The 143,592-nt window shown below is 29.6% G+C and overlaps 10 protein-coding genes and 1 pseudogene across 23 annotated transcripts; 5 read left to right on the top strand and 6 right to left on the bottom strand.

Moving 5' to 3' along the window:
* Window positions 1-14,622: 14,622 nt before the first annotated feature.
* On the bottom strand, window positions 14,623-22,269 carry LOC132948399 (eukaryotic translation initiation factor 4 gamma 2). 2 transcript variants are annotated; one of them, XM_061018836.1, is made up of 4 exons: window positions 22,108-22,269; window positions 19,470-20,156; window positions 18,878-19,243; window positions 14,623-16,743 (listed from the first exon to the last, which is right to left on the bottom strand). In XM_061018836.1, the coding sequence occupies exons 2-4, from the start codon at window positions 19,659-19,661 to the stop codon at window positions 15,055-15,057; spliced, it is 2,247 nt and encodes a 748-aa protein (XP_060874819.1). In that variant the 5' UTR covers window positions 19,662-20,156; window positions 22,108-22,269; the 3' UTR covers window positions 14,623-15,054. The 2 variants fall into 2 exon arrangements, with proteins under 2 accessions (XP_060874819.1, XP_060874820.1); XM_061018837.1 differs by having other exon boundaries at window positions 22,104-22,256.
* A 7,080-nt stretch (window positions 22,270-29,349) lies between these two features.
* On the top strand, window positions 29,350-42,777 carry LOC132949288 (uncharacterized). Of its 10 annotated transcripts, XR_009665074.1 has the most exons (11): window positions 29,368-29,446; window positions 29,521-29,571; window positions 34,928-35,035; window positions 35,124-35,285; window positions 35,414-35,740; window positions 35,812-36,037; window positions 36,107-36,348; window positions 39,707-39,804; window positions 39,867-40,099; window positions 41,038-41,193; window positions 42,123-42,776. XR_009665074.1 is itself a non-coding variant. In XM_061020101.1 (9 exons), the coding sequence occupies exons 4-9, from the start codon at window positions 35,447-35,449 to the stop codon at window positions 41,106-41,108; spliced, it is 1,164 nt and encodes a 387-aa protein (XP_060876084.1). In that variant the 5' UTR covers window positions 29,378-29,571; window positions 34,928-35,035; window positions 35,124-35,285; window positions 35,414-35,446; the 3' UTR covers window positions 41,109-42,116. The 10 variants fall into 10 exon arrangements, 1 of the variants encoding a protein (XP_060876084.1); XR_009665075.1 differs by having other exon boundaries at window positions 29,378-29,571; window positions 35,128-35,285; XR_009665077.1 differs by lacking the exons at window positions 29,368-29,446; window positions 29,521-29,571 and adding an exon at window positions 30,292-30,422.
* A 5,714-nt stretch (window positions 42,778-48,491) lies between these two features.
* On the bottom strand, window positions 48,492-57,416 carry LOC132949654 (stress-70 protein, mitochondrial). The gene is made up of 2 exons (XM_061020642.1): window positions 57,275-57,416; window positions 48,492-50,693 (listed from the first exon to the last, which is right to left on the bottom strand). The coding sequence occupies exon 2, from the start codon at window positions 50,663-50,665 to the stop codon at window positions 48,620-48,622; it is 2,046 nt and encodes a 681-aa protein (XP_060876625.1). The 5' UTR covers window positions 50,666-50,693; window positions 57,275-57,416; the 3' UTR covers window positions 48,492-48,619.
* LOC132949656 (ran GTPase-activating protein 1) lies at window positions 51,978-57,412 on the bottom strand. Its single transcript, XM_061020643.1, has 2 exons — window positions 57,275-57,412; window positions 51,978-55,512 (listed from the first exon to the last, which is right to left on the bottom strand). Exon 2 carries the CDS (start codon window positions 55,431-55,433, stop codon window positions 53,913-53,915), a length of 1,521 nt encoding a protein of 506 aa, XP_060876626.1. The 5' UTR covers window positions 55,434-55,512; window positions 57,275-57,412; the 3' UTR covers window positions 51,978-53,912.
* Window positions 57,417-58,134: 718 nt separating the features above from the next.
* Window positions 58,135-62,922, top strand: LOC132949657 (ran-binding protein 3). Of its 2 annotated transcripts, none has more exons than XM_061020645.1 (7): window positions 58,135-58,320; window positions 58,615-58,701; window positions 59,789-59,872; window positions 61,092-61,256; window positions 61,759-62,081; window positions 62,144-62,446; window positions 62,515-62,922. In XM_061020645.1, the coding sequence occupies exons 2-7, from the start codon at window positions 58,677-58,679 to the stop codon at window positions 62,737-62,739; spliced, it is 1,125 nt and encodes a 374-aa protein (XP_060876628.1). In that variant the 5' UTR covers window positions 58,135-58,320; window positions 58,615-58,676; the 3' UTR covers window positions 62,740-62,922. The 2 variants fall into 2 exon arrangements, with proteins under 2 accessions (XP_060876628.1, XP_060876627.1); XM_061020644.1 differs by lacking the exons at window positions 58,135-58,320; window positions 58,615-58,701 and adding exons at window positions 58,931-58,993; window positions 59,066-59,099.
* Window positions 62,923-69,789: 6,867 nt separating this feature from the next.
* LOC132949503 (putative protein kinase C delta type homolog) lies at window positions 69,790-87,711 on the top strand. The gene is made up of 8 exons (XM_061020437.1): window positions 69,790-70,320; window positions 70,396-70,680; window positions 72,912-72,990; window positions 76,417-76,570; window positions 76,678-76,709; window positions 76,839-76,924; window positions 85,670-85,799; window positions 87,577-87,711. The coding sequence occupies exons 2-8, from the start codon at window positions 70,558-70,560 to the stop codon at window positions 87,639-87,641; spliced, it is 669 nt and encodes a 222-aa protein (XP_060876420.1). The 5' UTR covers window positions 69,790-70,320; window positions 70,396-70,557; the 3' UTR covers window positions 87,642-87,711.
* LOC132949504 (uncharacterized) lies at window positions 80,835-81,472 on the bottom strand (annotated as a pseudogene).
* A 13-nt stretch (window positions 87,712-87,724) lies between the features above and the next one.
* Window positions 87,725-98,002, top strand: LOC132949501 (uncharacterized). Of its 2 annotated transcripts, none has more exons than XM_061020435.1 (8): window positions 87,725-89,473; window positions 93,151-93,371; window positions 94,908-95,081; window positions 96,550-96,704; window positions 96,928-97,066; window positions 97,166-97,354; window positions 97,427-97,573; window positions 97,656-98,002. In XM_061020435.1, exons 1-8 carry the CDS (start codon window positions 87,898-87,900, stop codon window positions 97,803-97,805), a joined length of 2,751 nt encoding a protein of 916 aa, XP_060876418.1. In that variant the 5' UTR covers window positions 87,725-87,897; the 3' UTR covers window positions 97,806-98,002. The 2 variants fall into 2 exon arrangements, with proteins under 2 accessions (XP_060876418.1, XP_060876417.1); XM_061020434.1 differs by having other exon boundaries at window positions 87,726-89,554.
* LOC132949502 (mediator of RNA polymerase II transcription subunit 4) lies at window positions 97,990-101,931 on the bottom strand. Its single transcript, XM_061020436.1, has 5 exons — window positions 101,636-101,931; window positions 100,565-100,799; window positions 100,332-100,503; window positions 100,146-100,256; window positions 97,990-98,192 (listed from the first exon to the last, which is right to left on the bottom strand). The coding sequence occupies exons 1-5, from the start codon at window positions 101,701-101,703 to the stop codon at window positions 98,023-98,025; spliced, it is 756 nt and encodes a 251-aa protein (XP_060876419.1). The 5' UTR covers window positions 101,704-101,931; the 3' UTR covers window positions 97,990-98,022.
* A 155-nt stretch (window positions 101,932-102,086) lies between these two features.
* LOC132949506 (uncharacterized) lies at window positions 102,087-108,900 on the top strand. Its single transcript, XM_061020438.1, has 5 exons — window positions 102,087-102,463; window positions 104,737-104,835; window positions 105,871-106,053; window positions 107,821-107,880; window positions 108,289-108,900. Exons 2-4 carry the CDS (start codon window positions 104,738-104,740, stop codon window positions 107,834-107,836), a joined length of 297 nt encoding a protein of 98 aa, XP_060876421.1. The 5' UTR covers window positions 102,087-102,463; window position 104,737; the 3' UTR covers window positions 107,837-107,880; window positions 108,289-108,900.
* Window positions 108,901-118,292: 9,392 nt separating this feature from the next.
* LOC132948982 (uncharacterized) lies at window positions 118,293-138,677 on the bottom strand. Of its 2 annotated transcripts, none has more exons than XM_061019716.1 (10): window positions 138,220-138,677; window positions 137,231-137,484; window positions 127,601-127,757; window positions 125,566-125,731; window positions 123,381-123,514; window positions 123,088-123,247; window positions 122,434-122,609; window positions 121,341-121,493; window positions 119,822-120,000; window positions 118,293-118,713 (listed from the first exon to the last, which is right to left on the bottom strand). In XM_061019716.1, the coding sequence occupies exons 2-10, from the start codon at window positions 137,401-137,403 to the stop codon at window positions 118,524-118,526; spliced, it is 1,488 nt and encodes a 495-aa protein (XP_060875699.1). In that variant the 5' UTR covers window positions 137,404-137,484; window positions 138,220-138,677; the 3' UTR covers window positions 118,293-118,523. The 2 variants fall into 2 exon arrangements, with proteins under 2 accessions (XP_060875699.1, XP_060875698.1); XM_061019715.1 differs by having other exon boundaries at window positions 123,381-123,517; window positions 138,220-138,676.
* Window positions 138,678-143,592: the final 4,915 nt, after the last annotated feature.

Genomic DNA, 143,592 nt, shown 5'->3' with positions numbered 1-143,592 from the left:
CATTGTAAAAGTGTGTATATATTTGAGCAGATATAATAAATATAATATTATAAATTTTGAATATTATAATTTATAATATTCAAAATTTTAAACTACCAACATTAATCCTCCTTGAAGTCTTGATGAAGAATGACAAATTTCAAAACTCAAAAATAAGAAATATAATAAATAACTATATACCCGTATTGATATATATAAATTAATTATATATATAAGAGGTATAAGTAAATATTATAACTGATTTAAAATTGTTATAAAAACAAAACAAAAGAGTCTAGACATTATGCTTACTTACCTTTATAGACCTACAATTGTACGGGTTACGTGGAATTAAATATTATATTATTATTTCCAAGGATCCGCTATTTCAAATTAATAAATGATACCCATTCTAGGTAACTGTTACATTAAATGTGTCTAGACTAATTAATAATAATAAATAAAATAAAATAATATAACTTAACACAAATTATTAGTTTTAATTTTTACCTTGTCTAAAGGTACCTAATACGTTTTGCCTTGCGCTATCACGATCTTGTCTTCTTGGTTTATTTCGACAACACTACGTTGCGATCGACTAATTTATAATTTATGCTACATATTTGCATTGTTCTAAATTATAGTTTTTAATAAAAATAAACGACCATGGTACCTACAGTATAAAAGTTTTTTTTTTACCAATGTAACTGGTATCGTCAAGTATTAAATAGAACCTAAAAATAATTATCTGTTTTAATTTGTTTAATTTTTAAACACATTTACTTTACTATATGTACTTCTTGTTATTTTTTTAGTTGACATAATATATGTATTTTAACTAAATAAAATAAATTTAAGAATGAAGATCATAAAACATTTATATAATAATATATAACAAAAAGTTACGTTACTTTGGGATCTTAGGGTGTTATTAGACCTGAAACAAGACAATTTTTTTTCTTATAGGCAATAAGTACTTGCATCTCATTTTTAGTTCAAATTCATCTCAAATTTAATTCTAAGTGCTCTTTTAACAAAATCGCGTTTTGGGAAAACAATATTTTTTGAAATTTTTCGCCGTTAACTTACAAGCGAAGGCTGTAAACTAGAATATTGTTCCAACGTTAACACGTCCTGAGCAGGTCTGTGTACCTACATACAATGGTATATCATGATTCATGCATGATGTATGTATGATTATATGTACATTCATAAAAAAACTGGAGTTTGTAGGGTACACGCCATGTGCCATTACATTTTGCAGAAAACATTGCATTATACAATTTCATTGTGTGTATAAAATATAATATTATAGGTAAAAGTTATAATAGTCACCAAAAATAATGTTTTTGAGTTATAATGAAATAAAAAATATCATTAATATTCATTTAAACATCTAATTTTCTCCAAGTTTCAACTTAAAATAACTATAAAAAAATCTGTGCTTATATATTTTTTTAGATTTTTTAGTTACAATATTACCCACTTATGAGATATCTCGTTTTAAATTTCCAAGCATTAAAAATTAAACATCTTATACATTTTGAACCGAAAAATGATTTGCAAATGTTCGTGATATTGAGATTGACTAATTTTGTAGAAATCTGAACTTAAAATCTTCATTGTTTATCTTCATAACAACTATTATGAAGAACCTTGTATTAATTGTTCAAGATTTTAGATTTCATTGATCAATAATAAGAAAAAAAAGTTTTCAACATTTAAATTGCCTATTATGAACATTTTATCATGTAGGTAGTAGGTATAGACAGCCTCTCCCGGCCCGTTATCAGTTTGGTACCGAAAATGGTTGAAAAATACCGAGTTTATTTTTTAAATCAAATATTTTGTAGTTTTGTACATTGCCAGGGCGATTTTTTTCAACCTTAAAAAGTTAAAAGTTGAAAAGTTATCTAAGATCAACAATGAATGAAGTAATGTATTTTAGGAAATATTTTTATAAAAGTTATAAGTTATAACATAACTATATCAAATTCTCTGAGCGGAGCTATGAAGCTAGTGGTTTTACAATGATGTTTATTTATTTTATTTTTTTTATCCTGTATACAAAATTTCTACTAGAAGGAGTGCTTTGATTTCAATATGTAGTATCTTATCTTTTAGCAAATTGGATCAAGGCGGTACTTTAGGGACGTCATTTTTTGATTTTCTCAATAGTTATTTAATGACACGGAAAAACCACCGACAAATTACAAAAAACCGCTAAAATTGGGATTTTAATTTCTAACGCTTTGTTTATCACCATAAAAACGAATAAAAAAATAAATATATTTCAATATAAAATATCCAGACTGACAAATCATCTCCGCTCAGAATCGTTTTTCTTATACAATGATAATATTATATCATTGAATTCAAGTTGTATGTGTTCTTTATTAATATTTACCTATTTGATTAGCATTACTTATAAAAGTGTCTAAACCATATACAATTTTACAATACTAGTTATATTATTATATAGTATTTTTGAAAATATAAGTTGCTTTAGTTCGATCAAAATTAAACCGATTTTAAAATTGTGTTTTATCCATATTTAAATCTACATAACAGATTTTAAACGTTTTCAAAATATATTTTTTTTAGACATTGGGAAAAGGAGGCTATTATTCATACGATACACATACAAAAAAAACTGTACTAGAATATCTATATATTATCGAATTAGAGTAACTGACTTTCCAATTATTAAATATACCGTAGATGTATAATAATTGTATACCTAACTATTTTTATTTTTATTTTGTATCTATTTAAACATAAAAAGTACCAATATATTTTTTACCAAAACCATTGTCAAACCATTTATTTATTTATTTATTTATTTATCTCATAATTATAACACCATGTTCATAAGTTTGGACTTTGGATTCTAGTATTGTTATAGTTATGAATTAATTTTATTCGCACTTACACGAAAAGTAAAACTACATATTATGTAAAAAACATTTTTTAATTTTTTTTTTTTTTTGTGTAAAGGGGCCTATTGAAAATTATTGTCGTGGGAGTCCAATATTAGCCAGCCGACACTGGGTACAGACGATTATAAATTATAATATTTTATTTTAATTATTTGGTGACAATTTTAAGTACCTATCTATGTTCAGTTGGTTTTCTTGTTGTGTTAATGCACATATTATATCATATAAAAATGTTGTTAAAATTAAAAGTTTCTACGGTGGAGCGGTTATTCATTTTTGAGTACGACAGAAAAATGATTTTGTCGATAACTGGTTTTGTGTAGAAACTACCTTTTTTTCTTAATTTTTTTTCGTTTTCATGGCGCTTTGAAACTACTGGGAATTTTTTACTTTTGAGTTTTGAGCCAACAAAGTAATGACTAGATTCACTTTCCTATTAGAAAAAATGCTGAAGTATACAATCACATAATTTTTGCTGTCCTAATAGGTGATGGTAGACACAAAATAAAAATAAAATATAAAAGCACAAATCGTTGTAAAATCAATACATTGGGCCGCGGTGTGTGTGACGGTAAATGGACATTTCCCTCCCCCCCCCCCCCGACTGTTTTCGGTTTAGTAGGACATCCCCCCCTATATTTTTGATGCGGACATTTTTCTCCAATTTTTTTTAATTAATTATTGACTAATAATATTGAATTTAACAATATAATATTATTTATTATTTAATATGAAATTTTTTTTTTAAATAAAATATAAAATATATAAAATAGTTTTTATTTTCATAAATGTAATAGATTATAAATGTATATGTTTGATTAACTGAACTACTTACTTGAAACAATAAAAATTTAAAAAATAATAAGTAATTTATTAATTAATAATTTATTATATTTATGAAAATATTTGAAATTAGGCATAAATATATTTATACTAAATAATAATATTATATTTTTAAATAGTAAACTTTTAAAAAAAGGGGGGAATGTCCTACTACACCGAAACAGTACCGGGGGGGGGGGGGGGGGAGAATGTCCGCGATTCGTGTGTGACATGGTGTGAGTTTAATTATTATGTACGTCGAAAGCAATCGGAGTATACGACAATACTTAATTACGTAATTACAAATATGTTTACAAAACAAGTTTTAAACAACTTGTTTTAAACATGTTTAAAACATAAATTCAAAACATTTATTTTGAATATTTCGTTAATTATTTAAAACGAATAAAACGTAATATGTTTAAAACAGTGTAACTCCAAGTAATATTGAGTTTTTTTTGTTTTGAACCGTTTAAAAATATATACTGTTTGAACTGCTTGAAACTCAAACAATTTTTTTTGTTTAAAAACCATTTTGAACAGAAAAAAAACAGTTCAAAACAAACAATTTTTTTAACATAAAAATACACCAACTGATTATTAATTGTAATCTGGTGTTATGCAAGGGGTTTAATATGGGCAATTTACAACACTTTCCGGACAAATACGTTCCGGGCAAATACGGTCCGGATGAATACGGTTTTTACCTTTTAAGAGTCCGGGCAAATACGTTCCGGTCATATACGTTCCGGAAGAATACGGTTTATACTTTTTGGATTCCGTCGAAATACGGTCCGGATAAATACGTTCCGGAATTATACGGTCCGGACATATACTTTCCGGAACTATACGTTCCGTTAAAATACGGTTTATATTTTTTGGATTCCGTCGAAATACGGTCCGGATAAATACATTCCGGAATTATACGGTCCGGACATATACTTTCCGGATTATTATAGCCCCCCGTATACGTGAGCTAATGGAGCACATTTGGGAGGATGAAAGAATTCTGCGGGATTGGAGTTTAGCATTAATTTGCCCAGTATATAAGAAAAGAGATCCGAATAACTATAATAATTATAGAGGTATTGCACTGCTAAACGTCACCTACACGATTTTTACCTACTGTATTCTAGACAGAATCAAACCTCACACAGAAGGACTACTGGAAGGACTACCAATGTGGCTTTATATAATAGTGAATAGAAGAAGATCAATTTCCGACAAGATGAGATAATGAAAGTAGAAAATCATAGCTTTAAGAGTTTCCCATTTTAATTATTATTTAGGATCAATATTAACTAACGATAATGTCATAAAAGTATAAATTGATAATAGACTAAGAAAATGGAATAAATGCTAGTATCGTTTAAAAAAACTACTGAGCGTTAAGGATATTTCAAAGAACCTTAAAATCCAGATAATATATATGACATTGATACGCCCAGTTGTCCTTTATGGCTCAGAGACTGGAAAGCAAAATAAATAAGGTGAGAAGTGTTCGAGGAAGACTCTGATAAAGATTTTTGGACCATGTATGGATGATCAATCCGAGGAATGGAGGGAAACGGCATAATCAAGAACTCCATGACCTTTTCCAACGTCCTAGCATTATAAAAGAAATCTCAGTTAAAAGACTGGAATGGGCAGGACATGCGTGGAGGAAACAAAGCTCAATAATAAGAACCATAATCGAAAACAACCCAATAGTTAAACTACCTTTGGGTAGACATCGCCTAAGATGGGAGGATTATGTTACTAAAGATGTAGAAAGGATAGAAGCTTATTAGAATGATAGAAGCTACACAGATTAAATTAAATTTTTTTATTAAATTAATTTTCATTTAATCTGTGGCTAGAAAACGGGAGAAGTAACAGAGAATAGCGACAGATGGAGGAGAATATACTAGGGTTGGTCTTAAAAGCCATTAAAACCCCTATACAATTTTTTAGATTCTAAGCGAAGCGATGAATAAATTGATTTTATATTGATGTGTGTTTTTTTTTTAAATTAATTTTTTTGTGTCTATCATTACCATTTAGGACAGTAAAAATGCTTGGATTTTCTTCAAAAGTAACTTTTCTGATAGGTACTTTGGGGGGGGGGGGGGGGGGGGGTCAAAAATAAACGTTTCCCAGTGATTTTCAAAAGCGACGTGAAAAACAGAATAAAAATCAAGGAAAAATGGGATTTTTTACGCAAAATCTTTTTTCGAGAAAATCGATTTTGGTTTTTGGTGCAACTCTAAAACAAATGACCATAGGTACATGAAATTTTGATTGAATGTTTATATAAGCATTTTATATACACCATAACATTTTCCAAATATTTTGACTTATTTTGAGTTGTTTACGGACATTTTCAGTTTCCATTTTTTTTAGTAAATATCAATAAAACTGTATTTGTTGGTTAAAAAAGCTTGAAAATTTAATAGAAGGCTACTAGGCTACTATTGTTTCAAAGGCAGATGAAATTTTTTTTTATAAGCATTTAAAGTTCAAATATTGACAAAATACGTAAAAATGACGAAAATTTTCAAATTATTTTGAGTTAGAAATTCATAAAAAATTGTCTTTTTAAATCTAAGATTTGAAAATATAATACAAGATTCCTCATAAGTTTTTCTACCTTCATCAAAAAAAAATATCTACAAGAAAGTCAAAATTAAATTTTTATGAGCATTTGAAATTCATATTTTTACAACATTTGATATTCACTCGATTTCTCATGTAACGATTTTCTTATTTTGTTGTAATTAAAAAACGAATGACTGTAGATACTTGGAAATTTCACTGAATGTTTATATTAGCATTTTCTATACACGATAAAATATATAAAATAATTTTCCTCTTTTTGAGCTGTTTACGGACATAGTCAGTTTTCAATTTTTTATTTATTGATATATTATTGCACACAGCCCAAAATATGATCGATACGCGGTCTGCATAAGAGCAGTGATGGGAAAAGATAACCAAAACATCATCTGGATAAGATAACACTAAATTCATCCAACGTTTATCTAGATAAGATAAAATATAACATCATTTTTTTAAAATTATATTTAAAATTATGTAATTTATTAGTAATTACTAATTAGGTAATATTTATTAATTAATAAATCCTTAATGTCATTTCTCAACTAAAATAATATACAATTTTAATTTTTAATACAACTTGAATAAAAATAAAATTACAAAATAAATCCTACAATATTTCAGGAAACATTTCTTTTTTTAACTATAATAATATTGGAATTTGGAATCACAACTCGGTTCTCGTAAAATATTTGGTATTTCAGTATTTAAAAATATTCTCATTATTATATTATTTATCTAGATGAATTACCACAGATAACCATTACATTTATCTAGATGAGATAATTAGATGATTTTATAATTTTTATCTAGATAAGATAATTAGAGAAATAATTTTATCTAGATATTTCCCAACACTGCATAAGAGTACCTACGCAGTATGCCGATGTGGATACATTACACATTCAGATTTCAATGTTCGATATGTTTACACAAACAAATTAATACACATTTTCTTGTTTTTAATTTAAAAATGCATATTTTGGGTATATTATATAAGTGTTTGAAATCAGGCCTACCCGCTGGACCCGCCTCTGGACTATGATACGCATGTGTGGTGTACTGGTAAACATAGGCGCAACTATAGGGTTCAAATTCCCCACACAGCATTTGGGAAATGATAATATTTTGTGAATGTCTTAAAGTGGTTGAATAATGAATATTTGACTAATAATATTTTATAAATATTTTCTTCTTATGATAAAAAAATATTGTACTATATGATTGCATAAAAATGTTGACTCAATATTTTTATATAGTTTCTGTAAAAATGTTTTTTGAAAATATATGATTAAAATATTTTGTAAATGTCTTATATAAAATATTTTCAAATATATGAACTTTTGGGCCAAAGAATATAACTAAAATATTTCCTAATTATTTACACAACTTTTTAAAATATTTTGACAACTATATTATTTTCCTGAAAATATTTTTACCATAGTTGGGAAATATTTTTATGCTGTATGGGTCTTAGGGGGCTCATCTAACATTTATTTAAAACAACCCTTAGGAGGTATATATTGAAATCACTAAGGGATTTTTTTTTTGGGGGGGGGGGCTAAGCCAACATATGGTATATCTCAACGTGATGTTGACAGGTTTTTTTTACAAAAGTCAAAAATACCAAATGAATTTTCTTATTTAACTTTTTCGATAATTATTACTTTCGACCCCCCAAAGTAGGTACCAACTAGATTTATTTTCTTACCAGAAAAGACGCTGGAGTCAAACATCGACGCATTTTTACAGCCTTTGAGTCTTAAGGGGTAATGACAAACGAAAAAAAGTTATATATATATAATATTATATGTATAGGTATGGTCATATGGACCACGGACGGTTATACGATGTTCGTATTTTTAAATTTTTAATATATTATATTATATCCAGACAATGTTTGTATAGGTACGATTCGTGCGAAATTAATACGGATATAGGTATAAGTATTTAAAATGTTTTAAAATGTCATAACATTTATTTTTTTGAAATATAAAAAAATAAATTTTAATAAAAAACTATAACAGGAAGTACAGTAAAGACCTCAAGTGTTGAGTGAAAAATATCATAGAAATATTTCCTACATAGTACATTACACAAATTACATAATAATTATGTATCTTCTCTACATCGCGATCGGGAGTTAAATGATCAGTAATTAGGTATGATAAATCGGTGTGATCATCAAGTGATAATTTTATGAAACATACCAAAAAACCATATAAAAAAAAATTAAAAAATATATTTTTTAATATTTTAAGAAAGTTTCAAGTTTCAAGTTTGAAATATTTCATATTCATAAACCAAGTCATAACATAATTAGTAATTACTAATTACCTTAATATAGGGTGACCATATTTAAAAAAATAAAATACAGGACAAAAATATTATCATATTATTATATTTTAATAATTTAATATATAATATTTTTATTTATTTATTTTATTTAGTATTTATTTTATTATATTTTTTTGTTGTCCGATAAGATAACCGCTTGTGCACGATATGGAGGTATTATTAGGCTATTATTAATATTTATTTATTTCGCAATATGCTCACATTTGATGACAAACTGGTCGCGCCGGTTGGTAAATATACTATTATACGTATGGTTTACGTCGCCCACTTCAATGTGATGCATTGGCGTATATAGGGGGTGGGCCTAGTGGACTGCAGCCCCCCCCCCCCCCCCTCACCGAAATTAAAGTCTTTTTAAATAGAACAACAATATATTTTATTAGGTACTATCAGGCCCAGCTCAAGGGGTAGGTGACATAGGCCCATGCCTAGGGCGGCACATAAGCTGCACATTAGTAAGAGGGCGGCATTTTCAAAATACTGATAATATTCTATTGTTAAGGGCGGCAAAATTTGAATTTGCCTAGTTCACTGTTTTCCCTTGAGCCGGTCCTGGGTACTATTATAAGTTATAATACTTCATAGTCTGTTGAAAAATAACAAATACGAATATATTTATAGAAACTGTTAAATATAATATAGTAGGCAGTAACCTCTAAGTAATAGATCACTTGCTAGTTTCTAATTTAGAGATCAGCACACGCCGTTTTTTTTCGGCCCGATCCGGCCCAAAGCTTAAACATATAAATTGTCGTCGTCCAGGCCCGGTCCGTTTGTAATTTTTTTCCAAAATCCAACCCAACCAGGCCAGTTTGTAAATAAAAATATACATCAACTTTATTTCCTTTCAGTATTGACATAGCAGACAAAAACATTTCATAAAGACAGATAAAACTGTGAAATATCAATTTTCCAAATACACTGATTACACTGCCACCACTGTCCAATAACCATGTTGAAATAGTATTATTGGTTTTTACCAGTGATCTATTTATAAATATCATACACTATACAGTCTGGTAATACAATTATTTATAGATATAGAATTTAGATAACCTAGATCACATAGTACAAGTTACGAATTAAATTAATTAGTTTTATTTTTGACCGACCCGGCCCAATGAATAATATTACGATCCCGCCTATAACCAACCCGTAATATTTAAATTATGGTCCGGCCCGTGCTGATCTCTAGACTTTCTATCTACTATAATAGCCCACCCCAAAAATTATTTCTATATACGCCACTGATGTGATGCCAATAATAATAGTAAATAAAAATTCCAAAACCACGGGAAAAAAAAGCGTCCTGAGAGAAGTTTGTCTGTTCAAGTGTGTAAGGACAACAGGACACAAAGCCGAAATAAAGGACAATCCTGTATAAAACAGGACGTATGGTCACCCTACCTGAACACGTTATACATACGAATATAGTCTATAGATATAATACGAAAAATATCGGGGACGCAACTTCAGCACGAGTTTTGTGTGTGCTTATTTTATTATAATATTCGTTTCTATTTTTCTATATCTAGCCCGAAATCTGCAATTTTCAAGTGTCACAGGTACCTAAAAACTTGAAATTTTAGTGTCGGTTTTATGATTGGCGCCGACAGGAGACATGATATATTCCAGTGGTCATTTTGTAGGGATGATATTTGTGTTTTCTTATTGGTTTCGTTGGTTATAGGTTACATCAGGTATATGAAGGGTGGGTAATTAAGAGCTAATAAAGTAACTGTAAAAAAAAAACCATGAAATTTATCAAATTATCAGTTTATCTACGAAATAGATGTTTATTATTTTGTTACAACATTGAATATTCTAAGAAGTACTAAAGTCTTTACCCAATAAAGACTATGATTGTCAGTTTATTTTATCTAAGGTAGTTGGTATAATTGATATGTTATATTTTTCTGAGAATATTAAGAAAATCGATACTTATTAGTTATTTTTTTTTGTATACGGTTTCATCTTGTACCTACAGATGACGCTGCTGCTGGGGCCTGGGACTTCTTGAACCAACTTGTTTTACATCCTCAATGTTATGTTTACTAAAAAATATATTATTGTAAAACTAATTTAGTTTCCGTATCTCCTCTCAAAATCTATATGCTAGTATGACCTAAGTACACATATTATAATAGGGGGTTACCCGCTTCCGCCAAATCACAAATTGGTGAATTCCCTTTTCCGCCATATGAAAAAACTTATAGGATAGCATCATTGGCGAAACTAGACATTTGAACAAAGGGGCAGTGGCTGTGGCGCCCAAGATATATTTTTCAGGTGTAGCAAGAAATAATTTTACCCACCCACCCACCCCCTTACAAACTCAAAATTTTATTATTTTTACATATTATCATATTTTAATTGACAATATTAGTAAATATTAAGGTATCAACCAATATAATCTGTGATTAATAATGAACATATTTCAAGTTTATTATTTTATGTTATTATACCTACCCACCCCTTATTTTCAATGTGTAGCGACCGCTACACCTAGTAATAGGGTTGGGCGCCACTGCAAAGGGGTGCTTATAATCTAGGTTTTATTGTGACTCAATGGGACCTAACACCATTGTTTGTCTATTATTAACCACTAAAACAAAACAAATTAAAATTCTACTAAATTAAAATCAACACATCCAATTAAACATTATAAATAACAAAATGTTATATTATATAAACTACTATTGTGTTATTATTGTAATTCGATAAATTATCAATTTTTTAAACTATTTTTCAGGGGGTGCTAAGGACCCAAAGCACCCCCTCCCCTTAGTTGCGCCAATGGATAGCATTAATTTTATATAATATAAAACAATTTGTATGAGGAAAAAAAATTTTAATGAATAACAGGGTTCCTCATAATATAGTTGCAACACATGTTTTTACAATTTAAAAATATTAAATATTAAAATACATAGCTACTTAATTTTTATTCGTTACCTAATAGTTAATACCTAGACTATATTATTTTGTTTTACGAAATCAATTTCATTTTAAAATATGATTTCGTAAAACAAAATAAAATCGTTTAACTACCTAAGTGAAAACTAAGAATAACTAAAAATTGTCTAATAAAATATAGTAAGTTAGGTATATAAAATATGTAGTAGGTATGTACTAAATACTAAATAGTAAATACATATAAATTAAAATGAAATAGAAATAATTTTATATACATATACGTGAAACAATAATGTGTACTTTTTTTGTAATACAATCATATTGAGGTATAGTTATTTCTTAGGCAGGTGCCTATATTATCATAATACGCCTCAAGAGAAAATATTTGCGTAATTTTGACGAACTCGGTTAAAGTTAATTTGAACTTGTTTAGGTCCGCTTGTAAAAATAAAGTGACTATATATTTTGAACATGTTACATCTATTATGTTTGATTATGACTTATGAGGAACCTTATTGTTATTCAATTTTAAATCTTTTTTACTTATAAAAATTGTATGATACATAAATTAAAAAAATAAATCAAATTAATTTATATTTTTTATTTATTTAGTTGTCTAATTATTAATTTATTGAATACTATATTATGAGTTTTTTTCAAATGGTGGAGAAGAGAAAGGCATACTTTTGGCTCCAGCCCCCCCCTCCCCCCATTGACAGCGTGACAATCAGCAAAGTATTCCTACCTGCCCGTTAAATTTTATAAAATTAGAAATTTGTATAAGTAGGTATATGGTATAGTAATGTAGTATGAATAAAAATACAAATTTAAGAAAAATGTTATTTTAATAAGCTTTTAGGAATTATAATAGTACAATGTGTGGCAAGGGCGGGAAGTGAGCTATTTCAGTGGCGGGCTAAAATAATACTTTCATTAAGAATTTAAGACTGAAATTGCCTTCCCACACGAGCCACACATACTATTTCTTGTCACGCCTCTGCAGTCATCGATAACGGCAAAGGTAATGCAGGGATCTATGCAACAACTAGATTATAATTATACAACAATATATTTCATGAAAGAAACGATTTGGTTTTATTTATTTTAAAGGTCACGCTGGAGGTTATAATATGATTATGAGATGTAACCAAAAGTTTATAATATGTAAGGAACCGACGACCATGGTTTTCAGTGACTGTTTGTGCAGGGTATACGCACGTCGCGTTTTGAAGAAGCATTTTGCGTACTAAGAATTATTTGTAGAGGTTACGAGATATAGTAAAAACGACCTAGTATAAGGTAACAGATCGAATTCTGAGTTCCTTTGTTAAGCCTTTCCCCTCCTGCCTCATTGAAAAATCCTGGGTACATATAATATATTAAACACCATTACAATACCTGTTAAACATTAAGTATTTTTTCTTTTTTTGAATGTGTACTATACGTCTATACCCTAATCCATGGACGTAAATAGGGCCCTCAAATGCATATGGAATATGGATAGACCCCAAAAGGTTTCAAGGACAAAAAGAGATCTGTCTTCCACCCACTATTATTACATACACACAACTTTATCTATGATACGATTCAAAAATATTACAAATTAAATGTAAATTTATTTATTGAATTGCATAAATTTATTAAGTTTTATACAGTCATAAAATATACCTTATTTATTATAATTGCATCTTTCTTTTCTTCTCAGATAACTTGTTTGTAATAAGTTCATTATCTATTTTGTAAGAATATTCTTTCTATGTTTTTAATTTATTATAATAAATATATTAGCTATATATTAAAATATTTTAAGGAGGGAGGGCTTAAGATGGCTCAGGGAGGACTAAGCCTGAGCCTTCCCTACGGACCTGGAGGCATGGACCCCATGCCTCTATATTTTCATCAGGCAATAAACTATATACATTATACTATTATGCTTTGTATGTACTATACTATAGTAAGTCTTCACAATAATCCATCAACATTTAACTATAGATATGGATTTTAGATGATCAGTTTGGAAGGTATAAGTGTTTAAAATCTGAAACTAATAAGTAATATGCAAATAATAGTAGTAAACTCTATTGGGGAAAACAAAATTTCCTAAATTTAAGTTATTGAAATTTCCAAAACTAAATTGATCAATCAAAATATCAAAAGAAAAAAATGTCTACCATTTTATGATTTATTAATATTATTCTTATAACGTTTTGTCGTTCCTAAAACTTTTTTTTAAAAAAGAAAATGTATTGCAGCATCAATCTAAACTATTACAAATATAATAGTTGGCATTAGGCAAATCAAAATAAATACATTACAACTGAAAGCTCATGTTCATCATATAAATATATAGGTATAAGTTTTTATAATTTTTCAATTTAATATAATCATTAAGATGGACTGATATTATGACATTGATTTATTTTCAACTTATGCAACAGACCGATTCAATTGTATGGCAATAATCATTACCCACTTTCAAACAATTTTTTATCGAATATATTTTTAATTATATCGCATATATCACATCAACATTGGAGAAACTACTTAATTTTATTTAACGGCCTCAAACTGTGTTTATGAAACAATGTTAAATAAACAGTTGAAACATATTAAAATTGATGATATTATTTACATTTTTTAATGATAAAATTGTATATTGGACAGATAATGAAAATAATGAGCAATGCATAAGAATTTCAGGTTGTTATTCTTTAGTAAGCCTAGCAATGAAACCAACCAAGTAGACTAAAAATACCAAATGTTCAATAAAAAAAAAAAAACACTAAGACATTGCCTTATACATTGTATGAGACAAATCAGTGATAGTAAATACACAAATTCCGGTATTTTGTATATTTGCCATTTGGAAACTACAATAACAATAATAATTAAGTCATGTAACCACAATTTGTAATTTTACCATTCAGAACTATTTATTATAAATATTTTGGAATTTAACAATTTGTGAGATATTAGGACTTACTGAGTAGTATTTAAATGATTTGGTGTAATATTACATTGTTTAACACACATTTATTATTAGAAAACTGAAAATTTTAAACTAGTTTTGACACAAATTATATTATAATGAGAAGATTTGAATGAATAATTGAACAAATTATAAATGTTCAATTAAAAGCGAATGATAAACCAAAATAAGATAATATAATTCAGAGTAGAACACAGACATTTGTATTTTTTCTTTAGTTGAATTAAAAATTAAAATATTTAAATATGAGGTTGTCAATTTATTTCATGTAGTGTCATATTTAATAATTTTACTAGTAGCATAAGACTGGTGGCAGTATAAGTGATTTAAATTTCATAATCGAGGCACACACAAAATAAAAGAATAATGTTGAAAAAAAAAAAATAAACAAACATTAGAGCTACAAGAGAACCAAAAACCAGAATAGAATGATATTTAATTAGTTAAACTAAAATTTCAATCGTCATCATCTTCTTCATCTTCAGATTCTGCCTCAGCTAACCAAGTCAGCCAAGTATTTACTTGGAATAATGCTTTGCCTTTGCCCGGATATGCATCTGTTACATCTTCACGCCACTTTAAGAAAGCTTCTTCTTCAACAATTTCCAATTCATACATTAAATTGAACCATCTTAACAACAAGCCTTTGGGGAAATCAAGTGAAAAAAAATATGTTTGTAGTGCATAGATGGCATTCATTTGCAGATCATTTTGGTCATCAAAAAATGTTCTCATAATTGGCTTGAATTTTTCGAGGAGGCTCTTTTCTTTTTCCAAATCAGCTTTCGAGGCATTTACTTCAGTACTGTTGGTCTCTTGAGTTATAAATTTGACCATCACTGTGGTTAAGGCCGTTATAAAACCAGGATCGACATAATGGACGGGATCTAAATTTTCTTTAATCCATTTATAGAATTGAGTTGGGTTTGGATCACTAGTAATTTGTTTCCACAAGTCAGATTGTATACGCAGCAATGGGAAAAGGAAAGTTAAATTACGTTCTTGCAAAATTTCTGCAAGCTGTTCTTTAGTTCTTAAAGATTCGGGTAAAGTGTTAAGTAGATTGACTTTACTTTCTTTAAACACTGTTGTTAGTTCATTTTTTCCTATGACTTCATTTAATACTTGTAAGACCATTAAGAACGCTGGATATCTTTTACCATTCTCTGATACCTCTGCGAGTTCCGATATAGAAGCTACGTTTTGACAGATTTCAGCAGCATATTTGGAAAAACGTTTATATAATGTTTTATCATCATCAGACTCATACTCCGGTCCTTTCAATATAAAACGTTTTAAACAATCTATGGCAATAGATTCAGAAATAATACTTTGTTTCTTGGTCTCCTGAGTGAAACGGAATAGTAATTCTTCATCCAAATCAACTCTCTTACGAAACCGTTCAAAAAGAAGGACATACATAACATCTGCTAAAAATCGATCAGGCACCTTGATATCTGCAAATGCTTTTGCTGCTTTCATAGCATCCATAGATGGATCTGTGCCAAGTTTATCTAAAATATCTAATCCTTTCTTTATAGCTTCTTCTTTAGAAACTCCTTTATCTTTTTTCAGGTTTTTATGTTTATCATGTGAATTCTGTTTAATCTGAATTTGTTGTACTTCAGTTAGCTTTATTTGATTTGATTGACCTATATGAGTCATAGATAATGGTGGTGGTTTTATTTGAATTTGTTTACATAACATACTATTTGCAGCTGGACGTAAGGACATATCTTCAGGCTTAGTACCTTGTTGAACACGTAATAGTTTTTTAATATTTGGACCTAGATCTTTCATATTGTTATTGTTCATATTATTATTAGTATTGTTATTTTGCTGGGTATTAATTGTATAGTTTATTCTAGCTGGTGGATAATAGTTATTTCCAGAGTTAATATTTAATAGTCGTTGGTGGTTTTTGTGACCATTAACATTATAGTAATTACCCGAATTGGTAAAACCATTTATGGAATTAAATTTATCTGGCATTGTAGAATTGAATGGTAATACCGGAGTAGAACTTATCATATCATCTCGTATTTTTAGTGAGCGTCTGAACATTTCTTTAGACTGATTCACATTTTGCATTTGGTTGTTTCTCTGATTCTGCCCATTTGTCTCTCCACTCACGATATCAGTCACCTAGAAACAAATATTAAATTAATACCATTATTCATTATTAAGTTTATTATTTTAATTAAAAGTGTACTGAGTAAACATGATACTATTGTCCTATTAACAACTTTGAACTTTTGGTATTCGTTTTAATTAACAAACTAATTGTGGGGCTAGAAGAATCATCACTAAATGCTAGTGAAAAATGTGGAATATGTAAGCTTTTGTTATAGAACTTCTATTCTAGAGTGGGACTGTGGCCCATACCACCAGACTATTTCACACATACTATGCCAGTGCTCATAACATAAATTTAATGGGGCACCTGAGGACTTTGTAAATGCAACCCCTCACGCAATCGAGTGGATATAGAGAACCTAGACATCAACCTATGAATAATATGTACTCTCTATATCAATTTATATGTACTCAAATATCCTATATTTAATGTTATACTCTACGATATTTTGCCCACATTATGTTTCTTATAGCCTATAATCATTTTAACCAATATTAATACTATGTAATGGTTTTCGTTTATAGTCTATTGTCATTATTTACAAGCCATATGAATAAATATAAAAAATATAACTGTGGAATACTATCCTGATAATCTATGCCCTAAGCACTTGTGTTAAATTTGGGTATGTTTGACAACATTCAAGTTTGTGTACAAAGCTTAAGTTTAATTGGAGATTGAAATATACTTAAAATGTTACCATTTATGTGAAATGCTAATATACATATTTGGTGAAAATTTCAATGATCTACGATTATTAATTTTTGAGTTAAACCTAAAAAATAAAATTGATTTCCTTAAAAATTGGTTTTGCGTAAAAATTATCACTTTTGTTTTGTTTTTTTAATGCTTTCTAAGACTACTAGGAATTTTCAATTTTGACCTCCCAAAAGTACCAACTAAGTTCACTTTTCTATCAGAAAAGGTACCGATTGTTTCATCATTGCAATACCAATACAATATTTTGCGGCGAATAGAAGCATAATACTATGAAAGAGATGTTCTCATCAAAGTTTCTATCGCGCCAAACGAAAGAGAGGTTATACTCCACATATCTGCGCACTATAGCAACGTGCATGTGAAACATGGGAAAGAACAAAATGAGATGAAGAAAAACTTTCGAAGAAGAAGAAGAAGAAGAAAGTTTCGAGAGGAAAATGTTGAGGAATGTGTATGGGCCAGTGTATACTGTGGATTCAGGGGTATTCGAAAGAAGAAAGAATGACGACTTACAAAGACTTTATAGCCATCCAAGTATTTCCCAATTCATTCGTAGTATGAGGATAGAATGGGCGGGCGACGTTGTGGCAGGCAGAAGGATGCCTTCTCATGAGGAAGGTTATGATGGGGAACCCGATTGGAAAGATACCCCTGGGAAGACTGCACCAGAGATGGTTTGATACGGTGAAGAGAGACCTGTCCAAAATAAACAACACCTTCAGCATCGATATGGCAATGGATAGGGATCAGTGAAGAAGGATTGTGGAAGTGGCAAAGGACCTTAATGGTCCGTATTAGTAGGCCAGAAGAAGAAGAACAACAACAACAAAACTGTGTACCCCAATATAAGATAGAATTATTTCTTTTGATGTCTGTAAATATTAAATTAACAAAACTTATTGATTCAATAGTAACAAAAGTGCAATGTCATGAAAACTATGCTGTCAGTAAGAAAGAAAAGTGTGATTTTTTGAACTCTTTAATAATTATAAGAAATTAAATTCATATTTTCTTAGGTCATGTAAATACCTAATATAAAATAATGTTATTATATGTAACAGTAATGATAAGTGTAATAATAAGTTTTAAATACATAAAATAAATTAAGTAAATAATTAATTTAATACTATACCTACATAAACCTATACTGTTTGTTATTGTAATTATGAAACTATTGGTAAATTTGTAAATTTAGCTGTAAAGTTTTTACAATTTTAGAAACCATACAGAAAGTTTGTCAAACAAATGTTTAAGGGAAAAAAATACTCAACTGGGTGTTTCAAATTATAACTCTGGTCGGTTTTACTTCATAATCTAGCATTATTGTTAAAAGTTTAAAAAACATAAACAATAGCTAATAATATTTTTTATCAACAGAAATTGGGTACCTATTTAAGAAAAAACTATAACATTGAAACTAACCTGATCCATGAGCATTGGACCTTCTGTGGTAGTAGCTTTTCGTGGTACCCAGTTGTCCTTTCTCAATTGCATGGTGTCTAACAACATAAATTTGATTCTCAATGGCAGTTCAGGATATTCAGCATACTGAGCAATTCTATCAAAATACTGATTCATCAGTGGTTTTGCTTTTTCCGTGTCCAATATGCGACCACATGTTTTCATTATCTGACACAAGCATTCGAGGTCCTCCGCCGCGTCCTTGACATTGGACTTCCTCGGGAATAACTGTTGAATGCACAAGTGCAATATTTGTTCCGCCACGATCTCCAACTTGCCAAGTTCGCCGATGAAGCGTATGTTGCCCAACATCTTGCGCTTAGCCACCTATGAATCATATAATAGGTAATTTAAATTTTGTAAAATGTATGCTGCATAGATTAAATACATTTGAAAATATAAAAAATAGCAGTCTTTTTTTGACATAATAAATCAAGGTTTATAGGTAATATTAGATACTAGGTATATATTGTAAGGGAATTAAATAAGACATGTTTTTGTACAAGAATTACACTAAGTACTGTATAAATTAAATACTATAAATTTATCTCACCTGTCGTCGTTCTTCATCTTCTGGAGATAATGGTGTTCCATTGTCATTGTCAAACTCAGCTGTTGCTTTAGAACGGTTATCAAACTCGACCTTACACCTTTTTAGTAATAATTCGCGAAAAGTGTTTGGATCTTGGTCAATTAAGAAGTTTGATGCCTCGTCGCTGAGCCGTTTGCACAGCTGTGCGTACATAGAACTATACTTAGGTTCATCGAGAGCTTTTTCAAAAATCAAAAATATGACACCCTTCAGTACAACACTGGTGTTTAAGCCAATTTGCAAAATATCATCACTCAGTTTTTGGAATTTATCAGGCGTAAGCTTATTAAGAATGCCGCGCACCTTGCGAAACACGGCATCATTAGCGTCCTCTTGGGCGAGTGCATCGCGTCTGATTATCGAGGGAGGTATCCAACGCGGTTGCTGATTGGATTCGGAACGGGCGTCGTCCCTTCCTCCGAAGACACGAGAAGCACCCCCGCGTTCTGCGTAGACGTCCGTCGTGTCTTTACGTGTCACCTGCGGGGACGAATATGTCTCTTCCTCCCTAGTATCCAACGGCAAACTGGATATTTTAATATGAGACACCACTGTAGGTGTATTATGGTGGACTTTTGCAGGTAAATCTGAACTACACAATATCTTGATTATTGGTTGGGTATCACAGCTATAATTCCATGCAAATTTCTAAAAATATAAAAATATACACATAAATATTATATAAATCTAACAAATATACAAGGATGTATGAGGAATCATAAAATTGTAATTTAATAGTTTGAAATAAAAAGCCAAAGGGTAGGAATATGAATTACAACTAATCAACTTGATTGAAAACCAACACATGCCTATTTTAATTTTAATTATTTCTGTTATTCAAAGTAAATAGTAGTCAGTAAGTACTAGGTAGTGTCTATAAATTTTAAATGATTTTCTAAACTACTTAATTCAATTAAATAATAATAATACCTACATTACAATGTTAGGTACCTACTCGATAAATTATAAATATAATTATTAAAAAAATATACATATTAGTTACCTAATATTATTTATAGTTTTCAGAAATTCCTCGTTAAATTCTTAATTAGCTTTTATGCAATTGCTCGCAGATAAGAGAAAAATTCCCTTGATAATTTTTTAGAGATTTAATGTTATACCTAATATATTCTGGTGAATTATCTGCAACTGTAAATCTCAAATAATACATCTAGCCTTATTAAATCAAACATGATATAAATACTATAATTGATTAGTGATTATAATGTGTTATTTATTCAATGATTAAGAGTTTCAATAGTGGTTTAATTACTTAAGTACCTACATTTTAAAATTTTGGAGGTAACAAAAATTGAGCAACTTATCCTCCTTGCAATAGGTTATATAAATCTCATGATACTCTAGAGTGGAACTAAAATAAGATTGAGCATTTCCGAACCTACATTTTACTTGACATCTTATACCTAGACTTCACATAAATACCCAAAATGAAAATTAAATTTCAACAAAGATTTGAACACACGAATGTATTACATATTAAAATATTACATTAAATAACCTAGAAGACCTTTAGGTAAAAATGAAGTTTCTGGCAGACAAGCAAAATATATAAATATAATCCGACGTTTACACTACAGTCACACTAAATAGGTAGAATGAGGTTGACCGACGCTGGACGGCGGAAAAAACCCAAAAATAAAATATAACACAACGGCCGGATATCCGTGAGTAAGATTCGCGTGGAGTGGTAGGGTGTTTTACCTGCGGCGGCGACGTACGAAATTGTCGAGCGGGTAATCCCCGAAGAATCGCCGACAGTGACAGACCACTGCGAATATTCTAGGTTAAGATTGAGCAGCGGAACGCGGACACAATGGTGAATGGATCGCGCGCGTTGAACGTCATCGAGATTATTTATCTCGCACGTTATGGATCACCGGACGGAAGGCGCGCGCCGAGGACGAGGACAAGGACGGACCCGACGACGGCGAAAAAACCAGTGTTCACGACGCGGGCGGGACGGGGGAAGAGTGGCGGTGATGACGATCGTCGCCCCCTCAAACGGCACACCACCACCGTCGGAAAAAGGATACTTTTCAAACCTCGATGAGACTGTGTTCGATTACACAATACGTACGAAGACGCTCAATCGCCGAAAATTGAAACACCGTCGATCAACAGGTACAAGGAAAACGCATGAAATTACAACGCCTTGGGTTGAATTTACGTTTCCTGTACTCGAGACAACGACGACGACGGCTGCACACACACAGACATGAGCGCGCGATAGCGTAAACACATACAACGGACGTGTACACGCACACACATACACTCACACACACACGCACGCACACGATATCTGTCCTTTTCTCGTTACCTTTGTTTAGAAGAAATCCATCGCGGTAAGCAGAACGCTAGCTGCAAGGTAAGGCGTGCTGGTAGAACGAAGAACAAAAAAACGTAAAACACTTAAACGAAATGTACAACGAACGTCTACGTTTGATCGCGAATACAGAGGTTCGAACGGCGACGGGCAGTTAAAAAAATCAAAAATAGGAAGTATAAATAAAATATAAAAACAGTCTAGAATGTAACGTTTGTTAGTGCGTACTGTGTAACAGAAAATCGACTTACGTACTTGGCTGCAGCTGCGGTCGGTCTTTGTCGGGCAATCGTGATTCGTGACGGGAATTGATTGCGGGCCGTCGTCGTCGGTGGGGGTGGCGGCGTTGATGCCTCGACGGTGAGCTCGGACGACACGGGCGCACGGGACGACAACACTATCGACAATATACGGAATTACAATTCATGAGTAATTACGGACCCGACATCGGTCGTTGCGCGTGTGTGTCGCATTCTCGTTGACTATAGTATTCACCAAGCAGTAAGGACCACGACAACGGTGTCGGCAACCGCGTGCGATTGGCGTGACCAACGTAAACATTAAACAGCCCGACCGCGCGATTTTCGTTCACGAGGCACGGATACTCCCATGGTTTCGACAAACGCAGTGGTGTACTAGGATAGTGTCGGAAAAGTGTGTGCAGAAAGTTGTAGTGACTATAGTAAGTAAGTTGTAGTTGTCGTTGTCTCGCCCAAGTAAGAAGTAAGTTGTATGCACTGTGGTCAACGGGCGTCCTTGTTTGATTGTGGTTTCCCTCCTTTCCCAATATCAACTACAGCTACTAACGTATACTTCTACAAATAGTAGTACAATACGTGTGGTACAAGTCTACAACTCCCAGAGTCCGAGTACCCGACATATTCGGTCGTCGATCGCGTAGTGGTCATCCGCGCGTCACAAATCACAATGCGAGTATGCGACATTGGCCGTTGACCTATGGTGGCGATACACGCACAAGACGGCCATTGGGCCATTGACATTTTACACGGCCAAATACAACTATAAACACTATTACTATATTATTATTATTATTATTATTATTATTATTATTTTTATAACGTACTACTTAACACTCGCCTACCACGTCAATGACGTTTTTAATATTTTATTTTTTTTATTGATGCAGTACACTTCTACGTATTTTATAGGTATTCTCCATCAAGGGGGACGACTGGACAAGGGTTAATGTTATTGCACTGGGTAGGCTGGCTGATTCCAAAATGTAGAACATTTTATTTTTTATTTTATCAATTACGATGAAATAAGTAAGTATCTACGTCCTATATAGATTATAGATAGGTACATAAATATCATAGATAAATCATAAATGATTAAAATGATACCTAATACATAATAAACACGATTAACATATAATAAATTACACAAATCCCGTGTCACTGTGTTAGTGTACGAACTGATCGACCGATTTAATGCATTTTTTTTTATATTTGGTAAGTATGAGAATAGGTCGTAAAGTACCTATTTATCGCTCTCCTATACTAGATCAACTAGTAATTCTATTATAGTATTCTATAATATATTATAGGTGGATACTTGTTATTATAAACTATTAAATTAATACAATTTTAAGGATTGTACGAGCTGTGAAGATGTCTGCAATATCAGCTTTGAAATGCTAGAATATCTAATTATGAACCCTTTGTTCATAAGGTGTATATCTACTCTTTTTATGACTATATATTTATGTTAACTGCAACTATAATGGTACCTACATTTTATATAACAATATATTAATATTATTATAAACCATAGGTTAATGTATTCAATATTCATTAATAGGTATATAAGCATTATATAAAAATGTGTTTTAAACAAAACATTCCATTTTTGTTCGAATATTAATAAAATTTACTAACAAAAAGGTGGTTAAGTGGATGTCGCTCTGCTGTACAGTACGTTACAAGTGGGTCACTGTAATGGATGGTGTTAAATTTAAATTCAATGATATAATATCATTGTATAAGAAAAACGATTCTGAGCGAAAACGGTCAGTCAACCTATGATATATTTGATGATATTATTGTGAATAAAGTAATTTATATATAACCTATTTACGCGGAGCCTTGTTTTAAATTTTCAATCCTTAGCTATAAAAGTTAAACATTTTATAAATTTTTAACTACAAAATAATTATTAAATTTTAAATTTGATAAATTTTGTCAAAATTTTAACTTTAAATGCTTATAAAAAAAATTGTGCCTATGTATTATTAATATTTTTCAACTGTTATTGTAACAATATATCAGGAGCCTTGTATTAAACTTTCACGCTTTTTTACCCAACAAATAAAATTTTATTGATATTTATAGAAAAAAAAAACTAAAAAAATTGAAAACAGACAATGTCCGTAAACAGCTCAAAAAGAGTCAAAATATTTTCAAAATGATATGGTGTGTAGAAAATGAAAATATAAACATTCAGTAAAATTTTCTAAAAGATTTGTTGTAAAAATATGAATTTCAAACGCTCATAACAATTTAACTTGACTTTCTTGTAGACTTTTTTTTTTTTGATAACGGTAGACAAACTTATGGATAATTTTGTATTACATTTTCAAATCTTAGATTTAAAAAGAAACATTTTATGAATTCTTATCTCAAAATAATTTGCTAATTTTCGTGATTTTTCCGTATTTTGTCAAGATTTGAACTTTAAATGCTTATAAATAAAAACTAGGACTAAGGATTTTTAATTTTTTTCATCTGCCTTTGAAACAATAATCTAAGAAACTTCTATTGGATTTTCAAGCTTTTTTAACCAACAAATAAAATTTTATTGATATAAATTTTTTTGAGTTGAGAATTCATAAAAATTTTCTTTTTAAATCTAAGATTTGAAAATGTAATACAAGATTATCCATAAGTTTGTCTACCTTTATCAAAAAAAAAAATGTCTACAAGAAAGTCAAATTAAATTTTTACGAGCGTTTGAAATTCATATTTTTACAACATTTGATATTCACTCGATTTCTCGTGTAATTTCTCTTTTGTAGTTAAAAATGTATAAATAATGTTCAACTTTTATAGCTAAGGATTGAAAATTGAAAACAAGGCTCCTAGGCTCCACGTAAATAGGTTATATATAAATTACTTTATTCACAATAATATCATCAAATTTACTTGGTAATATCATAGGCTGACTGGCCGTTTTCGCTCAAAATCGTTTTTCTTATACAATGATATTATATCATCGAATTCAAATTTAGCACCATCCATTACAGTGACCCACTTGTAACCTACAGTACAGCAGAGCGACATCCACTTACCCACCTCTTTTCTTTGGTTTTTCACGGTGCTTTCGAAAACTACTGGGAAATGTTAACTTTTAACCCCCCCAAAGTACCAACTAGATTCACTTTCCTATCAGAAAAGTTACTGTTGAAGAAAATCCAAGCACTTTTACTGCCCTATAAAAGGTGATGACAGACATAAAAAAAAAATGAATAAAAAAAAAAAAACACACATCAATCATTGTAAAATCAATACATTCATCGCTTTGCTCAGAATCTAATATCATTGTATAAGAAAAAGGATTCTGAATGAAAACGGTCAGTCAGCACTCAGCCTATGATATTACTAAACACGAACTACGCTAGCTGTGTAGTAGTTCGTGTTACCAAGTATATTTTATGATATTATTGTGAATAAAGTAATTTATATATTTACTTATTTACGTAGAACCTTGTTTTAAATTCTAAATCCTTAGCTATAAAAGTTGAGCATTTTATACATTTTTAACTACAAAATAATTATAAATTTTAAATTTGATAAATGTTGTCAAAATTTGAACTTTTAATTTTTATGAAAAAAAAATTGTGCCTATCTATTTTTAATATTTTTTTACTGCTATTGTAACAATATATCTGGAGTCTTGTATTAAATGTTCACGCTTTTTTACCAAACGAATAAAATTTTATTGATATTTATAGAAAAAAAACTAAAAAATTGAATACTAACAATGTCCGTAAACAGCTCATGCTCATTGCTTCTGAATTCCCATTTTTTCTTAATTTTTACTCTTGTTTTTCGCGTTGCTTTTGAAAACTACTGGGAATACTTTTTACTTTTGACCCCCCAAAGTACCAACTTTAAAAGTTTTAACCTTAAAAGATTCACTTTCCTGTCAGAAAAGATACTGTTAAAGAAAATCTAAACATTTTTACTGTCCTAAAAGGTGATGACAGACACAAAAATTAAAATTAAAATTAAAAAAAGGTGGATAAGTGGATGTCGCTCTGCTGTACAGTAGGTTACAAGTGGGTCACTGTAATGGATGGTGTTAAATTTGAATTCAATGATATAATATCATTGTATAAGAAAAACGATTCTGAGCGAAAACGGTCAGTCAGCCTATGATATTACCAAGTATATTTGATGATATTATTGTGAATAAAGTAATTTATAAATAACCTATTTACGTGGAGCCTTGTTTTCAATTTTCAATCCTTAGCTATAAAAGTTGAACATTTTATAAATTTTTAACTACAAAATAATTATTAAATTATAAATTTGATAAATTCTGTCCAAATTTGATCTTTAAATGCTTATAAAAAAAAACTGTGCCTATGTATTTTCAATATTTTTCAACTGCTATTGTAAAAATATATCAGGAGTCTTGTAATAAATTTTTACACTTTTTGGCCCAACAGATAAAACTTTATTGATATTTATAGAAAAAAAAACTAAAAAAATTGAAAACTGAAAAAAAGCTCAAAAAGTGTCAAAATATTTTCAAAATTGTATGGTGTATAGGAAATGCTAATATAAACATTCAGTGAAATTTTCATGTATCTACAGTTATTCGTTTTTGAATTACAAGAAAATAAGGAAATCGGTACATGAGAAATCGAGTGAATATCTAATGTTGTAAAAATATGAATTTAAAACGCTCATAAAAATTTAATTTGACTTTCTTGTAGAAATTTTTTTTTTGATAAAGTTAGACAAACTTATGAGGAATCTTGTATTAGATTTTAAAATCTTAGATTTAAAAAGAAAATTTTTTATGAATTTCTAACTCAAAATAATTTGCAAATTTTCGTGATTTTTCCGTATTTTTTCAAGATTTGAACTTTAAACGTGTATAAAAAAAAACTGTGACTAAGGATTTTTAATTGTTTTCATCTGCCTTTGAAACAATAACCTAGGAGCCTTTTATTAAATTTTCAAGCTTTTTTACCCAACAAATAAAATTTTATTGATATTTATAGAAAAAAAATTTAAAAAAACTGAAAACTGACAATGTCCGTAAACAGTTCAAAAAAAGTCAAATTATTTTCAAAATTGTATTGTGTATAGAAAATGCAAATATAAACAACCAGTGAAAATTTCATGCATCTACGGTCATTTGTTTTAGAGTTACACCAATAACGAAAATCGATTTTGTTAAAAATCGATTTTGCGTAAAAATTCCCGTTTTTCCTTAATTTTTCTTTTGTTTTTCACATCGCTTTTGAAAACTACTGGGAAATTAAAATTTTGACCTCCCCAATGCACCAACGATATTCACTTTCCCATCGAACAAGATACTGAAGTCGAAAATCGAAGCATTATTTCGACTACTTATCGTGTACACAGACACAAAAATAAAAAAAAAAATAAAAAAAAAAATAAAAAAAAAAATAAAAAAAAAAACACACATCATTGTAAAATCAATACATTTATCGTTTCACTCAGAATCTAAAAAAAACACACATCATTGTAAAATCAATATATTCACCGTTCCAATCAGAATCTAAAAATATGTATTGTATATTTTGCAATTTAGTATTTAAGAAATTGAAATATTACTTATTTTATTCAAAAATGAATGTTGAGATTATAGTATAAACAATTTTTGAATGTGAATTAAATCAAATTGATACGTATTTATTTTAGATTCTGAGTGGAACGATGAATGTATTGATTTTACAATGATGTGTGTTTTTTTTTTTATTTTTGTGTGTGTCATCACCTTTTAGGACAGTAAAAGTGCTTGGATTTTCTTCAAAAGTAACTTTTCTGATAGGAAAGTGAATCTAATTGGTACTTTGGGGATCAAAAGTAAAAATTTCCCAGTAGTTATCAAAAGCGACGAGCAAAACAAAAGAAAAATTAAGAAAAAACGGGAATTTTTATGCAAAATCTGTTTTTGAGAAAATCGATTTTGGTTTTTGGTGTAACTCTAAAATACATAACTGTGGAGACATGACATTTTGACTGAATGTTTATAATTACATTTCCTATACACCAAAACATTTTCCAAATATTTTGACTTATTTTGAGCTGTTTACGAACATAGTCAATTTCCATTTTTTTTAGTTTATTTTTCTATAAATATCAATAAAATTTTATCTGTTGAGTAAAAAAGCTTGAAAATTTAATAGAAGGCTCCTAGGTTATTGTTTCAAAGGCAGATGAAAAAAATTAAAAATCCTTATTCACAGTTTTTATTTATAAGCATTTAAAGTTCAAATATTGACAAAATACGGAAAAATCACGAAAATTAGCAAATTATTTTGAGATAAGAATTCATAAAAATTTTTCTTTTTAAATCTAAGATTTTAAAATGTAATACAAGATTATCCATAAGTTTGTCTACCTTTATCAAAAAAAAAAATGTCTACAAAAAAGTCAAATTAAATTTTTATGAGCGTTTGAAATTTATATTTTTACAACATTTGATATTCACTCGATTTCTCGTGTAACAATTTTTTTATTTTGTTGTAATTAAAAACGTATGACTGTAGATACTTGAAAAATTCACTGAATGTTTATATTAGCATTTTCTATACTTGATAAGAATTTGAAAATAATTTGACACTTTTTGAACTGTTTACGGACATTGTCTGTTTTCAATTTTTTTAGTTTTTTTTTTCTATAAATATCATTAAAATTTTATTTGTTGGGTAGAAAAGCGTGAAAAATTAATGCAAGGCTCCTGATTTATTGTTACAATAGCAGTTGAAAAATATTGAAAATATATAGGCACAATTTTTTTTTATAAGCATTTAAAGTTAAAATTTTGGCAAAATTTATCAAATTTAATAATTATTTTGTAGTTAAAAATTTATAAAATGTTCAACTTTTGTAGCTAAGGATTAAAAATTTAAAACAAGGTTCCACGTAAATAAGTAAATATATAAATTATTTTATTCACAATAATATCATCAAATATATCATAGGCTGACTGACCGTTTTCGCTCAGAATCGTTTTTCTTATACCATTTTATTATATCATTGAATTCACATTTAACACCATCCATTACAGTGACCCACTTGTAACATACTGTACAGCAGAGGGACATCCATTTACCCACCTTTTTTAATTATAATATTTTGTCTTTAAAATGGCTGAGTAATATTTATCTATTAGCTTTGCAAAAATTGGTGTACTTAGATTATAACCTAACATAATATTTTGGTATGTTGGTCACTCTTATATTAAACTCATACGTCATGATATGAGATAGATATCATTTTATTATCATTTATCATTGATTGCACGTGTGTAGTTATTTCTTAAAAGCTTTTAAATTAATTCTTTCTATTTTAAAATGTATCAATCGAATCAAGTAAGTAATTGTTGTTTATGAACTATGAATAGAGACATTGATATGTGAAGTTTGCTTTCAATAATTTTAACTAGATTTTATGTGACCCAATATAATTGGTCTGAAAAAACTAGTATATTGATAAGGTAAGGAATTTTTTAATATTATATTATTAATGTTTTTAAAATGTTGTAGATAATATGCTTTTTTGTTACTTCTCATATTTACCGACACTTTGAACTAGTGCACTCCAATTCTAAACGCTTCTGCTAATTGTAATATTTATCTGATAGGAACTTTGATAACTATGATATTGATAAGAAGGACGGAAAATGATTTTGAACATTTTTTTTGTTTTCTTTCAAATGTTATGATTTATATACCTATGCTTCACTATTCAAATGATATAAATAAGTTTTAAATGGCTGTATGATTTATCTATTAGCTTTACAAATATTGCTGTACTTAGATTATAATCATAGACTTAACAATAGACAGAACATTAGGTATGATAACGCGTACATGTGGGTGGAGCTTGTTCCGAGGATCGGGCGTCTTATCACATTGTCTTATCATTTATAAAATAATAAAATTGAACGAACGCTATAATTGGCTGTCATCGGAGGCCAATTCTCTCACACTTATGATAAAACTCATGCTGCCTCTCTTAATTCGTTTGGCATGACCACGCCTCCCAGTCCTCGGGCCTAAATATGTTCCGTCTATGATTATAATCCGTCTAATCCTTATGTTCCGTCTATGATTATAACCTAACATAATATTTTGGTATGTTGGTCACTCTTATATTAAATCCAATATGTCATGATAAGAGATAGATATCATTTTTTTATCATTGACCATTGATTGTATGTGTGGAATTTTTACTAAAAAGTTTCAAATTAATTATTTCTATTTTAAAATAAATCAATTGAACCAAGTAAGGAATTATTGTGGTTTATGAACTATGAATGGAGTCATTGATATAATATATTATGAGGTTTGTTTTCAACAATTTTAACTATATATTGTGTCGCAATATTATTGGTCTGAAAAACTAGTGTATTGATAAGGTAACGTATTATTTCACATGATAAAATAGATATTCTATTTTGTCATGTTATTTAATATAATATTATTATTGTTTTTGTAAGCTATCACATTTTTTGTTACTTCTCATATTTAGTATTTACCTCTATTTTGAATTTTTGCACTACAATTCAGAACTCTTCTGATATTTGTTAATATTTATGTGATCCGAACTTTGGTAAGTTTGATACTTTTGAACATTTTTTATTTGTTTTCGTTCAAATGTTATGTTATTTGTTACTAATCAAATTTAAATTGTTTATTTATATTACAAATATTTTTTATTCGTGACTCGACTTGTAGCAATATCAGATTGTATTTCTTTGTTCAACATATATATCCACTGTTATCTCATTATCATAATAAGTGTGCCTCAACTTGTTACTTGGGTTGGGAAACTATTTCGGGTGATACGATTTATCCATAAGTATGAAAACTAGAATAAGGAGATCAAACTCGTATGGCTGCTCACAATCCACATGATAAAACGCCCCGTAATGAGTCACACGATTAAATGATCACAGGCTGCGCTGCAATCGCTAGAGTTGCTATTTCAATCTGTGTAATATAAGAATTATTCATGTTTTTTGGAAAATATATGCATTATTTTGAACCATGACCCTTTTTAAATTGTATAGCTGGTACCATTACGTTTTTATACATGTGCATATGATGTGTATATTTCACAAACATTTATTTTTGTTTTTGTGAAAATATTTCAACTATTCAATCTAGTAAACACTATATTATATTGTTATTTTATACCTATATATCTGTGTTCACAGTAAGTCTGAGCTCAATACTATTCGATACACCAAACACATGTTTCTTCTCGAACGATCGTTTTATTCCGATATGTATCGTTACACTCTAAATTGTTCTTTAAGAATCTTTATGTTTATTAAATATTATACTCATTTGCACAAGTATAAATGCGTAATCGTACAAGATATAAAATGTAAAAAAGGGCCATAGTTCAAAATAATGCATATATTTTCCAAAAAAACTTTTTAAAAAACGTTTATCCCTATACCTCTGAAGTAAAGTAGAAACCGTAGGGACTGCAGCGCAGCTTGTGGCCGTTTTATCGTATGACTCATTTCGGGACGTTATCAGAATTAATGGAGTTTGGTTTTCTTATTCTAGTCTTCATGGCTGCAAGTTATGTTGGTAGCATGATATTATTTTAACATTACCAGCATAAAATTAATTTATTTCCGTAAAAAAGTTATTCTGTATCCACTGTATATTTATAAATGTTTTCCAGTAAAAACCATTTACTATTATTTTTCAGACCTATTTTATTGGAGGAATTGAATAATTCATCCAATTTTATATTTTAATGGCTGACTTAAATGACTAATTAAATTTATCTGATATTTGTTAAACTTATTTAATATTTATCAAACAAATATATAATACAATTATTATATAAGTATATTTTCTTTTGATTCCATTCCTATTTACTTATACCATATTATGTTAATTTTTAATTTATAATTAATGTCATGTGTTATATTCATTATATTAAACATTAAGGTGTTAACCCGTTGATTTATAAAAATAAAGAAACAAATAACCAATAAAATATGTTACCCTATTGTCTATAAATTTGGAAGATGATTAATAGTACCTGGTTACAGTTTTCACATTTGTAATACAAATTTTTTCTATTTCAAAAAAAGTTGTAAGGGACTTTTACTTAAATCGTTTTTTAATAATATTTAATGTATTTTTTCATATATTAAAAACACTTAATAACTTTTGTTCGACTTTTAATCTTAACCATGTCCATTACACGAACATGTTCAGTGGGGCCCATTATCTTGAAGAATAAATAAAAAAAAAAATCATAACTTTAGAGTAGGATCTCGAAAATTAATTTTTTGAATGTAAAAATATAACTTAGTCTAACATAGAACTATTTGATAAAATATGAAGTATTCAAATCCCGAGAAAAAATAAACCAATGAATAAAAACCGGGAAAACCCAAATATATAAAAATAAAACGTGGGTGCAAGCACGTGTGTTTGAAACTTCTTTTGTAGTTTTTAGTGATAACTAGTCTTTTCTGAAAATGAACAATCTCATAGCATGAACTGATAGGGTTTTAGGTTCAAGTTAGTGTACAAGATACTTATAATATATAACACATAAGTCATAAGTCATAACCTATAATAATAATAATGTTAATGATTATATCATTATACGGACAATTAAAATCAAAAACATCACTCGACTTGTTATTAAAAACCATTTTGGTTGGGTTTCTTTGTTAAAATCAAATTATTATAAGCACATATAATATACACCGGCTGTAGTCACTCGGTCGCTGTTCTCATTGAACAATTTAAATCGAAAACACCCCTCGACTTGTCATGTCTAACCTTGGGTGTGTTTCGGACTTCAAACAGCTATAACTTCAAAACAAACTCCGAACGCCAAATACTAACTTACCATCGTTTTTAGCATGTTTGACTGCTTACGTTAAAACAAAAACATTTTAATAAGGGGTGTCTGATAAAACAGAAATATACTAAATACCTAAATAGTTAAAATTAATTATAATAATCGGATTTATATTTTATTTATTTTTTGGTGTTAAGGAAATTAGCGTTTCGAGAGCATAATTCTACTACACATCATTTTTTGGCGTTGTACCCTTCGTAAAGAAGTTTCTTCAAATACCAACGAAAACCTAACTAAACTAAAACTAAACCAAAAGTACTCTTATTGCAATGGTAATTAGTTAAGCATTAAAATGTATTACAAAGATATTTATTTTATTTACCAAATTTATACATATGCTTACACATATAATATTGAAATAACTATAAGCAGTAAAAGCACTAATACAAATTATAGATCCTCATTAGCTGTTAATACGGAATAATAATTTTAAAAATTTAAAAATATAAATTTAATAATACAATTGATTATACTTATTATAATTTAGAATACACCTGTTATTTAATATTTTGAAAAAAACAACAATACTACTAGAATACAGATTAAAAAATTAACATTTTACTAAATTATTCATATTTTATTTATTATAATATATAATATTTAGGTTTTTGTTCTGAAGTTTTTATTCTTGGTTTTTTTCCGTTAACTTAAGTTTAGACTATTCCTTGCCACTGATTTTAATATTTAGGTTATTGTTCTGAAGTTTTTATTCTTGGTTTTTTTCCGTTAACTTAAGTTTAGACTATTCCTTGCCACTGATTTTAAATTCTGAGCGGAGTGAAAGAATGTATTGATTTTACAATGATGTGTGTTTTTTATTTTTCTGTCCGTCAGCAACATTTGAGATAGTAAGCATGCTTTCTATTTTCTGATAGAAAAGTGAACCTAGTTGGTACTTTTGGGAGTTCAAAATTGAAAATTCCAAGTAGTTTTAGAAAGCGTCGAGAAAAACTACCGACAAATTACTAATAACCGCTAAAAATAGGATTTTAATTTCTAACGATTTGTCTAACACCATACCAACAAATAAAAAATAATAATATTATAAGGACAACGCTAACTGCTCAGAATCGATTTCGTATACAATGGTTTATCATTGTATTCAAATATAACACATCCAATGTGGTACCCACTTGTCCACCTTTTTAATTTTAGATGTAGTTAGATTAACCTAAGTAGCAGTCTTTATTATAATAAACACCATAGTGCTAATCTCAGATTAAGTCCATCATGGCAATATTTGAACTTTTCTTAAACGGTAGTCCTGGTGCTCTTTTTGGATTTTTCTTATTGTCGTGGTTTAAGAGACGCTACAAACCCTTTAAGTGCTTTCTTGGTCTTAGAAACATCATTGAAAAATTGCTTTTAGCAGTAGCATTTTTTTTTGGTTGATTGACCTATTCTTAAAGTTAAAGGTAGGAACATGATATGCGTTTGTAGTTGCTGTAAGCTTTTTTATATTTTCCATAGGTTCACCTACACAAAAGTGGCTTAAAAAGGGAAGTATCTTGAAAAATCCAAAGTTTAAACACAGATAATGTACTTACTTTTATTTTCTACGTTAGTTTGGTCCATTCATTTTTATATTAAAACAAACCACACATAATTAGTTCTGCTAAATTCAAATTTCTTCTGATGTATGTATGGACTACATCATACGGGGATTGCATGCATCTCGCTTGATATTAAATAGTAGGTACCAGGTAGTTGTCTAAATTTTTTATTCAGTGTATTGATTGTTGTAATACTGGTACAAATTTTACAATTTTATTTTTCAATTAAACCAATAGTTAACAGTTTAAGACTAATATATTAAAACCTGATATCCAATACTATGACAATTATAGATCGTGCGATAAATCAAATTAAAAATATTTTTTCTACAATAATGGTAGCTGTATCAGAAATCGATATTTTGTATTAATTTACTTTATTTTTTTTTTCAGGTATATCTAATTTAATTTTAAACTGATATCCAATATCCCAATTGTGCCAATATCAATAATTAAATAATAAATATAAAGATATTAATATGTGTATGACTCATACCAATAGTAAATATGTTAACAGTATTAAACTTGATTTATCAAAATTATATAATATAATATTAATTTTTTGTAATTATAAATAAATTTTTTTCAGCTAGGCACCTAATTTTCAAGAATCTAAAATGTAAGATCTACATATATCAAGATCTAATAAACAATTCAATTTGAATAATAACATAGTATAGTTATATGTACGTATTGTATTGCAATAGAATAACTATTATAGTTTATTTCAGCATAAACATTAGTTAAACAGGTAAAAAAAAATTCAATTATATAATATATCTTTATCTTGTAACTTATATATAAATGATGAAAAATACATTTAGGCCTTGACAAATCGTATTAAATAATGATTTAAAATCAAAATATAAAATTTAATAGGTACGGAACAAAAATTATATTAAAAGAAAAATTATGAGTAAAAGAAAAATACCTCGAGAAAAGTCTTGTAGAATAACTAAAAATATTAAACTAAATACAACAAGCAGTTATAATGTGATGCATGAACACAATTACTTTCATATTAATAATAAAAAAGGCCGATGGTCAATCGGAAATACTGAAATAATAGCAAATGATTATGATAAATGTGATTCTATACCAGAATGGTGTATAGCCAACAGTTCAAGTGATGAAGAAGATGATACTAAAGTTATGCCTCTTTCTCATATATTGAAAATAGAACTTGAAAAAGACCTACAATATGAGGTGAGATTTTGTTGAATTATGTTTTAAATGTACCTAAACCATAATTATTGTTTGTAACTTCCAAATTCCAGTACAAAAAAAAGAAATGTGCAAATGATTTATTACCATTTAATGAAGAACAAATGTATAGGGAATTAAATAATACAAATAATCATGATTTGTCAAATATTTCTAATGATTCAAATAATATAATAAGTGAAAATATTGTATTAAATGATGGAAAACAATATAAAATAATGCAAATAGTTCCATTAGATAATGATGCAACTATTATACAAAATCAAAATATTACAAATGGTAGGTGTCTCTATAAATATATTAAACTTTCATAAAATATAAATTTGAAAATTTAAATACTTTTTCTAGGCACTGAATTTCAAACAAAATTGAGTAATCAACCATGTATGAAACTTACTGTTAAGAACAATTGTACTCATAATGAATTATTAAATACTTCAATGAATACAAAAGCAAGAAAAGATGATAAAAATTTGCAAAATTATTTATTGAGCTCATCTTTACATCTAAGCAATTTACTGTTTGCAAAAACAGCACATTCTTCATACGATAATGCTGATTTTGCAAAAACAGATACACCTACAAACAATGTAATTATAAATTATTAACACATACATATTATTTTTAACTACTGTGCTATATTATAATATAGTGACTAGTCCAATCAGTGGTGTATCTAGAGAGGGTAGAGAGGGGGTGATTGGACAGTTGCCCCAGGTGCCAAATCCCCGAGTCCCATAAAAGGGTGTCTTTGCTTGAAGTTCAAAGTACCTAATGCTGATAATGAATTTATATTTTTACTATATGTTACATTAATAATTTTACAGTTTAACATATTGCACCTATTAATAAAATAAAATATATAAAATAAATATAAAAATAAAATTTTGGCTGCATACTAGTTGCATCCCAAGTATAACTACGTTAAAATGTCTAATCTGAAAGTCAGCCCGGGTTTTAGTTTGTTATGTCATAATTTTTTTGCAATTTATCTGAGTTGCCCGATTAATATTTACTGTTTTGAAGCAACAACTATAATATTTTTTCAATACATAATATAAATAATATTTGATTAAGTACAAGAGGTGATGTTGCTGATGGAACAGCGTTTCCCAACCTTTTTCCCTCACGGCACTCTACTCATAATCATTTTTAGATGTAGCACACTTGACACTGACTTATACTGTATATGTTTGATATATATTTTTAACATTAAGATATTAGGCTTCATCATATTAATACCAAAAAAGTAGCATATATCAGTAAATGACTAGCAAATGATTTAAAATGGTATGTTTATTTAGACTAGGAAAACTCATGTAAAATAATATTTTAATTTATTACAAATATTAAATTTATTGATATGGAAAAACAGAGACATTACATTACAATTACATTATAAAAATCTAGTCCTAGTGAAAAATTTGGGATTAATTTCACTTCAATATATTTTAACTTATTATCAAAATTTTACCTAAGCGTGATTAGTAAACAAGAGATTTGGCGGCATACCTATGGATGCCTCACGGCCATAGGCGCAAATTGACTAAATTTTTTGGGGGGATTCAAGCCCTCCTCTCTATAGGCCATATTTCTTACTTCCACAGAATATAAAAATTAGTACTAATTACTAGATTTTGAACTGGGAGGACTTCACTGAAATTTGGGGGGACTAAGTCCCCCAAACCCTCCCCCCCCGTATTTGTGCCAATGCTCACAGCACACTAGCTGGGAAACGCTGTGATAGAAGATTAGATTGTATGAAATCTGTGATCCGCGCCTAAAACCACAGGCATATAATATTTTATGTCTATATTTCTAAAACCATGTAGACATGTAGTTTTAACTGTTTAATAACATTTGTTTTATATAAGTCGGAATTATAGTACAGTGGAGTTTTAAATTTAAAATTTTCTAGTTATGTATTTAAAATAAAATAAACTCTTAAATTGATTTAATTTTTATTGTTTTACTTTTTGTTCATATATTATGTCCAATTTAAAAATTTTTTTATAATATTCATGATGAAATAATTTATTTGAAATTTACTTATCAATGATGAGTTTTTTGTATATTTATTAAAAAATTTAAAATGTTAGTACAATAAACTAATCAATACAATTTAAATACTAAAAATATATTTTAACAAACAGCTAGTAAAATTGGGACACTACATTTTTCATAGCTTACGTGCAGTCATCTCAATAAGTATATGTAATATACCTAAAAAAAAAATCGATAATTATTTTGTTATTATTAGAGACCAGATTTATATGCATGTAAATATGCACTTTAAACATTTCAAAATTAATATTTAATATGCAATTAAAAAGCATAAAATATTCAAAATAATGTTTGATTATCACACCTATTTATTTATTGTAAAGTTATAAAATCAAAACATTAATGATGAAAAAATAAATAAACTACAATATTAAATTATATAATGATGATAAAAATGAATTAAGATCAAAAAATATACAATTTATTTGTTTTTTTAAAAACAATAAGTAGCAATAATATGTTCCATATTGATCAGTTAAATGATGACGGTGGTTTCAGTTGCGTAATTAGAAATTTGGTTTAGGGGGGGGGGGGGATATACGTTTTAGCAAACATGAATGGTTATTATCAATACTTAGATCAAAATGTTAACGGTTAAAAAAAAGTTTTTTGGGGGGATCCATCCCCCCTAATTATGCCCCTGAGTGGTTTGTGACAATATGTTTGATTGCAGAAACACTTCTTACCACATCAGCGCTTGTTATGGTTGCATATTTATAACTTAACAACATTTCCGGGGAAAAATGTTTGATAGCAGACTCTTAAAGTCAACATTCTCACCTTGGTGTATTTCAGAAATTTCTTTTAAAATTAGCTAGCCTTTTTTTTATTAATAATTTCAGAACATTTTTTAAAATGAATAAACTCTCTTCATTTTCAGAAAGATTAATTATAGAATTTGTAACTTGTTCAAAAATTTCTAAAGCATTTATGAGGAGGAGCTTTCAAAAATATCTTTTTCCCGTTGTTAATTGAATCGTTTATTTCATAAAAAATATCCATAATCTTTTCAGCGATCCGATGAATCCCATGAGCAGCACAAGTCACATGAATAAAATGGTTATGAATTGTTAGCAGCCTTAACCATGTATGGGGCTGCATCGGATAACATCAACAAAACTTTTTCGTCCTTACCTCCCTCTTGCCATAATACTCTAAGACAATCATTTACACATTTTGGTATGGTATTATTATTTGTTTTTTCTAGAACTTTTGATGCTAAAAGATACAATTTTGATGGTGAATCGATATTTAATTTTCCAACAATAAAGTTTGCAATATATTTGCCTTGGCATTGTAAAGTAACAAACACAAATAATGTTATATAAAACAAACTTGTTTTTATAATACGTTGGTTATTGCTGAATGTACGCTTCAAACTACAGTCGTCAGTCTATCAGTCCATGTTCAGTAGTATTGACGATAAGTTGATATGTTAGACAAAGTAGATAGGATAAAATTATATGATGGGAAAACCAGTAAATAAATAACCTACCAACTAATTAGTAATAAATAATAATGATCTACGGAAACGTTATATTATATTTTTAATTTTTGTGTTGTGGAACAAATTTATATATAATAATTGTACATCAAGTTATAAAATTAAATTAAAACATTTAAATGTATACGTATTATGCAAAAACATGTGTTTTTATGGAAAATATGCAAAAATATACAAAATAAAAATTTGTAATATTATTTATTTAAGTATGGTTGATGAAAACCCATTTACTGCATGTAATTGCTTATAGAATATGAACATGTATTATATGCAAAATCCAGTATTTAATTATTATTATTTTTATTATTATTATTAAGTGTTGATTGTATATTATGTAATAAATAGTTTAATTACAAATATTTATTGCATTAATATTTTAGGTATGTCCACCATTACATTGGATTCATTTAATATATTTAGCGATAAAAAATTCTGCTACCGAGAATGTAACTTGTTATGATATACAACGTATAGTCAGGTATTTTATTTTATTCAACTATTTTATTTTGATACTTAATAATATTCCTGTGTTATTTTTAGATGTTGGTTCCCCTATTTTTGTAAAAAATCATATGTCAAATTTATTCGTATAATATTAAGTCATATTAATCATAACTGTCAAAAATATTTTCACTGTAATTCATTTACAATTATGATTCACCAAGATGATACATGGACAGTTAATAATATCCATATAAATACTTTGGAAGATAGTTTGATGAAAATTGTTGAAAATAATGAGAATGAAATAAAATCAGCAATGGCTCATCCTGGTAACTTATATTAATAAATTGTTCAAGGAATGGTCAAACTATTTCTTTTTTTTTAAGATCCATTGATCGTAAAATAAAATTTGCTATATAATATTACTATGTTTATTAAATATATATATATATAATATTATGTGCTTTATATACATATTGTTGTCTTCACTCTTTTTGTTTAAGATAAAATTTTTTACTTTATATTATCATGATTTCGATAGTTTGCCCATCCCTTAACCAAGGCTGGGCAAGTTAATGATTTTTTTTAACTCAGTTAAGTTAAGTTAATATGCATCAATAACAAAAAGTTAAAAGTTAATTTAACTATAGGTTAACTCAGTTAAGTTAAAAGTTAATACACACTTTTTGTTAACTTTTTATCAAGTTAAAAAAAAATTTTATTTGTTTATACAACGCTTGCGTACTTAATTTTTTTCCAACCCAAAACTAAATTATAGGATATAGTATTAATACTTCATACAGTATTTCCATATAAGTTAGATTCAAATAATATACATTTTTAACTTTAAACAATTTACAATACATATTTTTTTACATGAAAACAAAATAGACTGAAATAGTGAAATATTATAAAATTAAAAACAAAATAAATTAACTCGTTAATTTCACTTAAATTAAGAAAGAAATTTATCAAGTTAACAGTTAAGTTAATGAAAAGCCAAAAGTAAAAAGTTAAAATAAAATTAACTTTTTAACTTAACTTTAACTTTTAAACTCGTTAATGCCTTGCCCTTAACTATATAATATATTTAATTTTTATTACTCAAATTTTAACAGAGATCCCAAAGTAAATACTTTATTCAAGGTGACCCAAATATTTTGTTTTATTGCATACACTGTATAATATACAGTTATAATACATTTATAATATATATGTTTTAAGTTAAATACATATAATATAATTGCCTTGTATTTTACAATTACAGATCAATTATCAACGATAGTAAAAGGATATGGTATACTTTATTTGGGGTGCAGCCAAAATGACAGTTTTTGATATGAAAATAATTTAAATTATAACTGAATAAACAAGAAATTCATGACTATAATCCAGAGACTACTACTAAATTTTCCATAAAATGGTATTTAAATTTCTTAAAAATATTATATGCATAGTACAAAATATATGGCTGCCTAGTTATTAATAAAATACATCTAATTTTGTATATTTTAGTTATTTTGTAGTAATTTATAATATTAATACAACTTACCGGCTTGCGTATTAATAATAAGTAATAACAATATAAATATAATATTAAATATCTACACAGAAAAACCGTCTCTCTTGTACATTTGTAAGACGAAGACACCGCGTCATGGGGTGTAGCATCTTCTTAAATAGTGTTTTCCAGTTTTGAATCTATTATTAGAAGGTTATCTCAAATTGTCAGGTTTTTATACCACAAACCTATTCACACCAGTCCACGGTACATTGGTATGACTTATAAGTTATAGCCAATGCTTGAATTGAGAAAAGGCGCTAGGTGACGGAGTCCCTCTTGTTTTTTAAAAAAATATTTATTTGTACCCTTTTAATTATATCTTAATCAATAAGACATTTAAATATTTAGGTACTCACATTTCTTTTTATACTTTTGCATCCCCATTTAATTTTTTTCCAAATCAAGCATGGCCTATAAGTTTAAATAAATAAGTTATAAGTTAATTGCAGCAGTTGGAAATTGTAATTGCAGTTGATTACTAACGTTTGAGATTTGTTGTTTGCAAATATTTGTTCAACCTGTCATTACTAAGTACTAAAAGAAAAATTAACCAATACTAGTAATATCATAAATATAATAAAACATCCTTTGAAATAAGGACTGATTTATCATTATATAGTATATACACCGATTTATCATTGAATTCAAATTTAAAACAACCATTAGTTATCTACTCAAGGTAGTCTCGAAACCTAGCTTTTATATAAAAAATCAACTTCCGTTTTTTTTTTTTTTTTTAATTACACTAGTATTTTAATATTAACACTGTATTATTTTATATCTTATAGATCGACAAAAATCATTTTATCTTAAATGGTAAATTTGTTGAACATAATATACAGTTCAATTAAAAAGTCAATACTTTATTATATGTGTTAGCAGTACACAACTACACCAGTATATAATATGTCACATTGACATTTATATTTAGAATAATATACCTTTTGTAAAAAAACGTTTATATATATTTAGAATAATATACATATTGTAAAAAACATTTATATATATTTTTTTTAATTTAATATTTTAATTTCCTATGTAATTTATGTTTAATGTGAGTTGGGAACTGGTTAAAATTATTAGCCATTAGAGCATTTATTCAAAACCAGCTGAAATTATTTTTTGCGGTAAAAATACACTAATACAACAAATAAGGGTAGGTATAAGATATACATATGTTTGATTCTACTTGTGTTTCCATTATTTTTAAATTATGTGTATATAGTCAATACACACAGAACTTATTATAATTAATTGGATTGATCGATATAAGAATTTAATTAGATAAAATTATATATTTTATTGTGTTAAATTAAGATAATATATTTTTTTTATGAAGTTAAATTCAATAAATTGTATAATATTTAAAATATTTTGACTGATTGGGTATGTTTCATAATAAAGAAATAACTATTATTTAATTAAGATTTTTATATTTTATATTTTAGCATTGTATAAGTGTACATTTTACTCTTATTTGAAATAATAGTGTGTCAAACTAAACTGGTATTTACATTATTTATATAAAATAAGTATTTTATAGGCTTCTAATCAATTAATCATTTTAGAAGATATCTATTATATCATCTTTTTATATACAATACTATTAAAAATAGTAAAATTATATGCGAGAGTTTTAATGTCATTTGGTCATACACATAATATTCAACCTCAAAATAATTTTGGTTAGTTAATTATACATAATATTATTTTATGTGTATCATGTATAGGTACAAGAATTAAATTTTCATGCCTTACAATATTTGTTAAAATGTATTAAATCTCTTATTTTATTAGGAAACTTATTTTCCAATATGTAATTTTAGGAATTCCAATTATATTACCTATCCAACTTTAAAAGTAGAACCATTAAATTGTTTAAGTTTAACTATATAATTATTTTGGTACAGTTTACTTTATCATTTGGCCATAATATATCCATATGTTGGGTACCTACATTTCAGTAAATCTAACCCGTAACATATTTGATATAAGAGATAAGACAGTCAATATTATTGACAGTACTTAAGATACCTATAGATACCTACTATCCTACTGACAGTATTGTTAATCCTATAATGTGAGTTAATTGATTATAAATTTATAAATATTAATTATAGGTAACATGTTTAATATTTTAATAAATTGCTTTTAATTTCAGATTCTTAGTGGAGCAATATTTATATTACAATTGTGTAATACAAGTTTCCTCATAAGTTGTTCATGTATAATTTTAAAAATATAAAACAATATTTTTAACATTAAACATTAAAGTCCAAAATTATATAAAATATGTTCGAATCAAAAAAAATTTCAAATTACTTGACAGTTTGTATAAAATTCATAAAAATTTTAATATTTGTACCTAAAGTTTGAAAATTTAGTACAAAGTTAAATATATTATCATAAAAATGAGTTATAGAAAAAAGTTGAGCGCAATCCACAAATATTTTTATGAATGTCCGGAAGTTTAAATGTTGACAATATTCCTTCACTATTATAATAATTTATAATATAATATAAAAGTACAGTGTTTTCGGCAAAAGTTAATTATTCACCCTCCCGTACTACTATTAGTAAAATAAACTAATATAATTTATCAATATAAAATATATATAATGAAATAGGTACTACTTAGTAATATATATTGAATACGGATAGACAATCTTCTTGAAGATTCTTTTTTGCATTGTATGCCATGGTTTATTGAATTATATTTTAAAAATTAGTGACCTTCTCAATGTCGAGGTACACTCTGATACCTACTATACAACAGAAAGGTTACCTAAATTTAGAATTTTAATTTAGACTTTTTAAGTCATTTTGGAGATTATTATGTTAGGTAACAATAAGGATCAGAGAATATTCGACTGAAAAGTGGAAGTCCTGATTTGATCTTAAGTTGGAAGGTTTGGCGAGTATCTGTATGTCATTAATGTAATTATGTAGATATTCAGTACAACACACAAATAATACAGGTAAAATATATAGTAATTTATATTTTTTACTTAAAGTTGTGTACCCCTTTGTGGTGGTTACGCAAAAAAAAGTACCTATGTGGTTATGTGCTATTTAAATAATAATTTTATTTTTTCACAAGTTCTTGAATGATATCTATTATTTTCTAAAAATAACATGGTTAGTCGTTAGTGTTCTATATATTATATTTTTATAATAATTTACTGAAATAGTGAAATAGATCTGTGAACAGTTTATCTGAACCTGTAGGCTGTAGCCTCATTCAGTCATATGCATGTTGTTAAAAGAATGTACCTACCATCTATTCTGTGTATGTACCCACTAATTACTTCCCTAATAATAATACATTTTCTAACGTAAATTTAGTACCTATGTAAATAAAGAAAATGTTGGGAGTAATTTTTTTAAAATTTTGAACCAGTCTATAATTTAAATTTGCACCAATTCCAATTACTCGGCACTGGTCTATGGACTATGAGTGGGACATATATGGATAGTTCAATAATAAGTTGACTCAAGAGCATACTCTTTTCTCAATATTCCTTCTTCAAAAGTTACTTTAAGGGGGCTCCAGTCGATGAAAAAAAGTGACTTAAAGCCAGACAAAACTGGAGGAATTTGATTTGACAGATTTTAATTTTGAAAACGGATTATGATCAACACGTCTATCAGGTTTTTATCGAGGTAATTTTTAATATTCCAATTAGTTATGGTCATAATGTATAACAAAATAAAATGTGTACAAAAATATCATATTTTAATTCATGGATATCACAGCTGAAAAATAGATATTTAAAATCGCCTCAATGAAAACCTGTTAAGCTTGGTAAACAATAAAAATCAGTTTGAAAAATTGAAATCCGTCAAACCAAATTCCTTCAGTTTTGTCTGACTTTTTGGTCTAAAAATCAATTTTTACATCGACTGCAGCCCTGTTAAGATTTATTTTATGATACGGAAATTAAAAATATAAATATAAACAAAATGTATGTTTAGATTGGTCAAATATACATAAGTGACTTTTGACAAAACCAACTGGAGCCCCCTTAGTACAATTCAGAAGTTATCCAATATTATATCATCTATTTACATACAATAGGTACTAATTAAAATGTGAGTTTTCATTCCACGCTCTAAAGCCTAAAATGTCATATACACATAAGTTAATGACTATACAAAATTAAATTTGGATAGGTCTGTTTAGTGTTTATTTGAGGTGAAGTACGATAGCATACATCTGTTCCCTTTAAGACCTCATTGCCTCTATATGTATTTATTAGAAATTACATTAGTGATTATCAACTCCGTGGTATTTATACTTTAGTACAGGTCAGTCTTTAAAGGTTAAATATCAAACGATTGCAAGAAAAGTTACTTTTATTACATTCAAAACAAACAAAAAATACCTCACGGGTTCCGTATAACAGTCATTCAGCTCTTCGCCAGCAGCAGGACCGTTCTCCTATACACAACAAAATATGTTGCCTCAGCACAATTTTCTCTTTGGCTAACTATTTTAATGACTTACATGCAAAATATATAATATTATAATATTAATAACCACCTATGTCCTATTACAATAGAGTTTAAAGATCATTAACATAGGCGGCGCTAAACTGGGGCCAGGGTGGGCAAGTGCCCCCCCCCCCCCACCAACATTTTATTTTGCCCCTCCCCCAATAATTTAATGTTGAACATTTTAATCTAATCTGAAAATGCATTTTATATTGAGTATTTTATTAAATACTATAATCTTAACATATTATAAAACAAAGTCCCTTTTTCTCCCTGTATGCTTAGATCTTTAAAACTACGCAACGGATTTTTATGCGTTTATCTAGTCGATTTAGTCATCTATCGAGCTATCAGGTATGTTTGAAGAGTAGTTTGAACCACGTTCGATTTATATCAAGTGTATCCACCACAAATAAATTGTTCACCTTGGTCGATTTAGCTCGCAAATCTACCCAAATTTATCTGTGAACTGAAGTACTGAGTGTAATAAGATACACATATTTAATCTAAATTTTTTTAAAAAAATTTTTGGTGGGCGTAATCAGGTTGTAAGTACAACTAAAATTATGTTGGTTTATCCGAAGTTAATAGCCTCAAAAAATGAGTGGACCATTTTCAATAAAAGTTATTTCAATAGATTATTACTTGAAAATTGGAAGGGCATACGCCATACAGCTTGATTTTTCAAATCATATAGGCTGTAGATAGGTAAAGAGCTCACTATAATTTTTTTAGCATAAGAAAAAATAAATTTTTTTTGTCAATCTAAATGGTTGCAATTCAATATATATTACACTAATATTATAATTAGAAGAAATATGATATATACATTTTGTACAAATATATTTATTAAAAATATAAATCTTTGGCCTTGACAGCTAGTATATTATAATACTATCCTAATAATTTTTAATTATTTATATTAATTCAATACTAATAACTAATAGTATGTTGATAGATACTTAAAAAGCTCTCTCTGTATTTGTTTGATTGCAATGAACATAAAATATGAATGTGCATATAACACATTCGTATGTCTTAAGTCATATAACCTTATTACAAGTTTATATAAAACATATTATAAGTACTTTAGGTTATACCTTATACCTACTTTGGATTCCATTATATTAAAAATATGTAAGTAAATAAAGAAATTTAATTAATTAATTTTTTTTTTGATTATTTAGAAATATAGCATATTATACTCAAAACATTTTTAGCAATTCTTTCTGAATATGTTATATAAGCAAATTAGTGGGTGATCGAGTAGTGATACATAAATGCCCCACCAGAAAAAAATTTGCCCTGTATCGCCCCCTAATAAAAAATATCTGGCGCCGCCACTGCTAACATAATATTCATTGGCTTTGTTAGTTAATTTAACATATTATATTTTATGTGTATAGAATTCAATTTCCAAACTATTTTATTAAAAGCTTAAACAAAGTTAACTGCAAATGGTATATTTATGCTGGGTTGCATGTGTCACTAAAAATGTATTCAATCAATAGTGAGGTAATGCCGGTAATGGTTCCTTAAACATGATTATGGTGGCCTATGATTGGTCCATTAAATTAATTAATATTTTAAATGAAGTGTATCAGTTAGTGTTTTTAATTATGATTGAATGATGTATAAAATATGACGAATAGCAAAACATTTACTGTTATGAAGAATAAGAATATAATTTATACATACTTACCTTAGCATAGAAGTTTGATCAGTGGCTGATTTAGGGGGGGGGAGGTTGCTTGGGAGCTGAAGCACCTACTGTCCCGCATATTGAACTTTTTTTTTATTATAAATTACTTAGATATCAGTTATCAAGTGGAACTAAACTTATTCATTGTAGACCACAAATATAGCCTACCTACTATACCAAAAAATAGGATAATTTTGTTTTCATCCTGAAGTTATTCATGATGAGTACTGAATAGGTACTGAGTAGCTTTATTATCGACATAGCAACTACCATAAAAAAATCCAAGATCCATCACTGAGTTTGATTAGTAACATATTTTAGGTAACATAAGTTAAGTAGATAGTTTATAAGTTAAGGAGCTTAACTTTATCCATAGACAATAAATAAATGTATAGTTTCTCAAGTTATTTTAGATTATTTGTTTACTACTGATGATATTATGTATGGCTGTTTTTAAAGCACTGAAAAAAATTTTTAAAATGTTGATTGATTATATAAAATTAATTAGAGCTTACAAATACATTTTATCATTTCAAACTAAGAGGTACCTTAAAATGTCTATAAAAATACTATTGTCATCCCTAATAGCTAATACATTTTCATTTAAACAGTAATAGGAATTGCATATATATATATTATTTAAATTTTCCAAAATAGTGCAACAGGTATACTTTGAAGATGAAAGGTTATTAGACAACTTATTCAATATCTACATACATCATACATTTAACTGTTTTTAACACAAACCTTTATATTACTGAATAGCGCATAGGTAAGTGTAACATACATTTTTATAACTATTTTATGTAAGACTTATAATATACAAATAAGTGAGACCAAATTTCTAATTAATGTTTTGGACCTCTAGTCAATTCCAAGAAAGTTAAAATTAAGTTCTAAAAATAAAGTGATCATTAGGAGCGCCAATGTCAGTGAATATTTGGTATAATAACATATTCAATTATTATATATAAAATGTGTATAATTATAATATAAATATATACAATATTATTTACATACTATGAATAAAAAACAAATAGCAATTTTTACTACTACAATTTGGAGACGACTACCTTATTAGAAACTTTTTTATTGTTCTTTTTTAGTAGTTTCTTGCTCGGTTGTCTGGCCATCTCCACTTTGGTTTTGATTGCCACTACTTTCTTGTTCACGTTTGGCAGCCATCTTCTTATAGGCTACTTCAAACATTTTCAATGAGGCTTGTTGTAATTTTTGTGTACTAGCTTTTAATTCTTCAGGATCTTGTTCACTAGCCTGTGCTTGTGCGATTTTTTCTCTTACTTCTTTAATTAGTTCACGTATATTGGCGGCATCTTCTTCAGGTATATGTACTTGGTATTCTGTTAATTTGCTTTCAGTATCATTAACAATAGAATCAGCTTGATTAAGGGCTTCAACACGGTCTTTTTTAACTTGGTCTTGTTGGGCATATTGTTCAGCGTTCTTCACCATATTTTCTATTTCGTCCTTACTTAGACCACCAGATGATTGGATTGATATTTGTTGTTCACGACCAGTACCCTTGTCACGGGCAGAAACATGAACTATACCGTTAGCGTCAATATCAAATGTGACCTCTATTTGTGGAACACCTCTCGGAGCAGGTGGAATTCCAACCAATGAAAACTGGCCAAGGGGCTTATTATCAGCAGCAATTGCTCTCTCTCCTTGGAATACTTTAATTTCTACTTGAGTCTGAGAGTCAGCAGCTGTAGAGAAAACTTGACTTTTCTTGGTTGGAATGGTTGTATTACGAGAGATGAGGCTAGTGAATACTCCTCCCATTGTTTCAATACCAAGAGATAACGGAGTGACATCCAGTAAAAGAACATCTGTTACACTTCCAGACAGCACACCACCTTGAATTGCAGCTCCAACAGCAACAGCTTCATCCGGATTTACTGCTTTACTAGGCTGTTTTCCAAATATTTCTTGAACCAAAGACTGCACCTTAGGCATTCGAGTCATTCCCCCAACCAACAATACGTCAGAAATATCAGAAAGTTTTATTTCAGCATCCTTTACAGCCTTTTGACACGGACCTGTAGTTCTTTTAATCAAATCACCAACCAGTCCTTCAAATTTAGCTCTAGTCAATTTTAAGTTTAAATGCTTGGGGCCAGAGCTATCAACAGTTATGTATGGTAAATTGATGTCAGTTTGAAGAGAAGAGGATAATTCAACTTTTGCTTTTTCAGCAGCCTCTTTTACACGTTGCAAAGCCATAACATCTTTATTTAAATCAACACCTTGCTCTTTTTTAAATTCAGATATTAAATAATTAACCAATAAATTATCAAAATCTTCACCGCCAAGCAATGTGTCTCCATTGGTTGATTTGACCTCAAATACACCCTTTTGGATTTCCAAAATAGAAACATCAAAAGTACCACCACCTAAATCATAGACAGCTATAAGTTTATCACTATCTTTCTCCATGCCATATGCTAATGCGGCAGCAGTAGGTTCATTAATAACACGTAAGACATTGAGTCCTGCAATTTGTCCAGCGTCCTTTGTAGCTTGTCTCTGAGAATCATTAAAATATGCTGGAACAGTAATTACAGCATTTTTAACATTTGTTCCTAAGAAAGAATCAGCTGTTTCCTTCATTTTAATTAAGACAAATGCTCCAATTTGACTAGGGGAGTACATCTTGCCATCTGAACCTTGCACCCAAGCATCTCCATTAGTAGCTTTTACAATTTTAAACGTCAAGTTTTTTAAATCCTTTTGTATTTCAGGGTCATCATAACGCCGACCAATTAGCCTTTTAGTAGCATAAAAAGTATTTTGGGTATTAGTTACAGCTTGTCTTTTAGCAGGAGTACCAGCTAATCTTTCTCCATCTTTAGTGAAAGCCACAACTGAAGGTGTAGTTCTTGATCCTTCAGAGTTTTCAATTACTCTGGGTTGTTTTCCTTCCATAACAGCCACACAAGAATTGGTTGTGCCAAGATCAATTCCTATAACATGACCTTGGACACCCTTAGTTGATGATGATTGCCGAGTTTGAAATGGACTAAGACATAAAGCTTTAGATATTATATCTTGTTTAACAAGTAGCGACTGCTCTGTAGCCCGACGTGCAACATATTTAGCTGCGCTCAACATTGTGATGTGATTTAAGTTCTACAGTAATCTGTAAAATAACAAGTTAAACAATAATATTAATTTAAAAAGTCACATATATGCTTCATAAAATAAATACAAGGATACAATTATATAAATATTAAATAGTAAACAATATATTGGGAAAGAAACATCAGGTAATTAAAGTGGTATAGTAACACCTGAATAATTTTGGTCTTAATAAATAGTCATGTAGAGAACATTCATATTATTTTTTATAGACAATTTCATCATACCTAAATAAACAATTTTAAATATAGTAATATTCAGACAATTTCATAATTTTATGTTTAAATTGAACATACTAACATTATTGTTTTTAGGGTAATCAAATGACATCAGAAAAAAAGAGCAGCCAGTTGACATTTCATCATAAATGAAAAATTTCAAACGGTAATTCCAACAGTATCATCATTGTCATTAAAATAATGTTTATAATGGGTATTAAACCAAACTTTACAAAGCATTTTTAATAATACTAAAATTAATTTAGATAAAAAATAGGAGCCAGTTGATACTTCATCATAAAAGAAAATTTCAAACGGTAATTCCAACTATATCATTTAAAAAAAATAATTTAGCGGTTACCTAAGTAAAATTATTTGTTTATTACAATTATGATCAAATATAAATCAGATATAAATATAGCAGCCAGTTGATATTTCATCACAAATGAACATTTCAAACGGTAATTCCAACAGTATCATCATTGGGAAAATATATTTAATCAGTTTTGTCTATTAAAAACACTATTTATTATAAATCAGATATAAATATAGCAGCCAGTTGATATTTCATCATAAATGAACATTTCAAACGGTAATTCCAACAATATCATCATTTAAAAAAAAATAAATTTAGTGGTTACCTAAGTAAAATTATTTGTTTATTACAATTATGATCAAATATAAATCAGATATAAATATAGCAGCCAGTTGATATTTCATCACAAATGAAAATTTCAAACGGTAATTCCAACAGTATCATCATTGGGAAAATATATTTAATCAGTTTTGTCTATTAAAAACACTATTTATTATAAATCAGATATAAATATAGCAGCCAGTTGATATTTCATCATAAATGAACATTTCAAACGGTAATTCCAACAATATCATCATTTAAAAAATAATAAATTTAGTGGTTACCTAAGTAAAATTATTTGTTTATTACAATTATGATCAAATATAAATCAGATATAAATATAGCAGCCAGTTGATATTTCATCACAAATGAACATTTCAAACGGTAATTCCAACAGTATCATCATTGGGAAAATATATCAAATTTAGTGGTTACTTAAGTAAAATTATTTGTTTATTACAATTATGATCAAATAGAAATCAGATATAAATATAGCAGCCAGTTGATATTTCATCATAAATGAACATTTCAAACGGTAATTCCAACAGTATCATCATTGGGAAAATATATTTAATCAGTTTTGTCTATTAAAAACACTATTTATTATAAATCAGATATAAATATAGCAGCCAGTTGATATTTCATCATAAATGAACATTTCAAACGGTAATTCCAACAGTATCATCATTGGGAAAATATATTTAATCAGTTTTGTCTATTAAAAACACTATTTATTATAAATCAGATATAAATATAGCAGCCAGTTGATATTTCATCACAAATGAACATTTCAAACGGTAATTCCAACAGTATCATCATTGGGAAAATATATTAAATCAGTTATGTCTATTAAAAACACTATTTATTATAAATCAGATATAAATATAGCAGCCAGTTGATATTTCTGATCGGTTACCCAGGTACGTTTTATAATTTGTTTAATACAATCATTATCAACAAAAAAATTCTAGCAGCCAGTTTGAATTTTTTTTTATAAAATAAATATATTTAACGGTTATTCCAACAGGTATCATCAGTAAGTAAAATATTAAAGGGATTAGTTTAACAATTCCCATGTCCCAATTGTTTAGTGTAATTTTGTTATTAATTGTACAGTCATACCAGTAACTATTCATACATATTATAGTATAAACTGTTGATGTTTTCAGTCAACTTAGATTAAAGGTCATGAACTTCATGAATATTATTTAATTGAATATACAAAATGTTCATCATAGGAATGTGTAACTAGGACCCAGTTTAATTTATTTATAGCTTAAGACATTTTTCAATCATATATTTGGATAGAAAATATATTATGTAATAGTAATTGAGTAGTATAAACTTTATACATTTAAATAAAACTGTAGATAAATAAATATGGAATAATCACATCTAATGACAGATTTACTTCTAAATCAACCTAACTATAATATATATTATTTCAGACAATGTGACTTGATCTTGTAGATAGTGTTGGTTTTTCTGTTATCAGTTACGAGTAAGCATATCACAGTATATAAACTTAACTAAAAGAATAATTACCTAATCAAAGTTAAAATGTTTGCAAAAGTATAATACCTACACTTTGACAATTATCTAAATAATATTGGCCTTATTGGTACCTACGTTTTTATAGTATTAATACATTGTATACCAGAACAAAAATGCATAAAATATACTAATGCTGAGTTGCATGAATAATCATATAACATGATTTAGTGGCCCATGATAAGTCCATCATATTAATTAATTTTTCAACCCGGTATATGTATTCTTCAGATTGAAGTTATTAATTGCAATGAAAATTAAGGGTGCAATTTGTTATTTAAAATAAAAATTAGTTAACAAGTACTTTGTATTTATCATTATTATATTTACTAGTTAAAAGACATAATATTAATAACTACTATTTATTCTTAAATCTTAACAAACCTAAACTTAATTTAATAAACATAAATCTTTACATAAAAGAAAAGGAGTTATAATTAACAAATATATCGAAAATGTATAGTAAAATAATTTTAGAAAAAATAAATAGGTTTAAGAACATAAGTCTTCCAGAGAACTAACATTAAGCTGAGTAAATTAGATTTCTTATATTTTCCTAATCAATACATATTTTTGTTTGCAGTATGAAGTTTAACAAATTAATAATTAACAATAAAATTTACAAATGTTGCTCAAAATTATTAAACCTCTAAATAATATACGTAAAAAATAAATTATAAAATATGTAATATACATTCAATATTCTGAAGAAACTAAATAAATTCTTAAATTGAAAAAAAAACTGAATTAGGTATGTATATAAAAAAAAAGTAATATATTTCAGATTATTGAATGCTATTAAAGAAATTACGAACTATTGAGCCGAAAATTTTTTTTTTAACATAAAGCTTAATACACATTGAGATGGTTCGGGAATAACATTTTTATTTTCAACAGCTATTTTTAGAACATCTAAACATCTACCAACATCTTTTCGTAGTTGGAAATTTTTATCTTCGCTTTTAATTAATCCATGTTTTACTAACAATAAATTTGTTAAGTCAACAAATTTTAATTCTTTGGTAGCATTAGTATATGCTGCTTTATACAACTCAAAACACTTATCCAACGTTGCTTTATCATTTGCATTTTGATAACGACCAGCAATATCCATTAGTTGATCAACTAATATTTCGAAACCAACATTATCTGTGGAATTTTTTACTAAATTAATCTCGCTAACATTCATATCTTTCATTAAATCAGCAGTTTTATCGGCAAAAGAAGTAGAAACATCACCATCTTCTGTATCTGTTGAACTGTCTTCAGCATTTTCATTTTCTTCATCAGAAGAACATTCACCTTCATCGCCACTAAATGATCCCAGAGTATTGTCTTTGTTAGATTCTTTTAGTGCATTTGTGATTATATCAATAGTTTCTATTCCAAACCTATTACCATTAATATTATATCCTTTCAAGTTTATTTTGTCACATAGTGCTTTTGTTAATATCAACCCACTTTCACCATTGATTTCATTATAACTTACATCCAAATTCTCAAGAGATTCATGAACATTTAAAGCTTCTGCAATTGCTAAAGCACCTTTAGATTTTATTAAACAATCGGCAATATTCAAATGTTTCAGATTTTTTAATTTTGGCAGAACATTGGCCAATGCTTCTGCTCCTATAACAGTTAATAAATTATCCTGAACATCCAACACTTTTAAATTTGGATTTTCTAGTAAGCTCTTAGATAATGCTAATATACCTTTGCAATAAATTCCATTTTGAGGGATTGTTATTTCTTCCATGGTTTTAACAAGACTAAAGAATTGAGACAAAGCAATGATACCTTCATTTTCTAATCTGTTTCTACCAGCTATTAGTACTTTAAGGTTGAATGGAGTACCAGCTGTGACACTGGCATGGTAATTATCAATCAATGCTTTTGCAAGCATTTTTGCTCCGCTAATTCCTAATCCATTGTTCATTAAGCGTAATTTTTGTAATTCATAACACACAGGTGAATTCAATAGCTTAACTAATCCTTGCATACCGATTGGTCCAAAAGCATTATCACTTAAATCAAGTTCAGATAAACGTACATTTGCTGTCAATAAACCAGCTGACAAATGTTCTAGAACTATTGGAATTTCAGATTTGAGTCGTCCAGTAAACATATCTTGCCATAATGCATGTTTAAGATGTGACCCATGTTTAGCAATAGCATGGCCAATTTCTTTAGCAGCATCAATTCCTAAAGTGTTTCCTTGAAGATTGAGAAAAACCAGGCACGGACATTTTTCGATTGCTGAAACTATAGTTTTGGCATCTTCAGCAGAATTGAGTGAAAGAGATTGATCAGCAAAACTTAAGCCCATGTCTTCCATCTTTTAATTAGATTTGAGTTGAACAAAATGAAAATATTTGTTGTCAACTAATGGTTTTTGATTGTAGTTTTTATATAATCTGAAACGTACCAATTTCCTAAGTTGGTCGTTTGTAAATGTAAACAAAAATGCAAAAAGCTAATAACCTAAGATTTTGTTTCAATGTGCTAATAAATATTTAAGCTGATTGTAAGTAACCAAAATAATTGATTACTTATAAATCACTAGGTACTTGGAAATAGAAATGCAGTTAAAGCAGATAGATAAAAAAAAGTAGTAAAACCTTAGTAAAAAATTTTAGATGCAGTAGCTTACCCGAATCAGTAATTAAGTCATTAAGTATATATCTAATTAAACAAATATTAATAAGATAGGTATAAAAAATATAACTTAACTGTAAGAAAATTTAAAAAATATTTCATCCCAAAATCTTAATCTTAGACAATAGGTCAACCTTCAAATAGTTACGCTAATATATATTAGGATTTTAGTTCCAATGATAGGTAATACCCCGTTTTAAATTTTATAACATTTACGATATACCTATAATAATTTTTTATTTAATTTCTATACTCTAGTATGTAGGTACAATACTTTAACTAAAAAAATTAATATAAGAATTATTATTAGTTTTGTAAGTTAATTCAATATTATTGCAATAATAAAATAGTTCAGACATAAGTAAGATAGGCACCAATTTACAACAGAGAATGTAAATAACCATAAAACTAATTGTTTTTCATGTAAATACCTACTTAATTCAAATTTGTTAACAAAAATATAAAATATAGGTGCATACTGCATACTCCTTCATATTTATTAATATATTAGCACATACAAATAAATGTATTAAATGGTGTTGTATGAACTTGATTCATATTAGGTTTTTAGTAAGAGACAAATGAATTTCAGTTATTTTAGTATTATGAGTACCTAGTTGACTACGAAGTAATGAAAGTATCGAGTGTTTAATGTGTTTGTATTACTTCCTCTAAATTATAGAAAATGTCGAAGAATGATTAATTATAAACCTTGGATACGTAATGATTTATTTTAGAACAAATATAAATACTTAACTAAAGACAAAAATTGGATGAGGACACGACATGTATGAAACGTCACGAGTATTTCTAAATGTAAAGTAACAAGTAAAAATGTGATGAATGTATCTATTGATAACAATTTGTAATTATTACGCCAAATTGAATAACTAATAAGATTATTGTTTATTACAAAACAGAAATTGAGTGAATTAGGTAATAGCTATTATGGATAAATCGTTTTACAAAATATAATCAATCAAATGACTCCATTTAGTTAATTCTTTTAATAAAGCTGACAACTAGGTACAAATTAAAAAAGTCGAAATTAACAAGGCGTCTATAAAAGCAAACATAAAATCCTAACCTCAATTATCAAAAATTATGATTATAACATTTCAGTCATAACACACATAATAGAAATATGAATTTCTTTTAGACCACAGTCCAAACGCTTAAGAAACATTGCGCAATGTTCTTTTCTGAGTAAAATTTGTATGGTATCTGATAAAGAGGAGAGGAGAGGAACGTGGTGCGGTCTTCTCGTGCCCCGGCATGAAGACCGGTACGAGAGGAAGCGTACGTCATTTTTTTAATGGAGCGTAGTCTAAGTTCGTCTACACAAAACAGTATAATAAATAATGATAGTTTTCCACTAGATTCGGGTATAAATTTCGGTAGCGATGAAACCAATTTTATTCTACCAATGACTTATCCGGCTAACACAAAAACGTTCAAGTAAAAATCTGAACGTATAAAAACGTTATTTTTATTATTAAATTACGATTTCGTAAAGCTCACCTTAATAAGATAACCTGAAAACCGTCAAGATCGGTCGGAATTTGTCGTACGGGTTGAAGTCGTATGTAATGAAGCCTCGGGAACGTTCTAGAAGCGCCAGAACAAGCACGCTATGGAACACACCAGGTGTACTTCAACGCGGTTTCACAGAAATGAGAATTCAGCAGTGCGCCAGTGCTCGTCAGTCGTCGTTCTCAATCAGTCGGCGGCAAAGGGGCGGCGTTTATGTTCGCTGTTTGCAAGTGGTGCAATAGGGTGGCAATCACCGGAGAAGTAGAAGGGGCCAGGGGACCGGCTGTCGAGTGTGACCAACCAACCGACGATTTATTCTCGAGACTTGCACAGCAATTGCCAACGCGAAAAACGTTTCAATTTTTGGTAGACAACTCTTAACTATGGACCGCGACAATATGCCGACATGTTTAATATATAACCCGTGATTTTAATGAAACATTAATGATCGAAAATTTGCGAATCATTATGATCCTTGTCACAATAACCGCATAACGTGTTTATTGTACATATTTTGCAGCACGGAGTACGGAGTACGGACCTAAGATATAATATAGGTATTAGTCCGTGTTTTACAGTTTACACGCATAGAACTACCAGTGAGTTAAGAGTTTAATATAGGTATATGATCTGTATGAATTATGAATATATTATTATCTATTCTGTGCTATGAATTATGATCACCGGGGACTAGGATTGTCCTTCGTTGGTTTTTTACAAAAGTAATGTATATAGTTTGTTGTTCCGAATATGGTGGCACTGTTTTCGTCGTCGATCATCAATTCCGGGTTTTTTTTTAGCGTCTCTGACCTGAGATATAGTGTTCTAACTTCTAAATGATATTATGCTACATGAGCAACATCCGTCGTTCGCGTTCAAGCGTCTCCCCAAATCTTGTACATTTTTTTTTTGCTTTACCTAGTGTTAATTGATTTAGTCAGGGATAATCGGAGAAAATAAAGAATAATATGATTTGTATTTCTGATAGAATAATCGTGAATATAACGCAGTTTTAATCAAACATCAATGCCAATGTACTTATTATTATATTTATTATTTTGTTTATCAGCTGTTCCTCAACGTTTTTGTCGAGGATCAAAGGTCACACTTGTGCTTTGATAAAACTTTCATAATACAATTTGTATTGTACAAATAATTTGTTATACTCATGTTCATGTACTGTGTAGTGGGTTTTCTGTTTATTAAGTAAAATTGTATTATCCTTACTTTATGTTTCCTTCAATTAGTCAAATTATTAAAAAATATCTAGAATTCTAGAATTATGTTCCTATTTAATAGTTTGTTTTTTTTATCTTTATAAATTGTAGGTAAATAAGAATTTATTCTGGAGATTCCCGATATATTTTATAGTTGGTAAGCTCACAAAAACATGACTGAACAAGTAGAAGTTAAAGGTAAGTGACTACTCCTAATAATATAAATATTAAACAAATTTATCACTTATGTATTATGAAATGAGTAACAGTTACCTATTGTAAATCTGTTTTATCGAATGTACCTAAAATTATTGATTAATTATTATATATACATTTTATGTTGGCACTTGCCTACTGTGTATGTTAATTTTGTCTAGTAGAAATAATGAAGATTTATCTATATAATTATATTTAAAAAAAAATTGATGGTTAGGTAGTTAAAATGATTTATTTTTTCAAAAAGTCTTATTTTTATGGTCTACCTTTTCCAGTAAGTTTTAATTAAAATATTATAAGATATAAACATGATGTAATTTTTTAATGGCACAATTCTATTTTTTAGATTGTGAATCAGTTTTCAATTATTTTGAATAAAGGTACCAAATAATAAATTATGTATTAGCTTACAATGATTTTTATGTGTTCATTTAGCTTAAGTATTCTTTAAATAATATAATAGGATATGTTTGTTGTATGACATAATATTTGGATAGTCTAGAGAAACGAAATATATTACTTTTGACAATTATTAAGTAGGTATAAGAACAATATAAAAGAGGAGATTTTGTTTGCATTAATCACTTTATTAATATAAAATATAAAATATGGATTTAAAAAAGTTTATTATATTACCTAATAAACAGTTGAAATTACAATATAGACGGCCATCTAGTTGAATGCGCTCTACCACTGAATTTGTTCTACTAGACACTAGCGATTACAATTATTGAATTATGATATTTAATGTACATACTCAATGTTCTATATAATATTATATAGGTATTTATTATTGTAATTGTTAAGATATATTCTAAATTGCATAAAAATGTAGTAGTGTCTGAATACATAATTATTTTTAAATGGTTAAATATAATTCATGTTTAACAATTATTTAAATTAATTATAGCATAGGTACCTATTCAATTAAATTTATTGATTAATATTTAATATAGTTTATTGAATGTTTTATTAGTTTGTACCTATGTTGTAATTTTATTTACATTTGAGGCTTAAAGCTGTGTAAAAAGCTCATAACTAATAATTATTTGAATTGTAAATATTTCAGAAAATCTGTTAACAAATGATCATGATACACCAGAAAGAGTGGTTAAGCCTTCTTCATCAATACCAAGATATCAACACAAATCAGGTAAAACATATAAACATTTTTCCTTTTGTTTAATATAGTACTTATTTGGCACCTATGATTGGATGATCCATTGGACATTAAGTAGATAAATAACTTATCATCATAGACAAATATTTATTATAAATCAAGACAATTAATTTTGTATAATAGTATAATAATTGTTAATTAATAAATTATATACACACATCTTCCTATAATCAATCCTTAAGCCGCATACACACTTGTAACATTTACTGTTATGCCGTAACACTGTTCCACCAATTGTTGGTATATTTGGCCGCATCAAAGGATGTTACGCGCAAATGTTACAAGTGTGTACGAGGCTTTAGAAGTTTGATTGGCTTAAAACAATTATCCTTGTTACACACCTTTGTCTAAATGTCTTCACTAATCATAATTATCATTAGTCTCTTATATTCTAATCACGGGCGTTCCCTATAATTTTTATTTTTTACATTTAAAACACTCATTCATTTTTTATTTTATTGATACTTTACCATAGAGAAGACTCAAATATTCTTTCCAATATTTCTTTGTTAGTCTCCATAGGTATATCAGCCCAACTTATCTTGAACATTCTTCTGTAACGCACGCCAGTGACTCGCTACATTTCAAATGCTTCTATTTTTTCACATTGACATTCTTTCTTTCGTTTAACTGCTATAAAGCATTTTACTCCCTACATATGTTTTTGGAAGATTTTTCTGACATGTGGGCCAACATTTCTTAAAGTGATAAGTCCCATTTTTGATTAAATGTTAATTTAGTTTGACATACTCATTTTATTATTTTATTTTTCCTTATCCCATCCGTACTTATGATATTCCCCTAGTACATAAACATAATTAAGGTCTGTTCGTAGATGTATTCATCTCCCCTTGCATTATTGCCTATGCTACAGTGTTTATATTCATTTATGTTTATTAAACTTTGCTTCTTCCATAGTTCCCATGAACAATGAAACACTTAATTCAATAGACATTATCTACTTTTTAGCAATATAACTACCTAAGCTATATGTACATTGATATAAGGTTGCAATTTTTAAAAATAACAGTATAGTATTATATTACTATTTAATTGAAGTTTATACATATTTAAATTCAAATATATTTTTATAAAAATTATTGTTTTTAATTTGTTGATAGTATCTAATGTATTAAATTTGATTTGCATGATTTTTAATATTTATATAATTGTTATTTTTACTATTTTGTAGATAGCCAGACGAGCAGTCCAATGTTCTTACGCCCATCATTATTGCCATCTTCATCATCATTTGCTTTTGAGATAGGTCAAAGAAAACCGGATACTCCGAGACCTTCATCTAAGTCATTCTGTTTAAACCCATCTAGATTAAGTTTAAACACATCCACATCCATTCGTAAGTTGGTCTTTATTTTTTAAATGATTTATTTGGTCAATAATTGTTGTTGGGTTTCATAATATTATAGTTCTTGAGTTAATATTTAAATGGCTTCAAAATGTCTTATTAGTTATTATTTTTCCATAAGTCCATGTCATATAGATGCATAAATATAATATAATAAGTGGTATAGGAAATTTACTTTTTAAAGTAAATAATAAACATTTTATCCGGTTGGTACTAGGTCAGTATTAAAAATAATTAATTTTCTATCAAATTTAGAACATTATATACATTAATCTAGAGTTGTAGATGTTTGCAGAATTTTTTGTTTGTTTCCCTTATAATATATTTATAAGATGTTTTACCAAAATAATAGAATTCAAATGATTGTTGAATAGACTATTAAGATATTTTGAGTGTATTGAAAAAATAATTTTAGAAAATGTATAAATATTTTGTTATATTATAAAATATAAAAAAAAGTTGTATAAATATTTTGTTATTTTATAAAATATAGAAAAATCTTCAAGTTCTTCCAATCAAAATAATACAGAAACAGAAGAAGCACAGCCTAAAAAAGAGGTGCCTATTCCATCACCGCCAGCTGTATTTGGTGCTGTTATTACCAAAAATCGCACACAAAAACCTGATGAAATTTCATTAGCTAGTGGTTTTATATTTGGTCAAAATCTTCATGAACGTGTAGAATTAAATAAAGAAGCTGATTCAACTTCAGAAGATGATAAAAAACCTAACGATACTCAAGAAGCTGAAGTTTCATCATCTTCAAATGTTATTTCCCCTTCATTTGGCAATCTTAAAAATGATGAACCTGACGAAGTATTATTATAAAAGTATTTATAGTTGTATACAAATTAAACTTTTATATTTTTATTTTTTAGAATGGTAGACTAGATGAAACTGTAGAAGAATCTAAAAGAAGATTGGTAGAAGCTGCTAAAGAATATGAAGAATCACGTGCAACTAAACGAAAATATGAAGAAGTTGATTGTATGACTGGAGAGGAAAATGATGTAAACGTATTCCAGCTAAATATATGTAAACTATATGTGTATGATAATGCTAAATCTAACTGGGTGGAAAAAGGACGTGGACAATTACGTGTAAATGATATGGACGGAGGGCAGTCATCAAGAGTAGTTATGCGAAGCAATGGAAACCTTAAAGTTATTTTGAACACTAAGGTAGTATTTTTATTGATTAAAATTGTTAGCCATTATGATTATTTATTTTTATTAAATATTTTTTTTAGATTTGGGCAGACATGAATGTTGAAAAAGTTAGTGAAAAAAGTGTTAGGCTCACTGCATTTGAAGAAGATTCAATTAAAGTATTTCTTGTTCTTGGACCTGCAAAAAGTATTGATGAATTTATAAATGTATTACTGACGCGTGTAGAAAGACATAAAGAAGCAGATAGAAAAAGAAATCCAACTACCAGCAAAGATGAAGATTCATTAGAGGGTACACTTGTCTAATATGCTGATAATAATATTTTTTTATCATAAATATCAATATAAACTATATTTATGGTAAAAAAATATATTTCAGTTTTTTCCACAAAATATAATATGTTGTATTTATATTTAAGAATAATTCATTTATAAGCAATCATCAATTTCGTATACAAGAGAAAAATACACTAAAAGTATTGTTAATGACTTTAATGATTTTATTTATTTTCTGTTTTATTTGCTCAAGTTCCAATTAATTAGAATTATTAACCAGTTGTTACATTTCTTAATGCGGTTAAAAATGTATTTTACAAGTGCACAATCAAGTTTAAACTTAGATTTTGTACAAAATATTTGACATTTATTGATTGAAATACATTTTATATAGGGCTCTAGTAGTCTAGATGTCAAATTAAGAAGTAGTGTTTAAACTTTAAATTTTACATTATGTTTTGCCTATTGTCTATTATCAAACAGAACATTATGTATGTAATTAGCTATAGATATTGTCGCTGAAGCTATTAATAATTATTAATTAATATCATTAAAAAAAAAAAGATTATGTACCTGGCACAACTATGTCCTAACCCAATTTACCCAATTAAAATCCTACATATAGGTATGGCTGGAGAAATAATTGTCAATTGAATCTAACCATTTTTATAAAGTCTGGTTAAGTGTTGGTTAATGCTAACCAGCTGATAACAGATTTTATTACTGGTAGAATTTTGCCAGTTAAGTGTCCGTTAACTTTAACCGAACATTGTAAGATTGGCCCTAAGAAATTAAATTAAAATATTGATATTCATTTTCAATCCTCTGCTAGAAAAACCTTTTTTAATTAACTTGACTGATAAATGGCCTAAGAATGTGATTTTATATTAAATTTAAAGTATATACATTATACTTTTATATACATTAAAACTTATTAACATAGAGTATTTACTCTTATAATATAAGGAATTGAAAGTGACAATTGAGGAGGGCCTTTATAAAATGTTTGCAAATTAATATTAATTTAGTTTGAAGTTTTGTTCTTTAATAAGTAATTGTTAAAAAGGTCAATTAAGCTAATTTTTATAAAATAATAAAATTACTTGAAATTACTTCTTTGTTGAATAAAAAAGTAACAGATTTTATTTATAAAATGTAATATGGTACAAAATCTTTTAAAAAATGTATATGATTTTTATAAATTCTGATATTTGAAATGGTTTTCGTGACAAATAGTTGTAGGGTTGACATATTAATATAGGCTCATCAGCCATCACATTCTTATTATACACATTGCTCTATCATTCAATTCTAAGGTAGCCGGTGGGAATAAAGTCTAGATTTTTAGATTATTTGTATTATTTTAAGTTTAAGGCTTTTATTGATATTTAATTTTTTTTTTAAATTTAAACAATCGATTTCATATACCAGAAAAAAAATACACTAAAAGTAATGTTAATAACTTATAATATTTTATATTTGCTTAAGTTCTAATTAATAATTAATCAACATTTAACTGTTGCATTTTTAATGTGATACAAAATGTATTTTACAAGTGCATAATCAAATTTAATCATTGGTTTTGTAAAAATTATTTTACATTTGTTCATTATTCAAGAATTTGAGTGATAATTTTACATAAAACAAAATATTAAAAATATTTGTAAGGAACACATGTTTCTAAATGTTTATAAGTTGTTGCAAATTGCTTTAAAGAGATTGCTATATCTGCATGTGTTGTCTCCATCTTATAAACGCATAACATTGCAAAATGTCCGTTCTGAATAGTTAATTGATCTGTTATACAATTTTTTAAAGGGTTATGCTCATTTTAAAATGTACAAGCAATTTAACATTTTTAATGCTCATAACTCGCTTTAAAATTAAAATATAAAATAAAACTGAGATTCACTAGGTAATCTGATAATATTCTTCCTTGAAAAATTGATAATATGAATTGTTAGTAATATTCACTCTAATATTATACATAATAGAGTTAAATGGATTATTCAGAACGTACATTTTGTTATGTATGCGTTTGTAAGACTGAGACAATGCTTGCAGATGTTATATCCTCTTAAAGCATGTATGGAGCAACAGTGTTTAACTAGACTTATATATCAATATTAAGTAATTTATATTGACAGAAATGTTGTTATAAAAAAAATTATAAAATTACTTCTTCAGAAATACTAGAAAAGTATTCCATTAGTAATTGTAAATTTATATAATATTATAAATGTAAGGCACACAAATTTTTACTAATAAAATAATATGATATGTCAGATGTAACCAATCTATACAGCTATGTATAACGATTAACGGCTAAAAATTATATGATTATTTAATATTTATTATTTTAACAGGAGTTAGGCCTTAGGTATCCAATAAAATACATAGTTTCAAAACGGTTTACTATGTATTAATGAAATAGGTGCATAATCTAGTACATACGTTACTGTTCATATACTATAATGTTGGTGTGAGTGTGTTTTATGGTTCATTTAAGAATGAACAGTATCACAAAATGGCATGGGTGTTGTGATTCATATTTTATTTTGATATTGTTTCATGTAATGTTTTCCCGTACAAATATTCAATAACAATTTTTCTTTGAATATTAATCGTTTTTGTTAATAGGTAGCAAAAATGTTAACATCATATAGAATCATAATTGGGGTGGGTATGATGTAACCCTAGTATCGTTATAAGACCCTTAATTTTTTAATAAATTTATATTTAAAGTTCAGTGCACTGTGCTCAAAAATCACAATGACATGTGGCATGTTGTGTAAGTGTAATATTGTGTTTTGTTACGGATATTATATTATAATATAATATAGTTTAATATATACTTATATTATATATTATTTATTTCGCGGTATATAATATCCTAAAATAATAATCACTACAACGGTCGGTGTTGGCCATTGGTGGCTTGTTGATTAGGAATTAAGGAATTAAGGTCTACCAGATTAGTAGATGGCTGGTACCGAATTGGTTCCCGAGCTCCAACCCCACATGCCGAATTGGTTCCCGTTTGGAAAAGGTGTTTTTTTGGGGTGTACCGAATTGGTTCCCGTTTGAAAAAGGTATTTTGTTGGGTTGGGCCGAATTGGTTCCCGTTTAATTACGCACATTTTCCTTCTCAATTTTACAGGCTTAGGACTGTCAACTTAAAAGTAGGCTTGGTTAAAAATGTGCGTCAATGTGTGTTATAAAAAAAATGATATAATATATACAATTTTCAATCATTGATTCGGAAGTCAATTATCACTAGGTGTAGGTAAAAAATACAAATAATAAAATATAATAAATACAAATGTTTAAAAACGCTGATTTGCAAATTTGAAGCAAACTTTCTGTAAATATTCAATTCGCGTAAGCTTCCCATTGATGTACTCAGTCATACAATTTTCCAAGAATTTGTTATTTTTTTCTTGTTTGCTAGTAAGTTTTCTAGCATTATTACTTCGAAATTTAATATAATTTAATGTCTGAATACTGTTTAAAGTCTCCATAAAATAAAATATATTAGGATGGGCACTTGTAAATTCTTTATTCAGCTTTGAATGGAACGATTCGCAACAATTTGTAGTTCTATCAATATTTTTGTCAAATCTAGCCCAAATTTTCGGTGGAAAGATACTATCTGTCATTATGTATGTATCATGAACGTAGTCAAAGAACTGATCCAATTTTGGGCAGCAAGGTTTTATGGCCATCAAATCATTATAAAAACAGTCTTCGACGTCTTCGGGTGATAATAAGGGCAGTCCAAAAAAGAGTTTCAGAAGTTGTCCAATTTCTGAAGCATTCACTGACACTTTTATGCAGTTCTTCAAGATTAGAAGGTAACTTGGGAATTGTTCTTAATTTAGCAGCATTCAAATTTTTACGGACTCTGTTAATATCATTTTGAAGTAGTGACTCACTATGACTGTTTGAAGCTATCTCTTTGCGTATAATTTTAGATGGTCGCTCTGTAATAAGTTCGTCACATTTTCTTTTTAGTGAATTTGTCAATTGTTTTCGCGCAAGTGTACCATCGTCTTCACATTCGTGGTTATGTGTTAATACCTCTTCACATAAACAATCTCCGTTCAATTTAACGTATGCTTTACATTTTCGTTTTGTACATATCCACCTCTGTATGTTATCTGCTAGGTTCTTTTGGAATCCAAACTTGTAATTGTCAATAATCAACAACTTAGTTCCCTTTTCACTAAACATAAACTCCATAATTACGAAAAATTTAAATTAAAAAATATAAATTCAAATACGAAATATAAATTAAAAATTTACACGATGTGTTATTCGAGGCTGTACAGTGCTCACTGCTCACCAACATTATTGTCATTCGTACATACGATATAGACGATGTACCATACACCGATAAAAGTACATATATCTCAATCGTTATCTTAATTGATCGGGAAATCACCGATAATTTGCTAAACTTCCAATATATAAATATATAGCCATCTTATTGTATATTATACTATATATTATAGAGTATAGCCATGTAGGTACATTTATATTTTATACTGTCTAATTTATATTTTGTACCAATTATTAAAAATTAAAAATTACCTGTACACAAACGGGAACCAATTCGGCTCAACCTAATAAAATACCTTTTTTGAACGGGAACCAATTCGGCTTAACTTAATGAAATACCTTTTTCAGACGGGAACCAATTCGGCCAAACGGGAACCAATTCGGTTACTCCCTAGTAGATACCATAAAAATCATGAGAAAATCATTGAATTAATATTCTATTTTGTTATGATAAATATGGATTTACAACTATTTTGTACGTTTAATTGTCTATCTATAACGCCGTTAAATTGTAAGTTCTATAATTCTAGGCCCTAGGATAAAAGCCTTATAAATTATGAGGCCTTAATATTATATTAGATACATTTTAATTATAATTGTCAAGTCTTATTTATTTTTAGGTAATTAAGTACCTAGTGTACTAGCCACTAGGGTTTGTGTATCTACAACCTACCTATACTGTTCATAGATTTATAGATATCTGTTTGGTTTCATAACGATCAACTCATTCATTATTATTTATACCCATCAGCAGTTGGAATTCAACCCGTTAACAGCTATATCGAGTACAGTACAGACGACTATAATACAAATCAAACAAATCACAATTTATGTAAACATAAAATCCTTTTCCACAACTTTAGCAAACAGCCCAGTCCCGAAAAAAAGAACAAGCAATAGTATTTGACATAAATGAAAGATTCCCGCACAAGGACTATATTATTATTATCGCTATCGGCAATATTGTAAAACCGTCATCTTCGCCTTCCGTAAATCGAATAAACGATTGTGCATATTCCTCACTAATAAAGCATTAGTAGACAATCTTATTGTTAATCACCCAATAAATTAAATTAAATTTTAGTTCAAAATCCGTAAATTACATAATCTAAATAAAAGAATAATATTCTATCTAATGTCTATCCCAATTCCCAACATACCTCAAGAAGCCATACAAAATGAATTCAATAAACTCAATATAGTTTTGCGTAGCAATGTCTCATTCTTAAGAGCAGGTGTACAAGATGCTGACTTCTCCCACATTTTAATCTTTCGTCGCCAAACTTTCATAAACCATGATGACGTAGAAAAACTCCCTAGTTCAAATAGTTCAATTCTAATCAACTATGATGACACAAATTATGGTGTATTTATATCGGACGACTCATTAACATGTTTCATATGTAAAAATCGAGGCCACATTGCTTCTAAATGCCCGGATAAGGTTAAGATAACAATAAAACTGCCACACGTATACTGTCACAAAAGAAAATAACCCAGGCAATACATATAAAACCAAATCAAAAGTACCGAATTTAATAATCACCTCAAATGAGGAAGACCTAACATCTGATATGGATTTAGAGCCAACTTCCTACACTAAAAGGTCTCTTCCTGAATCTTTAAATTTCCCCTCCCCATCAATACCAAACTCTCCTATAGTCATTGGACATTGACAATCCCTCACAGTGTAACATATAAGGAAAACCAAATAAAGGAAATACAAGGAACAAAAAAACCCAAAATCATTGCTAGCTCTCTCAAACAATTTATAGAAAATATTGATATTATTTCTCAATCCTGCGGAAAAAATCTTCAATGATCAAAGATTTCAAAATTGATTAGGTACATTACATTCAAACATTTATTCGAAAACAACCAAGGAGATTTCGATCCATACGAGATATTTTAACTAAAAATAAAACCTATACTACAAAACAAAAGCATACAAAATAGACTAACTCGTTTTACAAAAAAGATAATAGTCGAAAATTATCGATCCTGCTAGAACTCCTAAAAGAGACAAACCTGTTTCAAAAAATATAACCAAAACATAGATATAATCACATGTAAATACAATAACTTCAAACTTAATGCACCATACTCAAATATTTCGGTATACAACTGTATATTATGTAATGTTTTAAAAAAAAAAAATTATAAATTGTAATAGTTTTTATTTTTTAGAAACGTCAATAATCTTGCAGGTTATACCTGGCGTATTTATAAATTTAAAAAAAAATCTTTGTGTCTGTATTATTTTATATTGTTGCTGTATGAAAAAAGCAAATAATATTAGTATGATATAATATAAAACTGAAAACTGAATGGCTGGATAAGCGATATGCTACGAACATTATGCATCGACCCGACGTGTCCGTTATGAACGATACAATTCAAACGTGAGTATTATAGTCAGTAGTCACACAATATATTGTTTTATTAATTATTAATATAATACTTGTACAACATGTATAATAAACAATATATTATGTATAATATATAACACACAATAAAATTATGCTTTGTACTTGATAATAATATGAAACGATATCGTGAAAAAAGGGATCACGTGTGGATGTTTAGTGTATACGCGAGTACCTAACGCTGCAAGCTTTCGCCGGCATGCATTATGCATGTCTTCCATCGGGTAACACCGTAAGGTGGGGGCGCCAAAGGGACAGGGGAGGGGCCGGTGATTCGGCCATCGGTGTCGCAGTCAAAACAACAGGCGCGAAATTCGGCCGGCGCGCACTCCAGTCATGATGCGACCGCGGTTCATCCGAGAATTTCTATTTTTAGAACGCGCGCGACCGACCACCGGACGACTGTCGTCGTCGCCGTCGCCGTCGTTGTGTACGCGTGTCTTATTTTTCGTAATAATATTATAATAGTCCTATTGTATAATAAATGTACAGTGCATGATGTATAACGATAACAACAATAATTAACATTATAATAATCGGCCAGCAAAAGGACATAGGTACCTACTACACAATAGAATAGAATATATTATAGTAATATTATACACAGCTCGCTAGTTATAAAAATCCACTGTCGTCGGAGTAATAATAATCGCATATTAAAATAAAAAATCCGCTGCTCCCTTCCACATCCATCCACCCACCCCATCGGCATTGCGGACCGAAAATAATCAGCCATAGATTTTAAATCGTGACCTACAAACAGACGCGGTCTCATCGACTTGGGCACGCGCTACTCATATCAAATATATCGCGTATATCGTCGGCGGTAATACATAACCTTTAAGTAATAATCGCAATTTTTTTCTAATATTGCTTTTTGTATCGTAATTAATTATATTATTAAAAAATATTATTATAGGTAGGCAGAAGGTACTTGAGGTAGGTTAGATACGATATAGGTGTATATATTACGCGGCGCAGGTGGTCGGCCGCGCGCGCTAAAATATTAAATAGAGACGCCGGGCGGGCACGACGTCGGTCCGCAGCTGATGAGGGCCGGAGCACCGTCGGTAGTCGCAGAATGAGAATACAACACGCCGACATCACGATGATGTTCACCGGCAACAGGAAGAGGAGTTGTAGCAACAACTCACAAAAACGGCAGACTTCGGACAACCGGTCCCGCAGCAACCACCGTTCGGAGGTAATACATCAGTTATCAGATCTAATGTACTAATATATTAACCCTTAACGACAATAATGATATATAAACATATTTTTATATAATATCTGATACGTGGGGGAAGCATGATGCTTGTGTAATGAAGTCCATATGTGGTTTTAAATTTCTACCATTTCGGGATGTTCGAAGCAGACAGTTTTTTTGTTTCGTGGCATAGTTTTCAGAAGTAAATTCGTTCTTACATATTATATTATGTATTATATATAGACTGACGTTACAATGACAATTTTAGGCCTATTATAGTTGAGTTATACTATAGTATCGAGATACACTATCACGAATTCATGTTTTATTTTGGTTACCAAAATGGTATAAGTAGTATAAAGTATAACCCGCAACACTATAGTTACCTATTATTTTATGTAATATAATGAAAAATCTGTGAAACACCGCTGCCGACACATCCAGTGTCGCAACTAGGATTCTATATGTCTAGGTGCTCAGACATAGACGGACTATGTGGCTGCTATAGCATTGGTGTAAAGGGTGTATGCATTTTGAGGGACTGGATTTTAACGTACATGAGACACATGTAAAAAAACACTTGAAATATGTTTCCTCTGTAGGTTTACGGAACACTATGAAATTCAAAAGTTGCCATTATTACTAAATGCTAATAATCACAAAACTGCAGATTACTGTAAAAATAAAATATTTAAATGAAAATTTCACACGATCAGTTAGATCAAAGCATCAAATTGTTGTGGTGGCATGAGGCCCTAAGCTCGCATTAAGGAGGTTTTTTACCAGGACATTGCCCCTGTGGTTTTTGCTGCACTGCGGGTCGCGGCGGGCGGACCTATCGTTTGACACATATTTTATTGTAATCTTGGTTATATTTTATATTATTTCACGTGAAAAATTAATATGATATCAATATGACAATATATAATAATAATAATAATAATAATAATATGACGACGCGGCGCGCACACCGCCGATGAAAATATTCGGACGATCCTCGGATGAGCCGGCGGACGAAAATAGAACGAAGACGAACGGACGGATATACTGCCGCGCCCACTTCGCCACTGTTCGGCACCGCTCCTACGTATGTTACAACACAATAATAATGCAGTGGCGGTGCCGCCGCCGCCGTCGAACGCGTCATGTTATTATAAATGAGAAACGGCTCAGAAGGGACCTACCTTCAAGAGGTTTGAAATGCGCACGCGTTTCTTACGGTTCGCGAATAACGACAGACGCTATCCGCTGCAACCCTCCCCCCCCCCCCCCCCCCCCCAGTACCGCTAACCGCTTACTATAAAATATTATAAATTATAATAATATTATGAATTACGATTATTGCCTATATTGTGCTGCTTTATATGGGCGCACAATGCACATCAGCCTTTAATAGTCTAGTTGCCGCTACCACAGTAGACGAGCAGATTATATCTCACTCGTTTGCGTGAAGACATTCGAAATTTGGCCCGAGCGTCGGGAAAATTCGGGTTTAAAAAAAGGAAAAAAAGAAATTTTGACCGATCGTCTTTCTTCAATTCGTTTTTAGAAAAATTCGTATTGCGATATTAATTATTTTTTTTCCTGCAAACAAGTTATTTTCACGTTTGTTTTTCCGTCTCGATCGTATTATAATAATCAAACATTTAAACATTTAATTATTATGGTATGTTGCGCACTATAGTCTATAAGTCTATAAAGATAATTACCTATTGGCTACTTATTTTAATAGTCGAGTTCTGTTTTTTCATGATAGATTCTGTAATGAAAATAAATACTATATAACGAATAGAGCGCGGTAAACAGATGAAATCACCGTGACACCGCCAATGCGCCAAATAATATAATAAGTAATAAGTAATAAGAATAACTAATAAGACCATTGTTCTACGTAGATTTTATATAGTATGCAATTTAGTCATTTAAAAACGCATCTATATAACTATACTTCAGACAGCCTTAGATTTAAGGTATACCTAAAACTTAAAAGGCTTAAAGGCTAAGTAGGTACCTTCCTATTAAAGTATGGAAAATGGACGTAAATAAAAACAATAAATAATTTCTATGAAGTTACCACTTTTTCAATTATATGTTATACCTTCCAGCTTCAAACAATTAGGCTTTTGTTAAATGACAATTGTTGTGACATAAAATATTGTACGTTTTACATTCAAATAATATTACGTTATTCCTTGATTAATTAAGATTATGTTTTGATTAACTTATAGAGCAGAGGTCGAAGTAAAATTCCACAAGGGTTACCTCCTACGAGTTACAATTTAGCGGATGGAGATTTAGCAGATAGCTGTAAGTATATAATGAATATTGAGTGCAACTTAATATATTTTTTATCAAACAAAGATTTTATTTCTCCGGTTCGTTAGTTTTAACGAAAGTTCAGTAGGTACTATAATGTACTATATAAAATAAAAAAGTGATTTCTGTATCTAATATATTAAAGTAAATATTTATTTAAAATTCAAATATTGAGTTTAATATGCCTTATTTACATTAAAAATAAATGTTTATCGTTGTAAATTGTAATTTACTATTTAATAGTATTTACTATTTAGACTTTATAGGTATAACTAAATTATATATTTTTGTGTTTACCAATACTTTACTGGATGTCTGGATTTGTTTATTGGCTCGATTTTATAGACTAAAGCCTAAAGGAATTACGCCAAAACCTATAGCCAATGGCCAATTCACTATGTTATATAGACATTAGTATTATAACTTATATAGGCGAATAAATTAAAACAATTATTAATTAATTTTATGAGTCAAAGAGTTAGTACTTCAGAATTTAAAATAGATATTACAATTTTAATCGACACAACATATAATTAAGTTTCTTGGATTTTAATATATCAACATTAACCTGCAGATATAGTTACTAAAACTTCTGTAGTCTTCAATATTTTTCATACTGAAAGAATTAAAAGTACCTATATTTTTAAAATTATTTCTTGTAATTATTTTTTTTAATATGTGAAATTGTGGACGATGCTCATTTTAAGTAGGTATTTTCATCTAATAATATTTTATACTAGTAATACTATATTATAATTTATAATATTACATCCAACTGGATAATGAACTGCGTCTACCGTAGAATAATATTATGTTACGTTAAAATATCGCGTAATTATAACGTATATTCGTCTATAAATGCGGGAATTATCGTAATTTTTTTGTGAACCACGTTAATATAATCACACAAAACGGGAAATGTTGAAAATAATAAAGAGATTCATGGGATGTGGGATATTTATGAATTATATACTTATGAGTTATGAGTCATGACAAATTAATAATTAATAATTACATTCATACTGTTTGTCTGTAACTAAACAAGCCTACAGGGTATGTTAGTGGTCACTGGTCAGTCTACACTCTACATGCTCGAAAACTGGTCGTTCTCTTGGCAACCATTAAATTGGCTCCCAATTTTGGGTAAATATGAAGTCGACCGTTGAATTGGCTCCCGAAAAATGTATATTTGAATTGGCACCCAAAACTGTAAGATATTATTTAACTGAGAGTTCTCATATTACATGCTTTTACTTTTACGAGTTACGACGTCATTGGCACTAATTTGCACTCATGTGAGTATGTGACAAGTAGTTTAACGCTGGATATACTCAAAGGTGGACAAGCTGATGAAAATAATTAACTCAAGTTAAGTTAGTAGGACACAAGATCGATAAGTTAAAATGGAAAATATATTAACTTAACTCAGATTAAAAAAAGTTAATCTACTTTTTTAAATTAGTACGTGCATGGTGGATCACTTACAGAGTGACTACGTTTTTTCTAATTTCCTAAATTATTATAAACAATTTTATTACGTAATATAAAGTGTATGTACCTATTTTACTTTACAATATTATTAAATATTTAAACTATATCAACGCATCCCAATTAATAATTTAACAATATTAATGTTTTTATATCAAATAGCAATTTAAGGTCATAATATAATATTGTGCCTATATAATCTACTAAAATATACCTATCTATTAAAAAAATTATTTTTATCAAGAAAAATAACAGAAATGTTTCTATTATTATAGTATTGGATTGTTTTTATTTTAGTATTAATATTTACGTATAAATAACCATAAAAACGAAAAATTTCAAAATGTTTTAACTTCATGGTTTATTGTTTAATAAGCTGAGGAAAGTTAGGTTATAATACTCTCAATTAAAATAGATAAGTTTATAAGTTGATTAGAAAATTAACTTACTACTTAATGCCCACCTTTGGAATTTGGATATACTATTATATATATTTATCAAATTTAATCTTATCGTACTAATCGTAATCTACTCCAATATAGATAATCATTGATTTCTATACACTATACTTTTATTTTATTTTTGTTGTTGTTAATATTTAATGACCACGACTGCAATCATTCATTATAGTTTATTAGTAGATGCTTTATTCGCGGGAGTGCGTAAAAAGAAATCTGTAGAACAAATGCAAAGTGAAAAGGGAAAATTAATATTAATAGTTAAATACAAGACGTATAGTTTTCAAAAATTCCTCCAAAATGGATAGCAACGATATAAATGTATTAACGAAGATATACTGCAAATTTAAAAGTATTGGCTAACGAGGATATCGTATCATCGTGTGGGACATCATATTGTAATATATGAGTATTATACGACGCGTTTGGCTTAATAATTGTCTATGTTATAAATTATTTTAATATTATACAGCTTTTATTTTCCCCCATTCTACCTAGTGAGATTTTTGTACTATCCTTATTTATTAAATAATTTTGTGTAAAAAAAAAAATATTACTCTAAATGTAACGATGGAAAAATAAACGGGTGTAAACCATACTATATGTTAAAAATTTAAAATTAAGAATCATATTAAGCTTATTTATTTGGTTATCTTGAGTGTGACTACTTTCTAGGACGTAACGTAAAGTCGTCAACATTAAATTATTAGTGATATTTTAGTAACCAATATATTTTTGAAAAAAAAAGTAGAGAGCCAATACAAAAGTAAAATCTTGGGAACCAATTCAAATATACTCATTGAGGGTAAAATTGACTACTTGTATTGGTGAGCCAATTCAATCTCTTGTGAGTCGGAGTATAATTAATATACTGTGTTATATTGTTTTATGCAAGACTGGTTGCAATAATAAACATTGTGCACGTCGTGTGCAATATAACAGACAGAAGTAAATGTCATGGTCACAAGTATTTATTAAATAAAATAAGTTATAATTTAATAATAAACATTAAACAATAACACATTATTTTGGTTTTTAAAAACTTACCTATTTATGTTTAATTTTGTATTATTTGGTATTAACGCGAAAATCTGGTTTTTAACAATAATTACCTATGTGTTTGGTGAATAACGTTATTTTCCGTTTGACGTTATTTACTTTAACATGTATATATTAGAAAATATTTCAAGCTTATTATTAGGTAAATAATTTATCCAAAAATGAATATTTACACGGGAGTATATGAACTTATTGTACTATTATAGTATAATTATTAAGTTCATCAGTTTTCTTAAAAAATATTTCAAATGGATATTGAGTTAATTGATTAATTGATGTATGATATTTAACCATGCAAATATAAGATAATTAGAAATAACTAATAGTTTTTTAAGCTATTCATTACTTTAATTCCTATGTATTTTAGTACATTGAAAAAATACTTGAATACATTGGTTTGTGTTTTTTATAGTACAACAACGAGTTGATATAGCTAGAGGCCATGCGATTACTAAAAGACGTGGTGCGATTAAACACCAAAAAGTACACATCGTAAAAGGGCATAAGTTTTTAGCTAAATTTTTCAGACAGCCGACGTTTTGTGCATTTTGCAAAGATTTTCTATGGTAAGAAATGGAAACTAAGATTTACCTATAGATAGTATATAAGATATAAAACTGAATGCAAACCTTCCTTTAAAAAATTGATCATTTGTCATTTTAATATGTTATAGGGGATTTGGAAAACAAGGATATCAATGCCAATGTAAGCACTAACATTTATACATTTAGTATATAATAATAATAGTTTAACCTTATGTCTATAGAGTTAATAAATTGTAAAATGTTGTATTTGATTAAGTTTATTTTGTTGATTCAAGTAACTTTTTTTTAGCTTGTCAAACAGCTGTACATAAAAAATGTCACGACAAACTTCTTATACAATGTCCAGGCACCGGGCGAGATACAGAAAGCACAGTGGTGAGTCAATCAAACTACAAAATGAAATAGGCTATTGTTATTCATTTGTTAGAAAATTAGAAGACAATAATTAAATGAAAAATTGGAAAATATTACAAAAGGTAGGCGATCTTGTAAAATGGTTAAATCATAAAAAAATATTAATTTTATTATTATGAGATGATCCCAATAGAAAGAAATTCTAAATACTATCTTTTATAGTATATAAGTTGACGTATTTACATTAAGCACGTGTTGACCATGTAGTCGTACTTATGAAATTATACTATGGTCTATGACTAATGAAAAAACAAAGTAATAAACATAATACATTAACACGATAACACATGGCTGAGCTAGTTGTTAAATATCAGCAACAAATTACATTTAGACTTTTATCGTTTATTTGTCAAAAATTTATCTTGAATATAAAAATTGGCATATCCTTACAAATTAATTGTTACTAATTAGTAATTTTAATAAAATAGGTAGTTATTACTTATTTGTAATATTTTTTTCTCTAAACACATTTCATTGTTTTAATTTAGTCCGCTCGGCCACTCTTTCCCCCCACACGGTTTGCAATTAATCTTAGGTAAAAGTGTAAAACCTTAACCGAGCTAAAATCCTGCGTACACCTACACTACTGATATCATTTTTAATACGTCAGACGTTACTTGTAATTAATTTGAATACCTATTATAACTATAAGTTTTAATTTTATTCATTTTTAACATTTTGTTGATTAAAATCTGATGTTTAAATTAAAAATAAATTAATACCGTGGTGTGTGGAATATAGTTCTTAGTAATCTATCCACATGGTAAATTTTAATATCGGTGCATTGTTTTTTACCTGTATTACTATTTATTATATTATCATAAATGGCCGTATTACTCGATTAATTAATTGAAACAGGTTATTCACTTGTATAACTTAAGAGGATGCTACATAGATATTTGTTGTCCCCATCTTACAAGTGCATAACATATCAAATTTGCGTTCAGCAGATCACGTTTAACTCAGTTAGTTTAAAAATTAGAGTAAATTAACCTATTATAAAACTCCTGTTCTTTAACTTGGTTTTTACGATAATTTAGTTTTTAAGCGAGTTATGAACATTTCTAATTTAGCTACGCTATATTATATATGCATAACTTGCTAAAAAATTGAACTTTTATAAAAACCTACATACAAACAAAGGTAATGTTCTTACCATCAAGTTTCATTATAGGTCGATTCACTCTAATTTTTGCAATATTGTAAGACGAAGACAACAAATGGCCGTGTAATGTCGTCTTAAGTTATTCAATACTTAAAGTGAAAAATAAAAAACTTTTTTAGGTATAGGACACTATAGGTAGGTCATACGGCTTCCAAATTTAGGATTTTCAATCTAACAGAATATGCTTGGGAAGTTGGAAAATGGGAAGTAGTATTGGTTGTAAACACAGTAGATTGATCACTATAAATTGGTCGTGTTTTCTGTGGCGTGCTATTTTAACAGTGTCGTTATGTCAAGCTGCGGGCGTTTGATTAATAATTGTGCCAACTAGATCCAATTTTCGTCTAAAAACCACCCTCAAAGTTGAAAATTGAACACATTTTGCTGCTCCAAAAGATGATACCTAACTGATAATTTTTTTTTAAAAAAACATTGTAAATTTAATACATTCATTGCTCCGTTTAGAATCTAAAATCGAAGAAAAATGTAGTTTAATCATAAATATGAATCATGTACAGAACATTACAAACATACAATGGAATTCTTGTATACAATAAAATATTAAAAAAATGTAAATGGGGAATTACATAATAAAGAAGTTCAGCAAGTGTTAATAAGCTACGTATTTTAACACAATTAGATAGATACCTATATTCCTACTTCCCTATCACTACCGTGTAATTATATATATATATATATATAATGCGAAAGTCTGTCTGTCTGTCTGTTACGCTTTCACACCTAAACCGATGAACCGATTTAAATGACATTTGGTACAGAGATTGAGAGATAGATTATCTACTTGGAGAAGGACATAGGCTAGCTTTTATCATGGAAAAGGGTAAATTAGAGGTGCTCAAACAATGAATTTGAGATTCACGGTGGAAATTGAAACTTTTTAGTTATTTAGAAATGGCTGCCATCATTGGTTACAAATTACAATAGTAATAGTAGAAATTAGTATTTTTTTTTTTGTATTGACTACTGGTTGCCATTGGTTAACCGTGCATATCAGGTACAAACATGCATCAAATCGAAGTGCGCGGGATCAGTTAGTATAATCATATATTACGAATTTTATTATATTATTTATACATTTTTTTTTATTTATATATTATTATATTTATTTTATTAAATATACAACACCACTGTAAATAGAAAAACGTGTACAAAGGCAGTACTTCCTTTTTTCAAGTCTTATTTGTATACTTCCTATATAATCCTATATTATTTCAATTTTAAATTTGGTGATAAGTTAAATTACACTAATTTGTGTAAATGCAATCGACAACATTTTGTGTACCTTGTTTAAAACTGCCGATTTAAACGTTGTTTATTTGTTAGTTATTTATAAAATTACACAATTTTACTTTATATAAAATATAAATTTGTCAAAATTATATTGTAATATAAACTTTAGCATGTATCGTACGTACGTCGTTGCCTGTCTACCTAGTGACCAATGACCATAGTACATAAGTGGTGATTATGTATATATTTCTTTGGTGAGGTAACTTAGTGATTTTGAGCGTACCTTGTCATTGATTCAGTTTAATGTCTGTGTTAAATTCGAATTAAATTATAAATCATTATTTTCCTAAAAAAAAAAATGATTTTGGCGGAGGAGGTCAGTCTCTTATTTTTATCATTAAAATTATATTTTATAACATCTATCAGTGGCATAACCAGGATTATTAAATGGGGGGAGGGGGTTTAGTATAAATTAAACCAAGTTTTTACAGTTTCCATGTATAAATAAATTAAGGGTTCGGGACTTGTTGCACTAAAAATTATCAAAATATGCAGTCCAAATTGTCAAAATATACTAAATTTTTATATTATTTTTGAAAAATGTATAAAACATATATTACAATTTTAGAAATAAAAAACTAAAAAGAGGTGGGCAAGTGGATCGTGGATGTCGCTCTGCTGTACAGTAGGTTACAAGTGGGTCACTACATAATGGATGGTATTAAATTTGAATTCAATGATATAATATCATTGTATACGAAAAACGAACTACAATTTTACTGACATTTATAGAAAAAAAACTAAAAAAATTGAAAATTGAAAATGACCGTTAACAACATAAAACAAGTTAAAATATTTTGATGGTGTATAGCAAATGAACGTATAAATATTCAGTCAAATTGTCATGTATTTACATTTATTCGTTTTTAATTACCATAACAAAATAATAAAATTGCTACATGAGATATCGAGTTGTTAAACACCCCCCCCCCCCCCCCACCCTCCTCCATTTTATTATAAGAAACGTATTTTTGACAACATTTTCGATACCGAATATTTATTATCATAGAATTATATCCTGATAATAATATAGTAATATACCTATTAATATATTAAATGATATTTTTGGTAGGGAGACACTATTTACAATCTGTTTTTCACATTTTTTTTTTTCCCAAAACTTCTTTTTCTCAATACCATTTTTCCCAAAATTCTTTTTCACAATACTATTTTTCCTAAAAATTCCTTTTCACAATATTATTTTTCCAAAAAGTCGTTTTTCACAATATTATTTAAAAAAAATTATATTTCCCCCAATAAATTATTATAAACAAATAAAAGTATTAAAATTTTAAATTATGACCAATGGCCGTGAGGTATGGAATAATATCATTGTTATTAACAAATTCGTCATATTTAGAAACAATATTATAAATTCGTTCCTCTGTTTTTAGTTGTACTTTATTACGACATTTCCTTATTTTTTGTCCTAGATTCAGTTGTCGTAATATGCACTCAGTGTCAGCTTGTTCTTTTCCAAGTTCATTAAAAAATGTGTATACGCTAGGATGTTGTCGTCCAACAACCACTTGGAACCGATTATGCCAGCCTTCTGACAAATTATTTGTTCTTGCCAATCGTTGGAGTATTGTATGGTACTGGTTCCACAGTTTTGGGGGGAATCTGGGTTCAGTTCCTTTTCTCCGACCTCTGGCTTGCCTCCCACGGATGTAATTTATCTACATTAAATATTTAAGTTATACTTAAAATTTAAAATTTGAATATTATATTATGTATATTAAAAAATAATTTACCTCAAAATATTCTGCAATTGGCATATACTCGTCTGGTACTTGTTCTAATAAAACATCAAACGTTTCGACAACTTTTTCTGGCGGCACAAACGCTAAAGCACCGGTCATCTGAGCTGTGATCTTAATGTTGCGATTTTCTGGATCATTATATTGACTTTGTAACCCTTCTGCCTGTATACGACGATAAAGACTTTGACAAAGATGAAATAAACAAGTATGTATTTCAACTCCAATTATTTTAATCGTCGCATTTATAATTGATTGTTCAAAATCAGTCATCACAAATTGTGGTTTTACAATATTTATTCCAAATTTTTGTGCCTCTGAAAGTATAACTTCATATACTTTTGAATACGCTGCTTCTTCTTTTGGCTCTAGTAACGCGTACACCAACGGAAGTCCAATAACTTGATCAGTTCCATTTGTTGTCTGTGTGGTGGGTCCTAGTATGGTAAATAATTGAAAAAATATTGTTGGAACAACTTTAAATGTTCCGTCAACAAACCAGGTAGGGCTGTTCATTAACATTTTCAAATTTTCTTTTGTTGCAAAAATTATTATTCTTCCACATGTTAACTGATAATCAATATCTTCAAATGAATCGTATAACAAAAATTGCTCTCCTGCTATAGTTTGTCTAAACTGAATTGGTAATTTATGCAGTTCGTTCATACTTCGAGGGTTCGACGGCATATTGATTACACGTTGTCGTGTTATTGCCTTTCTTATATTTTGACGCTCAGGAAGTTCTGCTAAAATTCCAGCTGGTAATTGTTGCAATTCTGTTCTCAAGATTTGTGCAGGGGGTGCTTCAGGATGTTCACTTGCTTTTCTTTTTATATCTGTCATAACTTTTAAGGCATAAACTTCTTCTGAATTCGGTGCGTGGTCATGTATAGAACTTTGAGGGCCTTTATGGATTATTATATTTTGTCCAGAATTACTCGTTATAGCCCGAGCAGAGCATTCACTTTTTTTACGACAACACCAATAAAATCGACCTTCGTTTTCCGAATGTTTGTAGTAGAGATATCCATCAATATGAAGAAGCTTTCCTCTTCCATTAGAATTTATAATTTCGGCCATAATTCTAATGAATACGCTTGGTTGTATAAATACGATTTAACGTACAAAAAATTCAAGTTAATCTACGAAAAATTACACGTTTGGCAACAACTGTCAAAATGAAACTAAACAAGGTATAAATAAGACATTCGATAGTCAATATTGAACGGATAAACTTAATCACGCAACAAATGGATCGAACAGCAATTGGGCGCATGCGTTATTTCGACGCATACAATAGGTATTTTGAAGTTTATGATATTTATAATCTATAGATACTGTATAGGTATAAAAAATGTATAGTTGAACGGCAAACGGTAATAAAGATAAAGATGAAATGTGTACCATTTAGGGATGTACGATATAGGTATAGGGATATACAGATATATGGATCATGGATGTATATAGTCCGATTAAGCAGTGATAGGCACCGAGCACCTACCTAAAATGCGTATACGTATCATAGCGTCTATCATCATATAAGTAATAAAAATAACGATGTGGTAATGCCGATCAGCACGATAAATATAAATCAAATAAATCAAATTGCCGATTTAAAAATATATTGGGAAAATGTTTTTATGGTAAATATTGAAATTGGAAAAAATGGATTGGTCATATAACATTTGGGAATAGTAAAAATTGGGAAAAATTAATTGGAAAAAATAAATCGGGAAAAACAGATTGGGAAAACTGTACTACAATCGATATTTTTATTAGTTTTAAATTATAATTTGTAAGTGACATCGATGTACTGTAGAATGGTGTAAATAGAATATTTTAAATAATAAATAGCTTAAAGTTATTTTAAATATTTTGAAAATTGCACTTTGCATAGTAAATAATAATATACTTACGTATTAGTGAAATTGTTCAAGTATTTACTTTATTTTTTTAATTACAACAAACTTAGTAAAATCTTTATAGATGAAAAACCGTTAAATTTTGATTAAATATCCAATTTCATTGAACTTTTTAATTATTATAATTTTATATAAAAAATGAAACATAGTTCCTAATGAGTTCGGCGCTTTATACTTGACGTTGACATACTAGGTATAATTTGTTCAAAGGGTTCGAACAAAATTAAAAATTATTTTTAATTATTAAAATATAAAAAATTGTATAATACTTATTATATTTATGAGTACCTAACTATTATTACTGTATGATATGTTGATTTAATCTGAAATTTATTTGAAAATACAAAATATAAAATAATAATAAAACAAAATAACATGAAAAAAGAATTTATATGAATGCATTAATTTAAACTTTAAAGCAATTAAACTATTAATCTATATAACCTATAATCTATATGGTTGTTAATTTTTCCCTAGAACCACAAAAAAAGGATGGTATGAGACATTATTTTTTGTTAACTGTTCAAAATCTAAGGAAAGATTTTTCCACACGACCACACCAGTATCTAGTAACTAGTAAGACAGGTATCTGTCTAAAGTAGGGCCTAAACTAAAATATAATAGGGCAAGAGGCTAGCCCATACTAGATTAGTAAAAAACAAGGGTTAAGGATAAAAAGGATTAAGATCTAGGGTTATGGTTAGGTTTAGTACCTACCTAAATGTTACACCTACAACTGTTACAAGAAACTAATAATAAATTTAACTATATTTATCAAAAATACAGTTGTTAAACATAATGAGATTATTGCAGTAGAGTACAAACAGTGGTAGTAAAACGCTGAAACCGAAAACCATACTGCTTCTTCACAATGGATTAAGGATACAATTAACATATTACAGGGACGGACCAGGGACCCAGCCCCTCTAAACATATTATTTCTCTCAATTTTTTTATAATTCTATAGATCCTGATATTACTATACTCCAGTTACAGATAATATATATGATAATATTATATTATATTATACATATCTGTGGACTTTGATTCCAATTTTGTATATATTCCTATATTTCATATGGAAATTTACATAAATTACATTAACCTAATAATTGACTGTTTTGGGAAAAGCGACAATATGAAAAGAAGTTTGGATTTTGTTTATTACATTAGGACTATACAAATATTGAGAAAAAATTATAAATTAAGAAATAAAGTGGATATTATTGTAATAATTGTATTTGGGTTGAAAAAAATATCTTTGTTCTGAATTCGTGCCTATGACATTTGATTTTACCTAATCTGATTAAGAGAACGTTACACCGAAATTTGTTGAGTTATGTTTAAGGTGTGTTTACAAACAATTTACAATTTTAAAATAGGCATAACTCGCTTTAAAATCAAAATATAATAAAACCCTATGACATTGCCTTATCTTAGGTACCTTTAAATTTTTTAAGAGGTAAATTCTCCCTAACTTTTAAACTAACGGAGCTAAACGTGATTGGCTGAGCGTGAAATTTGCTATGTTAGTATTTGCTATGTTTGGTATGTTATATTCTTGTAAGACAACAATTATTGATGTCGGTGTAACACTGTAACAGTGTAAAATCCTCTTAAGTAACATTTTAGAAACATAATATGGTGAAAATTGCGATGGATTGTAATTTAATTACAATCCCTTTAAGCTCTAAGTAATTATGAATGAAAGTAGTAAGTAATAATTTATAATACTGACAATGATTATTAAAATCTCGGATACAACTTGATGGGTATCTATAATAGTAAAATAGTGTAAAATATATAGATAATCTAGAAGACGGAAAATAACTAATAAGGCAAATACTTTCAGATGGGTAGTTTAATCACTCATATATGGTATCTACTTGGTATATCTAGTTTCTTATTCTAACAGTTTAACATTTAAGTACCATCGCCTAACAATAGTTTAATATGCGTATATGCAATGAATGATATAGGAATACTGCTAGTATCTATTAGTAATATTATTTAATTACCTTCACGGTGCTCAGCATATATGCATCACATATGGGTCAGGTTAGGTTAGGTACATTACCTAAGAAACAGAAGTCAATTTATTTTTCGTGAAAATTATTTTTGATAAGAATTAGATAAATCATAAATTTACTTTTAATTAATTGTATATAAATACAATACTACTATAGTATGATAATTTAATTCATATAGTAGTAAAGTAGTTAATCCTATTAACTATTTGATTATACATATTCACTAAATTATTACTAACTTATTAAAATTAATGCAGCTCCAATTTGTAACTATATACCTAATATTTCTGATGCAAGTGTATTTTTACTAATTTTAAAATTTAAGATAAAACATTTTATGTAGAATTTTGTAAAATACATTTTATGATTCAGTACCTATATTGTTTTACAGTGTAAAAATTGCAATTATTATGTTTAATGAAGTTTGTTTTATGGTGTACGCCTGTATTCGTTTAAATCAATAAGCTATGTATTTTTTTTATCTATAATAGTTAATTTTAATTTATATGGATTTACAGTATTTAAGAGAGCGGTTCAAAATAGATGTACCGCATCGCTTCAAAGGATATAATTTCATGTCACCAACATTTTGTGATCACTGTGGTTCACTTTTGTACGGGTTCTTCAAACAAGGTCTAAAATGCGAAGGTAAGACTGATTTATATTCGTAAACACAGTTGCATACGTTATTATGAGTAAAACACACGATTTAAAACATACGTTTGGTTTATTGTAACATTTAATATTCATCTAGTGGCTAGCTCAATTCGTGGGAAAGATGTCGCTGTAGGTATGAGGTTTTTTTCGTGGCAAATATCCAATTAAAAACCAAGTTCATATGGATATATTTTACATAATATGATGCATTATAACAATTATAAAGTCAAACGCATTTATGTTTATAGTTTCGAAATAAATCAACGGATAAGGAAATATTTTACGACATGGTTCAATGTGTTGCCTATGTAAATAAACACTACAAGAGTTAGTATTATTGTTGTTGATTATCACTAGAAATATAATTGCGAAAACATTCCGCGTTCCGATGTGCCAAGAAAATGTTTTTATAATCAATCCGGACTAAGTCATTTTTAGCTTGACGTTTCGCCAAAACTTAATTTTTTTAAAAGCTATCCTGCACTTTATAGTTTATACCACACGCATTGCATGTCGATTAAAGATTATAAATGATGATTTCAAACAAAAAATACAATCGTTTTTTAATCACTATCTTCTGACATATTTTACACTGGGATGTTATAACTATCATGCATATTGGAAGATGCCCAATCTGTCAATTCACCGTAGCATAAATCTGACATTTCTCTATTTTTTTTTTGAAGTCTATATGGCATTTGGCATAAACTAACATTCTTTATGGCCAACTTTCAAAGTTCACATTGTTTAGGTAAACGAATTCAAAAGTATTTTGTGTGCAATGGACAAAATCGTATTGTATACTTAATCGTCTTAATCTGTCTTAATACAATAACATGTTCCTGGTAAAATGTTTTGAATTAGTTCTTACTTATTTAATTACCTAAGTATAATATTTAGTATTTGAATTCAAGTACCTATTTCATGGAGCTTTAGTATTTAAAAATCCAAATTTAGATAAATTAAAATTTTTATTGAGTTTAATCAAAAATCAAACTTTAACGAGTTATTGAAATATAAGCACACTATATCATGTGCACTACGTAGTTTGTGCCATAGTTTATCGCAGTTGCCAAATTTAATCTATCAAAAATGTCGTATGTATTAATAAGTATCCATTTTATTATGTTTGGTCCGCTTTTTAGACAATCTGGTGTTTTCAGGTGGGCGCTTTGGCAAAAAATGCTATACTTAAATCTTGCAATAATGCTTGGCAATGATAATTTTTTTTCATAGTACTATTGATTTTTGACCTTGGTATAGCTTATAACGTGGGTGTAAATTTTCGGGTAATTTACATTCACAATTGAGTACTTGTAGATAATGATCCTTTTTTAAGTATGATGTGAACACATAATGTTTGGTGTTCTAAAAAGCTAAATTTCTATGTCTACACATAAGTCGACCTTGACGTAAACTAGGTGAGACTATAACTATTTTTGCACGGTGCAATGTTCCATTAATTTTTCCTCAAATATTCTTTAAGCCGTTGAAGTGTGCTGAATGACAAGTTTAATTTTAAGTTTCTAAGTGAATAAGTTTGCCGTTATCCATGAATAAGTTTTAAAATTATTTAAACAAATTGAAAATGGATAGAAAATAAATAAATAATACTTGAGTCTTAAGCTGAAGTATTTTGGAAAAAAATCATCGAAAAAAAAACCCACTTACCAATTTTGGAACGAAAAAGAATGTAAGATTTGAAATACATAAATTGTTATACAAGAAGACGAGTAAGGTATATTGAAACTAATTTTTGTCATTTCAGAAATATGTTTGTGTGTAAGCATTTCGTGTTTTAAATTTCTTTTGGCAGTCGTCCAAGCCGTTTAATTCGCTTTCGGAGCTTGCCAAACGTGCCAAGACATCAGCTCAGCCGTTCGTTCGGTCGGGAAGCGCCCGTAGTCTTCAGCGCGCATTAATGTCGCATCAGTATCGTGTTCAAAATGTGCTTGTTATTATTTTTGAAAATCATCAAAGCCCGTAACTAATTCGGTCAGTACAACCCATATGACGACTAATCGTAATAATGCATTTTTGATTAGAACTTAGCGTATAGTGTATACTAATTATTTGCACAATTTGCACGATGCCGTTTTTTTCCGACTACGGCAATTACTTGCACGGGTCGGCTCCGTTCTCCTCGCAATATTACAGTCAGTTGCTGCCCTACCCTGGGTCGAACCCCGGGGGCCGGACGGCGCTCCGGGCGCATGCGGCGCGTAGTAACTACAACTCGATGGTGGTCGAACAGACACTGAGGGCCATACGTAGAGGCCCGGCCGCGTTGGCTGCCCGACACTACGCCCGACCGGTGCACGTAAACGCTTCGGAAATCGACGTGACGTCGCCGCGGCGGCCGCGGCGGACGACCGCAACAGAAACAGCGGCGGACAATGTCGCCGGCGGCGTCGGTGGTGGCAGCGTCATACACCGTGGTCGCACGGTGGTCCGGTTGCACACGAACAAAAACAACAACAAGAGGTCAGAAAAACTGGTCGAGAACCAGACGGTACCAACGGTCACCGTCGCGGACATCGAGCCGTCGGCGCGCTGCACCGTGGGTTCGGCGCTGCTGTTCGAAGAAGGCTTGGCGAAAAAAGGCACCATAAAGCGGCACACGTCCGCGGGTGTCAAAGTGCCCGTAAACGATGACCGCCGGCCGTCCGTCACCGACGAGATATTGCGCGAGCAGGAGGCGCTCTTTGACACGATGATCATGGAGGAAATGGAAGGGCAGCAGAAAAGGGTACGGCGCAAGAGCTACCCGGTGGACATGGGTGGCGGTGGTGGTGGTGGTGGGGATGGAAAGCAGCCGCATAGGACCAGGGAAATGCGGAAAAAATCTGTGGCTGCGGCCATGGTGTATGGAGAACACGTGGACAAACTGGCCAAGAACAAGACCGCCGGCACCAACTGGAAGTTGAACTACGACGTGATCATCGAGGAGAGCGGCATCGAACCGGTAAGTTTTACGTTCAAGCTGAACAATACGACGAAAAAAGAGAGCGACAGTCGAAGCAGTGATAACGGTAAGCTCGACGCTAACCATAACGTAGTCATCAGAAAATCGCATGATAACGATAATGAACGCGACAAAAAAAACAACAACAACAAAAAGCATGCAAAAACTGTAATTAATAAAAATCAGAGTAATAATGATAATTCGGAAGGTGGTGCAGTTGGCGTGTTGCCGAAAAAGACGAAAGTAGTGAAGAAGAAAATAATCGTCAAGAAGAAGGTAGTCAAAAAGAAGGAAAAGGAAGAGAAGGAGGAAAAAGAGGAGCTAGCCGAAAACCAGCAGGACAAACAGGGGTTGCAGAAGAAAAAGACCCCTTCGCCGCCAAAAAAAGGCAGTTCTTCGAACGCTGCAGTTGCAGCGCCCGCTGTGATTACGCCGTTTGTGCGTGCGTCTTTTGGCAAGACGTTCATATCGCCGTCACAAGTGAGCAGCACGAAGAGCAAGTTCGAAAAGCCAAAGCCCAAAATCAAACTGGAAACGCCGCCGCCGCCGACACCACCGGCCCCGATAACGCCGCCCGCCGCCGACAGTGGATCTTCGTCCGGTGAGGACGAATCGTCCGACGAAGATGACTCTTCGTCGTCGTCGACGTCGTTGTGCAGCGGCACCAGTGGCAGCACGTTCTACGACTCGGACGATTACGGTGACAAAAGAGTTGCATGCAGTAATTCTTCGTTCGATTCTGGTTTGCCATCCTCGCCCGTACCCGCACCAGATCCCATAGGTAGAAATACAACAACACTAACACCGCATAATATAATAATATTACATATCTACTACTACTACTACTACTACTACTACTACTTTATACCCAGTACTCGGTGTTGTAAAGGACAATTTGAAAATGTATTTAAAATACTTATCGAATACTATTTTTGTCGATGTATTTCAATAATACCCAAAGTAAAAGAAATAGTTTGCTTAGTTTACTCAGTTTGCTTATTAGTATATTATAATTTTTTATTTTTGATTTAGGTATAGGTAGTTATTGTTGCACAATTTTAATTAATATTATTTATTTGAGATATTTATCCGTTATTGGACAATATTTCTATGGAATAACATTTTGTCCTTTCGACATTATACAAACGATGATTGAATGTTCAATTGTAATTTGTAATCGCGATATTACCTAAACAGGATTATTACCAAAAAAAAAATGTCCCACCCGAAGACAATAATCAATGTAGATACCAGTCTTAAATACAATTTAAATTTATGATAAAAACATTCCAATACATTTACTCAAATACTTTAAAACACTGTTACTACCTATTATACTATACGCCAGTCTTGTAAAGAATACTTTTATTTTGTATTCAAAATACATATTCGAATAAATGAAAATTAATAGGTATTCAGAATACGTATTCGAATAGTTCTTAAAAATATATATTCGTGTTTTTGAATGGTTGGTTATTAACATTTATTAATTAATAATTAAAAATACATTGTAATCATAAGTAATATATAAATTTTGATCACATATGATACGGCTGATACGGACCATACGGGATACAACACATTGGTGTTTATAAAAATAATCATATCATGGGCCAATATTATATTTCGTTCAAAGAATAATTTATATTTTATAATATGTCTTGTCACAAATTTAAAACTATTTTTCTGGATCGGAAAAAAGTATTTTTTTAATGAATAAAAATTACAAATATAAAGTATTCAGAATACGTATTTGAATACTTTTTAATAGAAGTATTTAGAATAGTATTCGAATACAAAAAAAGTATTCAAATACTTTTATTCGAATTTATATATTCGAATACTTTACAAGACTGCAAGATACGCGTATTATTATAGTTGACACATGCATGTTTTTATTTGTTTGGTTTTCTTCCGCAAATGCGCTTTCCTAAACGGCACGTAAAGTAACCTCATATATATATATATATAAGTAGATAAAACGAGCTAGCCACCGGGTGAAAAGCCCACCGCCCTAAAAAGTATATTATATATTATGATGTTTAAAATATATTTACAGTATTATAAATAATTTATGTTATGTCGAATCGAAAACAGTCAATCTTCAAAGTTGTATACTGTGTTATACGATATAATAATACGTAGGACTGTGTTTAAATAAAATTTTTTGATATACCGATTGATCTATAATATCGGAGAGGGTCGTCTGTGGGGGGGTTGTGCGTGTGTTGTGGATTAGATTGTGACGTCAACTGCCATAGGAAATGCGAGAAGCTGATGCCAAACCTATGCGGTGTCAATCAAAAGTTGGTAGTCGAAGCACTAGCTACGCTTAAACGAGGTAACCCCAACCAGATACCTATAGTAATAATCTATATATCTTATGTTATAATTTTCCCTGCGAGGAGAAAACTGATAGATTTGTCGGTGTTTTTTCTTTGTATCTCTCTTGTCCGCGTATTCTCGAACCACATAAGCATGCGCACTTTTCATTCGCTGTATATTAATATTTAATACGACAAGCAGTTGCAGCTTACAAATATATATTCCATATTATCACTGTGTGAGTTTAATTTTATGTATAATACATACAGGGCGATTTTTTCATCGCAAGACCCTCCTTATTTTAAAAACCTGAATACTTTTCCCCATACTAATGTATAGTCCCCAAAGACAATGTCATCTTACGTTCAAAAATCATTCTGTATACATTTAGGTACCTACTGGCTACTTTCATTATTTATCATAATAACATTTTCAAAACTAGAAATAAATGTCAGAACAAATTTATGTAGTGTTAAATTACTAATGGGTTTTGTTTGTTTGTTTGTATGTTTTTTTTTTTAAATATACTATAACTTTTGTTGTAATTTTTTATTTTTAATCGTGAGTTTGTGTCTTGTGATATTTAGTACGATTGCACGCCGTTGTATATTATGTGATTATTACTATTACTATTAGTATTTTGTGTCACAGCCCAAACAAAAACAATCGTGTTCAATCCAAACACAAACGTGTGCGTTCGTTGACGTACTACCAAACTAGATTTCTGGACTCTAATAATCCGTGAAAATAACTTATTTATACACAATATCGTGCAATGGTCTATGGCGGAAGGATAGTGTCATAAATTGTTCCGAAATCAGTGCCGACGTCGTTGAGGGCGTTGATATTTTTTTTTGGCATTTGTCCTCCCGAGTCTCGGCATTATTCTGTGTGTTATAAATATAAAATTGTTTTAGATGTGCACCTTCGTGTTTTGCTCGAGTTTCCGTGTTCTTATAAAGTTGCAATTTTCACCTAAAAATAACACGCTTATTTTAAAAATATTCATCTATTATTGTCTGTACCTATCGGAGCTATCAACTAGGTATGTAGAATGTAGGACGTAGGTATTATACCAACTATAAGCAAATTAACGTAGGCAAAAATGTTAATTTTTATGACATTCAGAAAATATATACTTGAAGCACATACTAAGATCGTATGTTTAAGATAAAATTAGTACCTGGTGCTTTAGTACAGGCATACAGTGGTTACTATCTTTAATATCTGCACTTTTAAATATATCATATTATATTGATTCGTTTCTTTTAAATGCTTTAATTAAAAAGCAGACAAATTTATTTTCTAAAAAAATTTACAATGAAAAAGATCCAAAATGTTATAAATTCAAAAAACTGTACTAATTATTGTAAGTTGATATAATGTGCTCAAACTGTTTATCTTGGCGGTCCACTATAAACTATAATTATCATTCTAGTTAATTTTACAAAATAAATCTGCTCATACAAATTCTGGATAAATTGTAAATTTACTCCCGGTAGTTAATAACAGTTTATTCTTCGCAATGTATTCTACAAATACTAAATACTAAATTTCAAAAATATATTATGTAATTAATTTAGGTTTGTCTCTTGCAATTAGTAATTTTAATAACCTTAGCTATATTTTGAGTTATTCTATAGAACGGTTCTATGACGGTTCTATGATCTTGATATATATTATTCTATAAATAACAATAATAAATTGTCAAAAACGCCCATTATATAAACTTTCGTAGTCGCCTCGAATAAATCTTCGTTTTACTTACACCGAGCACTTGGTACTTAAAATATAGTAATGGTGTGAGGGGGTATGAGGGTAGATTTCAAGCATAACGGAGGCTTCGTTGCACGCAAATCTGTAATACTATCTATAATAATACATAATTAGTATAATATGATACACAAACAACGTAACACCGCAAAAGTCGTTTTAACCTAACGTTTTTAGTACGAAATAGTATTTAGAATATTATTCTTCGTAATAATATTACGAGAAATGTCGGCTAACGTTGCACTGTTATTGTTTTTGTTGCGTCACGTGTGGATTTAGACTCGTCGTCATCGTCGGACGCAGCGACAAATTCGTACCAGATTGGCGGCGGTGCTGGAAATGCGGACGGGGCCGAACGATCGCTTCGTTCCTACAGTTATCGGCACCATTCGAGGCCTAAACGTGTTGTGCCGCCGGCCACCAGCATACCGCGGTTCCGAAAGTATGCGGTCGACGACTTTAACTTCTTGAAAGTGCTTGGCAAAGGCAGCTTTGGAAAGGTACGGAGCGACGTAATAAATCATAAAATATATTATGTGATGTTTCTTATTATGCCTCGCCATATCAACAGCCTACTTACATATTATAATATTACGCGTTTTAAACGAACACCGTCTTATGAAAATAATAGAGTGCGTTTGTGACAGTATTTGTTGTCGATTTTGGTCCGAGAAGTGAAAACGCATGAAAAATATAAAAACTTTAGGAGACGACAGAAAGATAACGCCAAGAATCGATATTATTGTAGTCAGGGGAGCAATTTTAGGGTGGAAGTGGCCAAAATCTTACTAAAAGTCTAAAATATTTTAAGGTTCTGTTGAAAACATATATACAATTTAAAAATCCGGGGTTATGTAGCTCAAACCAATAACCAATGTTTATATTAATTGCATCTATAGGTGAATTATGAATAAATAACATAGTAGGTAGGTACTACAAGTTTAACAACTACAAAAATCAATAAAATAATCATATACAATTTCAAAAAATAGTGTTTTATTCATTATTTACCCCCTCCCCATTTTGTTTTTGGAATAGGTCTGCAAGTTTCGCTCACAAAAAATGGGACTTGGTAGATACATATTTCTGTAAATACGATGCACAAATATTTAATTTTGTCAAAAGTTTACATTTTTAAAGTGGGGGACATTGAAATGTAATATTTTTAAAAGAAAATATTGATAATAATAATCTTATCTATTTCGATGAAATTGGACTATTTTAAATCGATTTTAATTTTGATCTTATATCATAGGTAATCATAGACATGTGCAGACTTTTGGTTCCGGGGGTGGTAGCGCTCAAACGGTTTTTTTCAATTTTAATAATAATTCTTAGAGTGAAAATTGATTAAAAACTCTGTCTAAATAAAAAGAAGTGTATGCATAGGTAAACTAAGTTATGAATAAATTATAAAACAATAAAAATTAACTATAAAAATAATTGGTAACATGCCATTATTTGAGAAATTATTCAAATTTTCAGTGAACAACTTCAACACGTCTCTTTTTGAAAGAAAAACAAAGTTTTTGTAGTTTCGGATCATTGGCAACTTTTACTAACGCTAATTTATCATTAGCTTTGCGCTTTTGACATTCAGTTTTTATATTTGTAGAACTTCAAGCTTCAAAAATTAAATACTTTAGAATAAAGTAATAAGTATAATAAAATTATTCACATCACAAACGAAAAAGTATCGAAAACTAACCAATCCATTGGGATTTAATAATTTAATAATTAGAGCCATGGGTGAAAGGTCCGGGGATGCCCTGGGTACCCCCGACACTCTATGTGGACGCCCATGTTCAAAATCATATAATAATACGTACCTTTCTTTGTTCTATCATATTATGTGTGTATTTAACGTAGTTAAGTTATATTTTGTATAATGTTTGATGAATTTGCGCTTGTAGTAGTAATTATCACAGATAATTCGCCGTAGAAAAACAAAAAGTAATACCAAAATATTAATATGATATACCTACACCGCAGGTACTGATATTTTCGTATAGGTACACGTTATATCTGTCATTTAGGTATTACTGGCCGAACTCAAAGGTACCGATTACTATTATGCGGTCAAATGCCTAAAAAAAGACGTGGTGCTCGAGGATGACGATGTCGAATGTACACTTATCGAACGCAAAGTCCTTGCACTAGGAACAAACCATCCTTACTTGTGTCATTTGTTTTGCACCTTTCAGACTGAGGTAGGTACATCATACTTTAAATATTACGACAATACAATATTAATGTTTGGTGTAAACGTATGGCTATTGGCTTATAATATTGCCTAATAGGTATATAATATTATAATAAACCTAAAATACTTAATAAATAATATTATATTATGAGGATGTCAGCGCACTATTTGTTCTCCCTTTCAGACCCGCGGGCAACATGGCAATATTTTCAGTAGGTACCTAGAACAAAAATATTGTGTTTTTAATTTTTGGCTTTAATATCAAGAATGAATTTACCTATTATCAGACTTAAAGTATCTGTGTAATTTTGCGTTAGTTTCTACAATTTTTCAATCTGTATATAGTAAATGCAAGTTTTGAGTTTGTAAAATAATACAATTTAAGTGCTCATATATAGGTTAGGAAAATTCAAATATCATATTACAGCCAACCTAATAACACAAATAATGTTCTTAACTTTAAGTTTAATAAATTATAAATATGTAAAAAAAAATTAATAATAGTTCAATTCAGTTTAATATTAACTCTACCATCAACAATGGTTCTACTGAACGCAAATTTGATATGTTCCATATGGGACGGAGAGAGAAAATAAATACCTCGGTAGTACACGCATAGTGCGCTGAAATACTGACATATAGTCTACAGATATAGCTAATGTTCAAGGCAACAAGGCTATACTGAAAAAAAATTTCGGTGGGGTCCAACATTTTCTTAATATGGATACTGGACACTTATCATTTTTACGTTGAAAATATAAAAACTCTTGATCTACTTTTAAAAATTTCGGGAGGGGGATGGTGAGTTCGGACTCCCTCCAGTTATGTGCTTTGGTAGGTTAAGTCGTTAAGATGCACACAAGATAAATGTATAAATAAAAGTGAATGTTCACTCAGTTTTGTATAATTAATTAGAGTTATTGATTAAATATTAAAATAAAATCTTCAAACAAATTTTGTAAAAATATTTCAGTAGTTCGTGTCCAAAGTATTATAACTAAATCAAAATAATTTATTACTTTATTAGTTATTAATTTATGCGGTACTTAATACTTTATTGCAATAGGTATTATTTAAATCTGTTATCTTTAAATTAATAATTTGTTCCACAATTCAACAAAATAGCAGAAATGCAGTTTTCCGGGATTTATTTTTTGAACTCCTGCCAATTCTTAACAAAACGAAGATAAATTATAGCGTGACTACAACCAAGAAATAATTTTAAAATTGTAGCCTTAAAAATGGCGCTCCTCGTCATTAAGTAGGTACAATACAATTATTACATTGTATAATAGACAATTAAAAAAGTTTTAGCCAATAAATATTAAATTATATAGATATTTATTATAGGTAGGTACTAAAAAAAAAATATATAATTTTTGTATTCATTATTTATCGCTTGTTAGTTTAATCTTGACCTAACTACCTAAGTATATAAAAATTATATAATTACAAAAATCAAATTTTCCATACAGTCTCATTTGTTCTTTGTCATGGAGTATCTGAATGGCGGCGATTTGATGTTTCACATCCAACAGTCAGGACGGTTCGACGAAGGCCGATCTCGATTTTACGCATCTGAAATAGTGTCAGGTCTCAAGTTCCTGCACAAAAAAGGCATTGTGTACAGGTGGGTACCTACCTAGTCGCCGAGACATAGACAATAATTTCGGGAAGGCGGGAGGGGAGGTTGATTGAACCCAGTGGCCAGAGGAGTGTACGGACTACTGACTATATTGACATTATAATAGTATACCCCATTTGTGTGATGTCGCCTTAATACGTAACAATTGCCTGTATCAATCCCCATAAAATATGTTCTCTGTTTTTTAATGATAATATATGAATCGCAGGGATTTGAAGTTGGACAACATATTATTAGACTTCAACGGTCACGTGCGTATCGCTGATTTTGGAATGTGCAAACTTCAGATATACTTGGACAAAACAGCAGATACATTTTGTGGCACGCCCGATTATATGGCGCCAGAGGTAAGACATTTGCGACAACATTATTTGTACATATTGCGTCGTAGGTATAACTGTGTTCAATCGGCAATCGCACACTCTCACCTTTGATTAACTGTTTAGATAATCAAAGGCCAGAAATACAATCAAAGTGTAGACTGGTGGTCTTTTGGCATTCTGCTGTACGAGATGTTGGTTGGCAAATCGCCATTCAGTGGTTGTGATGAGGACGCCCTGTTTTGGTCTATATGCAACGAACAACCTCAGTACCCAAGATACCTGTCGGTCGATTCTAAATCTATTCTGGTAGCTGTAAGTTATCTTGATTAGATTTTTCCATGTTTTCAAACTGTTATTTCAGTGCGTTACTGTTTGAACATATAGTTACTAGATAAAGATGCTGCTAAACGATTGGGGTCTTTGGAAGCAAACCATTCGGCTGAGGATGTGATCAGACATCCATTTTTCAGTTCAATGGACTGGTGTAAATTGGAGAGAAGAGAGTTAGAACCTCCATACATGCCTAGAGTTGTAAGTATCAATGATGATTACTTTTTGACAGTCAAAATTGTTTTCTTTAAGTGTAATACAATGTTTTTTTTATTTATTCAAGTATCATCCTTTGGATACTCATTATTTTGACAAGCACTTCACAAAAGAGAAACCGAGACTGACACCTGTAGATAAAACCATACTTCAGTCGATGGATCAGTCTCAATTTGATGGGTTTACCTACACCAATCCAAATGTCACAGATTCATGAGTCATTGAGCAACTCATTTTTTTGTATAAATATAACCACATCTTATAATTTTTGTATTTGATAAATTCTTATTCTTATTTTTATTAAAATTTTTTTTTGTGTATAACTAAGCTCAGTCAGTACAAATAAGATTGTTAGAAAATGTTTAAAATGTGATACGTAAACATAATAATATTATCACAACTTTTTAATTTGTATTTATTTTTTATTTTTATAACTATTGAGAATCACTGGATGAAGAACTGCTACTATCTGTTGACATAACTTCAACATCTTCCGCAACATCTTTAGAATGATTTCTAGTATCTATGACTCCGCTACCAACTCCTAAGTGCATATCACCGGTTGAATGCCAAGCAAATTGATTTTGCTGAGAGGCTTGACGATCTAAAAATGAAATGTAGTTTATTTAATAGTTTAAAACAAATAATTAAAATATTTAAATAAAAAATGTATTTCAAATGATGTAGTCCTAAAATAATGAATAGCAAACTAACAGACTTTCCAATCATGAATTGAGCTTACTATACTATTATACATAATATACATATTTCATATATATATATAACTTTAAGAATGTAAATATTATTTTTAAATAAATATATATTGTTAAACATAATATTATAAACATTAGTAAAATATTGAATTTTTTTGAAAAGAAATAATTTTTTAATAAACAAATCATTTTACAATTAATAAGTTAACGGCCGTTCTTACAATGTCCGGTTAAAAACACTTTACCGAACATTGTAAGGACAGACCTAATACAGACAAATTAAAAACATAACATTAAGTTACTTTAAACATAAGTTACAAAATCTTCTTAAGGTCACTCTTTGTGAGTAATTTTACAAGACAGTAATTGTGAATGTACATGTAAGTTGTATACAGACACGTACATAAAACAATTTTTTGGGTTTGACCTCCCCCCCACTGTGCTTGGTTAGATAGATAAGTATTATGTCTTCATAAATCTAATAACAGTTATGACTTTATTAGTTTATAACCTTCTGAATCAAGTATTAATTTATAGTTTTATTTTAATACAAATACATAATATTTTAAATTCTATTTAGTATTTCTATCAGTATAATAAGGCCATGAATAAAAAATAAAATGTGATGTTTGAGGTAGTGGTATTACTGAATTCATATTTTAATCCAGTATATTCTAACAATATTTTTTATGGATAACAATATTCAGTTATTAATATGAGTCAATGATATAATTATCATTAACCATTAAACTTGATTTGATAAATTTGATTTCCTGAAAAATAACTGTTTATAGTTTATAGCCTTATTGTATTAGTAGTGAAAATGTACTTGTTTAATATTCAGAAAATAATTTGTTTTAAGAGCTAAACGGATCAGTTTAATGTTTTTTATTTATCTAAACTTTATAATACACTAAATTACATTATACTTCACTATAATTTGCAAAACAAGTTAATACCTACTCAAGTCAACAATAACCTAGTGGTAGGATAAATTAACTTAAAAATAAATTGTTATATATAACATTACATATTATAAAGACTATAATTTATAGATTAAATTATTAAAATGTATATTTTAGATGGGCAATGCTTTTAAATTGGTTAAATGTTCACTGTTTTGGATTCATAATGATAGAATTGATAAACTAATTTATCCACTAGCAATGCTTGTCAATAGTATATTTTATGTTTAATAATAATTATTAGTGAAAAATGCAGTTGGAAACTTGAAATCAAACAAAATATGATCAATGAAAATATATAACTCAACAATATTGTAAAAATTAAAAAAAAAAAAACAAATAATAATGTAGAGAAGCCTTTTGTATATTATATTTAAATAGTGGACGAATTGAAGTGAAGTATTTACATTTTTTGAATATATAGAATACGTAATATTATAATAAAATTAACTAATCGTAGACCACATATCAGTAGATAGTTTACATTGAAAATAAACTATTCAAAACCTAGCTTAGGTAACTGCTTTTAATTTTATATATCAGTATAACAAATAAACCTATTGTGGTTAGAATTTTTAATGCATAATATTCAATTTAGCTTAGATTTATTATTTAATTGTTTTATATTTTTTTTATTTCAATAAATATTAAATATATGTACATTAGTATGTAATTGAAGTACAAAAACTAGTTAAATCTAAGCTAAATTTTGTATGCATTAGAAAATCATAACCATAATGGGTTTATTTCGTTAAAAATATATGAAAAAAAGATAAATGTCATAAGTATTAAAGAAATAAATAATAAGAATATTTAATCATGAATTCATGAGCAAAATTATTTAACAATTTAATTTTTAACAAATTACTACTAATATACCTATTTGATTATTTGATCGCACCATATCAGCTAGACCTTGAGGCTGCATTATATGTCCATTAAGTGGTAGATCACTTAATCTTCCCAAACATCCCATTCGCATTTCAATATCTGAAATATAGGTAAAACATCCAAGTAAAATAGAATATAATATTACAAATTACAATATATATATTTAAAAATTACCGGTAGGATAAGGTCTACGTGCATCACCAGGTTGCCATGTAAGAGGTGCACACACTGCATTAGATGCACTTATTCGGTGAGCATATTTTATGAGATCTTCTGAGGATACAGGATGTTTACTTGCTTTGTTGATGGATTGTAATTTTTGTTTTGCTTGAAATAATGCTGTTGCCTAAAAAGAAAAATCAATGTTACTGTTCTAAGTCAAGATAAGAAAGTTACAGTATAATTACCAATATGTTTTCTGCTTCTTTGAAATGTTTTTGCATTTGTGTAATATGTTGGTCTTGTGTTTCTATTTCTTCCTTAATAGCATTTACTTTTTTTTCTACTTCTGCTTGGTGTTCTGCAACTTTTAAAGTAGCCTTTATTTCATTATCGGTGGCTACGAGCTGCTCTGTAAGGAGTAACTGATGTTGAACATTAATCTTTTGTTGTCGCCCAGCACTCAAATTTTCAATCAGCTCTCTATATAGTTTTAAGTAAAAGGTTATTATTATTTTAATTAAAAAAAATATGTTATGTTAAATAATTTTAGAGGATATTTACAAAGTACCTATGTATTATAATAAATTTAACAGTATTCATGTCAATCACTGTTATTAACTTCTTAGTATAGTTAATATTTACCGTATAACTTACAGTATATGGTAAGCATTTAACTATATTATATATGTTGTAATATCATGAGTAATCTTGTTTAATATACATAATAGGTACAACCATAAGAAAAAACCGGCCAAGTGCGAGTCGGACTCGTGCACGAAGGGTTCCATACCATCATCTATAAACATGTTGGCAACACTGCTTATATTATATATTCCAGGATTTTTATTATTTGTTGTTATAGCGGCATCAGCAATACATAATCTGTGAAAATTTCAACTTTCTAACTTTCATGGTTCATGAGATACAGCCTGGTGACAAATGGACGAACGGACAGCTGAGCCTTAGTAATAGGGTCCCGTTTTACCGTACGGAACCCTAAAAATGAACAAAAATTAATATTAACTACCTATATTTATTTAGGTACCCAAGTAAACTTGTGCTCTACAATACCTATTCGATTAGCAATGAATTTGAACATCTTGCAACCAAGAAATCATTCTGCATTTTTTTGAACCAAGAACTATTTCAGTAACAATTTAGGTAAAAGAAATATTGATATCGAGATTGATATTAACAGTTTTAATTTGAATTTAGAATAGTTAAGTACAAAAAATCTATATATAATACATATAATTTGAAAAACAAATAATATGCAATATAATCTTTAAATTATTTTAGAGTAAATTTAACATTACCTGCTTAAAAGTTCGAAGTCATCGAGCAAACCAAGTAATTTATCCCGAGTACTTGTGTTGGCCGACATCTTATTATAATAAAGGTGCTCAATTTAACATAACTGTGTACAAATCAAAGTAGTGCCTTTCCAGTTATCGATTTTCACTGTCAAAACTCAAAACTGGTACTATAGTTTTCAATTTATATTATTATTTATGAATTTATAATTTATATTTTAAGTATACATTATATTATTATCAGTATTTATAAAAATAATAATAATAATATTTATATTTTATATCACGAAATACCGATTGAGCGGCCATTGAGGCCATAGAGATTATGAAAATGGATTGGCCATTTTGACTTTGTTCTAGTATCATGGTTTATACCAGGTATATACCATAGAGTATTTACTCCATGGTATATACCAGATCTTTGATCTTTTATAGAATTCGGGAATATTCGATTGTAGTAGACAGTGTGTTGTTGTTATGTCGTTCCATTGTTGTGAAGTCTGTAGTGTAAAGTGTTAACAGTAAAGTTAACAATAAAAAAAGGAATAGAAGTATACGATAATAATTATATATAGAAGGATAAACCAATAACCACAGTTGTTGTTGTAAACTATTTTTGTTTCTCGTTTTTCTGTTGTGAATACTGGATTCAGGATTGCTATAGTAAATTACGTACTCCGTCACTCCGTGGTTGTCACTGTTGGGAATTGCGTACACGGCTTTGGATCACGAATATCACTGCGCACGTCAGAAAATTCGTCGCCGTCCATTTATTTCTGCAGTTGTTCTCCTACGATTCGTTTATAATTTCAGCGACTAACAACCATCCAAGTAAGTTTGTACCAATTAGATACTTTGTACATTTAGGAATGTATACTTAGTTGACTTGGCTTGTCAAGTCTCGAAGTTGTACTCCCGACCCGGCGTAATAATAACTACTATTTTTTTTCCAGACCGCGTACGCTATCTAGACTACGTTATGAAAAATATACCTGGACCAAAATTCTAATTCTCGGTTCATATTTAAATTATAGACCAACTGAACTACTTAAGAGAGATCTCCCCCCCCCCCCTTAAACCTCCCTAATAGCGTGTAGGTATGCTAAAAAAAATTGGTGTTGCTCAAATAATTTTAGGTAACCTATACCTCATAATATTGTTAAACCGACCTATAAAATGTCCTATTTTTCTTCCGTCAATATCCGCGACCGGCCCACCCACTTTTTGGGTGTTGCCAACACTTGGACCCTATGGGTACGCCACTGCACCACTCTGCAACACATTTGTTATGCTTATTGCAAATTTTAATTTTAAAACAACTCATCGTTTTCGTGTTAGCCTATTATAGTATACTGTTGTTTGTATATTGAAAAAACTAAAAATCCATAAATTAACCTGAAACAGTTAGATTTTTCAGAGTCAATAACAGTACTGTGCTATTTTATTTTGATTCCTAAATTAGTTAAGTTTCAGTTGGATTCAAATTTACTAAGAAGGTTAGACCTATCATAACTAGTTCTCAACAAATGGTAAATAAAAAATGTGTACAGAAACCTTATATTAAAATTTAATATATAGAAAATTAAATTTCAGTAGCCAGATTGTTGCTTATCAGCAGGGCTCGGAACTTAATGCGCTAAAAAACAATGAAATATGTGCATACGTATGTACTAAAAAAACGCAAATATGCAGTATAATATGCATATATTATTTCATAAAATATATATATTTCAAGGTATAATTATATAAAAAAAATAAATATAAAAAATATGAAAAATATTTTTGGATCATAAATATTTTATTTATATTTTTTTGTTGATGATTTGGAGCTGTTATACTAAATAAATCTATTCCCAGAATCCTAAATTTACAAAAAAATAGAATTTATCGAATACAGCGATTATTAAATAATGTTAGGTATTAATTAGTATTAATCCAACATATTAACAACATCACAAATTTTTCATAATATTTACTATAATAAAGTACTGCATTGATGCAGGTACTCCAAGGGGTTATGATTGGTTCTAGAAGTAAAGGGATCTCCAGTGCGTAATTTTTGAAAATATGTTTACGTGATGGTGCTTTTTTAAATATTTTACGTTAGCTACGACTTTACGAACAGTACCAAACTGATTTCGTACTTCCTCTGAAACTCTATAGAGACCATGAGAGCACATGTACCATTTTAGAGTAGAATGCGTTCAAATAGACTTACCAGATTTTATCATATACGGTACTATTTATTTGTAAATCATTTAATTTACAATATTCAATTATTGAAAACTTGTTTATTTTTGTTGTTTTCTAAAACGCTTTAACATAAAATGCATTTATATACTCAAAATCTTTAAATATGCAAAAATATGCAACATAAATTGTTGTATTTCAATAGTATGGTTCATGAAACGAATTTGTATCAAATCAGATAAGAAATATGCAGCTTCCTGAGAAAGATGCAAATGCATAAAGTTCCGAGCCCTGCTTATCAGTGTACAACAATCATGGAAATGGCGTTTTAGTACAATAATAATTTTGTGGTCTGAGCACATTTGCTTCATTGACCTGACCTGTATGTATAACTTTTTTGCTAAAATACAATTCCTACATCCTACTGTCATACTTCTATATTTTATAGAATTTCTAAAGAGCATCAGTGGAAGTAACTAATTAACTTTTTTTTTTTTGTGTGGTATTTCGACTGCTATGGGAACAACGATAGTATTACTTCCACAAATTTACCTACTTAATTAAATTATAATTGTTAAAAGTATCTATAGCAAAATGTATGTCTGTTAATACAATATAGGTACTAGAACATAAATAGGTATAACAATTTTAATTATAATAATTTGTTATGAGGAAATTAAACCTAGATATGTATTGTTTCCATTTAATTAACGCATAACATTGCAACTTTTACATTCAGAATAATCAGTATTGTTCTGTAAATTTTTCATATTAGAATGAATTGACCTACCTATTATCAAATTAAAAAAAAATCATTTGTTGTTTTCATTATTTATGTAATATTTATAGTGTGTGGTTTTAGTTATGTGTATTTATTTTTTATTTATAAATTGTTGCTACTTATTTATTTACAGAATGAAAACCGACAAAATTAAAATTGAATCTTCTGAAGAATTAAAAATCCCTTATGTTCGTTTGGAGCGTTGCAGTTTAGAAGAAATTAATGGTTACAGGTTAGTATGATTTGAATAATATTTTTTATATCATTAATTGTAGGCACTAATTTTGTATTTTACAAACATTCAGTGTATATTAATAATTTAAAATAAAATAAATATTTAGTACTTAGGAATAATTATGGCTATCTTGTAGTATGGCCTGGCTCTACTACAGATTTCAATCTATTATCGGTTACGGGAGGCTCGTCGTGTGGTCTCAATTGCTCGATTACAATGATGGCATTTAATGCTCATACTCAAAGAATAGAAATTTTTGGAATATTCTGAGGTTAAAAATTATAAAAAATTATTTATTTATTATAACTTTGTTTAATTTGTCACTATAACCACTTTTACGTCTTCCACTTTGATATTATTATATAATATTATATAAATATTGCTGTAGAGTGGCAAAAAGGTTAGACCATATACTGAAGTCACAATGTGACCGGTAGAGCGCATAGAACATGATGGTATTATGGACACTTCCAGAATATCTGTAGGTATTTAGAAGGTATCATTATGTGTTATAGTTAGATGTCTTAGATCAATGAACTGATAGCTGATAATAAAATATGTACTTAAAATTTTTTGTTTATTATATTATAATTTTGTTTTAAAAATATGTTTCATTATAAATGGATCTTTTATCTTTAATCTTTTATCTTTTAATAGAGTAATTAAATAAATAAATGTTATAAATATCACACATTAGATTTTAATTGTTAGTTATAATATAGAATAAATATTAATAATATTTTATTAACTCGTAAGTAGCTAATATATACTAAAAAAATATTAATGAATCCATATTTCTGTTAGTCACATAACTATAATTTAGCGAATCATAAAGTTATAATGGATTCACCAATTTTATTATTCTAACATTTTTTTCATAGGTAACTTCGGTTATCCTTATGGAGTATTTATAATAAAATGTTTCATTGTTTGGTAGAACTTATAACTATTAATTAAATGTGCATTCAAAATCTCTTAAAAAGTTGTAAAAAATTATGATTAATTTGTATTTGTATATTTTTATTCATGTAGACTGAAACCAGAAAAAAATGCTTACTATTTGATGAAATCTGGATCGGAAGAATCTAATGAAGAAGAAAGTAGTGATAATGTGGTATCACTGAACTTTGTGACTTTATTAGGTGATTGTGAAAGATTGTACCGTTCCTATGTCTTACTTGAACGGTTATCTCCACACGATATTCAAAATTTATCGTAAGAAAATATATTTATAAATAACTTACCTATAATTAGAAATAAAATTATTAGAAATGTTATACAGTTGCTATGCTAACATTGGTGTTGGTAGCTCAAAATTATTTAATTATCACATAGTCACATTATTTTCTAATACTCTATAATCTAGATTAATATGTCTACATTTTTATTTTATATAAATAACATTAAAATTGATTGGACTAAGACTTAACTAAAATTAATATAGCTGTTAGTGGATATTTATTTTAATTATATAATTGTAATATTAATATTGTTTAATGTACATATTATTTACTATGTATTCAAAAGTTGAAATACTTGGATATTATATGTTACTGTAGTATTAATGTCAATATGTTCCTTTTAGTTACTAATTTCTCTCAAGTGGTCTTATTATTAGTTGTATACATTGTAATTCATTAATTTATTCATATTTTTAGTTGTCATTGATTGAAATACATTTTTAGAAAACTAATAGAGATTAGTTAGTTATTAAAATATATACTAAAAATAAATCAACACTTTTAAGAACAAAATAATCAGGTTATACAATGTACGTGTTTTCTTAGTGTGTAACAATTCAGAGACGAAAGAACAAAACACTTTCCTAGAAAATGCAGCTTTATAACTTTATTAAAAATAATAAAATATTTGAAAGAAAAACACATTTAAAATATTGTTTAGTAATGTATTTATTTTTATTAAAAAAAAAAATGAGTCACAAAATAGTTATTATATTTAATACATGGTTTTTGTAAATATTTTTTTTATCGTACCTAAATATTTAATATATTATTTCGTTTTGTTGGAACATAATTATCTCATTTTAGATATGTTTTTTCTTTTCTACATATTATACATGAAAACCCATGTGTTTGTCTAGGATAATCACTGAAATTATGAAATAACTGACTTGATTTACATGTGGTTTATTATAAATTTTGTAGACAATTTTTCAAAAAAGAATATATGCATGGTTAATTTTATTTAGGTTTAATAATATTTATTTATTATTATTTTTACATGTATATTACAATAGGCTTTTTATATTATATTATAGTTTCAAGCAAGGCAATGAATATATATATATTTTCAAATTTTTTTTTTCTGCAAGATGTTCCAAATCCCTGTGTTTCTCATTTTTTGACCAAAACATATGTATAACCTCACCATTTTTATTGTAAAGTTATTCCTTAACTTGTGTATTACCATATCTTAATTTTTCCAATTTTAATAAGGGAAGGATGACATTGAATTTGAATATTCCACATTCCTGTTCAGGCAATTAATTATTTCAGAATTCTTTTTTTGCACAATTTTCCAAATACCTCTCCGGTCTGGGGATTACCATATGCAGTTTTTCCATTTTGTGATCTGGTCCTGGTCATATACATAATGTATTTTGTATTGTCAGCAGACATATTCAAATAATTTAAATTGTTTGCAATTGTCAACTAGTGCATAGCAATACAATTATTATATAAAACAAATTATGTACAACTATCTAAAGACATTTGTAAATATTTCTTTTTAATTGAATTAATCAATAGTGTATAGTAAAAATACATAAATATATTTATATTTCTTTTTAATTAAATTATTCAATAGTGTATAGTAAAAATACATAAATATATTATTATTCTGACAAAGCTGGGTAACTACCAGTTGTGAATATAGTATATTACCTAATAGTTTTAGTTTGTTTGAAATAATTTACAAGATACAACAATATCATTACTAACCAAATTATATTTTTTTTTCTAGGAATAAAAAGAATTAACTATTCATATTCTTTCAATGGGACTTGAAAACGATGACAAATCTGTAAGTTTAATTTATTGTTTTAGAACGGTGTTATAGGAATGTTTCTGTGTAAATCATTGTTATCAATTTCCTCAATTATCCTTATAACTTAACAAATAGTTTAAAAAGATTAACTATAAATAATGGTAAAGTTTAACCTATTTAGCCATAAATTATACTTAAGCATTTATAGATAATTAAAGATTATTTATTGTGATATTTTAGATTCTGAAGGGAGTGAGGGATATATAGGTTTTACAAGGGGATATTTATTTATTTTTTTTAATACTTTATTGGCAGTAAGTTTTGTCCATTATTAATTTTGATAAGATAAGCTCTGCTCAGAATCATTCTTCAAATACAATTATTTATCATGTTTGATTCCTGTATTACACTTGATTTAATTTATTTAATTTGTTTTTATTTTAGTTGTGTGGGATGGATTTTAGTTCGGAACAAAATTCAATTGAAGAACAAATATATTCACATGTTAGGCAATACTTTCATCAGTGTATCAGTTAAGATCAATTGAAATTTATTTTTTTTGTTAATTAAATTAATTTCTTATAACATTTAATATATCTATGTAATGTGAATTTTTTTCATTTTATTTTTTGATCTTATTATGTTACTAAACTTTTACATTTTGGATTAATTCCTTTATACTTATTTTTTGTGAATGTAGTATATAACTGCTGGAGTTTATTCTGGTTCAAATTAATAATTATTATAATATATTATGTGTATGTGTATTCTAACATCGACGGACAACAATTTGAAGCCTTAAGGTTGATTGAATTCTAATTTATATAGAGCCAATAAAAATAATGTTAAACTAGTTTAAAGTCTTAAATATTTTAATGTATTTCATTAATTATTTGAATATTGGTATTTAATTTTTTTTGATAATATTATAAAGATGTATCTAATAAGTATATTCGAACATTTGAAAATGAGATTTTGTTTGTTGATGTATCTCTAATAATATGCAGCTAATTAATGTTTTTTTTTGTATCCAATAAACTTATATCAAACCATCAACCAATTATTATTCTAAATCAAATTACCAAGTGTTAATATCTAATATTAACCAAAATTGATTCTAAAATATTATATAAAAATAATCTGTTTTAATGCAAGGAGAATTTTATTGATAGATTTCATAAATATTTTAAGAATTCAAATTTATTAAGAATACATAATATACATTTTTAAATAAAAACAAAAAACCAATTATACGGTTTTCAAAATAGATTATTGGTTTAAAAAAATAATCAGAGTTCAAAATACCAGATATTTATTTATGGCGATACTTGATAAAATTAAGTAATAAAAAAAAGTTAAATTATCTGTGTTGATTTTTATTGTTTAATCATTAACTACTATATAGTTATTAGCTTATATTAAATCAACATAATATTAAATTCTAATAAAACAATTTAGATGAATTATTATTAATTATGTTTATTAGTTGATTAAGTTAAGTGAGGTAGCCTTAGTGCTGTAGAAGAATTGCTAATCATAATTTTACTATTTATCATTACTTTAATTTAATTATAGATTCATATTATATTGAATATATTTGCAGATCTGGGATACCAATCTAAAAATGAGTAAAATGGACAATTTTGATTGAAATGCCCTAGTTGTAAAGTTAATAAATTATCACTACCTATATAATATATTCATTACTAAATTGTATGATTAAAAAATGAGAATATACATAAGTAGATATCTGATATTATGTAAAATGTATTATTTATTTTATAATTACTATTATCAAGATTTTTATCTAATTACTACTTTGGCAAACCATATGTGTAATTATTACACTTAAAAGATAATTAAAGTTTTTTAAAGCAATAGTGTTAGTTGATTTACTAGATTAATGCCGCTGATTAGATTAGGTATTATATTATAATATTGAATTGTTATAAATTGTAGTGTAGCTATTAGAATATTCTTGTACCTATAGATATTAATTATTATAATTACAATATGAAATTGAATATCTAACTTACTTTATTTATCAATTTGTGTGACCTTTTATTTTCAAATTATTATTTTGTGGCACAGTGACTGAAATCAATGATGATTGAGAATAAGCAACGGCTGCTGCTACTAGTTGTCGGATGAATGACCACACGGGTTTGTAGTGTGCAAAAACCTTGCCTCACATACACATGTTCCTAACTGACCGTTCCAATACTACTCTACCAACCTACAGGCTAATGACCTCAGTCGTAGAAAAGCATTGGGCCTAATAAAAAAAAAATTATTATTTTACTAGATATTTACCAAAGTCGATAGATGTTTAATTAATGAATAGGTAATACTGTATAACCTTCCTAATTTTTAAAACAAAACTTGTTATTTTTAAAAAAATAACCTATAATTTACTTAGGTTTCAAAAAAAAAAAAATTGTTGAAAATTCGTTTTTGGCTCGTTAAACTATAAGCGTTGTGCGTGCGTAAAACACCGAAAATCGTGAACTTTGTAAGGCTATACCATAAAAACTAATGATTTCCAGCAATTAATTTTTTGCAACATCGTTCTTAACTGGTTGTAATATATAGGTTTCAGAAAAAAAATTCAAAAATCAGTGTGGACACTAAATTTGAAGTATATCGCTAAAATTACCAAATATTTTGTTTGAAAAAAAATGTCGAATCATCCCCTCCATCCAAAATTCTTGAGCACGCCTCTGGTTATATCCCTCCCCCCCATTGTCCGATAAATCCCCTTGTTTGTGTCTGGTATAACCACCACAATTATAATAGTTTAAATGTATTATTTGTTAGATTATCTCCGATAGATCGATTTGAATTTAATGGCAGACTTGCAGGTTAGGACGAGATTTATGTTTTTTTTGATAGGGAGGAGAGGGGAATGTTAATTTTCCTATCGATTTCCGATATTTACGTGATTTTGTATTGGGTGCTTAATTTCGATTAATGGCGATTGAAAGTTTATCAATTATAAGGCCGGCGGGGGGTGATTCTGTAACGGGGAACTGGTAAAATAACATGATATAAATTATAAATTGTTATATTCTGTGATTAAACACTGCGTCCCCGTTACATCTTATCACTTTCAATCGCCAATAACTTTGTGCGACCCTGTGACAGTAATAACACGTAGGTAATTAATTGCAATGTATTTTACTTTTGTTTTTCTTATCAAGGATCACGATTCTTTGACCAGTTATATAGGTTAGAATACTAACCGACTAAAAATATGTTGGGGATGGTCTAAGTTTAATATATTTCATCTATTTTGTGATCTAAATTCCATGTAGGTACCCCCTTCTTACTACACGGCTAAACGGCTTACACGTTTAATTTTTAGATAAGATTTAGATAAATAATATTATTAGTCTGTATACTTTTATTATTATTATTTATACTTTGTACCAACGTGTCATGTGTGTATCTACCAGACTTTCAAGTGTCACCAAAGGTAATTACAACTTTCTTAAATAGCATTTATCTTATATTCCCAACCACAAGCGCAACTTAGGAACATTTTTCTGGGGCGGTTAAAATTGTATCAGCAGCACAAACCCTGATAATTAATATTTTAAACTAAGATATGATTAAAAACTCTTGGGGCTACAGATAAAACTGGGGGGCCAAGCCCAAAATGATATCCTTGTTTACGCGACCTGGCACCAATCGGGGCTCGGGCTAAACCGTCTGTTGTACAATATTGTACTATATCATGTTTATTTACTTTTTCGTCTCGGCAAAGTCGTTTGAAATGCGGCCAAAACAACAGAGGAAGAAATAGTGTTCATCTTTGGATCGGCGCTATCGACGATGCCGATCATCGAAAATCGCATGGCTTGAGATAGAAACCACCCCCCCGAGTGACCCGCCGCCGACTCCTGCGAGCTGCAAAGGATTACGGGTAAATCTCGGCAATTTATCTCGGTTTAGGGACACCGAGCACTCGGGCGAGCGGCGAGAAGAGCGCTAACGACGGTGCGATTTATATATTATATTGTGCACAGTGGTTTTACGGTCAATCGCTGCGACCGGAGACAAATGGGACTACGCGACGGCAGTGGAAATCGATTTGAATAATTTAACATGAAAGGAAGGACGATGAGTCACACGACGGAGTCAGCGGCGTCGACGGCAATGACCGCCGCGCCGGGTTGACATGACGGAACCATGGGCGTTCTCACGGGGGCACCCGGAAAAAGTACGGTTTTAATTTCTATCATTTCATTCCATTGATTTACTATATTATGTTTATTGTTTCCTTGAAGATAATGATAAATGTATTTATTTCAAAGATGACGTCGCATGATCGATCAATTTAATAATATTTTCTTTAATTTAACAACAATAATTTATCATCAGTTTTAACGTAATGTGCACTAGAACGTCAATATTGTTGTTTATTGTTTTCTGTTTTATTCGTGTCAAAACCTTGATTACAGATGTCATTTCCTTCAGCGCCAGTTGTAACAGAAACATGAAAACTTTTAAGTTTAATAGATTCTCTGTAAGCGTCTCTTATTCTAGTTTGAACACCAGATGTAGATCTTGACATAACGTTTGCAGTGTTTGCACCATCGTTTGTTTGTGCCACAAGAGTAAGAGAATATCAGAAATGCCGAGTTTTTTTAAAACAGAAAGAATTTTAATAGAAATATGTTCGGCTAGCTCCTCTCCCATTATTTGATACATCATAAAATCCAATAAATCGTGCACAATATACAGTATAGCTATTAGGAATAATCAGTGGCGGATTCAGGGGAGGGGCACTGGCAGGGCCTGATTTAATACAATTAGGGCAAAGTGCACATTTTTTTTTGGGGCCCCCAAAGTCAAAAAAATGTTCTAAAAAAATTCTGCATAGTGAGGGGAGGAAATGTTGATAATAATAAAAAAATATTTATATATTAAAAGTGTTCAATACCTATCTCAAAACTCCTAAAATATTTGTATCTACATTATTTCATGTACTATAAATACAATTTAGTTACTTGGTCTAGTAAATTAAGGACAATGAAAAGATAATACGAATTAAATAACTTAACAAAATTATAATTTATTAAAATATTAAAAATACTTAGGATTTTATTATATATGAATTTAAATTAAAATAACTAATTTTCAATCTTTAAAATGAAATAATAAATGATCAATTTCTATAATTTCTATTTTTATAACATTTTATCTTAAAAAAGTTTAAAAATTACAAAGTACTTGGACTTCAATAACTATATTAGTTTATTTATAACATTTAATGTTTTTCCGTAAATAAAAATAACTGAATGAAGCATATATTATAAAATATTGTCAAAATCGAATGAAATATAAACCAGTGGTTCTAAAAATGGTAATTGTGTGAGCGAAATGCTCATAGTGTCATCAAAGACGAGTTAATCTGTAAATACTTGGCTCGAAGAAAACTTTAAATAGTTAGGTATCAAATATTTCCGATGTTCAAACAATTTTCTATTCTTAATATTTTGTGATGGTAATTGATTAGCACTTGGGTGTGGAATGACAAAAATAACCATCTGCACTTGCGTATATCAGGGCCTGGGCACAGGAGCACGTGCCCCCCTGTCAATTTTCTATCGACAATTTTTTTTATGTAACTACGGGTATCGTATAAATGAAAAATCAATTTGATAAGAATAATACTACCAACTATTAATTATTATTGCGGTAAAATGAGCGCACGTCATAAGAGTGAGGTAATTTGGTCGTGAGAAATTTAGGTACCGCACACATAAAGAAACTTGTTCGATGCTAGAGTGCTAGACACATCAGCTGTTTTTATTTAATTTTATTTGGGCCCCCTTCAAAAAAATAAAGCCTGGGTGCGCCACCGATCCATTCTAAACCGAAGTTATTATGTGGGGAAATATTGACGGGGCATCATCGCCCGTCGGTTAGTCACTCATCAGTATTCGGTTATCATCGGCACTCAGTTTTTCGCTATTGGGGGTCTTTAGTAAATTGGACGAAACACTTATATATACATATATATTATATATAGGTGTGTGTGATCTTATGACCGCCATAACGGGTTTGTCGTTTGTTATTTATAACGATGTACTTATTCCGCAGCTGTATTCAAAGGCTTCTGGACTTCAAAGAAACATCGAACTTTTTTTAAAAAGAAAAAAAATGCTAATGTATAGTTTCTCTTCACGTCATCCCCGTTAACGCGGTTGTTACGATTTTTTCGTTTCAAATAATGGGACAAACGACATAATGTCTTACGGAAAGTACGTCGTATACTTGTATTCTTATAGTTTTGAACACAATGAAAAAATAAATAAATAATAGCGATACGACGTATATATATATACGCGAGCAGACGCGTCGACTCTCAAAGGAAAGAAATTCTTCTTCGTATTTTTTCTTTGACTTAATTAAATTTCGTATAACCATCCTTTTGGCCGTAATTGTTGTAGAATAGTATTTCGGACAACAATTGCGGTTTGCGAATCATAAAATGTCTCAAACGCTCCCTCACGCTTTATCAACCGCGCTACGACCTTTGTCGGCTCTAAACTTTAAGCAGCTTTACTTCATAAACCGCTCGTGTTCAAAAGAAGATTATTTTTAGCCTATTTAAAGTTTCGTCATGATGGGTGGGTTTTAAAAAACGTCTTTCGACATACTTTTAGCAACCATTATGATTATTGCAACTTAAATTATTATTGTCGAACCATGTCGGGGGACGTAAAATTCACAAGTTTACTGTAACGCATATTATAATATTTTTGTGTTCATATTATTTTATACTGATAGCTTAGCAAATAGGATCGCAAGAATCGGCGTAAAATATTTAAATATCCGATATAAATACAGACCGATACTAGAGTAGCCAGTAGGTATAATATTATATTATTATGCAGTCTGGCAGTCATGTGTGTAATAGACATATTTGATATTTTAGGACCTACATTATCGGCTGATGTTGTTTGCTCTGTCCAAGGGCCAAAACAATCTTTTTTTCGCAACACACTGACACCTGTGTCGTATTAGTGTAATAATTTATAAATAGTTTGTTATACATTTACTCGTTCATCTTTTCCGTTTAAGTTCTGCATCAATGGCAACTAAAGTGAAACCGTAGGTACCTTATACAATTCTTCCAACGCAAACTAAATATACTTTCATGTTTATTAGCTAATAGTACTGGGATTTCACATTCTAAGCAGCGTGTTTGGCAAGTTCCTTATAAAATGGCAAATGTTCCGTTCCTCGTTTTTTTTTTTAAAAAAAGGAATTCGTTCCGTTCCTTGTTCCTTAAAAAAAAAAAAGAATTTGTTCCTTTGGAAAATGAACTAGTTCCTTTTTTAGTTCCAAATAAAATAAAAATTCTTATTTAATCACTTATGTTTTTTTTTTCATATGCATAGGTACTTCTTTAATTTTTAATTATAATATTTAACAACAAGTAGGTACATCTTTATATATAAAAATGGATCCCTGTTTCCCTTGGTCATCGCATCACGCGTGAACGGCTGGGCCGATTTGACTGATTCTTTTTTTTGTTGTGTTCGTAATTGTCAGGACAAGGTTCCTATGAAAGAACATTTTAGGAAAATTCATCGGAAAAGAAGAAAATTTGGATGTCAAAAAATACAACAATGGCACCATCTACCCAGAAAAAAAATAAACTAAATAATAAAAAAATTAAGTTGCAGATTAAAATAATAATAGTGTATTGTACCTATATTGCTTGCTATTGGTTACGGGTATGTTTGTTGATTTGTATTATTATTTGTTGTCAATATATTATATATATATTAGATATAAATGAATCTTTGTGTGTAGATTAGACCTCTGGGAAGAAAATAGGCTAATTTAAAAAGGGTTAAATTTTGTTTTTTTTATCCATTGGATTTTAGTACGGTTAGGTTAGGATTTCGTAAAAACGATAAACTTGGTATAACTTTGATACTTTAGAGTTATTAAATCAAACACTTATGTATAAACGGCACGGGGTCCGCGATCTACCGATGGTAAGATTGCCTACCTGATAATATACTGCTGCGAATCAGAATTTTTATTTCGGGCAACGGAAAAGTTAAGATGCGTTTTGAACACCATATACCGAATATTAAACAACGAATTAAACAAAGTTTGAATCATATAGAGTTGGTACATTTAACGGGCAACAAAGTGCACGGGATTAGCTAGTATTTTGTAATTATATTTTAAGATTTTCTTCAAAATTAAATTGTTGGCCAACGTATGTCAATTGTCTTAACGTCGATACTCGTAACGATCACTAATTAGCAATATACATTATACACATTAAAAATATATCTTAATTTCAATTATTTACATAATTATCTGTGTAAATTATTGGAACTAGAAAGGAACGAACAATTTTGTTATTTTTCCTTGAAAAAAAGAATTAGTTAATTTTCTCGTTCTTTTTTTATAAAAAGGAATTCGTTCCTTCCAAACACTGATTCTAAGGCTAAGACTAAGACATGACATAAGTAGGGTATATAAATACAATGTAACGATTCTTTATAATTTATAATAAATCATAATATTAATATAAGTATTATCAGCGTTAGATTAACTTTTTTTTTAATAACAATCATGCACTCGCGTTTAACATAATATAATAAAAATAAATCGATTTAAATTTTTTAATTAAATTCCCCAGAAATGACTAACGGAATTTATGTCGGGTTTTTTCCTGGACATATGAAATTTTAATAGGTATTTAATTAAATGATTTAAATGTATATTATATACCTATGCACCTATAAACGAATTATACGGCAGTTGACACGTTCAATTGAAAAAGTTGGCAGACATAACTACCTATAGTATACAAGACGTATCCACCCGCAGGATAAAATATTAAAATCCCACCCCGAGTAAGATGAAAATTACTTATAATCTAATATACCCAAAAGTACAAGTGAGTACAAATATATCATTCTAAACTTATAATTGACGAGCTACCGATAAAATGAAACCACAAAAATGACATGTACCCGATTTGCCTATCCATAATCGTACATCGTCAAAGTCGAAAGGGTGACACAATATTCAAATAATTTACTACCTACAAAATATGAGGTATAACGATAAATAATATTATAATGTTTTATGCTTTTACATATAATTCGGAAATCTTCTTTGGAAAAAAAAATGAAACAAGTTTAATTTTAGATGGTACTGGGGCGCCAGCGAATCTTTAACCAGCGTATAATCCATAATATTATACTCATTTTTTTTTATTGTTTTCACATACATCTGAAATAGTAATTTGGATATACTACTCGCATAATAAAACTTTCAAACACCACTACGATATACCAGCTACATTATAATATACCTAATTATTCTGGTAAAATAAATTTAACATAATAACAATGACATGTGTATAGTTGTGTGTTCACCACATGTCGAAATGATTTGTTTGGACGTCGTGTCGTCATATACGGAGCAAACTCGAAGAAATACAAATTTACAGGTAATTTATTATTTAATTTGAATATACTTAGACGAGGGTTCACATCCCATGTCAGAGATTGTAGGTCTAGCACACTTAAGGCATTCGGGTTTTAAGTATTTCATCTTACGGTCTGACGGCTCCAAGACGGGCGAGAAATCCCTCTCGAAAGCGTAACAATGTTTGCGAACGCAATTTCAAAGAGTTTATTAACGTATACATGATGGCAAAAAAGGTTGACCTCGGCCATATAAGGTTCGCATCAGTGGACGATCAGCGTTTTTTATTAAGCTGAAATCATAATTTCAATATGGCTATATCGTATTTTGTGGTATTACGATGTATCATCGCTACCTATAATATTATTATAATGTACCTACGGCACTACGGCTATAATAATAATATGCGTCTGAAAACGTCATGTAACCAACTACTTGGATATAACGAGCAACGACACGTTTGACAGAGATATCGTAAAAAAAATATTCTTTTATTAAATTCATTGTATTTATGCCTCATTTTTACGCCCTAATACATAGCTAACTTATAGTAACTTAATATATATATGAACACTGTAAAGCGTGTAAAACTTTTAAAAATGTTCGCAGACAGTCCGTGGGGGTGGGGAGGCTTGAGCCTACTCTGCTAACCCGATATATTATTCTCCCCATTATATGAATACATATTTATATATAGGTACGTTTAAAAATTACAAAGTTTAACTGGTAAATCATAAAATATTACATAATATATAATGATGTTGCAGATAATAAAATACATTAGGTACGGAGCGGGCTATTGGTCGTCATATTTTCAAACTTTGTGGGAAGGAAAGGATCGGAGAGCGACAAATCATCGAACTCGCGGAGAAAACGTGGACTGAGAGACCTGCAATGTGCTGAGGACGATCAATTTTTCAGGTAATTGGATTGGGATGTGCGTGTTCAGGTGTGATAGAATAGTAGTAACTAAGTATAGTTATAATATTATATAATAAATTATATTCGCGTCTCTGCGATAGTTCAATGTTACAATATTATTATTTTTTAATTTGAAGACGTATTTCTTAAACATTTATTTTTGTTTTTGATCATTTTGCTCTTCTGATTCGTTATATTAATCTCAAAACACAGCATAGTAGTCAATGTCTGGTATAGACGAACACGTGTTGCCTAATGCATACTAACACTGCCTGTGTAATAGTTCATTTCGACGACGAGACGGGCGTGAACACTTCGTAATCGGCTACGGTAAAATTGTAGTCACCCATCAGCGAGTTGGTCGTCGCGTTTTCACCGTCGTACGAGTGCGGCAGGTTGCTGTAGCTGTCCATGTTTGCGTTGCAATTGTTGGCAATCAGCAAGTCGGCGCCGGCTCCGAATATCGGACCTATCCTGTAAACATACGTGGTTTATTGTAATAAAATTATTATTGTACCCTACAATAATAGAAGTATCAAATACCGCGTACGAATGGCAAAGAAAACTTTGAAAATTTTTTTTGAGATTAATAGGCATTCGTTTAGAGAAACAATTTATTTTGTGAAATACGAAAAAAAGATTAATTAACTATAGGTTCTAACGACAGTTTATAAAATTAAAGCCCCCTGACATCGTGAATTGTTTTCATTATTTGGAGTTTGAACATCCACTTTGCGTTATAAAATGTAGGTAGGTGCATTGTACAGACGTTATTTTTAATATAAAAACTAGTAAATATATTTTTTGGTATGTAATTCGTACGAACGATAATGAAAAAAATCGTACATAGGTACTACAAACTATATACTATTTATTTAAGTATTAACAATTAGAAAACTTAAACCGTGATAAGTTATGAAATTACTAAATTCTAAAATTAACATGATTACGTCGTATAAGTTATATCGCAATAAATGATTTAATAAAAATCATTCATCTTGATAATGATTATTTTATGATGGTAACGAAAAATTATATTTAGGTATAATTCTAATTTTTATATGAGAAATAATATAAAAAAAGTCCAAATAGTTTAAAAAAACCATAATGTTAAATATTTAAATTGTTATGTATCAGTTCATGAAATAATTTATTAGGTATGTAAAATCTTAATCAGCATAATATTTAACCGGAATTTATTATTTTAAGCAGTGGTGGTGATATGGGGAAATTAAGAATATGACGAAATAAATACGTTATATTATAATTAGTTCAAATCAAAAACTATATTGTATAAATGGATGTAATTTTCCACATTTTTAAACTCAATGTTTTATTGAAACCCTTCCCTGTACGGTATTGTACGTGGTCTGTTTCTGTATAATGTTATAAATATTGAAGACGTAATATTAAATTTATTGTTCACCAACATTTTTATCGCCACTCGTTTCTCCTACCACCCCTCATTTATTTATTTTTTATCATTATTACTTTGGACAGGAAATTATAATTTTTTAAGTGTAGGACGTAAAGAGTTTCAAATGCAATACAATCAGAATAGAAATTAAATCTGTATACTTACTCTTGATGGTAGCAAATAGCGTAAGGTTTTTTAACAATATCGTATTTTATTGGTGGGGTGTCTTGAGTGGTGCTGAGCGAAAATAGGAAGCTCTTGTCGGACACCATGTAAGCACCCTTGGTGTGACTCTTACCCCACGGCACGTCACTGTATCCTCCGCACAGCCAGCCGTTCACGCCCTGCAAATGGAAAATAAATAAAAATCCATTTAAAACTCGTAAGGGACGATGATTCCGGGGTGCACCTATTTGTATACAAATGTAAGATTGTACAATATATAAATATGTTTTTACGATTTCCGTGTACTTTTAATACACATCGCATGCAAACCACTCAGTGTCATATAGATTTTAGAAACGGTAAACTTAAACCCGAGCTAATGGTCATATACTATTGTATATTAAACTATTATAATATAATATACCTAGCAAGTGTTCAAAATGGGGTTAAGCGATATTCCATAGAATATTTTTCTCCCGACATCGCGACATACACCAGAGTGGTTTTATTGAAATACAAGAATCCAAGAGACACGCACATATTTTTTATAGGTATAATACCTACCTCATATTTAAACGCTAACAGTTGTAATGGACCGGTTATTGCTGCGGGGAAATATTTCTTTATAAAGATGAATTCCTCCTGCAGAACGTGCGTACAGAATCTACAACCTATTCTAGTATAATATAGAACGTAGTTATTCGCACGGAACTCAATAATTTTATTGAGTGAACAAAAATAATTAAATGTATTTCGTTGTTATATTGATTTTAACCACATGACGCACAAAGAACGTGTTAATTATTTTTCAGATGAAAAAGTAGGTACTCTATGTTATTGATATTTTTATTTAACTGATAAATTCTAATTTTTCATTGTTTGTTTTCAAAGTGGAAATCACGTATTTTTTGTTTTGTTTTGTATTTTACAGATCAAACAAAAAACTAACGCGCAATAAAAACTTGTAAAGATCAAGAGACCATCAATAGCATAAAGCAACGGGGTGCACCCGTTATGACGAGGGTGTAAAAATTAGAAGGGTGAACAATTTAATGTTTTTTGTTTGTTTGTAGAAGCGTGATGACGTTTTTAATAACTGATAACATAATGAACACGGTCATTTGCACGTATGATTTGCATTTGTGTAATTACCACGAACTTTTATAATGACTATTTTATTCGGTGGAGTAATAGAATATTTTGTACGCGTGTAAAATTGGGAAACAATTAAAATATTTGTTTGTTGCGGGAAGTATGGGGCATAATTAGAGTAAACATTTTCAAAGGGCCCATAAATTACACTTCATAATCAAAATGTTATTTTACACTTGGTCGAACGTTTTATTTTAAATTCCAAAGGTATACACAACGCGAAAATCACAGCTAATACAAATAGGTATAGTATGGATAGAATTAAAAGTTTAGAATAATTTTCGTAGGTACCTGCCTGCATAACAGGATGATTATAAAGGAATCGGTGTTAAATTTATATAACTGAATATAATACGATATTATTTACCAATACTAAAACATAGGTAGGCGACACACCGTCACAGTGCTTGTGAAATGATTCGGCGGAAAATCCGTCGGTGGACGCTCTGTAGATCAACCTCCAACATTGTTTCACACTGCCATACCACTGGTTTAACACGCGTTGCAGGTGGGTTTTATCCTAAACATACCACATAATTTTATAAAATTAATAAGTGTTTTTTATTACATTTTTTTTTTGCTATCAGGACTTTAGTACCCGAATCATTTATTCGGGTTTCGGATGCAGGATGTGTCCGGGTATTCAAACACCGCCACACCGGGATAAATAATTTGAACAAACGTTTAGGTATTAATAACAGTTATTATTTGGGTTAATATTGGTTAATAGCTGAAAAAAAACGTTAAAAATTTCCTACATATATTATTTATAATAAAATATAAATTCCTATATATTCCTATATTCTTTTTGAACGCACAACATTTGTTTTGGATTAAATTCGGTTTGTAATGTTTAATATATAATTTACAGTAGTTAGTACTTACATTTTCCTAAGAAACTACAAGAACTAAGTCGACGGATATAAGTTAGTTAAATTATTAAAAATAGGTAGGCCATATGGGCGTAGATCCGTAGAGAAATAAAATAAAATATAAATTTTGATTTCATATTTTCCGGAAAACTGGTAAATAATATTCCCACAAATTACGGTATTCGTTACTAAATTATAATAATACTACTTGGAAATTTGGTTGACAAATAACACTAGGTATTTATTATTTAATTATATATAGGTATTATTACTTATTAAGCGATTAGGCAATTTGGTTTAATTAGAGCCAATTGATGATTTTATTGGATTTTATTTTCAAGAAAATATTTATTGAATTTAGCTATGATTGATTGTAAAATTCTTTCTGTTAATAGTGTTATTATTATTCAACAACTACAGAGTACAGAATCGAACTAACCACAAGAAATACATACAAAATTATATATCACATGAAGATTGTAAAAAACAAAATTTTTCGGGTTAACCAGAATACAAGGCCCTGTTTATTATGATTTAATTTATAAGCAAATATTACTAGCAACAGCTTTAGTGCTGACACACACTTACTTGACTTAAAATATGAGACCCCGAAAAGAACTTGAGCATAACTCGTGGCTGCAGACGATGGTCGTCCGGTATCTCTTTGAATTTGTTCGGTAACGCTGCGAAACGGTACCGTTCCAGAGACATTTCTATGGGCACGGCACCCGTCGGTTCCACTTCTTCGGCAAACACTTGAGAGTCTGTAAGTCGTCAATAAAAACGTGAATACGACCATTTATGAAACTGATTTCAACCACTACCGATTAGCAATTACAATGGTCGATTATCGAAATATCAGATACGCTTATTATGTAGTATACATGTAATATAATATTTTATTGATTTTGAGATGTCGAGAGACGTGCAATAACAATATCAGACTTACTGATAGTATTATAGCGAAGAAGGCTTTATTTTTCATCGTATATTTGTATATACCCATGATATAAAATAATATGTATAATAGTTTGCTTCAACAAATCTCCAAGCAAAAACGATGTTATCACTCGAAGTTTCTGGCCGAACAGATTATATTATGATTAATAACGTATATCGTTCGAGTATAATAACGTCAGGATTAACAAATAAATGTCTCGTCGACACAATATTATATTTAAATATTTCTTATTTAACGCGCATTACTACAATAATATCGTGAAAACAAAGTAGACGTTTCACCTATCAACAATAATCTGACGTGATTGATGACTCCGGATAAATGTTGGCACACCCTGGCCCGTTCCTCTTCGGTCCAGTGAGCTGTCCGCTGCACCACGCCCGCGTGAAATTTCGCCCAGTTCACCACGGCTCGCCATACGTCCTCTTCTTCGAGCGCTAGCTGTAAGCATATCACACACACACACTCATCATAACATCAAGCACTTACACGCAGATGATCGTTAGATAATAATATTTTCTAAAAGGTTAAAAAAAAAATAATGATATGTATCATAGTTGTTAAAGCAGCTTACGCAATCCGACGATATGAGTTTGATCAGAGATTCCTTGGGTAGGTTCAGGAACGCGTTGGTCTTCACGCATTTCGCCGCGTTTTCGCCCACAAACGAAACGCATCGATCGACGAAGGACTTTGCGCCCTTTCCGCCTGCTAACATTCAATCATGAGTAAACGTAGTATGTACTGCACCTTGTACAGTAGACTTGTCTACATTACATTACATAACGATACCAAACAGCAGGGTGTGGCTTGCCAAAAGTGACAAAGTTTTGATCATTTTTAGTTAAAATATTTAATATATTAATATATTAATTTAAGGTATTAGAATTTATTTTATAATATATTATACTATACTATATTAATAAAATAAATTATTTAAAACACTTAATATAATATTATATCTAACACTTTTGGAAGTGTAATGGGATCCATACGATATGATACCATCAAAGCCCGACCATTAGTCACAGGCCAATGCAATTTTTTTACTTATTGACATGCAAAGATCACATAAGTAATCACAACCAGTTGAAGTTAAAAATGTTTGTTTTTTTCTGAATTGATTGTTTCTATGGTAAATAATATTTAATAGTCACGTGGTTTTGTTCAAATATAAAATACCGGTGTAATATTATATCCAATTATAATTATAATATATTATAACTAGGTATTTTATTTTCTGTCACAAATGGAAACCCTATACAAACAAAAAATATTTGTTTTTCGTAAGCCGGAAAATCAGTGGTGAATCTCTATTTAACAGTTTGGTTTTGAGGTGCACATCCTTGGATATAGGACCTGTATGGCTGTATACCAAATTAACCATGAGTGCGATAGACTTGACTGTGGATCGCTTACCCTCACATACGCAAATATAAACATTGCCTTTTATTGATATATAGTTTTATCAGTTTACCTATTGGCTGTCATTTATATTGTTAATTTAATAATATTTTTCTAACTTAATATCGTAACACACACACACACCTTGTTCTTTCAAATCAAGTGGCTGTCAATATTTATACCTAATACTATCCAGTTAAGGAGTAATTAGTTTGGTTATTCCCACTATATATGAACCGGGTTGTTGAACATATTTAAATAAAATGTTTTAAGTTTTATTTTACTATAAAAGTATACATTCAGAAATTTAATAAACCACATCCTTAAAAAAAAAATATTTTTTTGTTTTCGATTGAGTGTGAATTTAGGGCTGCGCGATTATTTTATATCCATATAATCGATATGTAGAAAATTTTTTCGATTATAATCGGTTATTTTTTTATACATAAATTATGATAAATTATAATCGGTTATAATCGATACTTACTATAATCGGTTATTTTGATAGATTCTATTTACTTTTTTTTTTTTTTTAGAACTACTAGTACTATTTACACTATAATCGGTTATTATTTAGACATAGATTATAATCGGTTATAATCGGTTGGTAGATAATATTAATTTTACAATCAATTAATGTATATATACTGTAACAACTAAACACTGATTATTTGATAATTATTACATTTAAGAGGACGCTACCCATACATTTGTTGCATTCGTCTTACATACCAAATTGTCGTTCACTAGTTTCAATAGTGTGCTGTTAGTTTTAATACTAGAGTGAATTGACCTATTATAAAACTTTTAGATAAGAACATTATCTGTGTTTAAGCGTTGACGATTTTTTGAAATTTGTATTTTCAAGCAAAATATCAAAAATTAAAAAATATCTCGCTTGAAAATTAAAATATCGAATAAAAGCCAACGCTTAAGCACAGATAATGTTATTATTTTAATAGTGGCAAATGAGGTATTTAGGCTATAAATATAAATACTTCAATAACAATACCGTGGACCGTGACCGCTAACGAGAACATTTTATATTTTATGTTATAAGTTAATGTATATTTGTATATTCGTAAAATATTTTTCACTATAATTTATAAATAAATCTCAGTTATAATTAATTTTCGATTATATCAATTATTTATAAAGTATGAAAATAATCGATTATATAAAATAACCGCGGAGCCCTAAGTGTGATTAGTATAAATTCCAACATTAATGAGTAAGATATAGCTTTGACTCCTGATTTACGGCTTTGCCGGAAACATATACATTTACCATCTGTGTATAATATATTATGAAAGCATACATGGTAAAATCGTAGAAAATATCATAGGTATATTTACTGGAAGCTCTGTCCTGTATGTCCATCGCTGCGGCTAAAAATGTGCAAGCGTTCAACACAGACATGGTCGAAGTTACGTGCTCTTCACAATTATTTTGCAGGTCTTCTACACCCAGTTCTTGAGCCAGCGTGAGCATTTCGAAAACCCCGCCATCTTGCAAGACGATCTATATAAATGTAGCATGCCAACGATGATCAAACACCGTGGAAAACAAACCATTAATAATAATACATCGACACATCGTATTCAAGATGGTACACATCAACGCCGAACACATTGCTCAGTCAGCCCCCGCAGAAATAAAGATAGGTTTTTGGGTTTCACGTCGGCCGTGGTTAACAAATTTCGTTTATAAATCTACAGGGAGTATTTACAGCTGAGAACACTTGACGCTCCACTCGAGTACGGCGAGATAGGTGTACTCGAGATGACATTACAGTTTGGTTAAAAACATTTTCACGCTCTTTTGTTTTGAGAAAGACATTTAAAAGCAATTTCTGAAAATATTTGACATATATAATCTACTTATCTATTTACGTCACTCGAGGAGACCAGCGTAGGGGGAAATAAACTTTTAATCTACCATCTAAATTCGAAGCTTGTGACGTATCTTAGTATTTATGGCCATAACATGACTAGCTATAACCACGAGTGAACTCGATCGATAATACTTTCAATTTTGAAATTAAGACAAACACAATAAGACTTTGCCACTTATGTTGTCTATTGGCAATAATAAGTTATAGGAATTAGAAACACACACATACATCAATTTATACATGTAGTAAAATGTGTATACATGATACAACTTGGAACCACATAAGGAATCCCACATTCATGATCTCAGAAATTCATATTTTCACAATTTGATAAATGTTAAATGCTAATGCAATATAAACTAGGCTCTAGAATTATTTTTATTGACGTGATTACTAGACAAATAAATATTAATAAAAAAAAATATAATTTTTGACAGCTAAATGAAATTTAGAACGATTAGCTTTGATTAGAGTCGTTAATATTGTTTTATCGTCGAGAAATGTTGTGGTATACTCGGCTGGCACATTCGCGTACCCCTTTAATATACGAACATATTATTATAAAGTACGCCTTTTTATTATTTATCTCTGAACAACGAACAAAACACCAAGCACACCGCCGCAGTACCAGCACCTGAACTTTCACAGCTAGAGCGACAAAAAAGTGTGTATAATTTTTCATGGGTGTAAGCTTGAACTTGTGACAGTGTGCCACGCGGCCGTAAATCACTATGGTACCGGAATAATAATTATGAGGGTTAAAGCATACTTTTTGGGGCCCTGGAAGTTCCACTACAACGTAATAAATAAACACGATTATAATTTTAATGAAAGTATAAATTTATTACTCTACTGGGTCACTGTATATGCGTGTATTATATACGTTCGTTTTTCGTGTGTAGGTAAATATTAGAATACGTTCTCCGCATATCAATCGGACAAAACAAATATTATTTAGGTTTAAAAAAATTTCACATGTTTTCTATACGAAAAGTCTGTGGAACAGAATTAAGTTGAAACTCGAGCTTTTAATTTTAAATAATTTTACACGCACCTGCGTGTACGGTGTGCTCAACGTTTAGCAAGGGAAGATGCGATCATCTTCATTTCGAACGCGTGGGTGGAAAGGGTACCTACGTAACAAATTCGGAGATTAAAAAATAATTACCTAAAAAAGGGAAGCATCTATTTGGAGATATTTTTTTCTTCTTCCTGCGATAAGAATTGAGACTAAGGAGTTAGGGGGATCTAATAATAACCAGGCATAACCCTGGCTCAGATTACCCCCAAGCGTAACATTTTCTGGGACTTAATTTTTTGTTAAATGTATAATTATTGTATAATTAAGCTTATTACTAATGATTAGTTTTAAGATTTAATTTATCAGTATATAGAGGGGAGGAATAATAAATTAAATTTTTATGATAGGTAGGTTAGGTTAGGCGCAAAGCAGTATGCTAAACGCAGTTATGGATGTATTCTAATATCACACGTACCTTGCCTGTGTACACATAATTGATGAACTGTTTGAAAGTCTCAGCCTGGAACTGTGGCAACCGGATAGGGGTCGGCGTCCCGGGCGTGGACGGCGATACGGAACAACCGGGTATGCGACATATCTCACTCCGCTTCACCGACTGGAAGCTCTTGCACCTGTAACAGCATATTTATCATCAAAAATACACGAATCAAAATAATATATAAAAGCATTGGTTATGAATACAAATATGCCAGTTAAATCAATAATTCCAGAGCTTTAAAATATTCCAGAACTCCAAAGACAAAGCTCAAAAATTGGAAGTGCATATAACCAGTTTTAAACTTTTCTTCCAGAGTCTATTTCCCTCGATTATCAAAATAATAAATAATTATTTATTTATTTATTTATTATTTTTTTGTTCATATACATTTAATACAAAGCAAATAAAAACCAAATATTTAATATCAAGACATTAATTAATATACTTATGTATTAATATTTATTATATTTACTAATGAATTATTACTCTGATTATTAGAAATTGTATATTATTTGGTATATGTAATACATAAAAATATAAAAATAAAATATAAATACAAATATAATTACCTAATATACACAAAGATCTGGCATATGAAAAAACTTTAAAAAAAAAAACTTAAGAGGATGCTACACTGATATTTGTTGTCTCCGTCTTACAAATGCGTTATCGGTACCTATTCTTTTTAATATTTGGAGAAAAAAAATATGGTTTTAGTCCAAAAAAAAGTTCGGAGGAAAATGGAAATGAACATTTTTTTTTGTGGAGGAAAACAGTATATAATTTTTGGAGGAAAATTGTCCCACCCATAGTAATTGGAGCATATCGTCATAATAAATTTGTACAACTATTGAACTATAAACGGTTTATAGTATACTTACAAGAAAACAGATTAATTAGTGATTTTAAGATTTATTATAAGGTAATTTTCATTAAATTAAAAAAAAAAAAATAAAGAATAATACAAAAGACTTATGCTCTCCATCCAATTAAAAAATATAATGCTGATAAGTAAAACAGCTTTCAACAAATTAAATAAACAAAAAAAATAATAATTACTTTGTGTTAGAACACGAAGAAATGAATAATTTATGATGTTAATTATAAAAAGGTCACCGTTTTGAAGAAATCACTATTAAAAATATATTTTTTTTTAATTGTACAATTTGTACGATGCACTTGTATATGAATATTGTCATTTATTAGAATTTTGTAATTTAAAAACATTTTTTATTTAATTTGTTTTTATACATAGACTTGGGATGTGGGAAATCATCCCAGTTTCAAAAAAGTCGAATAAACAACATGAAAATATACGGATTACGATTATTTGTATAAAACAAATTTATTAGAATAAAATGTGTATTAAAATATAAACCATTTTAGGAAATAGGTACACCACTGCTATTTTAATCAGGTATTCAAACAAACGATTTAATTACTTAATTAATACTCGCTTAATACTACTATAATAAATTGTTCGTAGATCTTTCAATGGAACATATAATAATATACTTATTTCTGTCTACATGTGCTGTAAATAATTGGGATGCATAGCGAATCGAACGAAAACGGATCGACAAAATATATAGGAGATAGATAAAACAATTATTTTTCATTATCTTATATGTCTGTACACGCACACACACAGACGTCTCTTACACTCTTACTTATTATTGTTTAGGTATATATGGACACTCGTAAAGGCGTAAAGGCGTAAAAATTAACCCAGGCGGTCTATATATATATGTATTATATGTATACGAACAAGTAGTGTTGTGTATGTGTGTAAGAGCGGAAACTCACCGAGCTTGAAGAACCCGAGTGGTAAATGAATAGCTTTTTGCATTGTGCGTTGTGTTTCACTAAAAGCAATATTTCACAGGCTTATACATACACACACACACACACACCCGCGCGTGTTGGCTTGTTCTTATACTGTGGTGGTATACACGCTACACACTATATATATGGCTGGGTCGGGTCGGGACCATTCATCATTTAAAACGTTCCAAGTACACGACCGTAATCCGACTAGAAGCTGCAGCAGCAGCACCGAGGACACCCTGGCCCGGAGCCCGCGAGCACTTCAGCAAATGCCCGCTTCTAACCCTTTCCTGGCACACACGCCCGCCCACTCACCCGTCTCGCCAAACCAACGACGAACACGAGGTGGCTACCGCGTGCTCATCTGTCGCGGGAGTTAAGAGTTATTATTATGGCTATATATTATATATAAATATATCTATGTTATAATAATATTATTATTGTTATCATAAGTACAAACGTATTCCGGGGCGTTATATTCTAGTTGGTTTTTCGTTATGCGATCGGGTTTTATATTCTTTATTACAATTTATACACAATATTTCGTGACGACACGAAGGAAGAATAAAAAAAAAATGCTCTAGTCGGGAATAGAGAAAAATACAGTTGTCGACGAAATCAGAACTCTTAATCTATATACACCCATTATATATACAATAATACATCTAAATCTACTACATATTTGCGTATGTGTGTGTTGGCGACCTAAACTATTATACGCCATTATTATGTCCATGGATACATAGGAATATGACGTGTATGATATAAAGCATAAATATTCGTATACACAATATGTGCTCGTGTATAAAATGGAAAAATATCTACTTGTACGACGTAACGCATGTATATATAGGTACCTACATATACCTAACATATTATATTATATTGTGTAATGTGTATAGTGTGTATAAAATGTCGTAGTTTTGCGCGTAACACGCAGCATCAGTGCTCTACTTTACATAAACACATTCGTACACACACGCGTGTTCGCATAATGCCGACGGCCCGTGAGTTTTTTCTTTGCGATCTAAGTAGCAGGTCGAAGGGGTTGCCATGTGTGCGTGTGTGCACGCGCGTGCCCAGGCGTGTATGCCCGAGAACAAAAAGATCCTTATTATAACTTATTCCTTTGACTTTGACGGGAGCCGCGTCATTATCATTGAAAAGAGGTATTAAAAAACTTGGGATTTTTTACAAGAGCCCCGAGGGAAATATATATATATAATATATATACATATAAATATATGCGTGAGCGATGTGCGTGTGTGCGTGTAATGATACTCTGCGGAGCTTTTGTTCCCCGCCCTTTGCTCAAAACGCTTTTGATCTCTCAAAGGTGACAGTGCACTTCGCCCCGGCCGGGCGCGTATTTCGAAAATAATCAGACTTTGGTTCAATTAGCCGGCGGTCTTGAAATTGCTACCAACAACGTTAATTATTGTATATAGTCGTCGCATAAAAATAAAAATAAATGTATGAAACGACGCACAACCCTTTTGTGCGAGTGGTACACTTTGTTGACGCCGGCATTGTAAGTAGGCTCGTTTTTCTTCGTTTGATTTTAAAGTAGGTTTTTCAATCTTTTTCCTATGTCGCTTTTGTACGCACTTGTGTCATATAAAATATATAGCACACATTGTTACAACATATCAAACAAACTGATCTATACTAGTAAAATGTGTATAACCTTTGGCAGACATTTTTAAAAATATAATGAATCTATTGTCTTAGAATATTATAATTTTAGATACTGAGCGTGAGTGAGATAGGAAATTATTTATTTTGCAGTGACGTGTGCATTTTTGTGTCAGGAAATCACTCTTTACATCAGTATAAAAGCTTACTTTAAAGTATTACAGAAATATATAAGTACCTACCTCGTTATATTGCAAATTTAACGTGATATTTTTCGAAATGTTTATAAGAATTATTTTGACTTAAATTTTATACAAATTCTAATCAAATTAGGTAGGTTAGGTTAAAGATTATCAAAAATAATAATGATTTTATTATAAAGTAAAAATGTAAATTATTAAATTATATAATAAAATCTTTAGTTTTTACAAAATTGTAGTATTCTTCCACATATGGTTTGAATGTTTTTTTCAGGCTTCATTTTAATTGTTTTTGAAGCTTTGAGTATCGAGACTTTACATTTTACGAAAATGTTATTTATTGCTTTATTCAAAATCTTTAAATAATAACTATTTTTACTAGGTAAAGACCTACAATAAACATTATTGTTTCAAAGTCTCAGAAGCCCTATCGCGCATCTTATACATAATTATTTTATACTGTATTTTAACGCCAATGTTAACTATTCATGTTTTCTACTGGTCCATAGTTTATTTTTCTTGTACACAAGAATTGCAACCAATAATGTATTTAGAAATACGATTTCCTTTCGACATTCCCTCCGAGTTGGATGTGTGCCGAGAAAATTAAACTCGATAGTTGAATTATTAGACGTACGCGTTTACGGTTGAAAAAGCATCATATTCGTTGATTAAACACTCGCTGTTGACGTTTTGAATTACGCTCGTATTTTATTCAACGCCGGTAATCTAAATCCTTGTAGTCGAAACACACTGGTGGTGGCGGTGGTGGCGCAGCGGAAAGGTAAACTTCACTAATCACTTTTTATTGCCGTTCGGTGGGTTTATTTATTTTAATCAAATCATTTGTCACACTCGCTTCCGCGGAGCGGTGTCGCTGCTACGGTGGATCCGCGAGCGTTACGTTACGGTGCGCAGAGACTATAATATAAACGACCTGCCCGTTTTCTCTCATTGTCTCGGATTTATCATTGTCGAAATAAACGAGGATCGAGTACAAAAGAGAAGCAGAAATTGTAAACGAGTTTGTTGGCTACGATTTTTTTCCGGTTACATAGTGTATATAATATATATATGTATTTCCATTGTTTATCATCTGGCGACTGGCACGTTGGCTTGTACGATCGTTGGAAAGACAAACAAATACCTAGGTACTTGCTGTTATACGGTTTCCGATAATCCTACACGCACGACTCCCGATCGGTTAAAATAACACTAGGATAAAAAAGTGGCACACTCATTCGTACTGGCAATGACGTATAATATTAAATATTGTCATCAAATAACAAAACGTAAAAGCCAAAGCACTCAATGCTTATTCTCGTATACGTTATGGTGACATTTATTGAAACTTGTTGCTAATATATAAAAAAGTATTATATTTTTTTGGGCTTAAAAAACAACAGTTATTACTTAATTATTCAAATCAAAATGTCCAGTTCCATTATTTTTTTTTAGTTTTTAAAAATCATTAAAAAAAGTACTGAAAATTATCTACTTTAAACTCTTTTTCATTTTTAAAATACGAAATCTGATTTTCTACCAGAAACCCCCCGTGAATGTTGAATAATTATTTTATGCTCCAAAACGAGATGATGGATAGTCATAAAAAACGCATTGTAAAACCAATTCATTAATTATCCAGAATCTAAGAGTAGTATAATTTGTAAAGAGTTAAGTCTATAACACCATAAGAAATTTCTTAGGAGATATATTAAAAATGCAATTATTTAAAAATATGGTGCTTAAGTAAACTTAAAATTCCGAGAATCAAAATTTGAATGTATTCATTATAATATTAAAGTGAATATAGGGGTGAGCATATACGGTGAATCACTCAGTGTATGACATATGTAATGTATAACAATTAACGTTATGTATCGCGTAGCCAGCATATAGCCAGTATCTTATTACATTTAAAAGTGATTGCAACAATAAGTACACCACAAGAAAAATATGTATTCTGATATGTCATTCGATTTTGAGAATTTCGGACGCTCGATAGTTTGCAGTGTTTTGTATGAATTTATTTTGAAATGGTTATAAACTTATAACTTATAACATTATAAATTAGAGTATAAAATTGTTATGATATAACTATAAAATGTATGTAAAAAATAAAATACAGAATGTATTCATAGTTAAATACAATAAAGTTAAAATAGCGACTAGTTATAATAATAATTATGATAAGAACAGTTAAACTACGTCGACGAACAATAGTTAAAATATATTTAAAGATAATTTTTTAATACAATTTCATGTAACTATTGCCGTTGTACACACCACTTTTATGAAGAGACGAATTCGGATAAAGAAGGATAGATATTTAGATATTCTGAATGATAGTATCCTTCCTCATTTCTCATTCCTTTAGCTACCGTTTAGTTGCGCGTGGCGGAAGTACATCATTAATCATTATGTTAATATATAATGCACATATGGGTACATGCTAATATAGGAATAGGGTATTTATATTGGAAAGTAAAATATTACTTTTATATTTTATTGAAGACGTAAGTATTATATCAATATTAACGTTATTATTTATTATAATATTATGTATTTACATAATATATTGTCTAATAATGCGTAATTATTGTTTTTGGTATTTTTTCTATCATTCAAATAAATAATTCCAAAGTAGATCTGTGCATTTTAAAAATAAATAAATAGGTATGCAGCAATTAATAAAAAAAATCGTAGAAAAGTTCAAAAAGCCGCCGGAGCATATATTTAATATTTTTAATTTTTTTTTAATATATTTAATATTGAACAATTTATAGTTTATTATCGTCAAGTATTATACTAAAAATTGGAAAAGTGCTCCGACCGATGCAAAGTAAAGTATTTAAACATTTTTAAATTTCTAAAATCAAATCACTGGAAGTATTAACATTTTTGTCACGCGTATATAGCTACTATTATTATACATTTTTGTTGATATAACATACCATATCAACCTACCTTAAGTAGATATTGGGTAGTAGATTAGTGGATAAGTATTATAACTAAGGTAACAAATAAAATATAAAATATAATTTTCAAATGTTATAGAATCGCGAAAAATTTGAAAAACGGGCTCCAACACATAATAATAATAATAATAGGAAATAATAAAAAAATATGTACTCCTGAAAATTGGGGTTTTGACATACGAGATATTGTTTCTTCACCGACTACATAATAATATATTTGTCTCGTTTATTTCTCATAAACACCTTATAACACAAATATTTATTAATGTTATAATGTTTTTTTACGAAATAAATAAATAAATAGGTAATTAAGTTATATCCTTTACTGTAACTATCCTATCATTAGCAACCAGACACAACTAATCAAGTAACCTGACTATCCCTGCATAATGCATATACATTTATAATAATATAATATGACTTATAAGCGATATCGGTTATTATCATGCGCGATTTATTTGTTCGTTCGTTTATAGAGGATCGATTGAAATCCGGGGGATGCAATATTAAATAGTAAATACATTGACTGGATGTGATAATATAAAAATCAGTATCTGAAATCCCGAGGTTAGGAGTATTTGCGTCAGCGTTTCCGGACTTTCCCCCGTATTCGCTCGAATAGGAGGAAATTATAAATTTTCCCGAGTGTAAATATTGAATCACGACTCGTTCCGACGGAAAAATATTTTTCCACGAGCACAAAACACACACACACTCACACACCTACACACACACCACACATAATATATGTATATAAGTATATGTATTATATAGATATAAGTACAGTGTTTTTCGCGCACGCACAATTTATTCGACGTGTTTGCTTTTACGCTGCAGCGTGTACAAGGGTTAGATTTGTCAACCCTCTAGCGGGCGGAGTATATACAATATTAAAGTCAACGAGCAAATGGGTTTTCTGCTGTAGACGTTGTTGCCGGTGATTTTTTGATTTTATTTTGCCTGCCGAGAACCAGCGGAAATGAGTATGTCGTCTTGAACGGAAATCGGTTTTCCACAGGAAAAAAAACCAATTCGGTCTGGCCGTATATTATATTACGTACACGGGTTACACCCGGTAATGCGCGGTAATAGGAAACGGCAAAGTACGTATGGTACGATATATAATGGTTTTGACAACCGTCTTCTTTTCCGAGGCACACACAACACTATACGGAATGCAGAGATCGACAAGTCGATATATTATATTATTATATTCTACATGATGTGAAGGTATCTAGTATCTACCCTAATAATTACGTTTTATTATTAAAGTGCACAGATTCTTTTTCGGATAATAACGTTTGAAATAATATGTGGAAGTTTGAAGCAATATATAGGGAGTAGGCCCGCTATATAAATATAATAGATGGCTCAAGTTAAAGACTCAAATGGCGTAATATATATAATAATACATTACACGATTCAAGAAAAGCGTAGAAAACAAACTGGTAATTCAATTGTCTATTAAATTGTTTATACAACTATACGATAGATAAAACATTAAAACGTAAAACTATTTAAGTACACCCGTCATAAATACTAAAATAATAAACGCATAAATATCTACTAACCTAACTTCTATTACTAATCCACTTTAATTCATTATACAGAAGCTAATAACATTATAAAACGTTATTTTAATATTGTATAACGTTTTGTATTATGATACGCCATTTTTCTTTTTAGGAGGTAGATGCCTATACTATATATTTATATGATATTAAATTATAATTACGATATGATAAAAATAATACTGTTTGTCACTATGGATTGCAAATATTAATATATTTTATAAATTGAGGTATATATCCTTAATCAGTATTATTGTTTCATAAATAAAAAATATTTAACTAACTAACCGAAAAGATGAAATCTTTTTCGTAAAATAATATTATGTACCTATTTTCTTATATAATTATATAAACTTACAATATTAATAACACATTAATTTATTAAAGTATATACATTTTGATTAAAAATTACTCGAATCCTTAAAATAATAAAATATAAATTAGATGTGAACATAAAAAATAAAAAAAACACGAGTATAAATGTAAATTAATTGCCGAGCATATAGAGTCCGTATTAGTTACAAAGGTATGAAGACTGCATCTCGTATACTATTATTACCAATTTCTTTGAACAGCGTTGTGCCAGGTTATATCATGTTGATTAAAAAAGCCCATTTAATATTTTTGATTAAGTATAAGATATAACATAAATAACACGCGTGACTGAGAGAGGATGTACAAAGCATATTATTATTTACATCACCTCATTCGGATAATCGTTACAATAAAAAATATTGTTCAGGTACGTTAGTCACTTATACGTCAGTAATATACACACGATTTTTTTGGTGGGGATTATGGTAATATTTATTTTTCAAAATTACATGTTTCTGATACTAGAAGGGAGGGGCATTTAGTAGAAATACATTTTCGAGGGGAAGGTGTGTTGTTGATGTAACCCTTCTAATGACACCATGGATCCCCAGGCCTTGGCACACACTTTAGGAATCATTGCATTATACACAAATTATTACACAATGTTATACAAATGAGGTAAATTATAAATCTAATAAAATTATTTTTTATTATTTATTGCACAATCAGTTCATAAATATACTGAATAATAATAGATTGTGATGATATTGTCTATGAACAATAAACATAGTTCATAGTATGAAGAATTCTCTAATTGGATTATTGGAGGAACTTCGATTAATATAAGATACATTTTATGTTTTATGGTTTAAGTTTTTTAAACGGGAAATTGTAACTTATAGGTACCTAATATAATTACTAGGTAGTTTACGGCTTATTCCAGTTTTGTAGAATATAATATAGTATTGTGCAGACATGTCTGTTTCAAATAAATAGCTTACACTCGTAATTTATTTGTATTATATAATATTTGCCATGCCTTTAAATTATTGTTTTTGTTACAGATAATAATATACTAACCTCGTCATTAAGATTATTCGATGGGCATAAACGGGTACTTCCTCCCGACCAATAAGGAACACAATATCGGCTGATTCATGATCGTCGGCCAATTTTTGCAGGTCCTCTAGCAGCTGTGGCACCCCGGCGAACGTCTTGTCCGAGAAATGTGCTGCTGCCACTCTCGTGCCCATGTTTCCGTATTTTCGGTTATTCCGCTATAATACCCTGCTAAGTCCGTTTCGACGCCATTCGATCGTTCGACCCAGTGAATACTAAAAAATCCATTAAGATTAGTCTCGATTTTTTTTCCAACCCAACGCAGAGGGGTTCCCGTACAAATAAGTAAATCTGAAAAATGCATTAAACCTTTTTCGGAACGTTTAAATACGTGTACAATATTATTTCAAAATTCCGTTAAAATGTTTTCTGGTATAGTGAAGTGTGTAAGTCTTAAATCAAAACCATTCAGTGACAACAATATTATAATAATAATATATACTTTTGAGTTTCCTGAATTATGTTTGAGATTTTATAATATCGTAGTGACATGAAATCGAAGTGCATAGGCACCAATATAATATAATATGGAGAAAAATATTAAAGCAAGACCTCGAATTAAAAACGTGAAGGCGTGAAAACGCAATACTTATAACATTACAACCCCCTGAACGCGGTTTGCCACCAATTAACTCGTTTATAAATCCAGTGAAATATAATATTATTGTTACAATACCTACAATGTTTGTATAACGCTAGCGTATTATCGTATATCGCAATGGTTTTAGCCGCATTAGGGTATCGAAACTGTAGGTGATGTTTTTTCGTCGTTATTATAGTAGGCACATATTTTTATTTCATAATATATAATATATTAATGTTGTCGGTTCAGAAATCGTATAATATGGTATATCTCGTCTACAACGTTGCTATTTTGCTCGAATGGCGCGTTTAGAAAACAAAAATCGCCGTCTATACTCGTAAAATAAATATATTGTAATATTGCTTACCAAAAGAGGAGAATACCGCGCACGCTGTGGAATCGGCGGCACGCGAAGATGAAAACTGTTCGTGTTGTGAGTGATAACACGCGTGGTACGAGAGTCCCGGTTTTACTGCCTGCTCGGTTGCTCCGGCGTCGGATCGGATCCGAAAAAATAACGTAATATTTCTTCTTCTCCTTACTATTATTACTATTATTATTATGGCTTACAACCGGTCTTGCAGTGTAGCCTTACGACGGGACCACCGCCGGTCGCGTGATTTCCGAAAACACCGTATAGTTTGTATAGGACACCTACCGGCCGTAATGGCGCCGGATCTGAAAACTCTAAGCTACAACAACTCCCGTCGTGGTGATATGCAATCATTTACGTCCAAATATATTCAACGATGATACAATATTATTATATGCACCGCGGTGCCAGAGTGCACCTTGTGCACGTGAAGTGTACTCGTATACAATATCGTAACAATTACAATATTATAGTTGTCAGGACCTGCAAAACGGACGAAAGAACTCGTTCGGGATTTGCGAACATACCCGACCGGCGGACATCACTGCGCGGTGCGGCGGGGTGGGCAATCCGGTTTTGTTGTCGTCCGCCGCCGGAACAATAAACGCAGCCCCGGGGAGAGAGATGATGATGGTAATAATAATAATAATAATAATATAAGCCATTAACCGTCGTTGGAATGTTCGGGTCTCTCGGCCGCGTAAAACATAATATAATATACTTATAAGTTATATATTTGTGTGTGTGTGTGTGTGTGTGTGTGTAGTAGTAGTAGTACGCATATAATATGCCGTATAGGGCGAGTATAATATACCTATAATAATAATATAATATTATAACACGTGTGCGTGCACAATTCATATTTTATTATAATATATGTTTTCATCATGTACAGGAGGTTATGCATGTAGTAATTTTCACTTGAATACTCGTATACGGGATTACTCAGGTAACTGGCTCGCACTAGTTTTCTTAATTTTGCGAATCAAATTTTGTATTTAGAAAAAGAAACATGATTTTCTTTCTTTTGTCCCTTTGTTTCAAGTTTTTCAATTTTTTTGACACACAAATCCATATAATTTTAGATTCTGAGCGGAGCGATGAATGTATTGATTTTACTATGATGTGTGTTTTTTTTTAATTTTTGTGTCTGTCATCACCGTTTGGGGCAGTAAAACTGCTTCGATTTTTTTCAACAGTATCTTGTTCGATGGGAAAGTGAATCTAGAGGTGCATTGAGGAGGTCAAAAGTAAAAATTTCCCAGTAGTTTTCAAAAGCGATGAAAAACAAAAGAAAAATTAAGGAAAAACTGGAATTTTCACGCATAATCGGTTTTTGACAAAATCAATTTCGGTTTTTGGTGTAACTCAAAAAAAATGACCGTAGATACATGAAATTTTCACTGAATATTTATATTAGCATTTGCTATACACCATAAAATAGTTAAAATATTTTGACTTGTTTTAAGCTGCTTACGGACATGATAAATTTTAAATTTTTTTAAATTTTCTTTCTATGCAGAATGTCAATAAAATTTTATTTGTAGGGTAAAAAAGCTTGAACATTTAATACAAGGCTCTTATACAATGGTATCATATCATTGAATTCAAATTTGACACCATCCATTCCATTCAACCTAACCCACTAGTAACCTACTGTACAGCAGAGCGACACCCACTTGCCCAACTTTTTTTAAGTTATGGCCTTATTGTACTGACAGTGCGATATGTGTATAAATGTATAATATTATATTATAGTAAATAAGTGTATAGTTTAATAATATAATAAAGTTGTTCGTCGTTTAAACACGAGAGATGGCGTGTATAGGTATATATAATATTTCGTGTCCCCGAGACGATGGCGACTGTACCGGAAACCGCAACGGACCGGTCGTACCGACTAAAGTTTAAGCGGAAGCTTCCTCCCACGCCCTTCCACAGCAGGACTCGGGATTAATAATGCTGCGGTATGGTATACGTATATATGTATTTCATATGTATATATATATATATGCGAAAACGGCCGGTTGGGTGCCTCCGCCACCCCCGTTCGCTATAATTAGACGGGCAAAGTTCTACGCTAAGGTCCCAGTATAGTATATATACATCAAAACGCCCCGTTCGTAGATTTATGTTCAGCTCGTAAACCTGCCTTCCCCATCACAGCCCGTCTCAGTCCGTCGCTATACCCTCTATCAGGCCGTGGTGTATGACACGACTGCACAAAAGACCCTTTTGTTCGACAGCCAATCATTCACGTCAAAATTGCAGTCTTAAAAAACGATGTTTTTATTTCGTCCACCGACCGAAGATTTTCTAACAATATTAAGGAATTATTATTATAATTTACGACGGTTAAATGACATATATTAATATATTATGCACATAATTGGCGGGAATATAGCAATCTACTCAAAAATATTAAATAAAAAAATAGTTGGAAAACGCCTTACTTGTACAGTATGTTTCGAGTGAACACCATCATTGAGTAGAAAGAACTGTAATGTATGGTGCCATATGCCGATGCGTGCAGTGCCGCAACAACCGCAGGGGCAGCCCGGCCAATACCCCTGCAGAGGTCCGCTAATCGTTGGCTCAGGGGGCCCCGCATCTATTTTAAATTTTTAAATAATTGTATTGTAATCTAATGTTTAAATCAAATAAAATATATTAAATAAAAATATTTATTTTTATGATTTATTATGCTATCTAATTTGTTGTCGAAAAACAATTAATCATTATTTTATCATTTGTCCATAATAATATCTATATTTATCTATAAAATCATATTTTATTGTTATTGAATTACTTTTGTGTGTGGAAATCTTTAATTAATATTTATGCTAAAAAAAACCACACTAAAAGTGTAGTTTATTTTAATAACAATAATACACTGGGCACTGGGTAGTGAGCCTTTACATTATATTTTTAGGCTTTTTTAAAAAAAAAATCACCATCATTATTTATTTTTGTATAGGTAACCTATAAAAAAATATTATATACATAGACCTCAGGGCCTCTATACATTGACTTTGTCTGGGGCCCCAAGAATCCTAATTGCGGCACTACCGATGTGTTTGTACATTGTACCTTCCTACTTATTTAACAAGTTCTATTATAATTTATAATTGCTCACCACAATTGAAAACATATTGCGCAAAATTAAGATCATTAGGTTTTATTATCAAGGTATTTTTACTATTTCATCATCAAAACATTTTATTGTATTTTTAATAACTATTATAAATAGGTACCTACTTATTATTATTTACACATTTTACAATTTTCAAGTGATGTAAAACTGTAAGTTAATTAATAATATTATATTCGTATTTATATATCTTGTAAACTTATACTTTTAAACTTTTTATTATTAAAAGTATTATTATTTTTAGCAATTTCATATTTCATAATTTGGGTTGAAATACATATTATCAAATCGAGCCCAATGATAATGATTAATTACTATTAGATTGATATCGTTTGAAAAGATATTATTTTATTTTGTTACTTACGATATTGATTTTCATAAGTATGGATGATCAAAGAGATGAACTTTACTACAATATGTCAGTATCAATCACTTTTATCGCTTCGACGGTGAACGTAAAAGTTTTGGTCTACTCTTCAATCAGTTTAATAAAGCTAATCTCTAATGGAAATTGTGCATGGTAAATTAAAAATTGTTCATGCATTGATGCTATTAATATTCAATTTGATACTATAATTAACTCAATAACAATATTTATGAACTATCAATTTTTAAATGTTTTACATCGATTGTATATTACTACACACTAATACAATTAAATATTTCTGTGAGTACCACAGTAGCATTGTTGTGGAATCGCAATGTGTATTTTTACTGGTTTTTTTTATAGTGAAGTTTATGTGAATACTAGTGAATTAGTGTAGTGGTGTAGTAATATTATAATTATGTGAACACGTCTTTTTGCTACATCGTAAATCATAATAGGCACATATAACCATTTACCATATTGGGATATTGGTTTATTTTGTTTGATGCGAATTTACAAAGATAAGAATGTCCATTCATGAATATTTATTTATTTTAACTTTGACAGTGTTTTTTTTTATTCTTTAATGTGTTTCTGGGAACGTGGGATAAGTATAATATTAAGTAAAGTATAAGTAAATATATTAATAAATATTTATTAATGATAAGTAAAGTATAAGTAAATATATTTCAATACTTAGTAGAATACGATCAATGGATGGGAGGGGGGAGGGGGGTACCATTAGAAATCGATAACTACAATAACAACGCAATAATAAGTTAAGGTTTTAGTGGGGGTATAGGTTAATTTTATTATGATGATAAATAGTTAATAATGTGATTAACATTATAATTATCTATCCCACATCAACGTGAAACGTTGTATCCCATTATCTACCTATCTATATTATAATTACCTCTAATATTGCGACAATTGTTTATTTATGATTTGATTATTTAAGAATTATTTCTCTTGAAAATGTAGCTTTCTATTTATATTGATTAATATCAATTAGCTTAAAAATATATTTTATATTTACGTTGCATTATCCCTTTATTTGTATTATGTACCTTAGATCATAGATTCATATACTATGGATGGAGCCACAGCGTATTAACTTTAAAAAAAAATGTTGCCGATATCAGCGACGAGTTACCGAATTAGGTGTTCATTATGTGCATGCGTGACGCAACTTCTTGCATATTTATCCACGGATAGTAAGTATAATACCTACTATAATAATATAGTTATTACTATTATAATATAATTAACCACGAACCAAGATTAAGAATAATTCTGTCATAGCAACCTATCGATCATCTAATTCGGAAACTCGTCGCTAATATCGGCAACAAAACAATACGCTGTGGCTACATTCATAGTATATGAGCTAAGTTATGTACTGTAATCATTGAGCTATACTATAGTACGGCCAGCGAAAAATGAGCCGCGATTGTAGCGCCCCGGGTGGCGTCTTTTCGGTAGGGCTATAGTTTTTGGATAGCCCCACTGAAAAAAAAGTCACTTGGGACGCTACAATCGCGGCTCATTTTTCGCTGGTCGTAATATAGTTATATGTACTGTAGAAGTTAACAATGAAAAAGAAACAGTAATTATCAGTGATAAGATGGTAGTATTTTATTAAGTGGAAAAAGAGGGACCTTAAGTTAGCTATCATCTATATAGGTAGTATACTGTTATTATTACACGCATTAAGACATTTTAATCGAAATGTTGGCGTTGTATCAGTTATCACTGTCGGAGGCTCTAGCAAACAGTTTTTACAAGATCGCTTGCTAATATATTTTATTTTATTCGAAAAATAATAAAACGCATAATATTAGGTTAG

This window comes from Metopolophium dirhodum, chromosome 7, assembly GCF_019925205.1.
Source record: "Metopolophium dirhodum isolate CAU chromosome 7, ASM1992520v1, whole genome shotgun sequence".
Classification (NCBI taxonomy): domain Eukaryota; kingdom Metazoa; phylum Arthropoda; class Insecta; order Hemiptera; family Aphididae; genus Metopolophium; species Metopolophium dirhodum.
The sequence above is the reverse complement of the archived record's forward strand: the minus strand, read 5'-3'. Positions and strand labels throughout refer to the sequence as shown.

Excerpts from the sequence above, each read along its gene's own strand:
- LOC132948399 (XM_061018836.1), bottom strand. The coding sequence starts at position 19,661 with ATGTACGCACAGCTGTGCAAACGGCTCAGCGACGAGGCATCAAACTTC. Across the intron at positions 19,244-19,469 it reads AAGATGAAGAACGACGACAG|GTGGCTAAGCGCAAGATGTT; the intron begins GTGAGATAAATT and ends TATGATTCATAG. Across the intron at positions 16,744-18,877 it reads GTCCAATGCTCATGGATCAG|GTGACTGATATCGTGAGTGG; the intron begins GTTAGTTTCAAT and ends ATTTGTTTCTAG.
- LOC132949288 (XM_061020101.1), top strand. The coding sequence starts at position 35,447 with ATGAGTAAAAGAAAAATACCTCGAGAAAAGTCTTGTAGAATAACTAAA. Across the intron at positions 35,741-35,811 it reads AAAAAGACCTACAATATGAG|TACAAAAAAAAGAAATGTGC; the intron begins GTGAGATTTTGT and ends TCCAAATTCCAG. Across the intron at positions 40,100-41,037 it reads ATCAGCAATGGCTCATCCTG|ATCAATTATCAACGATAGTA; the intron begins GTAACTTATATT and ends TTACAATTACAG.
- LOC132949654 (XM_061020642.1), bottom strand. The coding sequence starts at position 50,665 with ATGTTGAGCGCAGCTAAATATGTTGCACGTCGGGCTACAGAGCAGTCG.
- LOC132949656 (XM_061020643.1), bottom strand. The coding sequence starts at position 55,433 with ATGGAAGACATGGGCTTAAGTTTTGCTGATCAATCTCTTTCACTCAAT.
- LOC132949657 (XM_061020644.1), top strand. The coding sequence starts at position 58,946 with ATGATTTATTTTTTCAAAAAGTCTTATTTTTATGGTCTACCTTTTCCA. Across the intron at positions 61,257-61,758 it reads AAACACATCCACATCCATTC|AAAAATCTTCAAGTTCTTCC; the intron begins GTAAGTTGGTCT and ends TATAAAATATAG. Across the intron at positions 62,447-62,514 it reads AAGTTATTTTGAACACTAAG|ATTTGGGCAGACATGAATGT; the intron begins GTAGTATTTTTA and ends TATTTTTTTTAG.
- LOC132949503 (XM_061020437.1), top strand. The coding sequence starts at position 70,558 with ATGAGAATACAACACGCCGACATCACGATGATGTTCACCGGCAACAGG. Across the intron at positions 72,991-76,416 it reads TGGAGATTTAGCAGATAGCT|TACAACAACGAGTTGATATA; the intron begins GTAAGTATATAA and ends TGTTTTTTATAG. Across the intron at positions 76,710-76,838 it reads ACAAGGATATCAATGCCAAT|CTTGTCAAACAGCTGTACAT; the intron begins GTAAGCACTAAC and ends ACTTTTTTTTAG.
- LOC132949501 (XM_061020434.1), top strand. The coding sequence starts at position 87,898 with ATGCCGTTTTTTTCCGACTACGGCAATTACTTGCACGGGTCGGCTCCG. Across the intron at positions 95,082-96,549 it reads TTTGCACCTTTCAGACTGAG|TCTCATTTGTTCTTTGTCAT; the intron begins GTAGGTACATCA and ends TTTTCCATACAG. Across the intron at positions 97,067-97,165 it reads CCGATTATATGGCGCCAGAG|ATAATCAAAGGCCAGAAATA; the intron begins GTAAGACATTTG and ends TTAACTGTTTAG.
- LOC132949502 (XM_061020436.1), bottom strand. The coding sequence starts at position 101,703 with ATGTCGGCCAACACAAGTACTCGGGATAAATTACTTGGTTTGCTCGAT. Across the intron at positions 100,800-101,635 it reads GACTTCGAACTTTTAAGCAG|AGAGCTGATTGAAAATTTGA; the intron begins GTAATGTTAAAT and ends AAAACTATATAG. Across the intron at positions 98,193-100,145 it reads GCGATCAAATAATCAAATAG|ATCGTCAAGCCTCTCAGCAA; the intron begins GTATATTAGTAG and ends TTTCATTTTTAG.
- LOC132949506 (XM_061020438.1), top strand. The coding sequence starts at position 104,738 with ATGAAAACCGACAAAATTAAAATTGAATCTTCTGAAGAATTAAAAATC. Across the intron at positions 104,836-105,870 it reads GAAGAAATTAATGGTTACAG|ACTGAAACCAGAAAAAAATG; the intron begins GTTAGTATGATT and ends TTATTCATGTAG.
- LOC132948982 (XM_061019715.1), bottom strand. The coding sequence starts at position 137,403 with ATGGGCACGAGAGTGGCAGCAGCACATTTCTCGGACAAGACGTTCGCC. Across the intron at positions 121,494-122,433 it reads GGTCTCATATTTTAAGTCAA|GATAAAACCCACCTGCAACG; the intron begins GTAAGTGTGTGT and ends TGGTATGTTTAG. Across the intron at positions 120,001-121,340 it reads CTACCTATGTTTTAGTATTG|GGCGTGAACGGCTGGCTGTG; the intron begins GTAAATAATATC and ends TTCCATTTGCAG.